General features: G+C 43.6%; 1 protein-coding gene and 1 long non-coding RNA gene across 3 annotated transcripts; both read right to left on the reverse strand.

Annotated features, from left to right (window-relative positions):
• Positions 1 to 1,319: 1,319 nt before the first annotated feature.
• Positions 1,320 to 52,189, reverse strand: TNNC2 (troponin C2, fast skeletal type). Of its 2 annotated transcripts, none has more exons than XM_073681182.1 (6): positions 52,031 to 52,189; positions 3,311 to 3,365; positions 2,291 to 2,434; positions 1,928 to 2,042; positions 1,681 to 1,817; positions 1,320 to 1,533 (listed from the first exon to the last, which is right to left on the reverse strand). In XM_073681182.1, the coding sequence occupies exons 1-6, from the start codon at positions 52,031 to 52,033 to the stop codon at positions 1,502 to 1,504; spliced, it is 486 nt and encodes a 161-aa protein (XP_073537283.1). In that variant the 5' UTR covers positions 52,034 to 52,189; the 3' UTR covers positions 1,320 to 1,501. The 2 variants fall into 2 exon arrangements, with proteins under 2 accessions (XP_073537283.1, XP_073537282.1); XM_073681181.1 differs by lacking the exon at positions 52,031 to 52,189 and adding an exon at positions 3,811 to 3,958.
• Positions 52,190 to 63,097: 10,908 nt separating this feature from the next.
• Positions 63,098 to 109,483, reverse strand: LOC141271077 (uncharacterized). Its single transcript, XR_012321821.1, has 3 exons — positions 109,268 to 109,483; positions 64,046 to 64,161; positions 63,098 to 63,189 (listed from the first exon to the last, which is right to left on the reverse strand). It is a non-coding gene; the product is annotated as an uncharacterized lncRNA (long non-coding RNA).
• Positions 109,484 to 130,598: the final 21,115 nt, after the last annotated feature.

Raw genomic sequence — 130,598 nt, forward strand, 5'->3', positions numbered from 1 at the left:
ATAGTACTTATTGCTCGTGTCTTATCAGTTTTCAGAACAATAGACAGAGGTGGCTTAGATTCTGATTCATTATAGTTTTTCAATACCTCCATAAAAATGTTGACTGATTTTTGCATACATTTTCCAGACAAACGAAAAAAATTGGGTTGGCAGCTCTGCCCAGCACACAGTTGGCATCTTGGTGAGTGGGAAGTTAAAACTTCATTTTCTCAACACCTACGGTAATCACTTTAAAGGGTTATTCCCAGCTTTTTGCTTTACTTTATTGGTTAGTAGAATAATGTTATGGCCCAGATCTCTCCATGTGAATAGGAGTATACGGAGGAGGAGAATGTGTATCTACAGCAGTAGTATCTATCTACTTGTCTCATTGGTGTGTGATATGTGTGTATTTTTTTTAATAGTTTACTTTATTAGCAACATGACAATATCGCCTCTAGACAGGCAGCCATGTTATGCAGGTAAATACACACATAGTGAGATGGTTGTCATAAAACTACAATACAATACATATCACTATTCTGCCATTAGATGTACATAGTTATTCCATGGATGTGTTGTCCCAGGAAATGTATATCATGTAGCCTTATTGCTTATGGAATGACATGACGTGTACGTGTGTCACGTGAGTGACGCCATGTTTAGTCCTATTCACTTAACCTATAGATGTGTTACACTGGACTGATGTATGAACCATACGATTTTACTGTGCAGACAGGGGTCAACTGCAACTATAAAGCAAAAGGATGTGAGCAAATTTCTACATAAACAGCATGTATAATAAAAATAGTGCATGATTTCCTATTATACTGGTATCTTTAGGAACTCGTTAGTTCTATTCTAGATTTGAAACTTTGTTACTTCTCCTATTTTGCCTACAAGCATATTGGGTATTGATTGGACATGAGTGAATATATTATGATGATCCTAGTCCAGTAGGCATATAAATATTCAATGGCCACTGGAGATGAGCCCTGAGAACTATCTCCTACCTGCCATCATTCGCGAGTCCTCTTTTGATTAGCTGGTCAGGCACAACGACGTGTGTGTCACGCCGCAATAACAACGTCACACCTAGCTGGTTAATCAAAAGAAGAGCCACGCATGATGGCAGGTGGGAGATGGTTCTTTCTTAGGCATGGAGCACTGACCAGGCTCCTGATAATTAATTCACTCATTTCCATTATTGATACTATACATATTGCCACCACTTGATATTTTATACTACACTAAAACATGTTGCAGGATAAGCCTATTGATTTGTGTATGAATACCTTTATAATTGTTACATCATCTTCAAAGTACACACGGACACCATGACATTTTGTAATATCTTTATTATTGCATATGTATGAACTTTAATTACACTCAAGATCTGTACAATGTTTATTTCTATATTGGATATGTTGTGTCTTATAATTGTATGTATGCTTGCTCTTCTACATAAATAAAGATTTGATTGTTTGATTAAAAAAAAAATGACTCCAGAGGAATGAACAGCTTATTGTACACCTTCCATCATCTTGAGGAACTCTGTAAAAAAGATAAAGACAAGTGTACATTAGGCTAATATACGGGAAAATGTTGCTAGATATGGCACAACTTATCACAATGCCATACGCCCCATGATGCCAACATCCACATGACATACCTATCATAGAAAGGGAACATTTAACTTACCATCAAAGTCTATCTTGCCATCGTTGTTTTTGTCCCCATCTTTCATCAGCTCTTCAATTTCCTCATCTGTGATGCTCTCACCAGAGGAACGGAGGATCTCTCCCAGCTCTTCACTATCAATGTACCCATCAGCATTCCTGAGAAGAAACAAGAGAGTCCATCATCAAGGCGCCAGACATAAACGCAGTTACCCACATGCATGCTATTTGTATATGTCAAGAATGGAGTAATGAAAGTAGATACTCACTTGTCAAAGATGCGAAAACATTCAGCCAACTCCTCTTCACTTTTTCCTTGCGCATCCTCTTTCATCTGGCGCACCATCATGACCAAGAACTCTTCAAAGTCGATGGTACCGCTGCCTGTAAGACATCATAGATCTTTCTTCAGCTATGTTTATTACACAAGTATATCACAGGCATCAGAAGCCATATCTTAACTACTGGCAGTCAGAGAATCACCCTCGTAAATGATCAGGACTTATCAAACATCATAATGTATAGACTATAAGATTAATTTCTCCTAGAAAAATAAAAGGCCCAACAGTAATGCAGACAGGAGGCAGAGAACTCTAATAACTGGATCTTTTTCTATTTCTTCCTAAACTCACCATCTTCATCTACTTCCTCAATGATGGCATCCAACTCTTCCTTTGTTGGGGTCTGTCCCAGCATCCTCATGACAGTACCCAACTCCTTGGTGCTGATGTCACCGCCGCCATCAGTATCAAACATGTCAAAGGCGGCCTTGAACTCTGTTGAAAGAAAAAGACAACATAAAGATCTGTGTCATGGTGGTGTCACCACACACAAAATATGTCTTCTCACGTAATCTAAGGTTGGAGGTCTAGGTCTCATCCTTTAGGCTACATTTCTCTTTTTGGATAATCTAGTTTTTCAAGCTTATCTTACTCACTTTGATGCTTTGTATGTATTCAATATGTAAAATTTGAGTTACGCTGCATTACCATTTTTTTAGGAACAATATCTGTATGACCAATATGGATTATCTCATCTTTAAGTATCCTTCCAATATTTTTTTTGCTCCTGTCACTTTTCTTTACCTTTTTTGATTATTTTTTTTACAATTTTTAAAAAAGACATAATTAAGCTTTAAGGCCAATCACACATGCAATTTTTGGCATTTATATGCATTTTTTTGAAAGCCAAATTCAGGGATGGATATTATAAAAGGAAAAGTATGAAGAAAGGACTTATAGTACATGTGTGAACTCAGTCTAAAGCATCAGGGAAATTATTAGACTTTTAAAAACAATTAAGTTGTATACTATTACATATATATCTTGATGAAAAAACAATTGCTTTTTACTGTTATAAGTTACATAGATTTTTCCTGCACACTGGATTTCATAACAGGCCTAATATAGGTATTCGACCGAAGCCTCTATATGTCCTGGCTCTTCTTAATTGCTATGCCTGCCATTTTGAACTTAATAAAATCTGGTGTCTGAACATTTTTTTTTCTATAGTCAGTAGCTGGAACATCCACACTAACTTATGAATATTACAGAATTATGCACCTGTACTCATGTGCAATAAGACATACTTTAGTTCTGTCCATATATACAAACAAGAGACTAGTAAAAAAAGCAAAGGCAATGAATTCTTACCAGCGATCATTTCCTCGCTGAGGAAGGACCTCGCATCTTGCTGCTGGTCTGTAGGCTGCAAACCAAACAAATGTATGATATGAGTTCTGGTAACCACTCACAGGCTTCCCAACCATTATTAATCCATCCATTAACTGCGTAAGAAGAATGTGCTACAAAAGAAGGAGCTACAATTCTACTCCACACCTTCTACCCAGACACAGAGTGGAGGAAAAGGGCCTGCTGATGAAGGTATTTTTTCATATTCCTCATGTCAATCCAACTTTAAAAAAAAAAACAATCCAGGCATTATATGTATCCACAGGAATTTGCAGATTTAACCAACTTTTCTTCTGGTGGATCTGACGTGAAAATACAAAAATCCCACCCATGCCCAAATACCGAGGCAGTAAAAAGGGAATAAAATAGAAGAATAAAAGTAAAAAATAAGGCAGAGCTTCATAACTCAAAGGCAAAGGTTCTTGAGCAAGGCGGGTGACACCAGAAGAATGCAGACTGACCTGTGCCATGGTGCCTGGGGACACAGGTCTTCGTCACAGCACTACGTCCAAGATGACTGAACCCCAAATGGTTGCTGCTGGTGCCCAGAAGATATGAGCTGGTATAATTAGCAGACTCTTCAAGGCTCCTTATAGGGAGAGGAGCTCAGAGGGGGATTATATTACCTTCTCACATATGAACCCCCTAAGACTGGCAGAGAAGGAGATGGTCAAAGCTGCCAAACTACTAAATATACACTCTGCAGACAGAGCAAGTTTCTCAAAAAAAACACATTTAGAAATCAGCTAAGACAGATCTCTAAGACCCAGAATGCTTTGTTTTCTTCATCATCTTTATGATTAATTTGCTTTCTATCCTGATCAGTGTAGACACATCTACCAAAGGTTCTGCTGGCACTAACTCACCTCAATAGAAACTAATAAATGCTTGACAGGCATATTAATGGGGCATCAGTGGTGGTAATTGTCAGCTGAAGATCTATCAGCTAAAAATGAATTGATATATGACCATCTTATTATGGCTAGTTTAGACTCTTAAGGACACTTAAGTGGACCATAGGCTGCTGAAAGATATTTTGGCTGACAATAAAGGAGGATAATTCACCCCATGACATTTACATTCAGTTATTTCTAGGGGACTGAGAAGAAGGGGGATCTGCCAGAAAGCTTAACCAAAACTTATCTTAGCAAACAATTGAAGTGAAGTCTGACAGTGTCCAAGGACATTAGATTATCTGCAAAACCCTGCAAAAATGGGGAAAAAAGCCTTAATGGATGCTAATTTAATCATTCTACAGGTAAGTAAGTTTTGTCAGAAAACCTGAAAGATTGTTTAATAACAGCAAAATGAATGAGATTACTGAAGTCTCATGCACACGCTGCATATCTTTTCCTTGCAGATTTGCATCAGATTTAAATCTGCAGCATGTCAATTCTTTCAGAGGTTTTGCTGCAGATTTCACCCATACTAATGAGTTGGGAAAAGTCCACAACAAAAACTCATGTAAAAAAAAAAAATTGACAAAAAGGCTACAAAAACTTGGCAACACCACATGTGTTTACTGCCAACACATCAGGATTTACAGCAGAATTTTCTGCTGCAAATCCTGAATGTGTGCACATACCCTACTAGTTAAACTTTATCCCGTAGGCCATGTTCAGATGGCATTTGAAATAATCAGGCAAGATATGGCCACAATTTGTGCAATTTGAGTCTAAGTGATCAGCATTGTGGACGGGTGCACCGGCTGCTCCACCATTACATGTACTACTCTGGTCCGTGAAATGTATGTAGGCTGTGATTTTACACTGGCACATAGGCTACCACTAGTCAGTATGCTGTCTGTGTGTAATCTGTTTTGCACACGGACATCAGACTTGTGTCAAGCCCCGACAACCCCTTTAAGAACTTCATTGAATGTAGTTTTAGACAGTATAACTGTAGAGATTTTAATTAAAAAAAAATCTATGGGATTTGGATTAGTTTTTTTTTTTTCAATCTTCTCTAAATGTATAATACATTGTTGATTTAGGCATACAGATTATTTAAATGCCATATCTAAATGTGCAATCAGAGCAAGAACAATCACATGGTTAAAAGAACAGCTGATTTGCATTTATTTAAATAGATATTCAATATCATTTTATGTAAAGTATGATAAAAGATTGAGTGATCAGAAGAAGAAATGTGCACAGAATATTAACCTTGCTGTAATGCTATGATAAAACGATTGTACATTCAGTTCCAAGTGATGACGAATTATTTGATATTTTCTTGATGAAAATTGAACAATTTTTTATACTCTCGTATGAACTTAGTCTTGGGGCGCAGTCAGGTGGCCATATAACATGGACGATGATCACATCGCAATTAGTAATGAACGCAAGTGCTCGTTTCTCGAGTTTACCTAGGGTGCTCAGGTATGCACTAAGTAGCATGGGTGCTTGAGTGACATGTTCGCATCCCCGCGGCCGCATATTTCACGGCTTTTAGACAGCCACAAAACATGCAGGGATTGCCTGACAAAAGCAGGCAATCCCCGCATGTTTTGTGGCTGTCTAACAGCCACGAAACATGCGCACAGGGGGACATGAACATCTCACTCAAGCACCCACGCTGCTCAGTGCATACCCGAGATCCCTCAGCAACCTTGAGTAATGAGCACTTGTGCTCATCACTAATCACAATGCTTGGACTTGCCGGCAGCTCTCCTGACCCAAGTGTGACAGCTTCATGTGTTTCTATGCAGCTGCCACGCTGGGGTCTGGAGGGCTGCTGGCCAGTCCGTGCACTGTGATGTGATCGTCTTTAGTGTGATATGTCTGTCCGACTGCGCCGTTAAAGTCACAATGAATATAGGAGTTCTGTGGGTATGGATGCATTTAGGGTATGTGCCTAGCAGGCTGGTGAAATCAACAGGGTTTTCAAGAAGAAACTGCTTTAGGAAACCCTGGTGTTTCTTTTCCTTAAAGCACCACTCCACTGGTTTTCAGCGCTAAAGTGGCACTTTAAATGTAAGCCCTCTGCCTCCATTCTTATACTCACGTTCCGGTGGCTTCACATTTTATCAACGCTGTTCCGGTCCTGCGGCGCCATCTTGCGCCCGTAACTTCTGAGTGTCCGGAACTCAAAAATTACGTCACAAGAGCTCAAGGCAAGTCTATGAGAGCCGGAACAAGGCTCTCATAGTGATGTATTAAAAAGTGACCTCCGGCGCGCTCCATGAAACACTGGACCTGCCGGTAGGTTACTTTTCACCAGAGACCGATGGAGCGACGCTGGAAAAGGAAGAAGGCGACAGCAGGAGAGTAAGAGACATGGAGCAGGTGAATTACATTAAAATCACCACTCCAGCGATGCAATAAAAAAAAATGCTGGAGTGGTGCTTTAAGCGTCTTTTTGCATGTTTTTTGAACATTTCCTGATGCAGTTTGTTGGAGTTTGAGTATACGACAATTTTTTCAATGGAAAAGTGAAAAGAGCCAATTCCACAAGTAAAATCAAAGCACGATTTTATTTCTTTATACCATAATATCCGACATACAAAGATAAAAAACAGGTATAAAGAAATAAAATAGTGCTTTTATTTTACCTGTGGAAGTGCCGCTCTTTTCACTTTTCCATTGTTGCTGAACCACATCAGCTGGAGTCATGGCACCCACCGTTTTTTTTGAGCATTTACTCCAAACCCGCCAGAAAAAAATTGTTGTGTGAACATACCCAAAGTCTTTTCCCAATATTCCACCAATCCTGCTTTTGATAACTGACTTTTGAAAGGAGCTATAGTGCAGCAATGTACATGAGACCAAACGGTTTGTATTAGGTTACGAGAGCGCTATTTTTCTAGGACAAATCCACTCTTGTCCATGTGCTGTATCTGATATTGCATCCCCGGTTCATTCTAAAGAAAGGAGCTCAGCTGCAAAACCAGACACAGGCTATGCACTGGAGTGGTGACATGTCTGCAAAATGTTATTTATTCCTAATGTGAGAAAAACATTTTAACATCTTAACACTCCATGATGGAAAAATCCATCATAGAGCAGTTTGGGGTGTGTGGAGCCTTAATAACTGCTGTTAAACCCTTTAAATGCCGCTGTCAATCACTGGCAGCAGCATATCAGCTGCATCAATTCTTTGCAGGCATCTATTGCCCCTTCCCCCAGAAAATTATTGTAGATGTCATAATGGAAAAAAAATCGAAACTTCAAAATTGACGTCACATCTCCCACAACAGAAATGAAAGAAAAGTGATCAAAATAGCAAAATGGAACCGTCAGAAACTACAACTCGCTCAGCCTCAACGGAAGAAAAATAAAAAAGTTACGGATCTCAGAAAATGGCGACACGAATATTTTTTTTACAGCGTTCAGATTTTTTTTTAAACGCTCAACTAGAAAGAAAAAACTATACATGTTTGGTATTGCTGTAGTGACCTGGAGAATCATGTTGCCAGGTAATTTCTACTACCTCACAAATGTGTAAAAACAAAACCCAAAAAATAATGGAGGCATTGTGTTTTTTTTCACCCTTTCACTACTCTTGGTTTTTTTTCTATTTTTTTTCATACACTAAACAATAAAGCCCTCATCCGGCTATGTGAAGGGAAAATTTAAAAAAATGATATGGGTTTTTATTAAAGAAGCGGGTGGGGGGATAAAGCTCAAAAATGAAAATTGGCTGGAGTTAACAACGGCACCAGCTGTTGCGTTACTATGGTTGTTTTCTACCAAACTATCCTAGTTTTGTAGTTTTTACCACATTTAAAACCCAATATGACTGAGAAAAATCTCAAGGTCCACCATAACAAATCTAAACGGTCAATGATAGCGTGTGGCGTTGAGGTCATTGCAAGGACATTTGGACCATCCACTACAAGCCTGGATATGGCCGATACTGCAAGTTACACTGGTCAACTGGAAGAACAGATAATAAAAGTGATCACTAAGACATTACTCTTGTGACCCGTATATGAATTTATGGGTTATAAATGGCTACCAGACAATAGGTCTGAATCAGATTTATGAGACGTAGCATATAATCCAGCATATTAAACCTGCCTAGTAACATAGATATATTTTTATTTCTGCTGGGTCCTCTGTATGATGGACACCGTGTCGATGTGCAATGAAAATTTAAGAGTGGAAGGTAAGAAAAAATATTTACTTGCGTCTACTAAACCCTATTCATTTCATGCAGACCTAAATATAGCATCTATTTGGTCACTGACTTATTGTTAGTAACACGTGGATATTGCCATATTTAACCGGCAGAGGTCGCCTGAGTAGAGAAGTCAATGGATGACTTCACTTTCTAGGACGGTCATAAATGCATAGTGTGAAATAGCAAGCGCAGATATAATAGGGTATACAGCACAAACAGAAATGTATATTGCTCTCGCTAATGGACTTGACTAATGAAGATACTTAGGGAAAAGTCAGACGGCCATATAACTAGGACAGGGATCACAATGCAATTCTAGGATTGGCCGTCAGATCTCCCGACCTGAGAGTGACAGCATGTATTTCTATGAAGCATTAACGCGCAGGTAGGGAGAGCCGCTGGCTACTCCGAGCACTGCGTTTTGATCCCCGTCCGAGTCATATGGCCGCATGACTCTTCCCTAAGACTAAGTTTCCAGAGTATTTGCTGCTTTTTTGATATTGCTGATTTTCTGCAGCATTTCTGCACCTATTAGATAAAGTTACTTATAGGTTTTGTATTGAGTTTTTGTCACATTGTTGTCAGTTGCGTTTTTGTATTTTTTGGTATAACATATTTTTTAAAAAATTGCTTTGTTTTGGATCCTGGCTTTATTGATAAAGTCACATTTGGATCACATACGCTTTTATTGCATTTCCACTGTGGAAACGCACTGACAGCACACATATACATTTTTGTACTTGTAGATTTTACTCATCTCTTAGGTTTATATGTTCACACTGTTTCATAGAGTGAGCAAGAGCTCACTTTTCAATGTAAGTCTATAAAAGTGTGGTTTTGGTTCTCATAGACTTTGCACTGAGAGCTTGTGACATAACTTCTAACTCCTGGCCAGTCAGCTGGGGTCACAAGATGGCGCCTCGGGACAGGAGTTGCGCCAAAAAAAGGTTAAGACACCGAAGGATGAATATAAGACCAGAGGCGAGGATCTTACATTAGAATCACCAATCCAGAGCTGAAAAAAAAATCCTAGGGTGTTGCTTTAAAACATTTTTTGGTGGTTTCCGGAGCACCTTTTCAATATTTTTTTAGCTTTTTTTTTGGCATTTCTGGGTATATCTTTACTGTTGTTTTTTGGTTGATTTTTTTTTTTAATTCTATAACAATAAAGAAGACAATAGCATTTTTTTAAAGCAAATATGCTGGCAAAACCCTTCAAACACATAGAAATACAGCGCCTTCAAAAAGAATTCGCTCCCTGTGACCTTTTCCCGATTTTTTTCACGTTACATCCACTAACTTGTATTTTATAGAGATTTTATAAGATATATCAAGACAAAGTAGCAAGTATTTGTGAAGTGTAAAGGAAATTAGAGTTGGTTTTCTAAATAATTTAAGAATATAAATCTGAAAATTATGATATGCATTTGTATTTAGCCCCCCAGGGTTAATACTTTGTAGGACCAGCTTTCACTGCAATTACTGCTGCAAGTCTTTTGGTGTCTCTACCAGCTTTCCATATTTAGAGGCTGAAATTTTTGCCCATTCTTCTTTGCAAACTAACTCTAAGGCCAGTTTCATACATCCGGATATTTCCAGTACCGGAAAAAATGGTACCGGAGATATCCTTGTCCCGTGTGTCCGTGTATGTCACACGTGTGCTGCATCAGGATCACACGGACGGCGTCTGAGAATCAGCGCTACAGTTAGCGCTGTTCCTCATCATAGTTCCCTGCCGGCGCTGCGATCAGGACCAGCAGGGACCATGATGAGTGTAGTGGTAGTCTGATCCCGCAGTGTCCCCACCTGTAAAAATAAGGAGAGGTGAGTACATGGATTTTATTAGTTTATTTTTATTTTTTACAGGTGGGGACACTGGGAGAAGACCACCACTACCCTCATCATTGTGCCTGCTGGTGCTGATGGCAGCGCCGGCAGGGAACCATGATGAGGGCAGCGTTCAGCACCGGCGCTTGGGAACAGCGCTACCTGTAGCACTGATTCCCAGGCGCCGGTCCGTGTCATACTGATGACACAAGGATGCCATCCGTGTGTGTTCAGTGTGAGGCACTTCAGAGGACCATGTATCCGTAAAAAAACGGACTTGTCTCTGTGTCGAGCACACAGACACAAGGTCCATGGAAACACACTGAGATGTGCACAGACCCATTGATTTTAATGGGTCTGCGTGTGTCAGTGTCTCTGGTACATGTGGAAACTGTCACCACTCGTACCGGAGACACTGACGTGTGAAAGATCCCTTACTCAGTGAGATTGGATGGAAGCATCTGTGAACAGCAATTTTCAAGTCTTACCACAGATTCTCAATGGGATTTAAGTCTGACTGAGACTGGGCCATTCACACACACATGAATATGCTTTGATCTAAACCCTTCCATTGGAGCTCTGGCTGCATGTTAGGGTCGATGTCCTGCTGGAAGGTGAACCTCCACACCAGTCTCAAGTCTTTTGCAGCCTCTAACATGTTTTCCTCCAGGATTGCCCTGTATTTAGATCCACCCAACCCTCCCAGCCCTGGGTCTGTATTAGTATTGGTCTTCTAATCTTTGCAAAAGAAACTGTTTGGGCCCCTTAGGGTATGTGCATATGGTGCGTTTTTTATGCGGTAAATCCATGTGGAATTGGCCCCAAAGACGCATTGCAAACCTTATCCCAGCATTTTCTATGAGATTTTGCAAGATCTGTGCACATGATCAGGATTTCTCCTTACAGAATTTCCTGAGCGTTAGAAGCAGCAGCATATCCATTCTTTGTGCGTTTTTCCTATACAATGCATTGGAAAAAATACATGGCAAATCCACAGATGATGCAAAAACGCATCAAAAACGCATGAAAAAGCATAAAAAACTCTGCGGAATTTGCGCAGCGTTTTTTTCTGCCAAGAGAAATTTCTACAAGCAAGTACTGATCGAGCGCACATAACCTTAGGGTATGTGCACACGATCCGGACAAGAAGTTCCTTGTACGCAGTATACTTTATGCTGCGTCCAAAGCGCTGCATTCTATTGAACACAGGTGAATTCACCACATTCAATATATTGTACTGAACAGATTTCTCTTGCGGAGACTAGTGACTCCGCAAGAGAAATTGACATGCTGCGGTCTTGTAAGACGCGCTGCATGTCTGTGTCAGCGGGTGGTCCGCAGGTGCACGGAGACGGATAGTGGACATGGGATTTCTACAAATCCCATCCACTATGCTGTAACATTTGTCCGCTGCGGGTTTGACGCTGCATAAGTACGCAGTTTCAAACCCATAGTGGCTCCTGATCGTGTGCACGTACCCTTAAGCTCCAGGGCCCAGGTGTGACTGCAACGCCTGCACCTATTATAGTTATACCCCTGCCCGCCAGGTTTGTGCCACTTAAATGCCGCTGTCAGAGATTGACAGACATTTAAGTGGTTAATCAGCGATTGCATCTAGCACTGGTTGCAGCTTTTACAGGAAGATGACAGCTGTGTAACACAGCTGGCACTGTATAGTGGTGGATCAGCTCCTGTCTGTTCCATGCAACTGCAGCCTTCTTAGGACATAGTTTTATATCCTAGATAAAGAAGGGGGATTAATAACGCTTATAGACAAAGGTTGTCTTTATGATACAATCATTTTAAGAAACATATCCATAATCCCCTCAATTAATAGTCTTCTAATTAGCGGGCACCCAGTTGCCACCAACGGGTTGTCCATTCAGCATTTCTGAATGGCATATCTGCTTAGATTTCAGCAGTATACAAGCAGAGAGCCAGCGTGCTACTATATAAGGTTCATGGGCCACTCAGGAGTCTAAAAATTCTGGGTGACTACCCAGTTGTAGCTACAATGTGGGCTCATTTTGGTCATCGCCCAGTATTGACAAGAGTAGATATACCAAAAGAAAGGTCGAATCCAATTTGTATGATCATCACATTAGTGGAAGCCTCAGACATAAATTTACAGTCATCTATAAAGGCAGCACTCATTCACATACTACAGCTGCTCAAACACTTCAGATATAGCTGTCAGCAGAACACTTGCCCGGCCAACAGCTATTCCACCCAACTCCCTCCAGACGCAGGCACCCTGAGCATGTATTTCAATGGAGTCAGGCAGAAAACAACTGTCTAATTCTCGCCAGCCTTATTTTCATTGGAAACTCATCCAGTCCTGACAAAATCAGTGGGTTCAGCCATCTTTCCTGTAATGTGTATGGACATAGCAGACAGGAGATAAATGGAATAAGGGCCAGCAGCAGTTCCGTGTATCTCTTTTAAAGAAATTCATACATTGGAGTGCATGTAAACCAGAAAGGATACATGGATTCTTCAGGCCATAGAAATTTAGATTTTCCTTTAATAAATAAAAAATAATGTGATAAACCCCAGATCGTCAGTGATTTACTACATTGTCATCTATGAGAAAATCTTCTGCAGGACATCATGTTGAGGCAGAGAGCATTCAGAACGATAGCCCACTAAAAGATCCTCTAGGCCAGTAATACCCTGCTCGCTATGCTTCATACATTTTAAGATAGCCTTTCACCACTCCTGACATTTCTGTTTTGAGAATAAAGGGCTATTCCCATCTCAGCCATCAAAGGTTGAGGCGGCAATAATTATCTCTCTGCGTTGGCCATAGGAGCAGGTGCAGACAAACCATTGGTGCAACCTGTGCAGCAGCATATGAGCCCAAGAGGTAAGGGGTCCTTTTCCCTCTCTAAAACAGCACAGAGCTGCAGTAACAAACACATAAAGGGGGCATTATGAAGAGCTATTGGACTGCAAAAGGCCAATATACTGTTTTTGCACATAAGCCCTTTTCCGTCTGTGTCCGCCCCTGCATAGGAGGGCCGGTCTATGGACACAACTGAACAGCTCACTGTGCTCTGCTGTTTCCACAACTCCCATTCACTTTTATAGAAGTAACAGAAAGCCGCTCAGCTGTTTCCCAATTACTGCCCTCTTGTGGCCGACACGGAGATAGACATTCTCGTCACAGTCATGAATAGGAATAACCCTTTAATTTTCATTTTCATAAAATAAAAGGTGCATTTACACTGCAAAACATTCATGAACGATCTTTGTAAAAAAAACTAAAAAAAAGCTCCCATTTCACATTATCTTGCTGTGTAAATAAGCTGCCGATCACCCGATGAACGACCAAAATGCTAGTTCATGGGGTGAAATGATATTTTGCGCAGTGCAAAAAATCATTGTTCTCAGTGGTGCATTATCCAGTATAAACAGGACTCAAATCATCCAGTGTAAACAGGACTCAAATCATCCAGTGTAAACAGGACTCGCATCGCCGAGAACTATGGCAACCTGTGTGCTCTGAGTTATCTAATATAGACCGCTCAGTGGGCATTGTGTAAGCCGTCAAATGACCGCAGACTGGTAAAAAAATGTACTGATCAGTGGGCTTATCCTGCTGCCAGTCGGTATGTGGAAACGGACCTTAAAGGTTCTGGAGCCTAAGCTCCAGAAATACAGAGCCTCCTTGTGGCTATCCTTTGTATTACAGAAAACAATGGGCAGCCAAATACTAATGGTTTGTCTAAATAGGAAAAAATGTGCTAATCTGTCCAGAACAACCTTCTACAGGACCCAACTCTCCAGCAGGAGTCAAGTCTGATTGTTTGGGTTGTGGGTTCCAGACATGCTGAATAGTGACCCACCATCCTCCTCGGCAGCATTTGCTTTTATTAGTTATTATTGTGAAATCTCAGGCATTTAAACTAAAGGTGCGCTGTCTACATCATTAACACACCAATTACAGATCGGTAATATTCTGTACCATTCATACTGTGTTATTGATATAGACAGTGGTTCCTTTAGTTCAGAGCACAACTTATCGTGAGGACATGAGATCCCAGGTTCTGACACCACATGCTTCAGTATGTCGAGATCCAACAATCTGGAAGTTTGGACCTCACTCCTGCTGGAGATTTGGATACTTTAGAAGCTGCTTAGAAATGTTTGTTCATTTTTTTAAATCAGAAATCATTAGTAATTGGCAGCCCATTGTTTTGGTACATATAAAGGGCAGCTTCATGGCAGTAATAGGTACACTTTAAGGCTGTGTTCACATGCAACGGTCATGCCACGGCTTTAAACCTCAGCATCCCTGTGACACTGCGGTCTCTCCACTGTTTCCCTGCACAATCACTTAATTTTGCAAAGAAACAGTTGTTTTACTTGAAAAACCACGGGGCCATTACGATCAGCTGTGCGGTCATGTGAACACAGCCTAAGAGCTCCAAGGGCTGCCACACAGAGCAGATGCATGTAGATATTCAGTGTGCATGGACCCTTCATTGAGGGGGACTGTGGATCCAATGTAAAAAGCTCAATAAGGAATGTTCTCAACAAAGACCAGAGCAGTGGTGGACATTTGCAGATAAACCTGAGGAGGTGAAGCATTGCAATGTTTGGTAGTTTCTTCAGCAGCCTTCAGACTAAAAAATATAATTATGGATAACCTCTTTATGTTTTTTATCTCCCATTAAAAAGGATATCTGGGACTTTGTAAAAAAAAAAAAAAAAAAAGAAAAAATGTGCCCAAGCCCTAACAGGCAGGTATTTGCTATCTACTGGGGGAACTGGCTGTCAATCAGCAGGACGTCAGCACTCACACCCCATCGACAGAGCAGGGCAGAAAAGATGCCACCGCTCTGTCAACGTGACATCAGCCGATCTGTGACCGCTCTGTGCCGGCAAAGAGCAGCACCGGGCACAACAAGCAGATAGGTAGTAACTACCTGCCTGTTAGTGTTTAGAATTTATATATATTTTTTGGATGCATGTTTCAATAATTGAGTATGTTCAGCAGCATATCTACTCACTTGCCATATATTCAGACAAGTTCATGTCAGAAATGTGAACTATGCGTTTACACAGCAGCAAACACTAGGTGGCGATATGTGTTTTGCCAAAAGTCACCAGCAGAACTTTGTATATGCTGGAGTCTAATGTTACAATTAATTTCATTTCCTATTGGTTTCATACTAAAATGTCACATTATTAAAGGGATTGTCTGGTTTCATAAAGCCAAAGGATAGGTGATAACTTACTGATTGGAGGCTGACTCATCTCTGGGACCCTCGCTAATTGGTAGAGCAGGGAATTTTTATCACCGATGGGGCACATTAATTCCCAATACAAAATAGAGCGGCAGGTCGTACATGCCCAACCACTGCTCCATTCATTCTCTATGGGGCTGCTGGAAACAGCTCGGTAGTCTCATAGGGAATTAATGGAATGGCAGTCAAGCGAGCGCACTGCACCCCCTCTTATCTTCTCCTCCCACAATCGCATACAAGATTTCTCCCGTGCTTCCCCCCTACTCTGGAACTCTCTACCCCAACACATCAGACTCTCATCGACCGTGGAAACCTTCAAAAGGAGCCTGAAGACCCAGCTCTTCCAACAAGCCTACAACCTGCAGTAACCCTAGCTCCACCATACCACTGCACGACCAGCTCTACCATCACCTACTGTATCCTCACCCATCCCTTGTAGACTGTGAGCCCTCACGGGCAGGGTCCTCTCTCCTCCTGTGCCAGTCGCCGTCACATTGTGTTCAAGATTATTGTACTTGTATTTGCTATGTATACCCCTTTTCACATGTAAAGCGCCATGGAATAAATGGCGCTATAATAATAAATAATAATAATAATAATAATTCTACGGAGTTTAAAAGTATCCTGTTCTGCCAGTCAATGCATGTCTCAGTGTTTGGACCCCCTCCAGTTAAATAGGTATCCTGATAGCTTTTTTCACTGGAGTACCCCTTTATGCTAAGATCCCACAATGAGCCTTTGGTGTGTTTTTGATGTTGCAGAATTTCTGCACCTATTAAGTAAATAGGTTGCTTGCAGTTTTTCATTGCGTTTTTGAGTGCGGTTTTTTTACATGCGTTTTTATCACGTTTTTCATGCTGCAGTTTTTCTTTGTGGATTACAGGCGTTTCTGATGGGTTTCACTGCGGAAACGCACTAAAAATATATGTGCATTGTTCTATGGGAAAAATCTGTGCAGAAAACTTAGCGTACCCGCAAGAGAAATTGACATTTTGCGGATTTCAAACAAGCACCGCAGCTCAGTTTATACAGAATGAAAAAAAACATAGTGGACATGAGTTTTCTATAAATCCCATCCACTATGATGAAACTGTAAGACGCTGCGATTTTGATGCAGCAAAAATACACAGGGTCAAAAATCACCGAAAACTCATTGTGGGCACACAGCCTTAAGTCTGCTGCATAGGGCACCACTCTAAAGTTTTTATTCAAAGAGGAAACTACCAAAGAAATGTACATAAATCATTAATAGCTAGCATGACTCATGTAATAAGATAAACCACTAGTGGCAGTGCAGGGATTTAGCTGGCATCCCATCATATACTTATTTAACCAATCAGATTTGTTTTTTGCTGTTATGTAATAATGGCTTACGCTCATCAGTGTGTAAAGAGCTAGAATTTAATCCATGCTCGAGATTTTATAGACCGGAACGAGGACATTACCACAATATAGTCCTGATTTATTTTACAGTAAAGTGTGATTTCCTTCAGCTTATCTTGATCTGGCCATAGACATAGTAATAATAATAATAACCATTAACTAACTGACCATGAAAGGAATCAGAAATATATAATCTATTTTACCATAACATTATCTGATAGAAAATCATTTCATGGGTTAGAAAAAATGATATATGCTGTCTGAAACCCTTCTAGGTTATTACTAATTAATGAGGTATTCCCATCTTATATATTTATGGCATATCCACAGGACACGCCACACATGTATGTCCCACTGCTGGCAGCCTGGCACCTTTAACCATAATGGCACCATAAACCCTGTCTGCAACCTCCTCAGCATCACTGCTTTGGAAAGGGGTCCATACTTGTGATGAGTGAGGGAAGATCAAGAAAGCATGAGATACTGCAGTTACTACAGGATCCAGCAGAGGGAGTGCGAGCACAGAAGGAGAGAGGAGGGGGCCTTGACATTTCTCCATGCTGGTCTCAGTGTAGTCATCATCTAAAGCACGAAATTTGTACCCTACGGGAGTTTTCTGGCCCGAGCTTAAAAATACTCAGAAATCCGATGTTAGACTCTCTCGAAAATTTCAAGTTGGGCTGAAAAACTCTTTCAAATTCCTGGGAATCAATATTAAAAAAACAAGCGTCAGGCTATGTGCCCACGATGCGGAAGTGCTCCGGATTTTTCCTGAGCGTTTCAGCATCTCCCTGGCAGAAAAAACGCATGCGGATTATACATGTGGATTGTACATGTGGATTGTACATGTGGATTGTACATGCGGATGGTACATGCGTTTTTCCTGCCAAATACATGCGGATGTGAAGCGTTCTTCACTTGCATTTCCGCATGCGGGTTGACAAGCACTTTCCAAGCGATTTTAGCATCACTTGGAAAGTGCTTGACAACTTGGTCACACTATATAAATCCATGCAACTGGCATGGATTTATATAGTGTGACCGAAAGAATGGTAAAAAATAAAAAAATAAATATCATACTTACCTGCTGATGGCCCCTGGTGTCTTTATTCGATTGCCGGCAGCTCGCGGTACACTAAAAGGACCTGCCAGCATCAGCGGTCGCGTGACCCGTCACATGACTAAATGACGTCAGCGCAGGTCCTTGAGTCCACCGCGATCTGCCGGCAAGCCGAGACAAGGACACCGGGGGCCATCATAAGGTAAATATATATTTATTTTTTATTTTATTCTTTTTTTTACAGGTTCTATGGTACCCGGGTCCGGAGGAGAGTCTCCTCTGCTCCAGACCCGGGTACCATCCGCACATTGAAGGCATGGAATCCGCATGTACAGATCCAGTGATGCGGAATCCATGCGTTCCAATGAAAGTCAATGGCGGAGAAAACGCCGCGCTTCCGCTGCTTATTTTTCCGCAATGATAATCCGCAGCGGAAAGTTCCCCAGCATGTGCACAGCACATGCGGATTATTATTGGGGAACATTGCAGACCTTCTACCAAGTGTTTTTTAAGCGTTTCTGCAGGGGAATTGCCTCTGTGGAGACGCTTAAAAAACACATCGTGGGCACACAGCCTCACACAAACAAAACCTGAAAGTTTGCGGGGTTTTTTGCATAAATTTACACCTTTAGGCCAGGTGCACACGTTCAGTATTCGGTCAGTATTTTACCTCAGTATGTGTAAGCCAAAACCAGGTGAGGAATAATCAGAGGAAAAGTATAATAGAAACAAGTCACCACTTCTGGATTTATCACCCACTCCTGGTTTTGTCTTACAAATACTGATGTAAAATACTGACCAAACACTGAATGTGTGCACGTGGCCTTAGGGTGTGTTTCTACATGCTGATTTGAAAATCTCCAGTGGTAAAAAAGCAGCAGAAATATTGCTACATTTCAGCACATTACAACCATTGCAATGCAAAGAGAAAAATCCACAGTGATATCGTCAGGTAAATGAACATGCTGCACGGGTCAAATACACAGCTCAGGTCAATTTATACTAACGGATTTCTCCACAACGTGTGAGACTTCATGAAATCCCATTCACAACGCTGTACTGTAACTTGCACCCACAATGAAAAATCTGCTGCATGTTTGTCCTGTGAGCTTGAGGCACAAGTTCTGGAGCAGTTTTCTCATATGAAGGAAAGCTAAACTTTGGGTTGTTTTGTTCCTGAAGCTGGTGGTTTCCCGTAGCAACAAGGACTGTGCCATACATTATGTTTTGTTTTTCATGTTAGGCCGGGAAGGCCATGTTTGTTTTGCTAACATTGCAGTGGTTTATGTAGCACTCTTAATAAACCATGGAAGATTTAGAGGCAGTGTTCCTGTGTCTACCTCTATGTGCAGGCCAGTGAGCAGATCTACCACACTGGGTGGAAAGGCAAAATGAGCAATTGTAAGTACACAGTGCTATATAAATATCATGACTGCAATATATTAAGAGGAAAAAAAACTTTGATGGGAGAAGTGCTTCTTTAAGGCCACATGCACAAATTTAATATTTGGTCAGTATTTTACCTCAGTATGTGTAATCCAAAACCAGGAGTGGAACAATCAGAGGAAAAGTATAATAGAAACACGTCACCACTTCTGTATTTATCACCCACTCCTGGTTTTGGCTTACAAATACTGATGTAACAAACTCTCCAAATACTCATGGTGGTGTGAATGAGCCCAAAGTGTATCCTTATATGGTCTTTTTGGGGGGTTTTTGTTACTTTTTTGGCTCTTGTAAAAAAAAAAAACAACTAGAATTCCATTAACTCCTCTCTGACATTTGTGGCAATAGTACGTCCTTGTGCCTTGGTCCTATTGGGACAAGGGCGTACTATTACTGCATAATGGGATCGAGCCCGCACACAAACTGTACGGGGCGATCGCCACCGGATGTCAGCTGATTGTAACAGCTGTCGAAGTCGATTGCAGCATTCCAGGAGCAAGGGGAGGTAAGCGCTGATACTTACTTCCTCTCCGGCGTCCCGCGCTGTCTGAGCCGGATCACAGTGGTTGTCATGGTGACCTGATGTTTATCATGACAACATCCAGGTCACCAGACAGGAGGAAGTCACTTTGATCATGTGCAGTGCGCGATCAAAGAAACTTCTCCCTGTGCATCGCTGACAGGCTGCATAGCATAGGGAGCAGCTGCATCTCTATACTATACAGGCGATCAGACTGCAAAAAGTGAAAGTCCCATAGTGGGACAATGTGTAAAAGTAAGAAAAGTGTCAAAAAAAAAAATTAAAAAAATATTAAAAAAAACATAAAAAAAAATCCAAAACAATAAAAATATACTGTACCCATAAATAAATATTATTATGAAAAAAAAAGAAAACAATAAAAGTACACATGTTTGGTATTGCAGCGTCCGGAACGACCTGACCTATAAAACTGTCCCACTAGTTAACCCCTTTAGTGAACACGGTAAAAAAAAAAAAGAGCAAAAAACGATGCTTTATCATCATACCGCCAAACAAAAAATGGAATAAAGCGCGATAAAAAGACGAGTGTAAATAAAAATGGTACCGCTGAAAACGTCATCTTGTCCCGCAAAAAGCAAGCCACCATACAACTCCATCAACCGAAAAATTAAAAAGTTATAGCTCACAGAATAAAGCGACACAAAAAAATTATTTTTTCTATAAAATACTTTTTATTGTGCAAAAGCGCCAAAACATGAAAAAACTATATAAATGTGGTACCGCTGTAAACATACTGACCCAAAGAATAAAGCTACCTTATCAATTTTACCACACGTGGAACAGCATAAAAAATAAAAATAAAATAAATTCCTGAATTGTTGGTTTTTGTTTATTCTGCCTCCCAAAAATCGGAATAGAAAGCGATCAAAAAAGTCACATGCCCGAAAATGGTACCATTAAAAACGTCAACTTATCCCACAAAAAAACAAGCCATCACATGACTCTGAAATATGGAAAAATTATAGCTCTCAAACTATGGCGATGCAAAAACTAGTCTTAGCACAAAAAATGTTTTTATAGTGTGTGACAGCTGTCAATCATAAAAACCCAATATCGATCTGGTATCGCTGTAATCACACCGACCCGAAGAATAAAGTCGTCTAATCACTTATACCACACGAGGAACGGCGTATAAAATAAACTCTAGGGTTAGGGTTGCGTTAGGGTTGCGTTAGGGTTGTACTAAGGTTGTGCTAGGGTTATGGTTGTGCTAGGGTTAGGGTTGTGTTGGGATTTTTTCAAAAGTAAAAACAAAAAAATGATGACGATATGGCGACTAGTGTTGAGCGTAAGTGCTCGCTACTTGAGTTTGCATCGGGTGCTCAGTTATGCACTGAGTATCGCGGGTGATCGAGTGACATTGATTTGCAGCTGTTATATAGCCAAAAAAACCTTGCGGGGGATTGCCTGCCATGAATGAGTGATCCCTGCATGGTTTTTTTGGGGTGTCTAACAGCCGGGAAACATGCGGCCGGTGACTCAAGAATGTTACTTGAGCACCCGAGATACTTGGTGCATACCCGAGTATCCGATGCAAACTCAAGTAGCGAGCACTTGCACTCAAGACTAATGACAACTTATCCAATATGATGGCCTAATGTTATCAAATTCTGTGTCGAACCTCTGGGTTCAAAATGTTCACTATACTCCTTGATAAAATCCTTGAGGGGTATAGTTTTCAAAATGGTGTCACTTTGTGGGGGTTTCCACTGTTTAGACACATCAGGGGCTCCCCAAACGCAACATGGCGTCCGCTAATTATTCAAGCAAATTTTACATTGAAAAAGTCAAATGGCGCTCCTTGCCTTCCGAACCCTGCCGTGCGCCCAAATAGTGGTTTTCCCCCACATATGGGGTATCGGCTTACTCAGGAGAAATTGCACAACAAATTTTGTGGTTCACTTTTCCTGATACCCTTGCGAAAATAAAAAAAAAAAAGGGTCTAAAGTAACATTTTTGTGAAAAAAGTTAAATGTTCATTTTTTTCTTCCACGTTCCAAAAATTCCTGTGAAGCACCTGAAGTGTAAGGCTAAGTGCCCACGATGCCGAAATGCTGCATATTTTTTCCGCTTCTCCCTGGCAGGAAAAACGCATGCGGATTTTACATACGTTTTTCCAGCCAGGTAGAAGCGTTTGTCAAGCGTTTTTTGCATGCATTTCTGCATGCGGGTTATCAAGCGCTTTTACAAGCAATTTTAGCATCACTTGGAAAAGTGCTTGACAACTTGGTCACACTATATAAATCCATGCAACCGGCATGTATTTATATAGTGTGACCAAGTAATAGTTAAAAAAAAAGAATAAGAATGGTAAAAAATAAAAAATAAAGATTATACTTACCTTCTGATGGCCCCCGGTGTTTTCTCCGCTGTGTCCGGTCTGTTGTATCGGTCGCGGTGGTGTTTAAGGACCTGCCATGACGTCAATTAGTCATGTGACAGGTCACGCGACCGCCGACGTCAGCGGTCGCGTGACCTGTCACATGACTAAATGACGTCATGGCAAGTCCTCACACCACCGCAACCCATACAACAGGATGGACGCATCGCTGAGGAGACCGGGGGACATCAGAAGGTAAGTATAATCTTTATTTTTTCAATTCTTTTTTTCAACAGGTTCTATGGTACCTGGGTCTGGAGGAGAGTCTCCTCTTCTCCAGACCCGGGTACCATCCGCACATTGAACTGTGTGATATCCGCATCTGCAGATGCAGTGATGCGGATGTCACGCGGTCCAATGCAAGTCAATGGCGGTGATTATGCTGCGTGTCCGCAAAATTAATGTACGTGGTGCGTATTTTTCCGCAATGATAATCCGCAGCGGAAATTTCCGCAGCATCTGCACAGCACATGCGGATTATCATTGGAGACCATGGGGCACGTATTACTGGCGTTTTTTAAGTGTTTTGCTGCGGAAATTCCGTGGCAAAAACGCTTGAAAAACGCATAGTGGGCACGCAGCCTTAAGAAATTTCTTGAATGTGGTTTTGAGCACCTTGAAGGCTGCAGTTTTTAGAATGGTGTCACTTTTGGGTATTTTCTGTCATAAAGGCCCCTCAGAGTCACTTCAAATGTGATGTGGTCCCTAAAAAAATGGTTTTGTAAATTTTATTGGAAAAATGAGAAAGTCGCTGGTCAACTTTTACCCCTTATAACTTTCTAACAAAAAAAAATTTGGTTCCAAAATTGTGCTGATGTAAAGTATACATGTGGGAAATGTTATTTATTAACTATTTTGTGTGGCATACAGTACAGACCAAAAGTTTGGACACACATTCTCATTTAAAGATTTTTCTGTATTTTCATGACTATGAAAATTGTACATTCACAGTGAAGGCATCAAAACTATGAATTAACACATGTGGAATTATATACTTAACAAAAATGTGTGAAACTACTGAAAATATGTCTTATATTCTAGGTTCTTCAAAGTAGCCACCTTTTGCTTTGATGACTGCTTTGCACACTCTTGGCATTCTCTTGATGAGCTTCAAGAGGTAGTCACCGGAAATGGTTTTCACTTCACAGGTGTGCCCTGTCAGGTTTAATAAGTGGTATTTCTTGCATTATAAATGGGGTTGGGACCATCAGTTGTGTTGTGCAGAAGTCAGGTGGATACACAGCTGATAGTCCTACTAAATAGACTGTTAGAATTTGTATTATGGCAAGAAAAAAGCAGCTAAGTAAAGAAAAACGAGTGGCCATCATTACTTTAAGAAATGAAGGTCAGTCAGTCCGAAAAATTGGGCAAACTTTGAATGTGTCCCCAAGTGCAGTTGCAAAAACCATCAAGTGCTACAAAGAAACTGGCTCACATGAGGACCGCCCCAGGAAAGGAAGACCAAGAGTCACCTCTGCTTCTGAGGATAAGTTTATCCAAGTCACCAGCCTCAGAAATCGCAGGTAAACAGCAGCTCAGATTAGAGACCAGGTCAATGCCACACAGAGTTCTAGCAGCAGACACATCTCTACAACAACTGTTAAGAGGAGACTTTGTGCAGCAGGCCTTCATAGTAAAATAGCTGCTAGGAAACCACTGCTAAGGACAGGCAACAAGCAGAAGAGACTTGTTTGGCCTAAAGAACACAAGGAATGGACATTAGACCAGTGGAAATCTGTGCTTTGGTCTGATGAGTCCAAATTTGAGATCTTTGGTTCCAACCACCGTGTCTTTGTGCGACGCAGAAAAGTGAACGGATGGACACTACATGCCTGGTTCCCACCGTGAAGCATGGAGGAGGAGGTGTGATGGTGTGGGGGTGCTTTGCTGGTGACACTGTTGGGGATTTATTCAAAATTGAAGGCATACTGAACCAGCATGGCTACCACAGCATCTTTCAGCGGCATGCTATTCCATCCGGTTTGCGTTTAGTTGGACCATCATTTATTTTTGAACAGGACAATGACCTCAAACACACCTCCAGGCTGTGTAAGGGCTATTTGACCAAGAAGGAGAGCGATGGGGTGCTACGTCAGATGACCTGGCCTCCACAGTCATCAGACCTGAAACCAATCGAGATGGTTTGGGGTGAGCTGGACCGCACAGTGAAGGCAAAAGGGCCAACAAGTGCTAAGCATCTCTGGGAACTCCTTCAAGATTGTTGGAAGACCATTTCCGGTGACTACCTCTTGAAGCTCATCAAGAGAATGCCAAGAGTGTGCAAAGCAGTCATCAAAGCAAAAGGTGGCTACTTTGAAGAACCTAGAATATAAGACATATTTTCAGTTGTTTCACACTTTTTTGTTAAGTATATAATTCCACATGTGTTAATTCATAGTTTTGATGCCTTCAGTGTGAATGTACAATTTTCAAAGTCATGAAAATACAGAAAAAACTTTAAATGAGAAGGTGTGTTCAAACTTTTGGTCTGTACTGTATATCTCTGATTTAAGGCATGAAAATTCAAGTTTTGGAAATTGCGAAATTTTCGCCAAATTTCCGATATTTTCACAAATAAACGCAAGTCATATCGAAGAAATTTTACCACTATCATGAATTACAATATGTCATGAAAAACCAATCTCAGAATCAGGGGAATCTGTTGAAGCGTTCTAGAGTTATTACTTCATGAAATGACAGTAGCCAGAATTGTAAAAATTGGCCAGGTTTTTAATGTGCAAACCACCTTTGGGGGTAAGAGGGTTGCATGCATTTTTTGGTCACACAATTCTGACATTCCAAAAATGCACCACATTTATCAAATAGTTTCATGCTGGATTAAAATTTAGACCGTCCTGTCTACATTTACACCACCTACCAGTTGACTTACTCTGTGCCAGAAATTTGCACCAAAGCTTTGGCGCATTGTTTGGTTAAATCCTACCTTGTCGTAGAAGGCACAGAAAGTGTCTGAAGCACAAATAATAAATATGGTGCAAGTACAAAACAGTTTTTGGGTGAAAATTGAGCCAGAATTCTGAAACATTTAACCTAGTAAATTTCCCCAAATATTCTTATTAAATATCCCCAAAAGTTATGCAACATTTCATAATTGCCTGTTGACTGTCAGCTACCATTTGGCTGTCATAGGTTTTACCACAAAGCAGAAAGGCAAAAATCCTCTGGGAAAAAAAGATGGTATTTTTTTCCCAATTATTGGCTCAACCCACAATCACAATGAGTTTTTTTATTGCTTTTATTAAACAAATGCAGAAATTTATCAAATTGTCTCCAATAAAAATCTACCGTTTTGTGTCTACAGCTCTGCAGCAGATACAGTTATATGAAAAAGTTTGGGCACCCCTATTAATCTTAAGCTTAATGTTTTATAAAAATTGGTGTTTTTGCAACAGCTATTTCAGTTTGATATATGTAATAACTGTTGGACACAGTAATGTTTCTGCCTTGAAATGAGGTTTATTGTAGTAACAGAAAATGTGCAATCTGCATTCAAACAAAATCTGACAGGTGCATAAGTATGGGCACCCTTTTCATTTTCTTGTTTTAAATACTCCTACATACTTTTTACTGACTTACTAAAGCACTTTTTTTTGGTTTTGTAGCTGACTCGCCCCCTAAGCCCTCGGATCCGGGCAGTAGGGGAACGATGGGGGTAGTAGTGGCGACCCGGTTCCGTGGCTCAGGGTGGTCAGGCCAGTGGCAGTCTTTTAGGTGTTTTAAGTAATGTCCGACTACGCCACCCGTGGATTGCGGTTATTAGGAACCGCTGCTGCAGGGCAGACCGCTGGGGCTGATGGTGGGTGCAGCTGAGGTGGTGTGACTCCCCACGGGAAGAGTGCTGCCCCAGGGCAGTGTAGTAGATGGTGGGAGTGATGGTGGTGAGAGTCCCAGTACCGGTAGTGCTGGAGGCGCAAAGGAGCACACAGACAACAAGTTATAGTCCAGGGTCTTTACTCACAGTTCATGTGCTCCGGGTCACTTCGGCACTGGTAGTGACCGCCCGAGCCGTGCTGCGTCCACCAGGTGTGGGGCTCGGTCAACTCCCAGGCAGTTCAGAAGTATGGCTCAGGACCCCCTTTTGTCCTTTCTCTGGCCTGCCTCACCAGTGACCCACTTTTGTCCAGCTGCCGCAAACTTGTGCGGGTAAACGTGGGCCCCGTCCTCCGCTGTCCTATATGGTGCCTTCCTAGCAGGTTTGATGAGGTGTCGCACCAATAAATGATCACGACGACCGGTCTTTGGCTGAGGGTAGTTTCTCCTCCACCAACTTGGGGTCCGGTACCCTTAATCTGCCTGACCCTTCACCCTGGATTCTCGTGGGTTCTTAGGGTCCCTTCCACCTTCTTGTTCCTGAGCCCTTCTGTTTCTCTGTCTCTTCTTCTCCTTTTCTGTTCCTTCCTGTTCCTTTCTGCTCCTTTCTCTTGGAGCTGGGATGAGCCACAATCTCAGCTCCCTTTCACCTCCTCCTCGGCCTCTCACTAGGCCCTTCTGGAGCAGAGCTCCTACAGAGCCTCTACTCCCTGTCTTCTCCTCACTGGACAGAACGAACTTCTCTCTAGAGCTAAGATGGTGCCCACCTTTTATACCTCCCTCTGACCATGAGCCCAGGTGACCAGCAACCAATGGGCTCCTACCTACGCTCAGGAACCAACCCCTATCTGCCCCTACAGCACTGGGTGTTCCACCCCCCTCCCCACTCCAGACAGGGACATAGTCGGTCGTGCCTGCACTTCTGTCTAGTGGGAGCACTGTTGAGCTGTCCCTCGGAAATGGGGTGTGTGTGCTGTATGCAGCTAACTGAGCCCTGGTCCATACTCCATCCTTACCCGGGAGTGGAATATCACACCTCTGGCAGAGGTGCAATACCCCTGTAGCGGCCGAACCCACGGGGCGCTACATAACCTCATTGAGCTTTGAACTTCATAGCCAGGTGTATGCAATCATGAGAAAAGCTACTTAAAGTGGCCACTTGCAAGTTGTTCTCCTGTTTGAATCTCCTCTGAAGAGTGGCATCATGGGCTCCTCAAAACAACTGTCAAATGATCTGAAAACAAAGATTATTCAACATAGTTGTTCAAGGGAAGGATACAAAAAGCTGTCTCAGAGATTTAACCTGTCAGTTTCCACTGTGAGGAACATAGTAAGGAAATGGAAGAACACAGGGACAGTTCTTGTTAAGGCCAGAAGTGGCAGGCCAAGAAAAATATCAGAAAGGCAGAGAAGAAGAATGGTGAGATCAGTCAAGGACAATCCTCAGACCACCTCCAGAGAGCTGCAGCATCAACTTGCAGCAGATGGTGTCACTATGCATCGGTCAACTATACAACGCACTTTGCACAAGGAGAAGCTGTATGGGAGAGTGATGCGAAAGAAGCCATTTCTGCAAGCACGCCACAAACAGAGTCGGCTGAGGTATGCAAAAGCACATTTGGAGAAGCCAATTTCTTTTTAGAAGAAGGTCCTGTGGACTGATGAAACCAAGATTGAGTTGTTTGGTCATACAAAAAGGCGTTATGCATGGTGGCAAAAAAACACAGCATTCCAAGAAAAACACTTGCTACCCACAGTAAAATTTGGTGGAGGCTCCATCATGCTTTGGGGCTGTGTGGCCAATGCCGGCACCGGGAATCTTGTTAAAGTTGAGGGATGCATGGATTCCACTCAGTATCAGCAGATTCTTGACAATAATGTTCAAAAATCAGTGACAAAGTTGAAGTTGCGCAGGGGATGGATCTTTCAGCAAGACAATGATCCAAAACACTGCTCCAAATCTACTCAGGCATTCATGCAGAGGAACAATTACAATGTTCTGGAATGGCCATCCCAGTCCCCAGACCTGAATATCATTGAACATCTGTGGGATCATTTGAAGAGGGCAGTCCATGCTCGGCGACCATCAAATTTAACTGAACTGGAATTGTTTAGTAAAGAGGAATGGTCAAAAATACCTTCATCCAGGATCCAGGAAATCATTAAGAGCTACAGGAAGCGACTAGAGGCTGTTATTTTTGCAAAAGGAGGATCTACTAAATATTAATGCCACTTTTCTGGTGAGGTGCCCATACTTATGCATCTGTCAAATTTTGTTTGAATGCAGATTGCACATTTTCTGTTAGTACAATAAACCTCATTTCAAGGCAGAAACATTACTGTGTCCAACAGTTATTACATATATCAAACTGAAATAGCTGTTGCAAAAACATCAATTTTTATAAAACATTAAGCTTAAGATTAATAGGGGTGCCCAAACTTTTTCATATAACTGTATCTGCTGCAGAGCTGTAGACACAAAACGGTAGATTTTTATTGGAGACAATTTGATAAATTTCTGCATTTGTTTAATAAAAGCAATAAAAAAACTCATTGTGATTGTGGGTTGAGCCAATAATTGGGAAAAAAATACCATCTTTTTTTCCCAGAGGATTTTTGTCTTTCTGTATAATTGTATATGATGACAATAGCAGTACGGGCTCATTTAGACGTCCGTGAAAATCAGTCTGAGCACGGATCGCTAATGCACCAACTGGTCACGGCTCTCCCAACCTGAGTGTGACAGTTTCATATATTTCTATGAGGCTGTCATGTTCGGGTCAGGAGACCCATGGCTAGTCCGTTCCATATGGTCTGATGTCAGACGTCTGAATGAGCCTTAATAGACAATAAGAAAAATCTGTGTATTCTGATTCTGCAGTCACCCCCTTCTATATGGTTGCTAATCAAGAAGTCGAGTACAGATTGAAGTGCGAATGACTGTAGACTAAGATTGTACGGTCTGTTACCATGGAGATATATGTCTGCATTAGAGATAAAGACACAAAGTGGTTTTACATTTATCGATATGTGACAGTCATTGATTTGAGCATAGTTACTGAGGAAGAGCAATCCTCCTGGCATGGATGACACACCAGCCCATTTGTAAAACACTAAAAGGACTACCCTAAGAATACGCCATCAATATTTGGTTGCTAGAAGTTTGCATCCTGAGACCCCTATAGACAAGCATAATAAAGAAGCATTAGCACTACATTAACTTTTTTTTATAGGCATGGTGGCTTTTTTAACAAACATCAATGGCTAGTACTCCAAATCAGTACTATTGAAAAATGGGACTGAGCTGCCTTAACTGATAGAAAGGGTAGTCCCTGGGTGATAGGCCCAAGGAGGTAAAAATATTTTTAAAAATGATATTCACCTAATGGGTAGGCGCCACTCCTCTGTACTCAGAGGAACTGCATCGGCCACTGATGTCATTGGGCTAGGATCAACATCTGCCGGGGAAATCATATGAGTGCTACAGCCAATCAGTGTCTACTGATTGCCTGCCACATTCATATTTCGTCCCAGTAGAAGATGGTGATCCCAATAAACTGGTGGGGAACACAATGCAAAATACAGAGGAACACAGTGCAAAATACAGAGGAATGGCGCTGGTCCTGCAGGTGAGTATCCTTTTCTTTTTTTTCACCTTTTTGATCCCATTAATAAAAGATTTTTCTTTAGTAGACAACCCCTTTAAGCTAATGAGGGAGATGTTGTGCTTGCTGGAGCGCCGAAGGGCCTCATTGTGATGATCACCAATAATGACCTTTTTCGTAAAATATATTTACTACCACACAGCAGAATTTGATAGATGGGAATAGACACAGTCATGGTCAAAAGTGTTATCACCCCCCCTGAAATTTTTTCAGAAAATGAAGTATTTCTCACAGAAAATGATTGTAATTACACATGTTTTGTTATACACATTTATTTCTTTTGTGTGTATTGGAACAACACAACAAAAAAAAAAAACACAGAAAAAAAGGCAAATGGACATAATTTCACACAAAACCCCAAAAATGGGTCAGACAAAATTGTGGGTAAACAACTTTGTGACAAGCATGTCATACTCATTCAAACTCACCTGTTGCAAGTAACAGGTGTGGGCAATATTAAAATCGCACCTGAATAAAAAGGGGAGAAGTTGACTCAATCTTTGCATTGTGTGTCTGTGTGTGCTACACTAAGCATGGAGAACAGAAAAAGGAGGAGAAAACTGTCTGAGGACTTGACAACCAAAATTGTTGAACAATATGAATAATCTCAAGGTTACAAGTGCATCTCCAGAGACCGAGATGTTCCTTTGTCCACAGTACGCAACATAATCAAGAAGTTTACAACCCATGGCCCTGTAGCTAATCTCCCTGGACATGGGCAACAGAGAAAAATTTATGAAAGTTTGCAATTTAGGACAGTTGGGACGGAGAATAAGCAGCCCCAATCAAGTTCCAAAGAAATTCAGGCTCTCCTGCAAACTCAGGTGCATCTGTGAAAGCACGAACTATCCGTCGACATTTGAATGAAATGAAATGCTACAGCAGGAGACCCAGGAGGACCCCACTGTTGACACAGTGACATAAAAAGCTAGACTGCAGTTTGCCAAAATATACTTTAGTAAGCCAAAATCCTTCTGGGAAAGTGTCTTGTGGATAGATGAGACCAAAATAGAGCTTTTTGGTAAAGCATATCATTCTACTGTTTACCGAAAATGGAATGAGGCTTATAAAGAAAAGAACACAGTACCTACAGTCAAATATGGTGGGGGTTCAATGATGTTTTGGGGTTGTTTTGCTGCCTCTGGCACTGAGTGCCTTGACTGTGTGCAAAGCATCATGAAATCTGAAGGTTACCAAAGGATTTTTGGTCGCAATGTAGTGACCAGTATCAGAAAGCTGGGTTTGCGACTTAGGTCATGGGTCTTCCAGCAGGACAATGACCCCAAGCATATTTCAAGAAGCACCCAGAAATGGATGGAAACAAAGTGCTGCAGAGTTCTGAAGTGGCCAGCAATGAGTCCGGATCTAAATCCCATTGAACACCTGTGGAGAGATCTTAAAATTTCTGTTGGGAGACCTGGAACAGTTTGCAAAAGAAGAGTCGTCCAAAATTCCAACTGAAAGGTGTAAGAAGCTTGTTGTTATTTATTCCAAAGTGCGTGCAACCAAATATTAAATTGAGGGTGCCAACAATTTTGTCTGGCCCATTTTTGGGGGTTTTGTGTGAAATGATGTCCAGTTTGCCTGTTGTTCCAATACACACAAAAGAAATAAACATGTGTATAACAAAACATGTGTAATTGCAATAATTTTCTGGGAGAAATACATAATTCTCTGGAACAATTTCAAGGGTGCCAACACTTTCTGCCATGACTGTATATATGCCCAGTGAAATTAACCCTGCAGAGAGAAAAGACTGACATCCATTACTCTGTAGGTGACTCATATAATGTCAGTTCTGTCAGCTGGTGTCCCGATATATCTCCCTATCATATGACACTTAGACTTAATGATTTGGGTGCTCTCTTGCGCAATTAGCAATAGATATTGACTCTCAATGACCAGATCCATTTTCAGGTACTAACATCTTCTGCTCAGTTACAGTGCGGCCAATAATTTATTACATAACTGTGGCTGGGATTTCATCCTTGGAATTTCCTTTCCAAAGGACGACCAGAATTACAGAATTAGAAAACTATTTATTGTAAGACCTATAGGGTTTAGGAAACTGCTGCTTCTATACTATTTAGAGTGCTGCTAATATACTGCCCTGGTAAATCTATAGGTTAATAATAAAAGGCACTTAAGAAGATCCCAAGTCTTATTGCCAAATATAAATAGGAGAAGGAGCAGACACCTGTCCCCCTCGGCCTTGTGTAAAAAGCAGCTGTCCTTCACTAGGAATAGAAGTGACAGACACAAGATGCATGCCCCCCAGCACCCCAAAGCCCTGCTCCTCTCCCACCCTGCACAAACATCAAAGCACAAAGCAGATGGCACTATATCATGGTGGGGCTATCACGTTGCTGTCAGAATGTGCATGAATCAGATTGAGTGGCGTAAAAGCCATCAATGTGATGGTATACTCCATGTGTCCTCGTCGTAAGTTCTTCAGCTATGTAATAAGCCTCTCTTGATTGCTTTACGTGAAGGGGTTAAAGGCGTGCCTGAACACAAATTTCGATAATTAAAGGGGTGTTATGTATTTTCTTTCTGGTTGCTTTTATGTGGTCCATACCACTCACTGCTCCAGTAATTGTGTGGTTTCTCTATGTGTGGTCCTATTTCTATGTGCATGTAAATATGGAAACTCACTGTTCTCGGTTTGTCAAGGCTCAGTTTATGTGTAATGTAAAAATCTCTATTTCTGTCCTATTCCTAAAGATGGTTATGTCCATAGAACAGTTTGTTCTGACCACGAATGAAGAATAGTAGCCAGTAGTGTGTAGCTGATGATCAGATAACCCCATTATAATGATTGACGGAGTTTTATGCGGTTACGGTGGGAACAATATGTCCTGTTCCTATCCTAGCAAAATATCGCTCTGTGCAAATGGCCAACAGCTTGATATTTAATTAGTTGATAGGATGTCATTTTGTTTGTGGCTAAAATCTATACATATAGACCCAGCCTTAGGCATGGCACAATTTACTGACAACTCTACTGAGCAGCCAATATAATATTACTGTAATGAAAGGTGCAGAGTAACGTTAGAAATAATTACTTATCTCAATTAGAGTAAAACCGTCAGTACATGACGGCTCCATCATTAGAAATGACAATGTACAGACTTTCCCTTTAAATTGATCTCTACTAAACCAATAATTTCCTCCCTATATTGATCCAGAAAAAGCAAAAATATAATGTAGGTAGGTGCCCATCTGTTCTGAAAAAATGGGAAAGTCCTTTATAATTCTAAATATTTAATCAGAATAAGTCCACACTCAAATATCCATTTTTTTGACAATCATCTCATATTTGTGTTTTTTAACGGACCAAGTGTCTGCCCTTCACCTCCCTCTAAAAAAAAATGGAGACATGTCCATTTTTGAAAAATATAAAGAGGATAGCGTGCAGATATCATCCGTGTGATATCAGTGCTGTCTGGTTTTTACGGTTTACCGGATGTTCGAAGTTTGAGAAGAAAAATTTTTGCATACAAAAAAACAAATGTCAAACTGATGGCAAAAATGGACACAAGTACCAAATGGATGAAAATTGGATCCATTGAACTGATGAAAAACGGGTTGTTTTTTTTCTCATATGCAAAAAAAGAGAACATCTGATCCATGTCAGGCCAAATACAGACTAGTGTCATGGATGCATATCCATTTTAAATTGAGTGATTTACTACCCCTTGTAGTCCAAGGTAACAGTCCCTGCATGAAGTCTAATTCATAGCCTTTATGAGTTGGGTTGTAAAACCTCTAATACAGAGATGTAATAAGGCATAGACTACTATGGGTCCTTACTGTGTCTTTGTATGACTGATTGCAAAAACACAATAATTGTGGCATGTGCAATCAAACGCATTATCGCAAAATTACTCTCCCCTAGAAACATTGCTATAGGAAACCACCTCCATATTATGGCACTAAATAGACCTGGGTTGGTTACATCTCTGCAGTAAAAAGCCACAGGGACTGCCCTAGAAGGTCATATAATTATTGTACCTGTGTGGCAGTGAAATTGGAGGGTAAGCTATGAACAAGATGTGGATGACCAGAGTTCTATAGTCATTTTACTTACTTATAAAAAGGCAAAAAAAAGAAACTAATTAAAAAAAAAAACTTTGCTTATTTTTTCTTACAGAAGTTACAGGGATATTTAGCTATGGTGGAGTTAGAGCTCATTGAAGTGACTCCTCACTTTTGGACATGCATTTCTGTGTCATGGAAGTAATGTGTCACTGTGGTGGATGAGGTCCAGGAGAAGATGGGGAGGCTAGGAGGGGCTGGAATATGCAGCTGTGCTACTTGGAAAGACTGAACATTTCTGAGTGGTAAATGATACCTCGTAGAACCTTCACACGGAACCATCAGCTTCACACAACACATTCACATGTATCGTTCACCGTCTGATTGAACCTTCAACCACGCATCCACCAACCATCAATCACCTGTGAATATTGGTAACCCTATCACAGAGACCTGTCAATTAGGGAATGACTTCAGTCACCCTTCTGCCTAATTCTGCAATGTGAGTTGGTCACATTTTTTTCTATAAGGGTAGCATTTTTGATTCCCAAAGATGAGAGAAGAATAACCCACCTTAAAGGATAGCCTTGTCCATTTCCCCTCTCTGGGATCCATTACTGCCCCTCCTACAGAAAACAAGCGATCTGGTCCTGGCCTTAAAGAATATGATGTCTATGCAGTATATATTTTATCCATATTTTGTATACCCATGCAATGCATTTGTGAAAATAAATATATTATATATATATATATATATATATATATATATATATATATATATATATATATATATATATACAGTACAGACCAAAAGTTTGGACACACCTTCTCATTTAAAGATTTTTCTGTATTTTTATGAATATTGTACATTCACACTGAAGGCATCAAAACTATGAATTAACACATGTGGAATTATATACTTAACAAAAAAGTGTGAAACAACTGAAAATATGTCTTATATTCTAGGTTCTTCAAAGTAGCCACCTTTTGCTTTGATGACTGCTTTGCACACTCTTGGCATTCTCTTGATGAGCTTCAAGAGGTAGTCACCGGAACTGGTTTTCACTTCACTGGTGTGCCCTGTCAGGTTTAATAAGTGGGATTTCTTGCCTTATAAATGGGGTTGGGACCATCAGTTGTGTTGTGCAGAAGTCTGGTGGATACACAGCTGATAGTCCTACTGAATAGACTGTTAGAATTTGTATTATGGCAAGAAAAAAGCAGCTAAGTAAAGAAAAATGAATGGCCATCATTACTTTAAGAAATGAAGGTCAGTCAGTCCAAAAAATTGGGAAAACTTTGAAAGTGTCCACAAGTGCAGTTGTAAAAACCATCAAGCGCTACAAAGAAACTGGCTCACATGAGGACTGACCCAGGAAAGGAAGACCAAGAGTCACCTCTGCTTCTGAGGATAAGTTTATCCGAGTCACCAGCCTCATAAATCGCAGGTTAACAGCAGCTCAGATTAGAGACCAGGTCAATGCCACCCAGAGTCCTAGCAGCAGACACATCTCTTCAGCAACTGTTAAGAGGAGACTTTGTGCAGCAGGCCTTCATGGTAAAATAGCTGCTAGGAAACCATTGCTAAGGACAGGCAACAAACAGAAGAGACTTGCTTGGGCTAAAGAACACAAGGAATGAACATTAGACCAGTGGAAATCTGTGCTTTGGTTTGATGAGTCCAAATTTGAGATTTTTGGTTGCAACCACCATGTCTTTGTGCGACACAGAAAAGGTGAACGGATGGACTCTACATGCCTGGTTCCCACCGTGAAGCATGGAGGAGGAGGTGTGATGGTGTGGGGGTGCTTTGCTGGTGACACTGTTGTGGATTTATTCAAAATTGAAGGCATACTGAACCAGCATGGCTACCACAGAATCTTGCAGCGGCATGCTATTCCATCTGGTTTGCGTTTAGTTGGACCATCATTTATTTTTCAACAGGACAATGACCCAAAACACACCTCCAGGCTGTGTAAGTGCTATTTGACCAAGAAGGAGAGTGATGGGGTGCTACGCCAGACCTGGCCTCCACAGTCACCAGACCTGAACCCAATCGAGATGGTTTGGGGTGAGCTGGACTGCAGAGTGAAGGCAAAAGAGCCAACAAGTGCTAAGCATCTCTGTGAACTCCTTCAAGATTGTTGGAAGACCATTTCCGGTGACTACCTCTTGAAGCTCATCAAGAGAATGCCAAGAGTGTGCAAAGCAGTTGTAGCACCCTGAGGACTCGGCTGCTACAGGGGTATTACACCTCAAGCCAGAGGTGTGGTATTCCACTCCCGGGTAAGGATGGAGTGTGGAACTGAGCTAGTAGGCTGCATGCACTACATACATCCCATTTCCGGGGGACAGAACGACGGTACTCCCACCAGTTTATGTGCAGGTACGACAGCGTCTGTCCCTGGCTGGAGTGGGAGGGGGGTGGAACATCCCAGTAGTGTAGGGGCAGATAGGGGGAGTAGTCTGAGTAAAGATAGGAGCTCATTGGGTGCTGGACACCTGAGCTCACACATAGAGGGAGTATATAAGGTGGGCACCATCTTAGAACAGGGTGAGTTCAGTCAGGCAAGAGGAGCAGAGCAGAGGAGCTCAGCCAGAAGGGCTGACAGGGAGCTGTGGCTCCGGCTGGGCCCAGCTCCAGAGCAGAGCCTGCAGAGAGAGAGAGGAGTCAGAAGGACCCAGAGAGGAAACAAGAAGGAACCCCAAGATCCCAGAATAAGGACAGAAGGGTGAAGGGTTGGCGGACACGGGTACCGGATCCCAAGCTGGCGGAGGCCCAAAACGAACCTTAGCCAGGAACCGGAGGTCGTGGTCAGGATCTGCCACGACCCTCACCAAATCCACTAGAAAGGCACACCGAGTATAGGGTCAGGGAGCCCAGAGGAGGCTTGACCACCAAGAGACCCGAGGAAGCTGGCCAAAAGTGGATCCCTGGTGGGAACGGCCAGAGGAAGGGAGAGTCAGAAAGGAGCTCAGGACCACGCTTCAGAACTGCCTGGGGGTTAGCCGAGTCCAGGACCTGGTGGACGCAGCACGGCTCGGGTGGTCACTCAAGGCCAGAGTAACCAAGAGAACACCAGTAAGTAAAAACCCTGAACTGCATCTCCTGACTCTGCATCTTATTTCTGCATCAGCACAACCCCCATCATCTACACCTGCTGCCCTGAGGCCATACCCCTCCTGTTGGGGGTTATACCATCACTGCTGCACATATACCACCGGCCTCAGCAGACTGCTCTGCAGCGGCGGCTTCAAAGCCGCACTCAACGGGTGGCGTAGTCGACAATCAAGTTAACATCTACTGCCATAGACTGCCACTTAGTTTGACACCCTGGGCACGGACCGGGTCACCGCCACAAGGACTACTACCCCTATCGAGATCCGGCTCCGGGTTTCCCCTACAGCACTGGCCTAGGGAGCGCGTCACAGTCATCAAAGCAAAAGGTGGCTACTTTGAAGAACCAAGAATATAAGACATATTTTCAGTTGTTTAACACATTCCACATGTGTTAATTCATAGTTTTGATGCCTTCAGTGTGAATGTACAATTTTCATAGTTACTAAAATACAGAAAAATCATTAAATGAGAAGGTGTGTTCAAACTTTTGGTCTGTACTGTATATATATATATATATATATATATATATATATATATATATATATATATATATATATATATATATATATAGCTATATTTAGAATCACACTACATCTTTACATTTTTTGACAGTGGTTCATTGTCCGTGTCTTCTTGCGGACCAAGTGATTCACGCAAAATCGCAGAGACATGTCTGATATTGATCCCAGTGTCAAAATCGGCAATGCAAGTCTGTAGGTCCATGAAAAAAAAATCAGACAGCAGCACTCGGATGCCATCTGTATGCTATTCATCTTCACAGATTTCTAGATAGGAAAAGGTAGCGAAACTTTTTTTTTGTTTGTTTCTCATCCAAGAAAAACTCATGAAACTCAGACTCAGCATTTAAAAACTAACACTGACCAAACTCTGAAAAAAAAACTACTGATGAAACTCGGACCGATATTCTCATATGAGAAAATCATTGATGTCTGAATGAGCTCTTTCACAAGTGGAATTAAGCCAGGTCTACATGGCAATTTTGGCCACAACACAGGTTTGTATGAGAAAAAAAAAATCACTCTGCTCTGACGTAGTTGCAGCATAATGCCGGTTGAATTGGGTCACATTGCAACCCTTAAGATATTGAACATACAAGTTGCATAAATTCTATCCGGTTATAAGATTTAGAAACTTACTTGTCATGGTTATTGTTTCCTAGGAGTTGCAATACAGCCCAATTCCCTTGCATTACACTTCCATATAGTAGTGGTATAGAGTGATTTTTGGTTGTACGAAAATTGCCATTTACCCCCAGCCTTAGAAGGCGCTGAATGATTGGATTATGCCAGTAAGGCCGGGGTCCCACTAGCGTATAACATAGGATGCGATATGCTAATGACACTCGGCTCCTGCTCTGTGCTCCGATCCTCTCGCACAGAAAGGAAAACAGCACAGCTGTGGAGGAGACGGAGAAATGAATTTCTCCATCTCCTCTGTTGCTGGCGTCGGCGGGAATCGCACTGCACTCGGGTGATATCCGAGGGCAGTGTGATGTTTCACATGCACCTATAGGCTTATATGGGTGCATAGTTACATAGTTACATAGTTAGTAAAGCCGAATAAAGACTTGCGTCCATCAAGTTCGACCTGTTAGTTCTGTAATTGCTAAAGTTGATCCAAAGGAGGGCAAAAACCCCAAATGATTTAGCCAATCTTCACCTGAGGAAAAATTCCCTCCCGACTCTGAAACCAGCAGTCAGAATAAATCCCTGTATCAACCTACTATTTTATTCTATTTTTAAGTATATGCAGAAATCGGCCTGGTATCTAGAAAAGCATCCAGTCCCCGCTTGAACTGGTTTAGTGAATCCGACATTACCGTCTCCTCACTCAGTGAATTCCATATTCTCACTGCTCTTACCGTAAAGAACCCCTTCCTATGCTGGTGCTGAAACCTTTTCTCTTCCAGTCTTAGTGAATGCCCTCTTGTTACCGTAATATCCCTCCTTTTGAACAAATCCCGGGCAAGATCTCTATACTGTCCCCTAACATATTTGTACACATTTATTATGTCCCCCCTCAACCTTCTCTTTTCCAGGCTGAATAGTCCTAGTTTTGCCAGCCTCTCTGGGTATTGCAGTCCCTCCATTCCCCTTATTAATTTTGTTGCCCTTCTTTGTACCTTTTCAAGCTCATTTATATCCTTTCTATATATTGGGGCCCATAACTGAGCACAGTATTCCAAGTGTGGTCTGACCAGTGCTTTGTACAGTGGAAGAACAATGTTCTCATCCTTTGCAGCTATACCTCTTCTGATTAGTGTTGAGCGATACCTTCCGATATCAGGAAATATCGTATCGGATTGGATCGGGCCGATACCCAAAAAGTATCGGATATCGCCGATTCCGATACCGGAAACCAATGCAAGTCAATGGGACACAAATATCGGAATGAAAATAAATCCTTTCTTTCCTTGTAGGTTAATTCTACATGAAGTAAAACAACTAAGAATAATGTAGAATGACATGAAAAGCCGGCAATTCATCAGCGGCATTCACCGGTACCCGACAATTTACAACAGAAAGAATAGAGCTTCACACATAGATTAGATAGATAGAAACATGTCAGTCACATGTATATATAGTACAGTGACAGTGTTGCTTACTGTACTTGTCATTTAGTGTAAAGGATTTATTAAAAAAAATATTAGTGTTTTCGTGCACCGTCTCTTTAAAAAAGCCGGCCGGCAATTCAGCAGCAGTACCCGACAATTTATAACAGACAGAATAGAGCATCACACATAGATTAGATAGATAGAAACATGTCAGCCACATATATAAGAAGTACAGTGACAGTGTTGCTTACTGTACTTGTCATTTAGTGTAAAGGATTTATTTAAAAAAATAATAGTGTTTTCATGCACCGTCTCTTTAAGAAAGCCGGCCGGCAATTCAGCATCTGTACCCGACAATTTAGAATAGAAAGAATAGAGAATCACACATAGATTAGATAGATAGAAACATGTCAGTCACATATATATGAAGTACAGTGACAGTGTTGATTACTGTACTTGTCATTTAGTGTTAAAATAAAGGATTTATTTAAAAAAAAATTGGCGTGGGGTTCCCCTTAATTTTAGGCTCTAGCGGAGGTTAAGCAGACAGCTGGGGCAAATGTTTGAAGCCTGGGAAGGGGGTAATACCCACGGAGCTTCCCAGGCTACTAATATCAGCCCCCAGCTGAATACCTAGCCTTTACTAGCTATTAAAATGGGGGAACCCCCCAAAAAAAATAACGTGGGGTCCCCCCTAATTTAATAGCTAGCACAGGCTAGGCAGACAGCTGGGGGCTGATATTAATAGCCCAGGAAGGGTGCCATGAATATTGGCCCCCTCCCAGGCTAGAAACACCAGCCGTCAGCCGCCCCAGAAATGGCGCATCCATAGGATGCGCCAATTCTGGCACTTAGCCTCGCTCTTCCACGCTGCCCTGGTGCGGTGGCAGGGGGTAATAGGGTTGGGGTTGATGTCAGCTTATAATGCCAGCTGACATCAAGCCCAGGTTAGTAATGGAGAGGCGTCTATAAGACACCCCCATTACTAACCCCATAGTCAAAGTTAAAAGAAAACACAAACACCCAGAATAAAGTCCTTTAATTGAAATAAAGACACAATTCTTTATTGTTCTAAATTAAACCATACTTACCATCACGCCCATTCCAGCTGAAGCCAACGATCTCCTGCAATAAAAGTAAAATAATAAAGCAACCTCATCCTTACCTTTCCATGGTTCCCATGACAGCTTCAGCTCTGCTACTGTCACACTGTCACAGAATACTGGAGGTAGGGGGCCTAAGCTGACCCTAAGCTGGGGCCCTGACTAATCCCTCATCCTGGAGGTACTGTTAAAGGTACAGAGGTCCAGGCCGCCAGCGTAACCCCTACCTTCTGAGGATCCCTGCACCTAAGTAATCTAGTCCTGAGAAGGACCCCGATCACAACAATAGGGAACCAGAAATAATATGCCCACACACAGTATTTAGACGAACGAGACAGTACAAGGGAAAAACCAAAACCACCTTGCATACAACTTCTAAACAACTACAACAGAGGGAACACCAACGGGAAAGGAGATAAATGATAAAGCGAGGAAAGGGAAAACACACTTCCAAATACACTTATCTCAGCAACTCCAAACACCACGATCCGCTCTGTAAGTCTGAATGAAAAGCTTTCACCGACACCTCCCAAACAGACCTGCAGGAATATAAAGGAGTCTCACTAAAGAAGCATTGATTGCAGCTGGGCGAGGCTGGACCTCAGCTAGCCCAGAGAGAGAGAGAATTAACTCCTACACTGCCGAGAAAACACAAAGCACCAACAAGTCAGCTGCGAGAAGTCAGGCTGTGTACTCGTGACGATCTTCGTGGCAACACACCCGTGACAGTACCCCCCCTTCTACGAGGGGCCTCTGGACCCTCAGGGCCAGGTTTATCCGGGTGAGTCGTGTGGAAGGCCCGAACTAATCGGTCTGCGTTAATATCCGACGCAGGAACCCACATCCTCTCCTCAGGACCATACCCCTTCCAATGAACCAAGTACTGAAGGGACCGGCGATTAAAGCGTGAATCAATGACCCTCGATACCTGGAACTCCAAGTTACCATTGACAACCACAGGAGGGGGAGGTAAAGGTGACGGTACCACCGGCGCCACATACCTCTTAAGCAATGATCTGTGAAACACGTTGTGAATTTTAAACGTAGGGGGGAGGTCAAGACGGAATGCCACCGGATTAATAACAGAACTGATTCTGTACGGCCCGATGAACCTGGGACCCAGTTTCCAGGAGGGAACCTTAAGTTTAATATTCCTGGTTGACAACCATACCTGATCGTTCACACTTAGGTCCGGACCAGACACTCTCCTCCTATCAGCCATACGTTTGTATCGGTTCCCCATAGTATTCAGATTCTTCAGCACCCCTCTCCATACTGAAGCGAGAGATGAGGAAAATCGTTCCTCCTCCGGAACCCCCGAAGAGCCCCCCCTACTGAAAGTACAAAACTGGGGGTGAAAACCATATGCCCCAAAAAACGGGGACTTACCAGTGGACTCGCTCCGCCTATTATTGAGAGCAAACTCTGCCAGAGGTAGGAAAGAAGCCCAGTCCTCCTGGTTCTCTGACACAAAACACCGAAGATATGTCTCCAAGCTCTGGTTCATACGTTCCGTCTGACCATTGGTCTGAGGATGAAAAGCCGACGAGAATGACAAATGCATCCCCCGCCGTGCACAAAACGCCTTCCAGAACTTGGACACAAACTGAGACCCCCGATCAGACACCACCTCGGAGGGTACCCCGTGAAGCCTCACAATCTCCCCAATGAACACCTGCGCAAGAGTTTTAGCATTAGGGAGAGCAGGAAGAGCGATAAAATGTGCCATCTTGCTGAACCTGTCCACTACAACGAGTATGACCGTTTTACCCGAAGACGGAGGGAGGTCAGTAATAAAGTCCATAGACAGATGAGTCCAAGGACGCTCCGGGATCTTCAAAGGTAAGAGGTCCCCAGACGGACGGGTATGTGAGGTCTTAGAGCGCGCACAAACCCCACAGGACGCGACAAAAGTTACCACCTCTTTATGTAAGTTAGGCCACCAAAACCGACGCGAGAGGAGATCCACAGTTGCTTTACTCCCCGGGTGTCCTGCAAAAACTGAGTTATGGTGTGCCTCGATCACCTTTTGTCGCAACTGATCTGGAACGAACAGTCTCCCCGGAGGTCCAACAGGGGCGTCTCCCTGAGCCTCCAATATCTCCTCCTCCAGCTCAGAGCATACTGCCGAAACCACCACCCCCTCCTGAAGAATAGGAATCGGGTCGTCCGTATTCCCGGCCCCAGGGAAACTACGAGATAAGGCATCCGCCTTTACATTTTTAGACCCAGGACGATATGTAACGACGAAATTAAACCTGGTAAAAAACAATGACCACCTAGCTTGTCTGGGATTCAGACGTTTAGCGGACTCCAGATATAGCAGGTTCTTGTGATCGGTGATGACGGTGACCGGATGAACTGCCCCCTCCAAAAAATGGCGCCACTCCTCAAAAGCTAACTTAATGGCCAAGAGTTCCCTATTGCCGACATCGTAATTCCTCTCAGCGGACGACAATTTTTTAGAGAAAAAGGCGCACGGATGCCACTTACCAGGGGACGAACCCTGTGACAATACTGCTCCCACCCCTACCTCGGAAGCGTCTACCTCTACAAAGAATGGCTGAGACGCATCAGGTTGAATGAGTATGGGTGCCGAGGCAAAACATTTTTTCAAGGAGGAGAATGCTTGACAAGCCTTGTCAGACCACCTAGAAAAATCCGTCCCCTTTTTAGTCATGTCTGTGAGAGGCTTAACCATGGACGAGAAATTACGAATGAACTTCCGGTAATAGTTAGCAAACCCCAGGAAACGTTGTAGTGCCTTAAGATTCTCCGGCCGATCCCACTCAAGAACTGCCCGCACTTTCCCAGGGTCCATACGAAAACCGGACGCTGAAACCAGGAAGCCTAAAAACTGGAGTTCCTGTACGGCGAACACACACTTTTCCCACTTGGCATACAGTTTATTATCCCGCAAGATCTGTAACACCTGTCTAACGTGCTCCTGATGAGACACCAGATCCGGCGAGTAAATTAAGATATCATCCAGATATATGACAACAAACTGTCCCACCAGGTGGCGAAAAATATCATTAACAAAGTGTTGAAACACCGCCGGGGCATTAGTCAGACCGAATGGCATGACAAGGTTCTCATAATGCCCCTCCGGAGTGTTAAAAGCCGTCTTCCACTCATCCCCCTCCTTCATCCTAATCAGATTGTACGCCCCCCTGAGATCCAACTTAGAAAACCATTTGGCGCCCACGATCTGATTAAAGAGATCGGGAATAAGTGGGAGCGGATACGGATCTCGGACCGTAATCCGATTAAGTTCACGGAAATCCAGGCAAGGGCGTAGGCCTCCATCTTTCTTCTTAACAAAGAAGAACCCCGCGGCCACCGGAGAAGATGAAGGTCTAATATGCCCCTTAGCCAGACTTTCAGAAATATAATCCTTCATGGCCTGCCTCTCAGGACCAGAAAGGTTATACAACCTAGCTTTAGGTAACTTGGCCTCAGGGAGCAGTTTTACAGAACAGTCATACACGCGATGAGGAGGTAGTTCCTGACACCCATTCTCCGAGAATACATCCTCAAAGTCCGCCAGAAATGGAGGTAAGACCCAAGGAGTAACCGCACCGATGACCGTGTTCATGCAGTTTTTATTACAGAATTTACTCCATTGGCTTATCTCTCTGGTTTGCCAATTAATAACCGGGTTATGCTTAGCTAACCAAGGAAGGCCCAACACTATAGGAGTGGGAAGACCCTCCAACACGTAGCAAGACAACAGTTCTTTATGTATTGCCCCCACTTGAAGTTTTACGCCATGCACAGCTTGCAAAAAACTTCCCTGACCGAGAGGTCTGGCATCGATCGAGAATATGGGGATGGGTTTAGCCAACTCACTCAATCGCATACCTTGAACCCGGGCAAACCGAGCATCAACCAGATTAGCCCCGGCCCCACTATCCAGAAGAACAGATATCCTCTCAGTTCTCGTACCCACCACCACCTCCGCCGGTACGAGAAACTGAGACGAACCTAGGGACGAAATACCTACTCCCAGATTGCCGTCCACCACACAACCTGGGATCAACAGTTTTTTCGACGACTCTTTACTCTGCAAGGGACGGGATGGACACCCCCCAATAAAATGTCCCTTTTTCCCGCAGAGAAAACACCTTCCTGTCTTATGGCGCACCACCGGTCCCCTTCCCCGAAATGATGTCCCTCCTAATTGCATAGGCTCCTCCGGACTGACCAGGGGAACCACCATATGAGGGGACCTTGTAGGAGGTGGAGACATTACAGGGGGTAGAGTTATCCCGCACCTCTCCCGAAGCCATCTGTCAACGCGAATAGCAAGGGCCATAGCGGCTTCCAGTGACGCGGGAGAGTCATACTGTGCCAACACATCCTGTAATTTGTCGGATAAACCATGACAAAACTGGCTCCTAAGAGCCGGGTCATTCCACTGGGTGTCCGTGGCCCACCTACGGAACTCCGAACAGAATTCCTCCGCCGGACGATCTCCCTGCTGAATCCTACGTAACTTAGACTCAGCAAGGGAGATCCGATCTGGGTCATCATATACGAGTCCCAGAGCAGCGAAAAACCTATCCACTGACTGGAGAACCGGGGAGCTTGGGGGAAGAGAGAACGCCCAAGATTGTGGGTCCCCTTGTAGGAGCGAGATGACAATTCCCACCCTTTGTTCTTCACTGCCCGATGACCGAGGCCGCAGCCGAAAGTACAATTTGCATGCCTCCCGGAAAACAAAAAACTTGTCCCGCCCCCCAGTGAACCTGTCAGGGAGAGCTACTTTAGGTTCTGGTCCGGCTTGCTCCAGAGGATGCAAAACCTTGGACCTAACGTCCGCCAGCCCCATGGACAAACTCTGCAACTGCCGAGCTAGACCGGCTACTGGATCCATGGTAGCTGGAGAAAAACTAAGATGGTCGGTGAAAATGTCACACTGTCACAGAATACTGGAGGTAGGGGGCCTAAGCTGACCCTAAGCTGGGGCCCTGACTAATCCCTCATCCTGGAGGTACTGTTAAAGGTACAGAGGTCCAGGCCGCCAGCGTAACCCCTACCTTCTGAGGATCCCTGCACCTAAGTAATCTAGTCCTGAGAAGGACCCCGATCACAACAATAGGGAACCAGAAATAATATGCCCACACACAGTATTTAGACGAACGAGACAGTACAAGGGAAAAACCAAAACCACCTTGCATACAACTTCTAAACAACTACAACAGAGGGAACACCAACGGGAAAGGAGATAAATGATAAAGCGAGGAAAGGGAAAACACACTTCCAAATACACTTATCTCAGCAACTCCAAACACCACGATCCGCTCTGTAAGTCTGAATGAAAAGCTTTCACCGACACCTCCCAAACAGACCTGCAGGAATATAAAGGAGTCTCACTAAAGAAGCATTGATTGCAGCTGGGCGAGGCTGGACCTCAGCTAGCCCAGAGAGAGAGAGAATTAACTCCTACACTGCCGAGAAAACACAAAGCACCAACAAGTCAGCTGCGAGAAGTCAGGCTGTGTACTCGTGACGATCTTCGTGGCAACACACCCGTGACAGCTACATCGAGATGACAGGCTGGACCGCAGCAGAACGCTGCCATCCAGCCTGTCATCCCGCAGACACTGAGAAGTGCAGGCATGCTTGCGCTCCTCAGTGTCTCTCTGTGACGTCATCCAGATGAGCCGAGTTCATGTCCAATGAACTCAGCTCACCTCATGCACGTCACTGACAGCGTGGGAAAATTCTCCTGCACTCAGCGCTTCAGCGTGAGAATTCTCCCACGCTGTCAGTGACATACATGAGGTGAGGTCATGTCCAATGAACTCAGCTCACCTCATGCATTGTTTGGCAGGAGCGATTCCTCATGAATCCGTGTTGGTTCGGGGTTAATAGATTATTAGCGTCAAGATGCTCCATGATTGCCTCATTAATAAAGCCTTCAAAAATTTTGCCCACAACGGACGTCAGACTCACCGGCCGATAGTTTCCGGTGTTACTTTTTGCTCCCTTTTTGAATATTGGCACTACATTCGCCTGTCGCCAATCAAGTGGTACAGACCCAGTCTCAACAGAGTCCTTAAATATAAGATATAACGGTCTGTCTATCACATTACTTAGTTCCCTTAGTACCCGTGGGTGTATGCCATCAGGTCCTGGTGATTTGTTTATTTTAATGTTACTGAGGCGTTTCTGTACCCCAGCTTGGGTTAGATTTGTCATACTTAGTGGAGGATTAAGCTTGTCACTTCTCATTTCGCCTGTTAGTTCTTTTTCCTTTGTGAAAGTTGACGAAAAAAATTTATTTAATAGATTAGCTTTATCCTCATCTTTCTCTATGATTTTGCCTTCATCACTTTTTATCGGTCCAATATTATTCGATTTAATCCTTTTACTATTTATATACGTAAAGAACAGTTTGGGATTTGATCTACTTTCCCTAGCAATACGTCTCTCTGTTTCCTCCTTCGCTATTTTTATTTGTTTTTTACAGGTTCTCGTTTTTTCCTTGTAACACATTAGTGCCTCCTTACTGTTTTCCTGTTTTAATCTCTTGAATGCCTCTTTTTTGCTATTTAACGCCCCTTTTACGTTCTTGTTCAACCATATTGGTTTCCTCTTATTTCTGGCCCTTTTATTCCCATACGGTATATATCTCTCGCACTGAGTATTCAGAATTCTTTTGAAGGTTTCCCATTTACTATTCGTATTTCCTTGATTAAGAACTTTGTCCCAGTCTATAAGTTGAAGGTTTTCTTTCAGCTGATCAAACTTCGCCCTCCTAAAGTTTAATGTTTTAGTTGTTCCCTTATTGATAACCCTACTGAAGGGCATTTTGAAATTGATAATATTATGATCGCTATTACCTAGGTGCCCCCCTATCTGTACCTCAGTTATTCTATCAGGCCTATTAGTCAATATTAAGTCCAACACTGCCTTCCCTCTCGTTGGTTCCTGCACTAGTTGGGAGAGATAATTATCCTTGATATTTGTCAAGAACCTTTTTCCTTTCTGCAATCTACAGGTTTCTGTTTCCCAGTCAATATCCGGGTAGTTGAAGTCCCCCATTACAATCACCTCATTATGTTTTGCTACTTTGTCTATTTGTCCTAATAGCAGTTTCTCATTCTCCTCTGTTATATTGGGTGGCTTATAGCAGACCCCCAGTAATATTTTATTATTATTTTTTGCCCCCTCTATCTCTACCCACATGGACTCGACCCCCTCTTCTCCCTCTCCTATATCTTCCCTTAGTCTGGGCTTTAGACGTGACTTTACATATAAGCAGACTCCTCCGCCCTTCCCCTGTTTCCGGTCCCTTCTAAATAAACTATAATCTGTTAAATTTACCGCCCAGTCGTAGCTATCGTCTAGCCAAGTCTCTGTTATACCTACGATGTCATACCTCTCCTCCGATATAAGCGCCCGCAGCTCATCCGCCTTATTGGTCAGGCTTCTTGCGTTGGTCAGCATGCAAGATAAAACTTTGGGGTTATTTAGCATCCTATTCTTCTCTAATGATCTAACTGTACTATCCCCACCCCCCTCTCCACTCTCATTATATTCACTTCTCCCCTTCCCCCTTGCTTGCCTCACATCCCACCTATTTCCTTGGTTTCCCCCCCCCGTCTCTAGTTTAAAAACTCCTCCAACCTATTAGCCATCTTCTTCCCCAGCACCGCTGCACCCTCCCCATTGAGGTGCAGCCCGTCCCTACGGTAGAGCCTGTAGCCGACAGCGAAGTCGGCCCAGTTCTCCATGAACCCAAACCCTTCTGGCTTGCACCAACTCTTTAGCCACTTATTCACCTCCCTAACCTCCCGTTGGCGCTCCTGTGTGGCTCGCGGGATTGGTAGTATTTCTGAGAAAACTACCTTGGAGGTCCTTGCCCTAAGCTTCCTACCTAGATCCCTGAAATCATTTTTAAGGACCCTCCATCTACCACTCACTTTGTCATTGGTGCCAATGTGGACCATGACCGCTGGGTCTTCGCCAGCCCCACCCAGTAACCTGTCAACCCGATCCGCGATGTGCCGGACTCGAGCGCCAGGGAGGCAGCACACCGTTCGGCGATCCCGGTCTTTGTGACAGATTGCCCTGTCTGTCCCCCTAATAATAGAGTCACCCACTACCAGGACCTGTCTAGCCTGCCCTACACTTCCCCCCTCCCCCTCATTACTGGAGCATACACTCCCCCGGCGGTCAGAGGATCTGTCGTGCTCCAATAATGCCGGTTCTGAACCAGCCTTCCTATACTTCTTCCCTCTATCCCTTCTAACTGTTACCCAGCTCCCTGCCTGTTCAGCCTGCGCTTCCCCACTAAGCTCCACCCCCAGTGTTGACCCATTGAGTGTCTGCTCGGTGAGCAGCAAACTCCGTTCCATGTTGTCGATGCTCCTCAGTACCGCTATCTGAGCACTTAGATCCAGGATTTGGGCTTCCAAGTGCACGATATGCTCACATCTCTCGCAGCAGTATGGATCCCTGAGCGGTAGCTCAGGGAATGCATACATTGCGCAAGATGTACACTGCACGGCTCCGGCCAACATGGACGTCATTCTAAATATGGGGATACAGTCAGTATATATGTACAAGTACAAAACACAATTATTTATATATAGGTGTATGGACGGGGATCAATTAGGGATGTGCAAGTGTATCGATTAGATATCGGCGCGGGATCAGTTAAGTATGGACGGGGGATCAATTAAGTATCAATTAAGTATGGACGGGGGATCAGCTGAGTGGGTCAGGTGGATTAATTAAGTATGGACGGTGTGTCGATTAACTATGGACTGGGATCAATAAGTATGGACTGGGGAAATAATTAATTGTGGACTAGGGAATCAATCAATTAATTATGGACAGGGGGTTTAATTAAATAGGATGGGGGGTAAAGCAAATAAATAGGTATGGACGGTGGGTCAATTAACTAAGGACTGGGGATCAATAAGTATCAATAATATCAATAAATATGGACTGGGGAAATAATTAATTGTGGTCTGGGGAATCAATCAATTAATTATGGACAGGGGTTAATTAAATATGGTGGGGGATAAGGCAAATAGATAGGGACTGGGGATGAGTAAAAGTGGACAAGGGGAATCTATTAAATAGGACAAGGGGGATCAATTCCGCATGTAATCGCAGCATGCTGCGTTTTTTTTTTTTTTCACTCTGATCACAATCTGATCAGAGCTAAAAAAAACTGCATATGAGCAGACACTTATAGATTAGCATTGGACCGAATGCAATCTGATTTTTTATCAGATTGCATTTGTTCAATTTAATCGGAAGTGAGAGCGAGCCCTAATTGTAATTCTACAAATTTTAAGTCATTTTTTTACATAAATCATTTTGTTTGAATTTTTTTTTCAAAATTTTTGTAAAGATAAAAAAAAGCCCTACAGATCCACACATACAGCCGTCCATGTAAACGGATCCCTGTGCCAGAGTATGAGACGTAATATGTCACCATCCTATAAGATATTTTTTCCTAGCAGCAATGCTTCCAGAGAAGAATAAATATGATACAGCGTGCAGGATTCCACCTAATTTCCTTCTGCCTTTGCAATGATATCACTGGAATGTAGTCATATAGTTCTAGCCCTATAAAAAGATATGGGTGCCATATTTCGTCTCTGTATTAGACTACATTCACAAATGTGGATTTTTGATCGGCCAGCACACAGACCCATTGAGTATGTCATATTCTTAACCACAAAATCGGATCAGAATAGGACTTGTTCTCAATCTCACAGTCAGATCCGTGATTTTCACGGATGTGTGAATAGATCCATGTAACTCTATGGGTCCTTGTAGCCTTATTCAGAGGTCAAACAAAAGCCGTTATATGTCCATGTGCATGAGCTCTTACTAACAAGAACAGCATTTGTGTTTTTCTGACAAGTATTTCTTCCATCCTCTGTACCAGAGTTCTGTATCTCTCTTTAAAAAACAGCTATTATACCTCATTAATAAATCACATTTAAATATCAGCAATATATATTTATATATCATCTATTAATTATAAGCCCAATGATAACCACGCAGCAATGGAACAGTCACATCAATCTTACCCATGTGTTAGAAGCCAATCGTTTCTGACACATACTTCTCACATAATACGGCAGTGACAGCTTTGGCACCTCGTATCCTCATATCAGACAACCTTTCACTCCTAAGCCTTGACCCCTACTCATTAGCTTTCTAATCACTAGAATCAACAGCTTCTAGCTACATGTATAGCTGGATTTCTAGCTGCTGCCGTGTGTGAATACCCCTAGATAACCAAGTAGGACCCCAATATGATTTTGCCAATACTCGCTTCCTTATCCCAATATTGCCGATGAATTGGTTACACTGCAGCATTATATTTGTAGTTCTTTGTTCATTATGCTGATCCCCTTGTCACACTTATCTCCTCTATAAACACCATGTAATGCAATATGGGCACCACACCTTCTCCAAAAAGTCCTGACTCACCCCTATAAAGGCGCTAACCTTAACCACAACTCATCTATTACTCCTCGCTACATATAAATGTGGTGTAGACAGACTTCGCCATCAATAAGCCCATAGTCTCCAGATGTGGCAGATCTAAATTTATATATAGCAGAACTAAATTTGCAACTCACACAAATCAGTGTAATATGTACCATTCTCCATAGGACTCTACGTAAACCCGAGATAACTAATGCAAGGATACAGTGTTAAACAACTCAGCAGCAAATTCAGCTCTGCTACATCTGCGCCTATTTGAATTGTCATTAATAAGCAGAACCGACAGAATTCAGATTGTACAGTCCCATGAAAAACTTCCATCCATCCTATGCCTGGAATATCAGAACGAAGGTGTTGAAAGACACCCTGACACTGGATAAATCAGATTCTTCCAAGATCAATAACCTTGCTCTCTAGAACACTTGGAGCTCAAGTCACAGCTACATTAGTCAGAAAATAATTTGCATCTGAGACACAGTTGCTCATCTTTAAAGGTCAGCCGTATGGAAAATTACCAGTGGCTACATTTCCCTCTAGGAATATCCGCACAAGGGAGAACGTTCTACCGTATTCAGTATATATCAAGAATTACAGAACTACAGTGTTCAGCGAGAGCCCACGGAACAGGTGACTATTGATTCCCATCCTTCACTCTCCAGACAGCGAGACCCTTCTTGATGACGAGAGTTATTTCTGAAATGACTAATGACTGAGCCCATGTGGACTATTCATTACATGGAATGTTACTGTGGACACCGCTGCCATTTTTGTAAACAGTAAAAGTCACCCGGCACCGCTCCAGCATTACTTTCCCATAGGAATAATCCAAAGGTCTCTGCTCACTTACCATCTTGGTGGGTCACCCTAATGCCTATGGAGAGAATGGAGAGGCAAGAGGTGTCTGCTAGCTCCTCAATACAGACACCCAAAGCTTCCTCCTAAAGAGTTGCCTCTAATTTGTACTGTGCCCATTCACACACCTGCTCCCACTTCTGCCCTGATTGGATGCCACTAACTACTACACCCCCCCACTTCCAATCCTATGCCAGCTAACCCCTGATTGGAGGGACAGACATTTCACCAAATTTAGCCTGTGTCATAGGAAGGGGGGGCCAACACAAAAATAAAAGGCCAGGTAAAGAGGGAGGGGTCAGTGACAAGTATGAACACATGGTACTCTTCTCACTGTAAATAGTTAAAGGGAATTTCCAGTACTTGCCAGCCCCCTCTCTATAAGCAAGCCCTCCCCCTGCCAGAGCTGGAGCCCCCGGATTTATGACAAGGGCTGAGAAGAATAAGTATCAGATGACCCCCAGCTCATTCCTCCAGGCAATAGATTAGAAATAGAAGCAGCTGCAAACGTGACTAGTAACGGTACAATCTATGTCAAGAGAATTGTAGGCAAACAGACTGGTATCTCACATCAGGGCAATGCTAGAAGAAAGGAAGAGAGGATAACTTAATGCAAATATTGCCAAATACTCAGTGCCACCCTAAATGTGGCATCAGATAAAACTTTGCCTTCTAGAAAACCATAATCTGTCCTTTATACGTTCATCACGGGTTCATTCAATGAGTTGCTCAATTCACAAAACTGTACAATAAGCAATTAATGCAAAAAGCAAGAAATTCATTTTATTGTAAATGCCATAGTTGGACTCCATGAATTCTACATCATTTCTAAAGTTTCCTAAACTTTCTTTGAAACATTCTACCTAATGCCACATATCCGGGAGAAAGGTATAAGTATTTTTCAGGCACTTATTTTATATCAATAGATGGGTGAACTAAACAAGTGTAATAGAAGAGAAACACAGCCTTTAAAAGGTCCAAGTAACATGCACATTTACTACATGCAGTGCACGCAGAGTCCTTTGAGGAGTCTGTTAGAGGGGTCCGCTCCAAAAGATACCTGAATACAAAATCACTCAAAAATGCACGAAAGACTCTTCCTAATAATTTCTACTCCAAAATTACTTTGCTGATCATATGTTCAGTCTTCTGAAGGTTTTGAAAAACGTCTGCTGGGTAAAAAGAAGGTGCATGTTACTTTTTTTGAAAGGTGCAAAGTAAGCGCTGTCCATTCAGAAGGATGCAAGAAAAACCGCTTCAGGGAAAGAAACTGTTCAAAAACACATGGAAAAACTCTTCAAAACCGCTTCAGGAAATGAAAAACCCCTCCCAAGAAAAAGAGTTTATTGATACAGTTTCCATTACAACACTCTTTAACCCTGATTCATAAAAGCTTTTACACCAGTATTTTGGCGTAAAAAAAACTTTGAAAAGTCACAATATTTTAGTGCAACTCGAGGGTGAGCTAACATTTTGCAACTTTTGGCATTCTCACGCCATTTTTGGCCACATCCAACAAAGTGGGTGCAGCTGTGGCAGGATGGGGGCGATGGGACTGCAGCTCTTCAAATTCATGATGAGTGCCGACATTCGCTATGACACATATCTTACTCCAGCAAGGAATGGACAAGGATCTGTGCTGAGGCGCACACCACTCGTTCGACGTTCCTGATTCATGAAGAGTCCTCTTCATAAATCTGGAGCTTCTGACTCCAGCACATCTCCTCATCAAGATCAGCGTGAACAAAGCCGCTCTTGATGAATCGGGGCCTATGTTTTCGACCACTTTGAAAAAACTCCATGGCACATAGCCTTAAGTTCTCTGTATGCCTGGGATTAACTAAGTTTGCTGGAAGCTTTCTAGGTTATAATGTTACTGTTCTATAAATGATAAAGGTCACTGATGGATAACTTTTAATATCTGGTGAAATGTTCTTGCATCTAAGGCAATAAAACCTGTGCCCGTCTTGCTAGGGTGGAGAATGACAGGTGGCTGTGTAAATCTCATGGTGTGTCAATGACAACATTAAGTTCACAGTGCAAGCAAGGGGGCTGTAAAATAAAGGTGAATTGCTACTGAAGTCAGGTTCCCATCATGTTTTGGCTTGTGGCTCTGTTGGAAATTATAGCTGAACCCCAGAAAAGTGAGATTTGGATGCCCCCAACGGAGTCATGGAATTGAATTATTAAACGGAGTCTAAAACATGCAACTTTGTGGTCTCTCTTTTCATTTTGGCTTTATCTTTAAAGTTTGAGACAACAGAGCAGTCCACTGCGTTTTTCATTTCTGATATCAAGTACAATAAAAAAAAAGCTCAAACAGAATCCAAAGTTGCATGTTTTGGAGACTCCGTATGATAGCTGAAGTCTATGGCTCTGTTGGGGGAACGTCCGAAAGGCTTTTTTCATGGGATCCTACAAGACCCTCGACAGAGTGGCCAACTGTGTGAGCAAGATGTGATGTCAACATTCCCTAAGGGCACACTGACACTGGTGTATAACACGGCCGAGTGCTCTCTGGTGTTTTATCAGATAGCACTCGGCCCAATGTTATACTATGGGGCAGTGTAGACCTGCAATTTTTTTCTCATTACGATTCGGCATGAGAACTCAATCGCAGCATGCTGTAAGTGCCTCCAATAATCAGATCACGGGCACCCATGCAAGTGTATGGGTGCGAGTGAAACATTGGACTGCACTCGAATGACAGCCATCATGTCGTGTCATGATGTCAATGGAGAAGATAGAGAAATTAAGTTCTCCATCTTCTCCGCACCTCTGCTGTGATTCTCTCATGCGATCACAGTAAGATGACTCTTGGCTCAAACTCTGACAGAGTTTGAGCCCAGTGTCATTACCATAATCAGCCCAATTCTGCCACACGACAAAATATACAGCAGTGTGAACGAGCCCCAAAAGTTTCAGCCTTTTTCACACACAAAAATGACTCTGCATGCCACTGTTATGGCAGGTTGGGAGTTGTAGCCAGAAAACTAAAGGTTGGAGATTAAGGCCACGTGCACACGTTGAATATTTGCTGAGTTTCTTACCTTAGCATGTGTAAGCCAAACCCAGGAGTGGAAAAATCAGGAAAAGTAATAGAAACACGTCACCACTTCTGTATTTATCACCCGCTCCTGGTTTTGGCTTACACATACTGAGGTAGAAAAATCACCAAATACTGAACGAATAGACATGACCTAAGGTTCTTGGTTAACAAGCAAAAAAGTTCTGCACATGGCAGGTGCCAAATATATTTCAAACCTGTGTGTGGGTGTTACGGGGGTGAGTGAGCAAGCTGCATAGTTGTACCCATCTTGTATTACTTCAGTGCAATTAGAGGCATTAGGTTAAATACCAGTCATCTACAACTGATATAAAAAAACACTGCTAGAAAAAGAAAAGTCTTTTACTTATGAATTTAACAGAAAATAAGACATGTGATTTACCTGTGTGTGAGTGAGTATGTAAACTTCTGTAATAGCAGGTATCTGTCAGGTTGTAATACAAAGAATGATAGTAGTAGTTTGTAGTCAATATATTTGATTTGCAGAAATCAATCAAAAGAGAAGTTCACCAAAGTTAAGGTTTTTCACAAATACAAAGTTGTGGTTTATGTCTACAGGGAACTGCTTACTTCCTAAATGAGTATGCTTGCTTGTAACTTCCTGGTGCACACGCTATTCTACGGCCTCCCACCTAACTGTGAAATCACGCCGTGATGATCTATAGGTTTTATATACTCAATACTAATAATTTCAGAACATAGTGTGATGAATCTACAAATTTAAATACATTCAAACATTCTGCCCAACGCCAGTCAGCCCCTAGAAAGGTTATTTGTCCAGGTAATTGTTTGTTTGAGAACGATTTCTAAAAATAAACGTGGCTGTAAAACATATTGGGCCCCATTCATCATTTGTGAGGGTTTTTAAGTCAATTTTTTTAAATCTTCTGGTATTTGTTACTAATTTTATCACCAAATCACTCCGAGGGGGAGAGTAAACTGGAGTAAACTTGGGGCAAAAAAAATTGCGAATTTTTAAAAATTCACAAATAATGAATCAACCACAAACATCTGGATTACAAAAAACATGCACATGATGGTGAACAGAGACAAAACGGACGAAAAAGTAGACTTCAAAATAGGCGCAACTAATGCCTCATTCAGACATCCTGTCTGTAGTTTTCACAAATAGAACATGCACCCTTTAAAATCTATGGTTTGCAATTTATTTATTTTTTCATATGTAAAAATCACTGATGAATCACTGATGGTAAAAAGCGACACTGACCAAATACTGATGAAACTCTGACCATTTTTTGCATATATGAAAAAACAAGGACATATGAATTAGACCTAAAGCACAGTTTGTTTGCTTCTTAAAACTAACTGCGGTATGGGGAGAGGAAATTTCCGTAACCAAAAAACATCTATAAGTATAGTATGTTTATAGAGGACGTTTGTTGTTTTTTTCTATTGATTTATTCATTTTTTTTCGTTTTGGGATAGATCTGTTGTTGATTCTCTGAAAGTGTACATTTTTAGACAACTTTCAAAAAGCAGTACTTTGGTCTGTATTTTGCATCAATATTTGTAAATCAAAACTTTCTCTTTAGCATGACTCTGCTTTTGGCCAGAATTGTGAAATCAATATGAACTCCACCCCTTGAGGCGATGCTAACATCAGTGCCCAGTTGAGGGTACAGCAGGGTGTGAAGGAGACCATGGAGTGGTATAAAGTACTGCTTAGGGCCATACAGGGAGGTACTAGTCAAGGGCACTCAAGCTCTTTTTTTTGCGATCTGGATCATTTAGCTCTGCGTGACAAAAAGATTTTTTTATTTTGGATCCCCATTAAATACAGAGGGGAAAATAAGTATTTGGTACACTGCAGATTTTGCAAGTTTTCCCATCTACAAAGAACGGAGAGGTCTTCAATTTTTATCATAGTCTCAACTGCGTGAGACACAATCTAAAATAAAAAAAAAAACAGAAAATCACATTGTATGATTTTTGAATAATTAAATTGCATTTTACTGCATGAAATAAGTATCTGATCACCTGCCAGCAAGCAAGAATTCTGGCTTTCACAGACCTGTTACTTTTTCTTTAAGAAGCCCTCCTACTTTGCACTCATTAACTGTATTAATCTCACCTGTTTGAACTTATTACCTGTATAAAAGACACCTGTCCATACAATCAATCACACTCCAAAGTCTCCACCATGGCCAAGACCAAAGAGCTGTCTAAGGACACCAGGGACAAAATTGAAGACCTGCACAAGGCTGAGATGGGCTACAGGACAATAGAAAAGCAGCTTGGTAAGAAGGAAACAATTGTTGGCACAATTATTAGAAAATGGAAGAAACACAAGATGACTATCAATCTTCCCCGGTCTGTGGCTCCATTCTACATCTCACCTTGTGGGGTAAGGTTGATTCTGAGAAAGGTCAGGAATCAACCCAGAACTATACAAGAGTACCTGGTCAATGACCTGAAGAGAGATGGGACCACAGTTTCAAACATTACCATTAGTAAAACACTACGTCGTCATGGATTACAATCCTGCAGGGCACGCAAGGTCCCCCTGCTCACGTAATCACATGTCCAGGCCCACTTGAAGTTCACCAATGACCATCTGGATGATCCAGAGGATGCATAGGAGAAGGTCATGTGGTCAGACGGGGATGAGGTCTTGTATCGCGAGATTTTGCGCAACATCCTCCTTCCCTGAGTAAGAGCATTAAAGTTGGGTTATGGCTGGGTCTTCCAGCTTGACAATGATCCACACAGTCAGGGCAACTAAGGCGTGGTTCCGTAAGAAGCATTTCAAGGTCCTGCTGAAACGCAATGTTGCCCAGCGACAGCCCCGAAACCTGAAAGATCTGGAGAAGATTTGTATAGAGTAGTGGGCCAAAATCCCTGCTGCAGTGTGTGCAAACTTGGTCAAGAACTACAGGAAACATTTGATCTTTATTTGTAAACAAATATTAAGGTCTGTTTTTCTATTGAATCAAATACTTATTTCATGCAATAAAATGCAATTTAATTATTCAAGAATCATACAATGTGATTTTCTGTTTTTTTTTTTAGATTCTGTCTCTCACAGGTGAAGTGTACCGATGATAAAAATGACAGACCTCTCCATTCTTTGTAGGTGGGAAACTTGCAAAATCGGCAGTGTATCAAATACTTATTTTCCCCACTGTATGTCCATCAGCAGAGGAATAGATATTTAAGGTAATATCACCACAGTCCGATACAGTGCAAAATCTGCTCACCTTTAGCCAGCCAATGACAGAGCATATTTCCAGCTGCGTGGGTGGAGTTTTGGTCGCATCACCAACCGCACACTATCATTTTACCCTTAGTAAGAACCATTCAGAAATTGCAAGTGGTTTTCGCAAATGCCGTTTCCCATCATTCGCAGAAGGGAGTTGGCTCTTTGTACCAGATTGGTTTTAAATGGGCCATCATTAGGAGGCGTTTGTATAAGAACAATGTCATGTAGCAGGATTGTCAGCTCAGGATGGTGCTGCTGCGGAGGATACTTCTACTGTTTGTATAATGAGTAGGTGAAGTGCCAGGACACCTTTCATCGCTGAATCAGTCCAGTGTAGAATACAGTATTGCAGTGCTCGTGGTCACTCAGCTAAGATTCTGTGTGAATTACAGCAGCAGCTTGATCTTTCATGCAGATCGGGTCATTCTGTCAATGCGATCTTGTCTGTATGAAAGTTCAAGCTGCTGCTATAAAGTATCTCACGCTGAATCTCAGCAGAGTGACTACAGTCCTGAGAATACAGTCTTGAACAAGACTGATCCTGTACCCCTCTACAAGACATCACATATTATATACAGTATAATATGTGACTGGTATGATATATGACCTTCTGCAGTCATAGTATATTATGTACCATTACGTACTATCCTGTGTACTGCAGAGTATGTGGATACTACAGTATGTGCACAGATTCTGCTGCTATGTACAGGGTAATATGTGACTTATAATTCATTCTGTGGGGGATGTATGTGTACATTAGTGCCTTTCCTGCTTTATTCTATTTTATTTTGAGCCTTCTTTCTTACATTGTATACCCCTTTAAATAAAGTACAGTGGAGTCATAGTAGGGTGTTAGTAGTATCAATCTTAAATGTTAAGGTTTTGATTTTGTCTTCTAGAAAAAAAAGTGTTTAGAGATTTAGACAACCACTTTTAAAACACCTTATCAGGAATTTCTGATTTAAAGGAGGTGTGCACAAGATGACACAATACAAATTGCATACATTATTATACAGACCTCTTAGATCTGATGAGGTTGGTGTGTAAAATCCATGTTAGATCGGCTACATAATCCTTTGTGAATGTTTATACTCAATCACTGTCCACATAGTCTGATTGACAGCACCTCAGTGTCCTCCTCCTTGCTACAGTACAAAATATAATATTTTATGATCTGTCTTCAGATCAGAGGGGTAGAAATGTGAACATACATACACTGAAGAGAAGATACTGAAGGTAAATGTCCATGATTTATAATTGGCCAAACTATAGCCTCCAAATCTGAAAAACTCATCAAGATGCTTGAAAGAAAAGTCTGTAGGGAACTTAACACCAGAAACATGTCACCAGCGAAAGGAGCTAATAAGTCATGAACAGCACGAGGTGAAAGGGGATGACTTTATAAAGGTTATGCTCCCAAGAAGCTACAAAAAAATTAAGGTTGAACATATTGAAAAGATTCAGAGAACACAACCTCATTTGGACCTAATTTTGGAGCCAATGACTTGTCGTTAAGATCTGTTTTTATGAGCTGATTCACAGGATAGTCCAGGGTCCTGCACTGTACAGCGAGTGGGAAGGGAGGTATATATAACTTATTATTATAAAGGTTCCAGGACGTACTGGAGTCAGACGTGCCTCATTCATTTGAAGCACCTCTTCATGAATCCGGCTCTTCTGAAAAGTGGTGTGTGCCTCACCACAAATCTTACTCCAGTCAGAGACTGGAGTAAGATTTCTGGTGTAAGGTACACCGCAGCTCATCATGAATTAGATGAGCTGTGATGTCATGCCTCAGTTCCGCCCTGTCCCAGCTCTGCCCATAAATTTGCGCAACTTAAAATTGCACAAAAATATTGCGACTTACAAGAATAACAAAAAGATATAGGGCCACGCTTAAGGAAAACGTAATACTGTAATTATCTAAAAAAGTAAATGATTTGGGTGCTCTACTGGAATATGGAATATTGCTAAAAAAAAAAAACAGAGCTAATGAGCACATCAATACATACAAAGGGATAAATAATTAGTATCAATTTTTATTATAAAAAATTCCCCTCAACTCTCCAAACATTAAATGCATTGCTGAAAAAAATGTGCATATGGAAAGAAAATAATGTGCATACAAAACCAAAATAAAAATAAGAAACATTAGCTAGTCATTGAGGGGAATTTTTTATATTGCGACTTAGCAAAGTGTTTTCGCCATAATTCTGTCAAAAACAAATTGTGAATCGAGGCTTATATATTCTTCTTTTGTATATAATATATATAAAAAGGAAAATTCCTTTAAGTAGCCCGAATATGATATTGATCAATATTAACATTATATGGGGCCCATTATTCTGTATGCAGAATTATATGGGGCCATTATGTATGGAGCACTATATGGGGCCCATTATACTGTATGGAGCATTATATGGGGCCCATTATTCTGTAATGAGCATTATATGGGGCCATTATTCTATATGCAGCATTATATGGGCCCATTATGTATAGAGCAATATATGGGGCTCATTATACTGTATGGAGGACTATGTAGTGCCCATAATACTGTATGCAGGACTATGTAATGACCATAATATTGTCCAGTCTAAAATGAAAACTTTTGAATCCCCCCAGGGCACGCACTGTGCTCTGCGAGGATTCGCCGGTTTCTGAGCTATTGTAGAATTTACAATAGATATCACTCATGTAATGTAATAAGTGAAATCTTTGCATTGTACTATACCTACAGTACAGACCAAAAGTTTGGACACACCTTCTCATTTAAAGATTTTTCTGTATTTTCATGACTTTGAAAATTGTACATTCACACTGAAGGCATCAAAACTATCAATTAACACATGTGGAATTATATACTTAACAAAAAAGTGTGAAACAACTGAAAATATGTCTTATATTCTAGGTTCTTCAAAGTAGCCACCTTTTGCTTTGATGACTGCTTTGCACACTCTTGGCATTCTCTTGATGAGCTTCAAGAGGTAGTCACCGGAAATGGTTTTCACTTCACAGGTGTGCCCTGTCAGGTTTAATAAGTGGGATTTCTTGCTTTATAAATGGGGTTGGGACCATGAGTTGGGTTGTGCAGAAGTCTGGTGGATACACAGCTAATAGTCCTACTGAATAGACTGTTAGAATTTGTATTATGGCAAGAAAAAAGCAGCTAAGTAAAGAAAAACGAGTGGCCATCATTACTTTAAGAAATGAAGGTCAGTCAGTGCGAAAAATTGGGAAAACTTTGAAAGTGTCCCCAAGTGCAGTTGCAAAAACCATCAAGCGCTACAAAGAAACTGGCTCACATGAGGACCGCCCCAGGAAAGGAAGACCAAGAGTCACCTCAGCTTCTGAGGATAAGTTTATCCGAGTCACCAGCCTCAGAAATCGCAGGTTAACAGCAGCTAAGATTAGAGACCAGGTCAATGCCACACAGAGTTCTAGCAGCAGACACATCTCTTCAACAACCGTTAAGAGGAGACTTTGTGCAGCAGGCCTTCATGGTAAAATAGCTGCTAGGAAACCACTGCTAAGGACAGGCAGCAAGCAGAAGAGACTAGTTTAGGCTAAAGAACACAAGGAATGGACATTAGACCAGTGGAAATCTGTGCTTTGGTCTGATGAGTCTAAATTTGAGATCTTTGGTTCCAACCACCGTGTCTTTGTGCGACGCAGAAAAGGTGAACGGATGGACTCTACATGCCTGGTTCCCACCGTGAAGCATGGAGGAGGAGGTGTGATGGTGTGGGGGGGGCTTTGCTGGTGACACTGTTGGGGAATTATTCAAAATTGAAGGCATACTGAACCAGCATGGCTACCACAGCATGCTATTCCATCCGGTTTGTGTTTAATTGGACCATCATTTATTTTTCAACAGGACAATGACCCCAAACACACCTCCAGGCTGTGTAAGGGCTATTTGACCAAGAAGGAGAGTGATGGGGTGCTACGCCAGATGACCTGGCCTCCACAGTCACCAGACCTGAACCCAATCGAGATGGTTTGGGGTGAGCTGGACCGCACAGTGAAGGCAAAAGGGCCAACAAGTGCTAAGCATCTCTGGGAACTCCTTCAAGATTGTTGGAAGACCATTTCCGGTGACTACCTCTTGAAGCTCATCAAGAGAATGCCAAGAGTGTGCAAAGCAGTCATCAAAGCAAAAGGTGGCTACTTTGAAGAACCTAGAATATAAGACATATTTTCAGTTGTTTCACACTTTTTTGTTAAGTATATAATTCCACATGTGTTAATTCATAGTTTTGATGCCTTCAGTGTGAATGTACAATTTTCATAGTCATGAAAATACAGAAAAATCTTTAAATGAGAAGGTGTGTCCAAACTTTTGGTCTGTACTGTATATTTCTCTGCCGTATCTGTGCATCATGAATCATGGTATGTGTTAAAGGGACCCACTGAGACTCTTTCGGCGGGGGCCTACGAAAACCTGGAGTCGGCCCTGTACTCACAAAACAACAGAGTGGAACATGGGGAAGGATAGGTAGGAGAAACCAAATGGGAGAGGATGAGGATAAGCATGCAAACCAACTCCAAGCAGAAATCTGAACAACTCTCCAACCACCAACTCCAAACACTGACTTTCTCCTCCAACACCTAACCAGGAAGTGGATCTATCACTGGCAACTCCCAAGTGCCAGTAGCGAGCATATATTCCAGGAGGGGAGTGGCCAACACAGAACAGCTGAGGCAATTCAGGATGGAGAGTTCCAGGAGATCAACTGAACTGATTAACCCTTGCAATGATATAGCAAGACATAAACCTGCATTGTTTGCATGGTGAAGCAGTTCTAGTCAGTGCAGGATTTTGTCACCAGATGATACGATCTTCTGGCCGCTCTCTGTCGCGGAATCCCTGTGACAAAAGAGTTAAATATTTTTGAGACTGCAGTAGTCATTAAAAGTGGCATTTTAAGCCTAATTCTTCATTTGAAGTTTTTTTTTAACTCATTTTCTTACTTGTTGTATTCACTGACCTTTTTATGTGCCAAATTCATAAAAATGGCCCATGTGGTTTAGAAGTTCTTTATTTTTGTCTTTAACCAGTTTTGCGACTCTTTCGTGCAAACCGTTGCATGTTCCATTAAAATGTTGCAATATGTGTGCCAATATTTCAGGCATACATAAAATTACTACTAGGGAGACTGAAGTACATTTGTGGCAAAATCTGTGACTTTGTGAATACATGAAAAAGTGCCAAAAACCGCAAATAGTAAAGTGAATATGGGGCAAACAAAATAAAGTAAAGTGGCACAAAACACCAAAACCCCCACAAAAAACAGGTGCAAATGCAATAGTGAATAGGGCCTTTTCAGATGAACTTGGAGACACCACTTGTTTATAAACTGCAAAACGTTTGTAAAAAAAAAATTTAAATATCTATGGAAATTTGCAAAGAGGGTTGAATCATTTTGATTCCAAGTGTACATTTTTTGTAAAAAGTAAGTGGACATGCAGTTATTTTGTACAGGTGTAGGGTGATAGCCATAAAAATCAATTCCTCTGGTGAACCCACATCCCCAGTCGGAGGCTGATGCCGTATTTAGAATGGTCTGAGAAGTGCTCATCATTCGCTCTTTGGTATGTAATATAAGTTTCCTGACGTCTATACATAGTTTCTCAATGCTGTCGTCTAGCAACATATTCCTCGTTTATTGAAACACAGTATACAGATGGTAAAGTTGTGTACCAAGGTAAACATGCAATAATACCTAATACTTTCCATTTCACAGAGGCTTCTTTTCACAGTGTTACTGCCAATGAGCTGAACATTGATACATGTGAAGCAATAAGGTCATCTGATTTCTATCCTCTTATCTTAGGTACCCTATAACAAACAGAAAATAAACATAATTATCGGTAGTAGATCATTCATCACCAATCAGAATAGTTTAATGTAATAGCACCAACATATTCTACAGAGCTGTACAGAGATTGTCACCATTTAAAAAGTCCCTATCCTCAATACAAGTCCATATAAACACAGGATGGACATATAAACTGCTGCAGGATCATACCAAGGACAATAATGCTAATCCTTCAACCACAATGTCACCCAGGTCTGTCCCCAATTAGGCATACAATTTCACTTTCTTAAAAGGAACCTGTCACTCGATTCATGGTGCCCAAGCCTCAAGCAGCATGAGTCAAAGCCTGGCTGCATGATTACCGCCAGGTATGCATTTCAGAGAAAACATCGTTTTCACAGTGGGACCTTAAAGGGAATCTGTCAGCAGGTTTTTGCTACTTCATCTGAGAGCAGCCTGATGTAGACAAAGAGAAGCAGCATCCAATGATGTATCACTTAGTTTACTGGGTGCATCCGTTCAGACACAATCAGTATTTTAAGATTAAGCAATGCAGCAGAGCTGAGGAAGCTAACCCCGCCCACACGAGGCTCTCCATATACAATGTCTATAGACAGTGAGCTGCCTATCACAGGAGGGGGAGTGTCAGACCAGGGCTCACTCAACCAGCTAGTCACAGCAATGATAAGCTACTGGTGCTGAAACAATCATTCTAAGCAAACAAAACCACAGAGGTTGATATGGGAGGCATTGCTGAAATCTGTGTTTTAACCCCTACAGCATGCTGTCTTCAGCTTACATAGCAAAAACCTGCTGATAAATTCCCTTTAAGGAGATACAAGACAAGTCCGATACAGTACCCAGCCGAATTCTCAGTGCTTCGCTCTAGTGGACTGACAACGCTCTTCCATGTGTATAGATAGGGAGATACTTGATAAAGACTACAAAAACAACCGGATACCGTATTGGACTCATCTTGTCTCTCCCTGTGGTGCAAGTCCAGCTCTTCAAACTATATTTTCTTTGAAACGCCAGAGCTCGCAGCCAGTTTCTGATACATGCTGCTCATGGTTTGGATAGCATGAATCGAGTGACACGCTCCCTTTAAGGCCCCAAGCACATTAGAAAGGAGTTGGGAAAACTCACTGAATTTGGCAGGATTGGCTAACAATCTCGGGATGAGGCCTACCAGCTTTACCCCAACAGATGATATTGGGAAAGAGAAGGATTTGGTGGTTGGAAATTCAACTGCCGATCTTTTAATTAGTTTAGGATATAAACCGCTTCAGAAAAGTCTCACAGCAGCTCTCACATAGAGAACACAGTGTTCCTGTATGTGGGGGAGTCGGGAGAGATATCTGTCTAATGTGTATGGGGGCCTTTAGACTCATACACTAGGATCAATTTTATAGTTCAGCAATTATCTAACAGTATAGATTTTATGGAGTGTGGAAGTCAAACAAAGGAACACATAGAAAGCAATGCAGATGATGTAGGATGTTATTCTGCAAGGCAACGTCACTGATGAGTGCAATCAATTATCAAAATGAATCACACAGATGCAATGCATGGGGGGATTTAATACAGTCAATCACTCTATTTACCAGAACTTCTGCCCTTTCATTTTTCCTTTTGACCCTTATGATGCTTTTCTTTTAAGTAACTCCAGATTATAAACCAATATTGTGTATAAATGTCAAGATATAGGGTTCCAAACTAAATAGATTTCACTATAGTTTTCTATAATAAATTCTATAGGAGCTGTGCCTAATGCGAAAAGGAAGCGTGAAGACCCGCAAGATTAGGTGGAATGTGTTATACTATTAACTGGTTTTCTCGCATAAGAGGTGAGCAAAAACCACCTCAAGCTTCTTAACTTTCAAAAGAATAACCCTTCTAAGCTCAGCGACCTCACTTATTCTCTGTTCACTTGCCCCCGACAAATTCTCAGGGTATCAACTGGATATCCTGTCACTAGAGCTTCCTGTATGTCAGGCGGTGACAGCCATTGATATTTGTCAAAAAGTCAGTGTAGGGTGCAGATTTCAGCTCTACCTCTGGTCTCTAAGACATTTTGCAAAACCACCAGTTCATATTATGTATTTACACTATTTGCTACACCATGGTAGGCACTTATCCTTATTTTGGTCCAAATCCATTAATTTTATTTTTCCTAGAGGAACAAAACAATAATGTATCGCCAACATTTGGTGCCATTTTGTAGAATCAGTGGTTGTGGCCTACATGGTTATATTAACCCCTTACGACATATGACGTACAGTTACATCATATGCCGGCTCCGTGACTTTGATGCGAACTCAGAAACTGAGCCTGCATTTTTCTTGGCAGATGATGGCTGTAATATTCAGCCATCATCTGTCTCTAACAGCCGCAAATGGAGTGGAGCTCCGCTTGCGGCTGTTATTTTGTTAATTGCCACTGTCAATCTCTGACAGCAGCATTTACAGCGCTCTGGCAGGGGGGTGCATCATGCCATGCGCCCATTGGTGCCCATGTGACGCGATTGCAGGCATGACTACTGGCATGGTGGCATGACTGCTGGGGTCTGCTGAACACCCTAATGCCTGTCATGATAGTACTCCTGTGAAAGCAGACTGTGATTTTAGCTATATATAGAGCAATATATTAGCTTTTTGGATTATTTATATGGATAGTGGTTATAGGTGTGTCTATATACAAAAATACTTTAGTATTGCTGAATATAGCACAAGTAATTGGACGATCGTTGGTTAAAGTCCCCTGAGGGGACTAACAAATACAGTGAAAAAAAATGTTTTTAAAGATATAAAAAAATGAAAATGGCGAGTGGCGACACAAGCAAATTTTTTTGTCACTCAAACAAAAAAAAATAACTATGCATGTTTGGCATCTCTGTAAATGGACTGACCTGGAAAATCATATTGCCAGGTGAATTTTACTGGAAAGTGAATATGGTAAGTAAAAAATCCCAAAAAAACAATTATGGAATCTCCCTTTTTTTGCAATTTTGCTGCATTTGGAATTCTTTCCCCAGCTTTACAGTACTTCACATGATAAAATGAATGGTGTAATTCAAAAGTACAACTTGTCTCGCAAAAAACTAGCTGTCAGATGGCTATATTGACGGAAAAATAAAAAACCATGCCTCTTGAAGAAGAAGAGGAAAAAAATAAAACACAAAATGGAAAATAGCCATGTCGGAAGGGGTTAATCTATTAGAAACAATTTTAATACTACCTTTACTTGCAAATTTGAGCATTTACTATATATCTCAGGGGCATAGATAAATACAGGGGTAGCAGTCGCCTTGCACTAAATGGACAAAAGTATTGGGACACCTACACATTATTATGCTTACTTATATAGCACCATCATATTGCACAGTGCTTTACAGATATTGTCATCACTGCCCCCATTGGGGCTCACAACCTAAATTCCCTCTCAGTATGTCTTTGGAGTGTAGGAGGAAACCCAGATAAACACGGGGAGAACATACAAACTCCTTGAAGATGTTGTTCTTGGTGGGATCTGAATCCAGGACCCCAGTGCAAAGCAACCTCACTAACCACTGAGCCACCGTGTTGCCCACATTACACCAAGTGAATGTTTAGAAATTTCCTTCTAAATCCACAGGCATTAACATGGAGTTGGTGACCCATTTTGCAACTAACACACCTTCCACAGTGCACAGTGGTTTGTGCACTGAGGCTTAGTCATGCTGGAACAGAAAAGGGCTTCCCCCAGTGGCATAATGACCCGGCGGGTCAGGGGCCTAGTGGGTGAGGGCTGGGGCCCGCCGACGCCACCAAAGCTTCAACTGAATGTGCGTCCTCAGACGCACATACAGTCATACAGTTGAAGTGTATTGCAGCGCGCGGGTCCGTGCACCACAATCCACACTGCCGGCCAATCAGAGGCCAGCAGCTGACGTCACGTGCACGTGACGTGGCGCATGGCAGCGACATCACACACTCCTGTCTCATGCCAGAGTCAGCTGCTGCCTTCACAAGAGGACGCGCACAGCGCTGGAGGGAAGGAACGGTGAGAATTTATTTATTTTTTTAATATATGAGATGCATTATACTACTATGGATGCCAATGGGGGTGCATTATACTACTATGGATGACAATGGGGGTGCATTATACTACTATGGATAACAATGGGGTGCATTATACTACTATTGATGACAATGTGGATGCATTATACTACTATGGATGCCAATGGGAATGCATTATACTACTATGGATGCCAATGGGGGTGCATTATACTATGGATGACAATGGGGGTGCATTATACTACTATGGATGACAATGGGGGTGCATTATACTACTATGGATAACAATGGGGTGCATTATACTATGGATGACAATGAGGTGCATTATGATACTATTGATGACAATGTGGATGCATTATACTACTATGGATGACAATGGGAATGCATTATACTACTATGGATGGCAATGGGGTGCATTATACTTTATGAGATGACTATGGGGTGCATTATACTATTATATATGACTATGGGGGGCATTATAGTACTATGGATGACAATGGGTGTGCATTATACTACTATGAATGACAATGGGGGTGCATTATACTTTATAGAATGACTATGGGGGTGCATTATACTTTATAGGATGACTATGGGGTGAATTATACTTTATGGATGGCTATAGGGGTGCATTATACTTTATAGGATGACTATGGGGGTGAATTATACTTTATGGATGGCTATGGGGGTGCATTATACTTTATAGGATGACTATGGGGTGCATTATACTACTATGGATGACTATGGGGTGCATTATACTTTATTATACACCAGCAGAACGGGGGACATATACCAAGATTGGGGATAGATATACCAGGATGGGGCCCAGGATAAGGGACATATAGCAGAATGGGCAATATATATACCAGAATGGGGCCAGAATGAGGGACATACAGTATATACCAGGATGGAGGACATATATATGTATATCATATGTTCAGGATGGGGGAGCCCCAGTCAAAATCTTGCACTGGGGCCCATCAGACTCTAGTTACGCCACTGGCTTTCCCCAAACTGTTCACACAAAATTGAAAGCTTACTATTGTCCAAATTTTTTGTCATGTAGAAGTAGTAAGATTTTCCTTCAATGGAACTAAGAAGCTTTATCCAACCCTTGAAAAGCAACCCCATATTTCTCTTCCACAGATGGCACAATGAAGTCAGGCAGGAAAAGTTCTCTTTTCTTTCGCCAAACCCAGACTTGTCCATCAGATTCCAGATAGAAAATCGTTATTCGTCACTGAAGAGACCAATGGCAGTGTGCTTTGTACATCTCCATCTGACGCTTGGCATTGTGCTTGGTGATGTAAGGCTTGCATGCAGCTGCTTAGCCATGTCAGGAAGCTCCTGGCACACAGTTTTCTGTGCTGATAATAATGCCAGAGGAGATCAGTTACATGGTCTCCACTTCATGGCTGAGTTGCTGTGGTTCTTAAATTCTTCCACTTTATAATAATATAGTTGATGGTGGAATATTTAATTTAGGATTCAAGAAATGTAATAAACTGACTTGTTACAACTGCAGTGTCCTATTACATTATCACGCTTCAGTGAGCTTCTTAGCATGACCCATTCTTTCACAAATGTTAGTGAAGGCAGGCTGAATGACGAGGGGTTGGATTTAATATATCTGTGGTAGTGGAACTGAATGAAAAATCTGAATTAAATGATTGAGAGGTGAGTCCCAATACTTTTGTCTATATAGTGTGAATGACACATGGTTGTGTACCTCTAATTTCACACACTAAAATTCACTTACCACACTATATTAACTCCTTAGTGACCACAAATACGTCTTTTTTACTAACCTAAGATATAAGAGAATAGCAACCCCCGATGGGTTAAAATTCAGCAGCTGTCAGCTGCACACTATAGCTGACACAATGCTCGCATCAGCCATGTTAACACCTTAGATTCTGTTGTCAATAGTGACAACAGCAGCTAGATGGTTAACAGAGTTTGGGGGCTCCTTTTTTAACCACATTGGCTCCCTGATATTGCCACGTACAAGTAATGACCTTAGCTATAGAGACCAGTTCAATTGTTAGCAACATTTGTGTTAATTCCTGAAAAGCACTGAAAGAAATAATAAACTGCAGCAGTTTTGAACATGTCGAGGGGTGCTGTTTTTTTTAAATGGTATCACTTTTGTGAGTTTTCCAATACATATGTCCCCAAAAGTCATTTCAAAACTGAATAGGTTCCTAAAAAAAAATGTTTCGTAAATTTCCTTGAAAAAAATGAAAAATTACTGCTACATTTTTAAACCTTCTAATATTCTAAAAAATTAAAAGGACATTTTACAAATAGTGCGGATGTAAAGCAGACATGATGGAAATGTTATTTATTAACTTTTTTTGTGTGGTATGACTATCTAGATTAAAGGTATAAACATTCAAAGTTTCAAAATGTCTTAATTTACCACTAACATAAAGTACAATATGTCCCAAAAAACACTCTCAAAATTAATGGGATATGCCAAAACATTCTGGAGTTATAACCACATAAAGTGACATGTCAGATTTTAAAAATTTAGCTCGGACTTAAAGACATCAAAAAGTGAAGTGCATGCAAACAAAATCTTTCTTGTTGAAGAAGTTTGGGAAGCACTGAGTTACACTATTACATTTATCCCATAGACAACCTGGAATGAGAATTAATAATCCTCTGGACCACCAGGGCTATACTTTGGATTACCAATTTGTTTTAGATTTGAAATGATTGAAATTCCATAAAGGGATCCCAAACTTTAGAGATATTACCCCGTAAACCTGATCTAATAGATTATTACAATTTTTACCTATTCCCATGTACTTGTAAAGTGGCTGTAAATCTGGCAACAGACAAGAGATCTTAAGTTCGTCTAATCTTTTTTTTTTTTTACTTTTAGCTGATATAACGAAAGTAGAAATCAGATGTTAGAGACAAAAATGAACCTATGTCTACAGCCAGCTTAAAACATTAAAGCTAGCACTTTTTAAGATCTGGAATTGGCGGTCATCTTATACTAAGTCAACGAAATGCCCTATTCATAGCATCTACACGCAGCACGGTAGTCTTGTCATTAGCTCAGGCTGCTCTTGTTTCTTGCAGAGTGAAGTGCCATAAGTTGGGCATGGATCTGAAGCTGAGCCCTAATGATTGCCCCATTAGATAAATCCAAGAGAAATGGTCCCTCAGTGTTTATGGAATAACAGAAGTGTTTGTGATTTTTTTTGAAGCATAGAAGTTTGTGCAGAGATAGCGATGGCAATTATCATCATTGGACATATTAGTATCTAAGCAAATTAGCTCATTGGATGGCATCTTCTGGGTAGCAAGGTTGGCAGAGGGCAAACTTTTACTCCAACATGGTAAAGAACAAAACCATCTTCATTATTTTCTGATACGGCAAAACAAGTACAACACTGTACAAAAATAAACTCCTGGGTCATCCAGCCACTAACTAAACAGAGTATCTCTTCCCAAGCTGCGCAGGTGTAAGGCCCATCGCCTGCCACCTCACACATGACATAGTGTCCATACCATTCCGCATGGTGATGATGACTCCCACAGGCTTTGGCAGTCTGTTCGTCAGACTGGAAGGGATATATGCACAGTCCAGACCTAATTTAACCCCTTAAACGACTGCAATATTTTGTTTTTAAAGGACTTGTTCTCTACTTCGAAAATCACTTCTTAAATACCTGTGTCTCAGAAAAAATAAGAAAAATTTATACTCCTCTCCCAAACCAGCATCGGTCCAGCGATTATATTATGTTATTCGAGGGCTGCAGCCAATCAGTGGCCGCTAATTGGCTGCAGCCTATACTATTTTGTCAGAGTGGACCTCTGATAAAAAAAATTTTGGAGCATTCACTGTAGTATAAATGGTATGTTAACTTTATTTAGTGGCTCAGTATTAGGGCTCACTCACACTGCCGTATAAGGGTATGTGCACATGGTCGGTATTGGCTGCGCTTTGAATGCAGTATACTTTATGCTTCGTCCAAAGCGCTGCACGCAGGTGAATCCGCATGTGTTCATTGAACCATGCTGATGCACTGCAATCAATACATTACATTGATATAATTCCTTGCTGCGGTCTGCAAAGACGCATCGCATGTCCGTGTCCGCGGGTGATCCACAGGTGCACAGAGACGCATAGTGGGCATGGGATTTCTTGAAATCCCATCCACTATGCTGTAACATCCTGCCGCTGCGCATTGCACGCAGTGCAAGCACGCTGCGTCCAATCAGCAGCGATTATTGATCGTGTACACATAACCTAACACGGCCGAGTGCTATCCAAGTGCTGAACCAGCGACGGGGGCACCCCTCGGAATGCTGCTGGGGGAATAAAATTTATTTTATCCCCGCAGTGCTCGGGTAAGTGCCGGTACCGGGCAGGTTAATAATGCTATTAACATGCTGATTAACCCAATATCTGCAGGTTAATGGCGTTTTTTGTGGTGACAGGTTCCCTTTAAATGTTTTCTGTCACCGTATTTTAAGAGCCATGTTGTCTTTTTGATTTTTTCACCATTGAAGCTGTAGGAAGGCTTCTTTTTTCGCTGGATGAGTTGATGTTTTCATTGGTTCCATTTTGGGGTATATATCATTTTTATTCTATGTTTTGAGAAGCAGCATTGCAATAAGTAATATGATATTTGTATAGTTGGGATTATTACACATTTTGGTACTGATTAAAGCTAGGTGCATAGTGAGCCTGTGCATTTAGCCTACAATATACGTCCATAGCTTTTCTCAACATATACTGTAACGTGTCCATAAGTGTGTCCTTTTGGACTCCATCTGGCTTGTATGGGGCCACTGCAAAGAAACATATTCCATACAGTATACATTTTTGCTATCCATCTGGACAATGGCTAGTGTTCACTTAGCCTTAGCATGTTTCTTTTTTTATTATTTTTTTACATAATATGGCAACTGATAAGGAGAAATGGTGATTATTGTTTTTCTATATTGTTTTTCTATTTTTTACCATTTTATGAAATGTCTTAACTTTTGTAGTCCCACTAGAATATTGGAACGTTGCAAAGCCTGATCACTTATACAATAAATTGCACTAGACCCAGGCTGCAATTGACTGAAGCATCTAAGGAGTTAAACTGTGGGGATAGTGGTCTCAATTTCAGAAGGAGTCTGACTATGTGTGTCAGCCAAGCTCCTGACGCTGATCTCTGATCTCGCTGGTATAGTGGCAGAATCCATACGATCATCATGATGAATATATCCATATGTTTAATTTTATCCAGAAGTTTTTGGTTGACTGTGTTAAGACATAAAAAATGAAAGCTATACATTGTCATGTGAACATCTCACATCAATGTAATATTTGGTTTAGAAAGCTAAGTTTAGATACCATCCAGGACCATTATCCTACACATTACTTTTTTTTTTGTTTGTTTTATATAACAAATACCCTATCAGAGATTTCTTATGGATGTCCCCAGTTCTTCATCTATCAGCCAAAACAGAAAGCGTCAACTGCTGTGAAGGACCTGGCATGAACCTCAGTGACCGCAGAGATTAGTCTCAAGACAATAATTCAAAGTGCCTAAGGGTAAGAATTAATTTAAAAAGCCAGAAGTTATAGTAGTTGAACTAGGGTATATAATACAGACAACTGGTAAAAATCCAGAGCTCTATATGCACGTTATGGTATGTGCACACAGAGTTTATTTGGAGTGGATCCACTCTGAAACGTGTCAAAAATAGCTTAAAATATTATTGGAATGCCCTTCTTATTCATTTCTATTGTAAATTGAATTGCTGTTCACATGTTCAGTGTTGTGAGCCTTGTTTTTTTTCCACTTAAGGATTTAAAAAATGCCTGGTGGAAAAAAAAATAAAATGAATGTTACTTTTTTGAAGTAGCTCTTAATGGGATTCGCTCCAAACTGGACACTATCAAAACAAAAGGCTGGAGAAAAAAGCTTCAGGAACAAAACACCTACGTGCACACAATGTCATTTTCAGGCTAATTCATCAGAAGTAGCCTACAAAAGCACCGAAAAAAAGTCCCATAAAATGAACATAATGCACAGCAATGTTAAAACGATATTGCTGTGCACGTGTTCCGTCTTATGTTCGGAAACCTTGAAGTGGTTAAAAGAAGTAACATGTTCATTCTTCATGCGGCTTCCACAAGGAAAATATGCAGATCCAGTGCAAGAACGACAGCAATACCGCTGGTGAAGCCACTTCAGTAAAACCACTGCCGTGAAAGAAACTGTGTGCACATAATCTAATACCATTCTTTCTATTTATCTGTATTCTAACAGATAAATGTTGACTGTAAGGCCTCATTCAGACATCAGTGATTTTTCACATACGCAAAAAAAATGTTATGAGTATCAGCAGTGTTTTGGATCCAAGTATTTTCTGGAAAAATAAATAAATTACAAAGCTTTTATCCATTGCAATCTTAATCACAGACAGTACAAGGGCGTCATACTGATACAATCTGTGCACTATCCGTGATTTTCATAGACTCGTATGGGTGGATCTCATCCGTGATGCTGAAAAATACTCAGACACTGTCTACATGACACACGGTCCGCAAACAAACACAAACATGTGAATAGCCCCCATAGACTACAATGGGTACATGTTCTACCCGTGACAACCACACATAGAACATGTAAGTGAAAAACTGACGTCTATATGAGGCCTTAGACTAAGTGCCCACAATGTAAAAACACAGTGGATTTTCAGCTGTGAATTCCACAGTGCCATCATAGTGCATGAGATTTTAAAAAATCTCAGGCCCATGCTGTGAAATATATCCACAGGGTAAACTGACAGCAGCTGCGGGTTTGAGATCCGCACCATGCAAATTTCTGCTGAACATGTACAGTGGGGGAAATAAGTATTTGATCCCTTGCTGTTTTTGTAAATTTGCCCACTGACAAAGACATGAACAGTCTAGAATTTTAAGGGTAGGTTAATTTTAACATTGAGAGATAGAATATCCAAAAATAAATCAAGAAAATCACATTGTATAAATTAGATAAATTTATTTGCATTTGATCCCTCTGGCAAACAACACTTAATACTTGATGGCAAAACCCTTGGCATAGCAGTCAGACGGTTTTTGTAGTTGATGACGAGGGTTGCGCACATGTCAGGAGGAATTTTGGTCCACTGCTCTTTGCAGATCATCTCTAAATCATTAAGATTTTGAGGCTGTCGCTTGGCAACTCAGAGCTTCAACTCCCTCCATAAGTTTTGTATGGGATTAAGGTCTGGAGACTGGCTAGGCCACTCCATGACCTTACTGTGCTTCTTTTTGGGCCACTCCTTTGTTGCCTTGGGTGTATTTTTTGGGTCATTGTCTTGCTGGAAGACCCAGCTATGACCCATCTTCAATGCTCTTTCTGAGAGAAGGAGGTTGTTGGCCAAAACCTTGCGATACATGACCCCATCCATGTTCCCTTCAGTACGGTGCAGTCATCATGTCCCTTTTGCAGAAAAGCACCCCCAAAGTATAATGTTTCCCCCACCAAGCTTCACAGTTGGGACGATGTTCTTAGGGTTGTACTCATCCTTCTTCTTCCTCCAAACACGGCGAGTTGAGTTAATGCCAAAGAGCTCAATTTTTGTCTCATCTGACCACAGCACCTTCACCCGATAACTCACAGAATCATCCAGTTGTTCATTGGCAAACTTCAGACGGGCCTGCACATGTGCCTTCTTGAGCAGGAGGACCTTGCGGGCACAGCAGGATTTTAAACCTTTAAGGCGTAATGTGTTACCAATGGTTTTCTTGGTGACTGTGGTCCCAGTTGCCTGGAGATCATTAACAAGTTCCCCCCGTGTAGTTTTAGGCTGATCTCTCACCTTCCTCATGATCAAGGATAACCCACGAGGTGAGATTTTGCATGGTGCCCCAGATCGATGTCGATTGACAGTCATTTTGTATTTCTTCCATTTTCTTACTATTGAAGCCAACAGTTGTCTCCTTCTCACCCAGGGGCTTACTTATGGTTTTGTAGCCCATTCCAGCTTTGTGCAGGTCTATGATCTTGTCCCTGACATCCTTAGAAAGCTCTTTGGTCTTGCCCATGTTGTAGAGGTTAGAGTCTGACTGATTGAGTCTGTGGACAGGAGTCTTTTATACAGGTGACTATGTAAGACAGCTGTCTTTAATGCAGGTAACGAGTTGATTAGGAGCGTCTAACTGGTCTGTAGGAGCCAGAACTTATAATGGTTTGTAGGGGATCAAATACTTATTTCTCACCTCAAAATTCAAAAAAATGTATCTAATTTATACTATGTGATTTTCTTGATTTTTTGGGGGGGATATTCTATCTCTCAATGTTAAAATTAACCTACCCTTAAAATTAAAGACTGTTCATGTCTTTGTCAGTGGGCAAACTTACAAAAACAGCAGGGAATCAAATACTTATTTCACCCACTGTAGGTGCCAGTTTCTCCCTATGCTGAGCAAAAAAAAACATTTTTTTTGCAAAAATATAAATTCTGCTGCTGGAGGTCCATAGTAATTACAATCCATGGAAATGTAGCCCTTACGGTATGTTCACACATGATGGAAAAAAATCAGTGCAGATTCTGTAATAGAATTTGTTGAGGATCTGCAACAAATCTGCAAATATTACATTTGCTTTGCAAATCCACATAAAAAATTGACATGCTGAGGATCTAAAAATCCACAGCACAGCTTTATTTCCTCAAGGAAATTATTTGCAGCATATGGTGACATTTTTTAAATTTCATTTAGGGTATGTTCACACAGGGCGTTTTTTCAGCATTTTTTATGCGTTTTTTAATGCAAATTTTCCACTGCATTTTACAGTACCAGCAAAATCTATGAAATTTCAGAAATCTCATGCACACACATTGGTTTTTGGGTTATCAGTATTTTGTGCCTTGCATGGTTATAGACAGGTTATGGATTGGATGCACCTGAAAAAGACATTGTGTGCACAAGCCTGGAGACATAGTATTGCAGCAAATATGGAAAGGTTATGTTTAGCTGCAATGTATGCTCCATTCTGGTTTACTGGCTGACAGTTCCGAACCCCTGTAAAACTAATCTGGATGTCCACCTGTGTTAAGATCACATGAACAGGGCAGACATTTATTCCCTGAAGGTAAGGCTATGTGCCCACGTAGCGAATTTCAAGCGGATATGCTGTGGAATTTCCGCAGCGTATACGCTTGTTAAACGCTACGTAATCCGCATCCCATGGTCCCCAAGGGGATTCCGCAGGTTCAATGCCCATGCTGCGGATTTTTCTGCAGAGTCTTTGCTGCGGAGAAAAATCCGTAGCATGTTCATTAATTTTGCGTTTGCGCAAGCGGAATTGCCTTTGCAGTGCAATAAAAGACGCAAGGCAATTCCGCATGTGGAAATCGCACGATAAACGTGCAGGTACCTTCCAGTCAAAAGCAGCTTAGTAGTTTAGATCAAAATCAAAATGTCCCACCAAAAAATGGCGTCTTCTTCTGGAAAACTCAGCGGGTATGCCGACATCTAAGATATACCATGTGCACACACGCTTAAGCTAGATTCACAAACATCCATATTTTACAGTCCGGAGACAGACTACAAATCTGAGCCCAACTGTAGGTTTCCCAACCTGAACTAAATATTTGCCTATGAGGCTGATGATTCATGTCTGAAGACCTGTGGTCAGCCTGGGAATTATGATTTGCACACAGATAGTAGAATATGGACATTTAAAACTAGCCTTAATGGGTGAAAAATTGGTTAGAATTTTTGGCACAGTGCCTTGCTTAGGCCATGTGCAAACACATGGCCTAAGTGTGTATTTAGCGAGTATTTAGTGAGTTTTTTACCTCAGTATGTGTAAGCTAAAACCAGGAGTGGGTGAGAAATCCAGAAGTGGTGACGTGTTTCTATTATACTTTTCCTCTGATTGTTCCTCTCCGGGTTTTGGCTTACAAATACTGTGGTAAAACACTCACCAAATACTCAACGTGTGAACGTGGCCTTAGAATCACACTTTGAGGTTGATGCATTACCAGCGTGCACTTGACATACGTGATGCGGGCATGACCTGACAATTCCTGTCAAATTGACAACATATTAATAAAGTCTGCGTTGTGCATTAATATTCAGTAATCAATTTACATTCATTTCCCTTATAATTTATCTGACAGGCGCTGCGACTCTCAGGACATGGCCACCTCATGCCATCTGCTTGGATGCGATGACTCTACCCTTCATCAGGCTGAAATGCCAATAGAAGACACTTGTTCAGTGTCGGAGAGCATAGCCTATTTTTCACCCATAAAGAGTAACCTTCACAGTACTTCTGGTCTTCTGGATGCGTACTGTCAGCAGCGCTCACATCCAGCCTTTTATATTTTTTGACTACTGTACAAGTAGGGGGTGCAAATCCATTATCCGTCTGAGAAAGGAGCAGCAGCTGACGGTTATACTTACACATGCTGACATCAGAGTTGTGCCTGCAGCTGTGTAACCAAAAAAGGTGAGCAGTTTACACACTGTGTATCCTATTCTCTATTTAGTGTTGGATTCACTGCACTATGAGGTGCCATGTATTCTTACTTTTGTCAGAATAATTCCAACAAAATGACAGCAAGCAGAAATCTTGAGAACCACAAGGAATTAATACTGAACATATACCGGAAAATGGTATAACTTTTCATTACATAATATAATCGCTCAAACTGCAGTACCCCTTTAAAGGACTTAATAACTAAGTTAATTGGAAACATTTTTCCAGATATTGCCTGAATATAAAGTTTCCTGAAGTCGCATATTTGTAGAAATGACAGTGACCCTCTACAGACAACACTGATGTACAGAGTATTAAAGGGTTTTTCCCAGCATTAAACCTTAACATAACTTGGTGATCATGAAGGTCTGATTCCCGGTAGTTACATAAAGAATTTCTTAGCTTTTTCTTGGATCTCAAAACAAGTGATCATCAATCTCATAGAAAATCACGGGATAAGGATTGCAATGAGTTTTTGAAGCCAATTCCGAGCGGAATTGCGCATCAAAAACGCATAAAAAACACACCATGTGCACATACACAGCAAGTGGTTTTTACATAGAATTGCTTATGTTCATTCTTTTCCGCATTTTGTGTAAGGTATTTCAGCTGGTTTCTGAGGCGGAATCCACTTGAAAAAGATGTAATAAACACATATCCTAAGACTGTGGCTCCGACACCCAGCACCGATCAACAGTTGGCCAGATGTAAATAGTGTATGGAACCAAACAGCACCACTCCGTTCACTGTGTTATGACCAGACTGCAGAGACCAACATTTTAAACTTTACCAATGACGGCCCTCCAGCTGCCCTTGGCCTAATAACACACAAATTCTGTTGTTGGATGGAGATCGGCCACAGCTTTTATTTAAAATTCAACCATTAAACCAGTTAACGCACCAGGTAAATTATCACCATAGTTGAAGCAATATGCCGGTCACCAGACTTCCGGTGAGCAAATCTGCCTTCAACTCCACCAGCTGTGACTTGTCATAAAAAATTATCAAAAAAGCACAAAAGTCAGAAAGAAATAACAGTAAGAACATATATGACCAAACATAAAAACAAAGACATCATTATTAGAAAATGGAAGAAACCCAAGATGACTGTCAATCTTCCTCTGTCTGGGGCTTCATGCAAGATCTCACCTCGTGGGGTAAAGATGATTCTGAGAAAGGTCAGGAATCAGCCCAGAACTACATAGGAGGACCTGGTTAATGACCGGAAGACAACTGGGACCACAGTCTCAAACATTACCGTTAGTAACGCACAACGCCTCATGGATTAAAATCCTGCAGTGCATGCAAGGTACCCCTGCTCACGCTAGCACATGTCCAGGCACATTTGAAGTTCGCCAATGACCATCTGGATGATAAAGAGGAGGCATGGGATAAGGCCATGTGGTCAGATGAGACCAAAATAGAACTTTTTGGTATCAACTCCACTTGCCGTGTTTGGAGGAAGAAGCAGGATGAGTACAACCCCAAGAACACCGTCCCAACCGTGAAGCATGGTGGGGGAAACATCATACTTTAGGGTTGCTTTTCTGAAAAGGGGACATGACGACTGCACCGTATTGAAGGGAGGATGGATGGGGTCATGTATCGCGAGATTTTTGCCAACAATCTTTTCCTCAGTAAGAACATTGAAGATGGGTCGTGGCTGGGTCTTCCAGCATGACAATGACCAGAAACACACAGCCAGGGCAACTAAGGAGTGGCTCTGTAAGAAGCATTTCAAGATCCTGGAGTGGCCTAGCCAGTCTCCAGATCTGAACCCAATAGAAAATCTTTAGAGGGAGCTGAAACTTAATGTTGCCCAGTGACAGCCCCAAAACCAGAACGATCTGGAAAAGATCTATATGAATGAGTGGGCCAAAATCCCGGCTGCACTATGTGCAAACTTGGTCAAGAAGTACAGGAAAAGTCTGACCTCTGTAATTGCAAACAAAAGTTTCTCTACCAAATATTAAGTTCTGTTATTCTATTGTATTAAAAACTTATTTAATGCAATGAAATGCAAATTAATAATGTAAAAATCATATAATGTGATTTTCTGGATTTTTTTTAAGATTCTGCCTCACAATTGAAGAGTGCCTACGATAAAAATTACAGACCTCTCCATTCTTTGTAGGTGCGAAAACTTGCAAAATCGTCAGTCTATCAAATACTTATTTCCCACTGTATATTCATTAGTCCTATATTCATCAGTCTTAGCAGCAATGATTATGTCACACTGAGATTTATGGGTTAAACTGACAATGGTAAGATACACACATTCAGCCTTAACAACAATGATTGTATAGTACATAGCAACATTTTTTGATCAGTTAGTCGCGTACCCACTAGTGATGAGCGAACGTGCTCGCCACTTGCCCTAGCATCACTGTGCTCAACGAGCTCAGCGTGTTTTTCCGGGTTGCTCGGGTGGGAACTCGGGTCCCCTCCCTGCATGTTTGACGCTCTTTAGAGAGCCAATGAACATGCAGGGATTGCCTGCCATGCACTGTAATGTCGAAGCCATGTTGGTTGTGGGCATTGCAGTGATTGGCTGGCTGCACAGCATCATCAGGTGTATATAAGACTAGGCGCCGCCATGCTCGTCACAGTCTACTCCGAAACCAGGCAGAGTAGGGAGAGGAGCTGCTGAGCTAGGGAGAGATTTGCTTCTTCATAGTTAGTATAGGTATTCCACAACATATATATACACTGCTCAAAAAAATAAAGGGAACACTCAAATAACATATCCTAGATCTGAATGAATGAAACATTCTCATTGAATACTTTGTTCTGTACAAAGTTGAATGTGCTGACAACAAAATCACACAAAAATCATCAATGGAAATCAAATTTATTAACCAATGGAGGCCTGGATTTGGAGTCACCCTCAAAATTAAAGTGGAAAAACATACTACTGGCTGATCCGACTTTGATGTAATGTCCTTAAAACAAGTCAAAATGAGGCTCACTATTGTGTGTGGCCTCCACGTGCCTGTATGACCTCTCTACAATGCCTGGGCATGCTCCTGATGAGGTTGCGGATGGTCTCCTGGGGATCTCCTCCCAGACCTGGACTAAATCATCCGCCAACTCCTGGACAGTCAGTGCAACGTGACATTGGTGGATGGAGCGAGACATGATGTCCCAGATGTGCTCAATCAGATTCAGGTCTGGGGAACGGGAGGGCCAGTCCATAGCTTCAATGCCTTCATCTTGCAGGAACTGCTGACACTCCAGCCACATGAAGTCTGGCATTGTCCTGCATTAGGAGGAACCCAGGGCCAACCGCACCAGCATATGGTCTCACAAGGGGTCTGAGGATCTCATCTCGGTACCTAATGGCAGCCAGGCTACCTCTGGCGAGCACATGGAGGGCTGTGCAGCCCTCCAAAGAAATGCCACCCCACACCATTACTGACCCACTGCCAAACTGGTCATGCTGAAGGATGTTGCAGGCAGGAGATTGCTCTCCATAGCGTCTCCAGACTCTGTCACATCTGTCACATGTGCTCAGTGTAAACCTGCTTTCATCTGACTTTGCCAATCCTGGTGTTCTGTGACAAATGCCAAGCGTCCTGCACAGTGTTGGGCTGTGAGAACAACCCCCATCTGTGGATGTCGGGCCCTCATACCACCCTCATGGAGTCGGTTTCTAACCATTTGTGCAGACACATGCAGATTTGTGGTCTGCTGGAGGTCATTTTGCAGGACTCTGGCAGTGCTCCTCCTGTTCCTCCTTGCACAAAGGCAGAGGTAGCGGTCCTGCTGGTGGGTTGTTGCCCTCCTACGTCGCCCTCCACGTCTCCTGGTGTACTGGCCTGTCTCCTGGTAGCGCCTCCAGCCTCTGGACACTACGCTGACAGACACAGCAAACCTTCTTGCCACAGCTCGCATTGATGTGCCATCCTGGATCAGCTGCACTACCTGAGCAACTTCTGTGGGTTGTAGAGTCCGTCTCATGCTACCACGGGTGTGAAAGCACAACCAACATTCAAAAGTGACCAAAACATCAGCCAGAAAGCATTGGTCCTGAGATGTGGTTTGTGGTCCCCACCTGCAGAACCAGTCCTTTAATGAGGGTGTCTTGATAATTGCCAATAATTTCCATCTATTGTCTATTCCATTTGCACAGCAGCATGTGAAATTGATTGTCAATCAGTGTTGCTTCCTAAGTGGACAGTTTGATTTCACAGAAGTTTGATTTACTTGGAGTTACATTCTGTTGATTAAGTGTTCCATTTTTTTTTTTTGAGCAGTGTATATCTATATCCAACTGAACTAACAGTCCCTCTGAGGACTAATCCAGCTGCATATATTCAGTGGTGATAGCAGGAATTAGGCAGGCAGGCTGTGTATGTGGCAGACTGCAGTGCATATAGTGGAAAAGGGTCCATTGAACGTTCTTGCTGCTGCTGTTCTTACAGATATTCGTAGACATAGCCCCAGATATATGGGGCCAGGAAAAATTTTGGTTTGATCTTAATTCTGGTTATTTGCTTAAAAAGCAATCCAGAGCACACCATTTTTCTGCTCCATTTGCTTGTTCTCACTGCAGAATCCAGATCTGTTCCATATTTCAGTGATAAAAATCCATAAATTTAAACGTGGAAAATATTGGCCTTCTTTTCCATTCTGTTGCAGTGTGTCGGTCAAGCTATTCACACTAGGTGTCTGTGAAAGATAGTATTACCAAATAACAGGCCTGCTATTTAAAACCGTGATTCTCTGTCAGACATAACACCTATAAGAGTGTTCCAAAATCAGCCATTTCTCGTGTACGTGGAAAATATTGTCCTCCACTAAAAATGGGCAAGGTGCGTGGCAAGGGACGGGGAAGTGGACGTGATGGTGATGGTGCAAGCAGAGGCCGAGGAGGTGGCCATGGGCAAGCTGAAATTGTGCCACAACAAACACCCACATCTTGTCGCTCGACCTTCCTGTCCCAATTACTAGGGGACCGCAGAACACCACTATTGAACACAGAGCAGTGTCAAAAGGTTATTGGTTGGATAGCAGATAATGCTTCCAGTCACTTAGCCACCACCACCACCCTGTCTTCCACATGGTCAAGTCTCAGTAGCTGTGAGTCTGGACTGCATATTCCTCACCCTGATCCTCCTTCATCCCACCATGCTGAGTGCCCGGAGACAACTTATCCCACACTTGGACACTCAGAAGAGCTGTTCACTTTTCCATTTGTAGATTCAGGCCTCTTGCCCGTCCAGCTTCAAGTGAGTCAAGAGGAGAACGCGTGTAGCGATGCCCAAATATTGGAGCAGCCATGGTCACACAAAGGTGACTGTGGGAAAGTGCAATTACGATGGCAAGAGGTGGATGATGATGATGAAGAGACACAATTGCCAGAAAGTCAGGAGGAAGACCAGGGTGCAGAAGTGGAAGACGAGGTGGTGGATGATATAGTAACTGACCCAACCTGGCAGGGGGACACACAGAGCAAGGACAGCAGCACACAGGTGGAGGGAGGCCTAGTACCACAACAGGCAGGAAGAAGCAGCGTGGTGGCTGCAGACACAAGGCGGGAAAGCGTTCCTCGTAACACCAACACGACGGAAGTTGTCAGTACAACTGTTAGGTCTTCCCGAGTCTGGTTATTTTTTAAAAACTCTGGAGATAACCCCAAAAAGGCCATTTGTACCACCTGCCAGCCCATCATCAGCAAGGTTAGCAAAACTACTAGCCTGACTACCACCAGCATTATCAGGCATATGGCAGCAAAGCACCCGACTAAGTGGGCCGAACCCCAAGGTCCAGCAACAGTGTCTGCAGGTGACACCACTGCTTGTTCCGCTGTTGTGCGTGCACGCCAATCCCTGTCCATGGCGCATGCCAAGATGCCTCCTGCCCTACACCTGTCGTTGCACACTCTCAACTAGCACCATCAACAAGCATGTCCTTGTCTCAGCGCAGCGTTCAGTTGTCCGTACCCCAGTCCTTGGAACGCAAGCTCAAATACGCAGCCAACGCCCCACAGGCCACACTACTAAATTCACACATTTCGCGAATGCTTGCGCTCGAAATGTTGCCCTTTAGGCTCGTGGAGACGGAAGCTTTCCGCAACCTGATGGCAGCGGCCGTCCCTCGGTACTCGGTCCCCAGCCACCACTATTTCTCCCGGTGTGCGGTCCCTGCATTACACAAGCACGTGTCCCACAACATTAGATGTGCCCTCAACAACGCAGTTACTGAGAAAGTTCACCTCACCATGGACACGTGCACAAGTGCTTGTGTGCAGGGACGGTACATCACACTGACGGTACACTGGGTTACTATAGTGGAAATCGGGACCAAGTCGGACCTTGGGACGGAACACGTCCTCCCGACGCCGAGGTTTGTGGGCCCTGGGTCAATCAGGGTTGCCCCCACATTCTACAGCTCCTGTATCTCCTCCTCCTCCTCCTCTTCAGCCTCCATCTCCAAAATGACCACATCAGTCGCAAGCTGGAAGCACTGCAGCACTGCCTTGGCCAAGCGGCAACAGGTTGTGCTGAAGCTAATATGCTTAGGTGACAAATCGCCCAACGTTGAAGAGTTGTGGACAGCTTTGTGTGCCCATTTTAGAAAGTCAGCTACAGCTTCCGCCACCCTTGCCATGTTTCAACAGCGTTTGCAGCTTCCGGCTCACAGACTGGTGTGTGATGTCCCCATGCGTTGGAACTCTACACTGCAGATGTTGGGAAGGATTTGTGAGCAGAAGAGGGCAGTTGTTGAGTATCAGAATCAACAAGGCCATCGGTATTCAGTTCAGACTCCACACATAAGACCTCAGGAGTGAACATGGATGTCAGACATATGTACCATCCGCCAAAACTTTGAGAACTCCACCAAGATGGTGAGCGGCGATGACACCATAATTAGTGTCACCATCCCGCTTCTCTGTCTTCTGAAATGCTCTCTGCTCGCAATTAAAGGGGATGCATTGCAGGCAGAGCACAATGAGATAGGGCAAGGAACCATACAGGGTGATTCCACACAGTCCAGCCTTATCTCATCCCAACGTGGATTGGGTGACAATGAGGAAGAGGGGGAGGAGGAAGAAGAAGAACAGGAGCTAGTTTTCTGTGCTGTAGATGGTACTACCTGCACAACTGTCATACCGTCTGTTCAGCGTGGATAGCCTGAGGACAGGGAGGAGGAGGATGAGGAGAGCATGGTAAATCGTCCTCTTGGTGAGGACATGGAAGTCTTGCCTGTTTACAGTGTGGCACACATGGCTGAGTTTATGTTACGCTGCCTTTTCCGTGACCCTCGCGTTGTCCAAATTTTGGGTGACAGTCATTATTGGTTGATGACACTTCTAGACCCACGCTACAAGGAGAACTTTCTGCCTCTTATTCCCTTGCAGGACAGGCCTAATATAATGGTGCAGTATGAGAAGGCCCTTATTGCGAAATTATTAAAAGAATTCCCATTTGAAAACACTGGCAGCAGAGGTCACAGTTCGTTGGACAACCAAGGAGTACAGGCGAGAGAGACACAAATGCAATCCAGCAGAGGCAGAGGAACACTGTCAAAGTTCTGGGACAGTTTTCTCAGACCCTCCCATTGCACAAGCCCTGATGTGCGGGGTACTCACCAAGGAGGGAAAAGTTGCGGGAGATGCTGAGGGAGTACCTTGCCGACCATACCAACGTCCTCCGTGATTCCTCTGTGCCTTATAATTATTGGGTATCCAAGCAGGAAACGTGGCATGAAATGGCTCTCTACGCCGTGGAGGTCCTGGCCTGCCCTGTCACTAGCGTTTTGTCAGAGCGGGTTTTTAGTGCCGCCAGCGGAATTATAACCGGTAGGCGCATCCGTCTGTCAACTGAAAATGCTGACAGGCTGACTCTTATAAAAATGAACAAGGGCTGGATTGGGCCAGTCTTCTCAACACCACCGAATGATAGCAGTGTAACATAAACTCGAATACAGTGTCTTTTTTTGGGGAGGTCCAACTCTATTCCCATGCACTTCTGTCTTCACACCCAGACATGGGTATACGCTTCCTGATTTTGTCTATTTGCTCTTGTCCCCCTCCTTCTCCGCATCCTCATCCTCCACCACCATATCACCACCATATGTACCATATCAACATATCTACGTCTCCTGCAAGATACTTTGGAGTTCCTCCAAATTTTTGGCAGCCGTTGCTTCACTGCATAGGCAAACAGTATAGGAGATCCACTTCCTAATAATGGGAACATTGTTTTCAGAAGGCCCTCCGACCTCTACGTCTCTTGCAAGGGGCATTGGAGTTCCTCCAAACTTTTGGCAGCCATTGCTTCACTGCATAGGCAAACAGTATGGGAGACACACTTCCTAATAATGGGAGCATTTTTTGCAGGAGGCCCTCCGACCTCTATGTCTCTTGCAAGGGGCATTGGAGTTCCTCCAAATTTTTGGCAGCTGTTGCAATCACTGCATAAGCAATAACAGTATAGGAGACCCACTTGTTAATAATGGGAACAACAAAGAATAGCCAACTGCTGGCCCTTTAAGAATAGTAAGGGCCGCCTGATGGCCCTATAAAAATATTCTTTGTGACTTTCAGAGTCCCTCCATCATAAATGAAACAGGATGTGCCTGATATGTCACACACCACATGGCCAGATAAGGTAGTAAAATGTTAAAATGACATTTCCTGGTGAATGCATTTGTCTTGGTTGAAAGCAATGCAAAAGTGCAAAAATGCATCAAAAACACTACGTGTGAACATAGCCCAAGGTGTGGAGGAGCATTTTTGTTTTTGGTTATTTATTTTGCCTTATATACAAGTCATTAGCCTGAAAAGGATGTTCCTTATCATATTTCCATTTTGGTTTCGTTTTTTTATGTTTTATTGGGAGTCCGTAAAAGTGGCGTAATACTCTCACAACTTTGTTGACAGCAGTGACCTGGGAGTCAGAAATGCTTCCAGGGGTCTACCCCATGCTGTTCCCATGTCATTTGAGCACTGTTCCCATCGATTTGGGCAATTTTTAGTCCCTCTGCAGATCGCCGGGGGAGCCCCCGGAAAAATGCTCGAGTTTCCCATAGACTTACATTGGGCTCGTAACTCAGTCCGAGCACTCGAGTATTCCAATTTGCTCGACTCCAACAACGAGTACCCGAACATTTTAGTGCTCGCTCATCACTAGTAACCACCAATATAAAATAAACCTACAAATATAATGAAGTTAATCAACAATCTCTATTGAAACAAAATAAAAGAGGGGAAGAAATAAAAGGAACCCCATAAGTGAAATAACATATGAAGGGGGTGTGGGATATAACAACTGACTGGCAGTGGTCACATAGATCATTAATTAAATTGCACTCTTTGATGTTATTATAAATAAATACAGTAGATAAAAAATAGTAAATAGATAATGTCATCCAAATTACAGGTGGTAAGTTGATAAAAATTGTCTTTTGTGTAGAAAGTAGTAAATAGTATAAATAACTCAGCTAAATAATTACATAGATATATATTCACATAGAGGTAATATGTCTCAAGGTAAGTGGTATTGAAAGTAAAGTCACAGTGCAGTATCAAGGAATTACTTAACCAATGTGAATCAGCACATGTAAGTAATTGCACAGGAAGTAAATATTAAAGACAAGGTACTTGTTAAAGTGCAAGTGCATACAACAAGATCAATCAGCATACCAACATGTATTGACCCCACACGCTCACACTGCTGTTTCCAAAGCACGGTTCACCGTCTGGGCTTTGATGAGGGACGTTGTAAGAGAAAACAGTGGAGAGGGGACAATCATGGTATTGGAAGTAGTTCGTAACGGTGGACGGTGTGGCGGTTATAGCTGATAAAGGCAGACAGTGTGGTGGTTATAGATCATTATTCATTAAGGCGGACAGTGTGGAGACCATATACCATAGGAGGCTTACTTAGGGCATAATATGGACAAATATTTTTATGCAGAGGGCATTACAATGACACTCTTATTTTTAAGGGCATTGTGTTGGGATATGCTGCAGAAGAATGGAGGAGAGGGAATCTGGAGAGAAGTGCTGTGGATGTAAAAAGTCATCATGGCGTCAGGACAAGATGGAGACGAAAAGCAAGAAACGACTCAATCAGAGAAGATGTCACCTATAAGGTACCTGGATGGACATGTTTACTTGTTGATACTGACTACATTTCATCAGCACTGTGGTTCCTATATGGTCCGCAGTCTGATAAAGATTGATAACAACAACTGCCAGCATCTCCTTACCATTGTTATGCACATACTGGGAGATGTAGGTTCATGAGATACGAATGTATGTGGGCCTGACTTGACATTACAATTGATTATTGTACTAAGATGTACTGATGATGGTACTGGTGTTGTTTTTATTGACGGAGGTTCTCATGATGTATTCATGTACTGATTATGGTTCTGGAGATGAATATTGCACCAGAACCATGATCACTACATGAATACATCACCAGAGTTAGCAGTAGTATATGAATAAAGGACAAGAACAATCATCACTACATGAATACATCACCAGAATCACCATCAGAACTAGAATATGACAGAAGAACCACCATCAGTACAGGAATATGGCCCCAGAACCACCATCAGTACAGGAACATGACACCAAAATTAGCATCAGTTTTGTTGCAAACTGTATTAGTCGCATGACGGATGTAAAAACCATCATACACTGATGAGCTACAGAGTAACAATGTTTTGAGCATTTGACTTTCAGGCTCCACTACTGATTTGAATGTGAGACTACTATCATTTTATATACAATCATCTTGGCTATCTCATACATAAATTTGACTTGCAACTATTTAGCATATGATTAGCTATTTTTCCAGTCTCGATCAATACACTTGTATTGAGTGAGGCTGCGCAGTTGGAATATGACCAGGACTATGCAAATTGCATATTTGCCGATCTGGGCAATGGAGAATCATCACAGTGCACGAGATTTGAGAATTCACAAGTCTGCAGCTACAGCTGCCCCAACAACAACCCCTTTAAATACTGTACCGCTCATGACATGTGTTACGCACACGCCCGGACTGACTGGCGTGAGCGTGGTTAGTGATCCCACTGGACCATGAACCGAGGAGTGCCTGGAGGGGCGTGACTAAGTATCAACATGGTCCGACCAAGGTTGCTCAGTCGACTCTGTGAACCAGGGAGGAACCGAACAGAGGGACCAGGTGCTACTCCAGGTCAGACCCCGGTCACAGCTGTTGACCCACACCGGGGAATGCAGGAACAGGCAGGTTAGACTGGCATATAGACAGGTGGGTACTGGCAGGCACAGCTGGTATGCAGACAGGTGGGTATCGGCAGGCACGGCTGGTATGACGACAGGTGGGCACTGGCAGGCACGGCTGGCATGCAGACAGGTGGGCACTGGCAGGCACGGCTGGCATACAGACAGGCGGGTACTGGCAGGTAGGAACGTAGGCAGGATAGGGACCAGTACAGACTGGTATACAGGAACGGAGCCGCAGGTGCGGTAGACAAGCAGAGCAGAGCAAAACCCACAGGTGCAGTAGACAAGCAGAGCAAAACCTGCAGGTGCGGTAGACAAGCAGAGCAGAGCAAAACCCGCAAGTGCGGTAGACAAGCAGAGCAGAGCAAAAACCCGCAGGTGCGGTAGACAAGCAGAGCAGAGCAAAACCTGCAGATGCGGTAGACAAGCAGAGCAGAGCAAAACCCGCAGGTGCAGTAGACAAGCAGAGCAGAGCAAAACCCGCAGGTGCGGTAGACAAGCAGAGCAGAGCAAAACCCGCAGGTGCGGTAAACAAGCAAAGCAGAGCAAAACCAGCAGGTGCGGTAGACAAGCAGAGCAGAGCAAAACCTGCAGGTGCGGTAAACAAGCAGAGCAGAGCAAAACCCGCAGGCGCGGTGAACAAGCAGAACAGAGTGAAACCGCAGGTGCGGTGAACAAGCACAGCAGAGCAAAACCGCAGGTGCGGTGAACAAGCACAGCAGAGCGAAACCACAGGTGCGGAGAACAAGCAGAGCAGAGCGAAACCGCAGGTGCGGTGAACAAGCAGAGCAGAGCAAAACCGCAGGTGCGGTGAACAAGCAAAACCAGATACACACAAGGTATTTACAATTAAATAGCGAGTGTACACAAAACTCACTAACAGAAGTTAAGAGACAACGAGTTGGAGTTAGGTGCAGGTTCAGACACTGCAGGAAAAGGGAAGGTTCAGACATAGAGACAAACAGGTAACGGGCTAGGACACAGTTCAGACAGGAACTGAAACAGGAACAAGATACAGGAACGAGCCTGGGAACTCAGCCCCCAGGGTGGCGGAGACAGACTAGAAGTCACAGACACAGGTAACAGGCCTGGGTATACAGCCCCCAGGGGCGGAACAGACAAGATACAGGACAGGACCTGGCAACTCAGTTGCAAGGAACACACTGAAGAAAAGTGTTGCTCAGGCACCCCCTACTGGGTGGAGGGGGTTTAAGTATCCAGTGACTCACAGCAATAGGCTGGGGAGGTATTAGGAATGCGCACACAGTAACTATAAGAATCAGGCAGTAACCGCGCCGCCGCCCTAAGCAATCAGACAAGAGACACAGCAGGTACTGGAGCAAAGTGTGCAGCCTGGATTGATAGGTAAGATGGCGGTCTTGCATGGTGGGAGGTGGTAAGCCATGCAAGCACGTCGCCAGGGATGTTACAACATGGCTACTGTATTGGCCTGGGGGTTTGGTATACTAACAGGCTGGTGCTTATAATAAGACCTAAACTGTAAATATAATAAGCCCCCTACCAGGGTTGGTGAAAGAGTCTGTGGCCCCTTTAACACATACCACGATCCAGGATGCACAGATACGGTGGAGAAATATAGGTATACAACACAGGGCCCAGGCTGTCCCTTCATCCTTCACATATGCAGACATGCACACATATACACTATGCTGACATGCACAGTACGCAGACACGCACACACAGTATGCAGACATGCACACACAGTATGCAGACACACACACACAGTACTCAGACACGCACACACAAACATACACAGATACATACACATACAGACATATGTACATATTTGAACACAAATTCTTAAACACTTATAAAACAGACAAATATATATACACAGTCATACACACTGACATACACAGACACATTAGAAATATTTTTAATATGGGGATTGGGGAAGCCGGTAAAAAGCCTCACTCACCTACCCTCGGCCTGTGTACCGTCCAGCTCCTCAGGTATGTGGCAGTGCAGGACCGCCGGTGTGTCACAGACATGGCCCTGAACCAACAGGGGGGCCCACTCGCCGTTGGGGCCCTGGCCACTCCCCCTAGGATCTCTGCAGAACTGCCGGCGCTGCTTGATTGCTGACACATCACTTTGGGGTCAGCAGCTACTGCCGGATGCGCCCTGGAGCGGTACCTGCAGCTACCTGCCGCACAGGCCTGATCTCACCACTAGAGGCTCCAGCCAAGACCAATGTAGCTGCTTAGTCATGCCCCTCCAGGGTGAGTCCGGCTCCTTGCACAGTGGGTCCATGAACCACTTGCGCCACCTCAGAGTTGGATTCTTGAACCAGTGCACCCTGCACTATGAACTTTCGGCCCTTCAGTTCCCATCTGATCGGACTAGGGTGGCATTCCTAATGTCCCACCTTGGTGGAGAAGCCGTTGCATGGGTAAACCCCTGTGGGAGAGAGGGGATCCCGTGACCATGGACCTACAGGCCTTCTAGGCGGCCTTCAGAAAGATCTTTGACGAACCTGATCATGCTTCCTCCACTGCATCCTCCCTGCTCAGACCGCATCAGGGAGAACTGTCTGTAAGCCAGTATGCCGTCCGGTACCGCACCTTGTTGTTTGAACTGGGATGGAATGATGAGGCTTTGGTAGCCGCTTTCTGGGAAGGATTTTCTGGACGAGTTGGCCAGTTGTGACATCCCGACCTCCTTAGATGAATTAATCTCCCTGGCCATCCGAATCGACCATCGGTTTCAAGAGCGTACCAAAGAGGTGACACATGAAAAGAGACTGGCATGCTTGGCTCCCTCTTTATCCTCCTGAAACATCCGTAATGGCCGAACCGATGCAGGTCGATTGCGTTAGGCTGGCGGTGCGGCTGCGGTAGTGTGGAGCACTTTATTCAGGACTGCCCTAAGAGCCCTAAACTCCTGAACCTAGGGCCTGTGGGTGAAGCATCCCTAGGTGAGAGAAGAAGTTCTTCACCATTGACTTTGAACGCTTCCGTGTCCTGTGGAGGTTTGCGGTTCAACAAGACAGATGTTCTTGATTCCGGTTCAGCGAGAAATTTCGTACAATGGGTCGTGGTGGATCGGTACCGTATTCCTGTTCAATGCCTCCTGAATCCGCTGACTGTGTCATCTGTTGAGGGGAAGGACCTCCCTGAAGTCATTCAAGTCATCACAGAACCAGTAGAGATACAGATTGGAGCGCTCCATTCTGAAAAGATTGCCTTCTTTGTGCTTAATGACATTTTCATCCCCTTCTCCTAGGTCTTCCATGGCTGAGAGCTCATGAGCCTGTGCTAGACTGGAAGTCCGGTGAGATACTTCAAAGGGGAGACTCGTGCCACGAGAAGTGCCTGGTCTCTGTGCTTCCAGCTGGATTGCCTGTGTTGCCATCCACTCCGGTAAACGATGATTCCAACAGCCGGTTTCCTAAAGAGCTACCGCCTGAGAGACGCATGCTGGGTGAGACCAATGTAAAGAGTAACCCTGTGAAGGGGACGGTTATTCCATCGGGACGAAAAGAAGCTCTGCCAAAGAAGGTTCCTGACTCCATATCCGTTCTGGTCTGCACCGATGATGCCCAGCTGGAGAGAGGCATTCTGGTCAAGAAGGTGGGAGATGTGACTTTCTTCCCAGTAACTCGGAGAGAACCTGGTCCTGATGAGCGGTCATGGAAGTTCCGGAGGAAGAACCTGGCTCCAGCTTCTCTACAAGGAGTTATTGGGAGCTTGGCAGAGAGGGGGCATAAAGGGGGGGTACTGTAACGATGTGCCCGGCCCCCTGAATGCTGTTCCCTTCTCCCTGCTCCTGCCTCCTTTCCTCGTGCATGTCGAACTCTGTCCCGGAGCGCTCCCCTGTTCTTAAAGGGGCAGCGCGCGCACATTGTAAATGCACACAGCAACACATAGGTATGTGCACCTGTAATGTGTCTCACAGCCAATAGCTGGGACACTTCTTGTATGTAAGGTACCCTCCCCAATAGGGAGGGGGCTGAACAACCACTACAGTTTAGTAGTACATAGTGTGAGCAACTGTATGTTGCTAGGTCCCCGTCCCTTGCCTGTTAGTTATCCCGTATCCAGTAGGTGAGGGTAGAACTGGTTGTGCAGCGGTATGGTGGAGCGAGGGTTACTGCAGGTTGTAGGCTTGTCAGAAGAGGTAGGTCTTCAGGTTCCTTTTGAAGGCTGACGAGAGTCTGGTATGTTTGGGTAGAGAGTTTCAGAGTAGGGGGGATTCACAGGAGAAATCTTGTATGCGATTGTGGGATGTATGAGATAGGCAAGATGATTGTCTATAAAATGATGGTAGTCTGACGTTCGAAGCAGTAGTGGATGATGAGATATGAAGCATGAAAGTCAAAAGTGCAAAACATTGGTACCCTTTTGTACGTTAGTGTAAGTATTCCTATATCTACAATGGGGTCTGTTTAATTGCCATTAGGGTATCCGCCAAATGCTGGACACCTTAATTGAAACCAATTGGCCCCCATTATAGTTAAGTTATATTAGTTTCCATAACTGTCCTTGTGTCTGACATATAAAATGTAGGATTTCATTGATGAATATCACTATTTGTCCCTGGTATTGTGTAAATGGTTCCCAAACAATAAATTATTCTACATCTAACTTTGAAAACACACTCCCTGTTGAGCCTCACCCCTAAAATATATCACTTTTTTTAATTTTGATGGTATTATTTGTTTAAAAAGGTAACAATTCTAGTGGAAGTGGTCATCAGAGTTTGTTACCTGATCCATCGGAGGGGGATGGCGGTGAGTTAGGGCTCTTTTTACCTTCATCTCCAACCAATTTCTTTATTTGGGGTTGAGGGTTTATTAGGGGAGGGGGTCACAAACGGCTTCATCTGCCTAGGGCATCAAAATACCTGGAAAAAAGATGGCAGAGAAATACACTGCTCAAAAAATAAAGGGAACACTTAAACAACAGAATATAACTCCAAGTCAATCAAACTTCTGTGAAATCAAACTGTCCACTTAGGAAGCAACACTGATTGACAATCAATTTCACATGCTGTTGCGCAAATGGAATAGACAATAGAATGTAATTATTGGCAATTATCAAGACACCCTCAATAAAGGAGTGGTTCTGCAGGTGGGGACCACAGACCACATCTCAGTACCAATGCTTTCTGGCTGATGTTTTGGTCACTTTTGAATGTTGGTTGGGCTTTCACACTCGTGGTAGCATGAGACGGACTCTACAACCCACAGAAGTTGCTGAAGTAGTGCAGCTCATCCAGGATGGCACATCAATGTGAACTGTGGCAAAAAGGTTTGCTGTGTCTGTCAGTGTAGTGTCCAGAGGCTGGAGGAGCTACCAGGAGACAGGCCAGTACACCAGGAGACGTAGAGGGGGCCGTAGAAGGGCAACAACCCAGCAGCTGGACCACTACCTCCGCCTTTGTGCAAGGAGGAACAGGAGGAGCACTGCCAGAGCCCTGCAAAATGACATCCAGCAGGCCACAAATGTGCATGTGTCTGCACAAACGGTTAGAAATCGACTCCATGAGGGTGGTATGAGGGCCCGACGTCCACAGATGGGGGTTGTGCTCACAGCCCAACACCGTGCAGGTCGCTTGGCATGTGCCACAGAACACCAGGATTGGCAAAGTCGCCACTGGCACCCTGTGCTCTTCACAGATGAAAGTAAGTTCACACTGAGCACATGTGACAGACGTGACAGAGTCTGGAGAAGCCGTGGAGAGCGATCTGCTGCCTGCAACATTCTTCAGCATGACCGGTTTGGCAGTGGGTCAGTAATGGTGTGGGGTGGCATTTCTTTGGAGGGCCGCACAGCCCTCCATGTGCTCGCCAGGGGTAGCCTGACTGCCATTAGGTACCGAGATGAGATCGTCAGACCCCTTGTAAGACCATATGCTGGTGTGGTTGGCCCTGGGTTCTTCCTAATGCAGGACAATGCCAGATCTCATGTGGCTGGAGTGTGTCAGCAGTTCCAGCAAGGCGAAGGCATTGAAGCTATGGATTGGCCTGCCCGTTCCCCAGACCTGAATCCGATTGAGCACATCTGGGACATCATGTCTCGCTCCATCCACCAACGTCACGTTGCACCGCAGACTGTCCAGGAGTTGGCGGATGCTTTAGTCCAGGTCTGGGAGGAGATCCCACAGGAGACCATCCTCAACCTCATCAGGAGCATGCTCAGGCATTGTATGGAGGTCATACAGGCACGTGGAGGCCACACACAATACTGAGCCTCATTTTGACTTGTTTTAAGGACATTACATCAAAGTTGGATCAGCCTGTAGTGTGTTTTTCCACTTTAATTTTGGGGGTGACTCCAAATCCAGGCCTCCATTGGTTAATAAATTTGATTTCCATTGATAATTTTTGTGTGATTTTGTTGTCAGCACATTCAGCTTTGTACAGAACAAAGTATTCAATGAGAATATTTCATTCATTCAGATCTAGGATGTGTTATTTGAGTGTTCCCTTTATTTTTTTGAGCAGTGTACAGTACATAATCCTCACTTCTTATATACTACATTGCATACTTGTCAGATCTACAAGTGATTTATCCTAAGGATGTGGAACTTTATAACGCTTTGGTTGCATGTAACAGTTGCATATTCTTTCGTTATTTCCTATGCAGCAGTCTGAGAGCGGAATGTCGAGAATTACTAAAAGATCTGACTGTTTCTTTAGGCCAATGGAGGATTATTTAAAGTACAACTGATCTGCAATCCAAAGGAATACATTGAGTGGTTTGCAATCTTGAGGTCTGCAGCTGTCAAAATATATTAGTAGTGCTACTGAAACTCCCTGTGTAACCCAGGCCTGGTGGCATGTACTAGCATTATGCTGCATATCTTAACAACACAATCATTCTCTATGGCTCAGTAGCAGCAGCAAAGTTGTATTGCCTCCCGTGCCATGCGATGGTTATTACCATGTAACTCCAGTCTATTATCAAGCACGTTCTTACATGTTTTAAAAAATACATCTCGCAATACCTACAAAAAATGTAGTGCTGTTACAACCACTATCCCTAACCCTATAGAATTGCTGTAGAGAATAGATTGGTTTTGATACATCGCACGGTCAGCTATAGGCCAGGTGTTAGACAAGTGTATGAAAAATCATCCAATTTTTGGGAATGGAAATTGCACAATTTCGATCCATATTGTCATCCATGTGCCATCCCTGTGTACTTATTTTACGTCCGTCTGACATCCATATTTAGACTTCAACATAGTAAAATGTACTTGTATATAATCAAATATTGATTTCCTGGGTTAATAATGGCAATGTATTCAAAAAAATCAGATACTATAAGGATGTTCGGTATGGGATATGATTTTCTGAGCTCCAATAGACTTGAATGAGCAAGTCTCATCTGAAATATGGAAGAGAATAGTACACACTGTGATTTTTTTTCCATGTGAAAAAATCTGTCATCTAAACAGCTTTATTGAATTACATTGGTAAGTGTGGTTTCCGATTTTTACTCAGATAGCACACGTTCATATAATATGCTCGACTGAACGAGCCCTTAAAGAGCTTGGCCACTACATATTTATCGATGGCCTATCCTCATCAATATCTGGTCCATGGAGGTGCAACAACCGGAACCACCATCGATCAGCTGTTACTAGTGGTGGTTAGAAGTTCTCGGATGCTGCCAGAATACAGCAGCTCAATCAAAACTATAGTGTCTTCAGCCCATCCACCCCCTATTCAACTCATCCAAGAGCTATATATAAATATATAAAATATGATTCTGCAGGTCATTATGATTACAGCAATACCAAACTTGCATATTGTTTTATTTAAGTGGTGAAAAATAATTTGGAAATCTATAAAAAAAAAAAAAAATTTTTGCTCATGTCACCATTTTTCCAAGACTGTTAATATTTCCATTTTTCAGTTGCTAGAGCTGTGTGAGGGCTGTTTTTTTGCGCAGAAATTATGTTTTTATAAATACATTGTTGGTGTAGATACAATGATTTACTGTATTTTTTGCGGTGTTACGGCAACTGAAAAAAACTCAATTGCGGCATTTACATTTCTTTTTCTCGTTACAGCATTTACAGATTGAGTTAATTGTTATATTTTGATAGATCCAACTTTTGCAGATGTGAAAAAAAACAAATATGTATTTTTTAAAATGTTTTTATTTAACTTTAATGGGGGAAATGGGAGTGAATCAAATTTTTAGATGATAGTTCCGACTTTTGCAGATGTGGAAAAAACAAATATGTACAGTTATATGAAAAAGTTTGGGCACCCCTATTAATCTTAAGCTTAATGTTTTATAAAAAATTGGTGTTTTTGCAACAGCTATTTCAGTTTGATATATGTAATAACTGTTGGACACAGTAATGTTTCTGCCTTGAAATGAGGTTTATTGTACTAACAGAAAATGTGCAATCTGCATTCAAACAAAATTTGACAGGTGCATAAGTATGGGCACCTCACCAGAAAAGTGACATTAATATTTAGTAGATCCTCCTTTTGCAAAAATAACAGCCTCTAGTCGCTTCCTGTAGCTTTTAATGAGTTCCTGGATCCTGGATGAAGGTATTTTTGACCATTCCTCTTTACAAAACAATTCCAGTTCAGTTAAGTATGATGGTCGCCGAGCATGGACAGCCCTCTTCAAATGATCCCCCAGATGTTCAATGATATTCATGTCTGGGGACTGGGATGGCCATTCCAGAACATTGTAATTGCTCCTCTGCATGAATGCCTGAGTAGATTTGGAGCGGTGTTTTGGATCATTGTCTTGCTGAAAGATCCATCCCCTGCGTAACTTCAACTTTATCACTGATTCTTGAACATTATTGTCAAGAATCTGCTGATACTGAGTGGAATCCATGCGTCCCTCAACTTTAACAAGATTCCCGGTGCCGGCATTGGCCACACAGCCCCAAAGCATGATGGAACCTCCACAAAATTTTACTGTGGGTAGCAAGTGTTTTTCTTGGAATGCTGTGTTTTTTTGCCGCCATGCATAACGCCTTTTTGTATGACCAAACAACTCAATCTTGGTTTCATCAGTCCACAGGACCTTCTTCCAAAAAGAAATTGGCTTCTCCAAATGTGCTTTTGCATACCTCAGCCGACTCTGTTTGTGGCATGCTTGCAGAAACGGCTTCTTTCGCATCACTCTCCCATACAGCTTCTCCTTGTGCAAAGTGCGTTGTATAGTTGACCGATGCACAGTGACACCATCTGCAGCAAGTTGATGCTGCAGCTCTCTGAAGGTGGTCTGAGGATTGTCCTTGACTGATCTCACCATTCTTCTTCTCTGCCTTTCTGATGTTTTTCTTGGCCTGCCACTTCTGGCCTTAACAAGAACTGTCCCTGTGTTCTTCCATTTCCTTACTATGTTCCTCACAGTGGAAACTGACAGGTTAAATCTGAGACAGCTTTTTGTATCCTTCCCCTGAACAACTATGTTGAATAATCTTTGTTTTCAGATCATTTGACAGTCGTTTTGAGGAGCCCATGATACCACTCTTCAGAGGAGATTCAAACAAGAGAAAGACTTGCAAGTGGCCACTTTAAGTAGCTTTTCTCATGATTGCATACACCTGCCTATGAAGTTCAAAGCTCAATGAGGTTACAAAACCCAAAAAAGTGCTTTAGTAAGTCAGCAAAAAGTAGGTAGGAGTATTTAAAACAAGAAAATGATAAGGGTGCCCATACTTATGCACCTGTCAAATTTTGTTTGAATGCAGATTGCACATTTTCTGTTAGTACAATAAACCGCATTTCAAGGCAGAAACATTACTGTGTCCAACAGTTATTACATATATCAAACTGAAATAGCTGTTGCAAAAACACCAATTTTTATAAAACATTAAGCTTAAAATTAATAGGGGTGCCCAAACTTTTTCATATAACTGTATTTTTAAAAATGTTCTATTTAATTTTAATGGGGGAAATGGGAGTGAATCAAATTTTTAGATTCTTTTCATATTTTTAAAACTTTTTTTTTGTTAGTTCCCTTAAAGGGATGGTCCGAAGTCAACATCAGACTCCCGGCTGTCATGGCAACCAATGTCAATGTGATCACAGAGGGGGGTGATGGTTGCATGCTGTAAATGCCACTTTTAGAGCTCTACAGCTATACTCACTGCTGTTAGAGGCATATGATGGCTGACTTACACAACCATCTTCTGGCAGATATAAAAGCAGGCTTAGTTTCTAAGGCTACTTGAAAGACAAGGCCCCAACATATGATGTAATGGTACATTATATGGTGGGAATTGGATAAATGGGATTTCCAGGATTATGATACTAATGACCAGGGCCGGCATCAGCACCCGGGCAAGTGCTGGGGCCCTGAGTAGGTGGGGGGCAGACTCACCGTCGGGTACCCCGGCGTGCTATGGGACCCGTGAGCGGTGCGGTGCCGGTGTCAGCGCCCGCTTCCCCCCGCTTGCTCAGGGCCCCGTCACAATACTTACCTCTGCCCGTGCCTCTGCAGCAGCTCCGGTCTCTTCCGCGGCTGCTGCACTGTGACGTCTCAGGTCAGAGGGCGCAGTGACGTCTTTACACCGCGCTCTCTGCTGAACCGTCACAGGCAGCGCAGAGCGGGAAGACGCCGGCGTGGGTGAGGGGTCCGGAGCAGCGGCAGCAGGTGAGAAGTGAGGTGAGTACTTGATTTTTTTTTTATATGTATGGAGGCATGGGGCATTATATGGTGGAGGGGAACAAGTGACATCCTGCATGGGGCATTATATGGGGGGGATGACAAGTGACATCCTGCATGGGGCATTATATGGGGAGGGGGGAACAAGTGACATCCTACATGGGGCATTATATGGGGGGGGAAGAGGTGACATCCTGCATGGGGCATTATATGGGGGGGGAGAGGTGACATCCTGCATGGGGCATTATATGGGGGGGAGAGGTGACATCCTGCATGGGGCATTATATGGGAGGGGAGAGGTGACATCCTGCATGGGGCATTATATGGGGGGGAGATGTGACATCCTTCATGGAGCATTATATAGGGGGGAGAGGTGACATCCTGCATGGGGCATTATATGGGAGAGGTGACATCCTGCATGGGGCATTATATGGGGGGGAGATGTGACATCCTGCATGGGGCATTATATGGGGGGGAGAGGTGACATCCTGCATGGGGCATTATATGGGGGGGAGAGGTGACATCCTGCATGGGGCATTATATGGGGGGGAGAGGTGACATCCTAGATGGGGCATTATATGGGGGGGGAGAGGTGACATCCTAGATGGGGCATTATATGGGGGGGGAGAGGTGACATCCTGCATGGGGCATTATATGGGGGGAGAGGTGACATCCTTGCATGGAGCATTACAAGGGGGGGTGACATCATGCATGGGGCATTATGTGGGGGCCAGTATTCTCTATGGAGCGTTATAAGGGGGCCAGTATCCTCTATGGAGTGTTATATGGGGGCCAGGTTTCTGAGCTATTATAGAATTTCAATAGATATTGCTCATGTAATGTATGAAGTGAAATCTTTGCATTGTACTATATATATATTTCTCTACAGTATCGGTGCATCATGAATCGTGGTATGTGTTAAAGGGGCCCACTGAGACTCTTTTGCCCAGGGCCCAAAAAACCTGGAGCCGGCCCTGCTAATGACCTATGCTGTAGATTGGCATCAATGTTAGATTGTAAGTCCAACAGCCAGAACAGATCAACTGTTTTCTTCTCTATGGAGCCGAATTGCACAGTGCCATTCACTATCAAGTGGCCATTCCTGGGTACTGCAGAACAGCTTATCTTACTACATAAGGAGCTTAATGCTGAGGTGAGTTAGAGAAAAACATCAGCTGACGTTGGAGTGATGACTGTTGTAGATGACGACGATGAAAGGGAACTTTTTCCTATTGAATTGTTAAATAGCTTAACCCCATCAGGCATGCCAAGTCATTGCCTTAGACTTAAGTAGGGAGCATTACTATATTGTTGAGAGATTTGAATACAAAACGAAGACTCTGCAATGGTAAACGATTAGTTGTAACATCATTGAATAGAAATGTTCTTGAGGCAGAGATTTTAACAGGATCAGCTGAAGGTGATAAGGCATACAGGGAGATTTCCACGCGATCTGCCCTGGGCAATTCACTTTTTGAATTGGCGAACGTCTCTGTAATCTTCTAAATTTTATTTTTATTTTCCGTAATGCCATTTACTAATTTATTAATTATGACAACTTTGTTGTTTATTGTGTAAAAAGGCTGAAAGTAAATAGACATGGGTAATTTGAGTTAGTTTTTATTATGTAGAGCACACTTTTCTAGCTTCCGAAACTTATTTGTATCGGAACTCGGGCTGCTAGTTGGGTAAATAAATGTTTAATTTCACTGGCTGTGCTTCTTCACGCTCCATATTTGTTGGTGACTATTGGATCAAGACTGCAGAGGTGTGCACCCCCTCTTTTAATTTATCAGTGCTGCTGCTTTCCTTTAGTTACCAAACACTGCTACGCCAGGCTGCGTCAATCTTTATTATTATGTTGAATTCCTATACTAGATTCTGTGGAAAAGAGAAAGCCTGGGTTATTCATATATGACACTTTGTTAAGAGAGTACATTTTTTGGGGGCATGTAGGACTAGATTTTACATGTTTGAGGAAATCTAACCTCTAGCCCAAGGTGGCGTTTGACAACTGTGTGCCACAGTATTGTGATGCATTTATTTTAGCAAAGATTGCTCTTGAGTTCTCTAAATATGAATTGCACAATTTATCAATGTTGGCGTAAGGTGCACCAAATTTACTAAGAAGAACACACCTTTCAAGAAATTTAGGGCATATTCTGATGTTCCATGTGGCAGAATACAAAATCTATGTTAGCTGGGAGTTGGCATACATTTCAGGAACAGAGAAAGGGACAGACTGGCACTAAAATTCAGCCCTGGCATTTCAAAGCCACACAGGCACATGCTGTCCACACCCCTTCCTCAGATTGGGGTCTCTATTGCTGATATGATCCTGCCTGGAGGAAATCAAGATTTACTACAACACCTTTACTACCTATAATACGAGATTTAATAATAATATTGCAATGTAAGTTTAAGTTCCCATGATGAGTTTTTGACACTGCATATTTTCACTGCACACAAAAACGCAGCATCTTACAGTTCCAGCAAAGTAGATGGGTTTTCTAGAAATCTCATGTCCACTGTGCTTTCTTTATCCACGACATGACAATGTCTCTTGCAGTTATGCTGAGTTTTATGTGCACATTTTCCTCACAGAATTGCATTAGATGCAGAAAATCCACAGGTAAAAAAAACTTATATAATGCACACATGGCAGTATCAATAAAGTCAAATACCAGGATGTGTCAAAAACAAAGTAGCTTTATTTAAAACATGACAAACCAAAAAGGGGCTAAAACCGCAGCGTTAAAAATGCGATGTAAAAAAGGCATGTATCCTAATAGATGTAGAAATTCTGCAGAAAATCTGCAACATTAAAACCCACCAGCTATGCATCGTGGGAACGTACAAATGTATAGAGCGAGGCGACAGCGACACCCACTAGACAGCCACGCCCTCACTCCATACACTTGTATGGCGCAAGGCCACACCCACTAGACTGCTTCTGCCCAGGAGCATGCATATCACATACATCACCGCCATTTCCGGCCTCCTTATAATAATTCTCATTGAAACTTTCTAATAAAAATTACCCTGTACCTCCCTCCCATAATGCAACCGCTCCCCCTCCATTGTGCTTTCTTACAATAATAATAATGGCTCCTACAGTTGCGCTCAAAAGTTTACATACCCCGGCAGAATTTTTCCTTTCTTGGCCTTGTTTCAGATAATATGAATGATAGCAAAAAAACTTTTTTCTCCACTCATGGTTATTGGTTGGGTGAAGCCATTCATTGTCAAACTACTATGTTTTCTCGTTTTAAATCTTAATGACAACCAAAAACATCCAAATGATCCGGATCAAAAGTTCACATACCCTGGTGATTTTGGTCTGATAACATGCACAGAATTTGACACAAATGGGTTTGAATGGCTACTAAAAGTAACATCCTCACCTGTGATCTGTTAGCTTGTAATCAGTGTGTGTGCATAAAAGCTGAGTGAGTTTCTGGGATCCAGACAGACTCTTGCATCTTTCATCCAGCCACTGACGTTTCCGGATTGTGAGTCATGGGGAAAGCAAAAGAATTGTCAACGGATCTACGGGAAAAGGTAGTTGAACTGTATAACACAGGAAGGGATACAAAAAAATATCCAAGGAATTGATAATGCCAGTCAGCAGCGTTCAAACTGTGATTAACAAATGGAAAATCAGGGGCTCTGTAAAAACCAAACCATGGTCAGGTAGACCAACAAAAATTTCGGCCACAACTGCCAGGAAAAATTGTTCGGGATGCAAAAAAAAAACACAAATAACATCAGCTGAAATTCATGATTCTCTGAAAACTAGCGGTGTGGCTGTTTCAAGATGCACAATAAGGAGGCACTTGAAGAAAAATGGGCTGCATGGTCAAGTCGCCAGAAGAAAGCCATTACTGCGCAAATGCCACAAAGTATCTTGCCTACAATACGCCAAACAGCACAGAGACAAGCCTCACAACTTCTGGAACAAGGTAATTTGGAGTGATGAGACTAAAATTGAACTTTTTGGCCAAAACCATAAACGTTACATTTGGAGAGAGGTCAACAAGGCCTATGATGAAAGGAATACCATTCCTACAGTAAATCATAGAGGTGGATCACTGATGTTTTGGGGATGTGTGAGCTACAAAGACACAGGAAACTTGGTAAAAGTTGAAGGAAAGATGAATGCAGCACGTTATCAGCAAATACTGGAGGCAAATTTGCAAAGCTGTGCATGGGATGTACTTGGACGTTCCAACATGTCAACGATCCAAAACACAAGGCCAAGTCGACCTGTTATTGGCTACAGCAGAACAAAGTGAAGGTTTTGGAGTGGCCATCTCAGTCTCCTGGCCTCAATATCATTGAGCCACTCTGGGGAGATCTCAAGCGTGCAGTTCATGCTAGACAGCCCAAGAATTTACAGGAACTGGAGGCTTTTTGCCAAGAAGAATGGGCAGCTTTACCATCTGAGAAATTAAAGAGCTTCATCCACAACTGCCACAAAAGACTTCAAGCTGTCATTGATGTTAGAGGGGGCAATACACGGTATTAAGAACTGGGGTATGTGAACTTTTGATCAGGGTCATTTGGACGTTTTTGGCTGTCATTAAGATTTAAAAAGAGAAAACACAGTAGTTTGACAATAAATGGCTTCAACCAACCAATAACCATGAGTGGAGAAAAAGTTTTATTGTTATCATTCATATTCTCTGAAACAAGGCCAAGAAAGGAAAAATTCTGCCGGGGTATGTAAACTTTTGAGCACAACTGTATGTCTCCCCTATAATGATTCCCCATTGTGTCTCCTTATAATAATGACTATTAGTGACGCTTTATTGTAATAATGCAGGAGCATACATAGAAATCATGGGAGTGATTAGCAATGTCCTATCATAGCACATAGGCGCAGTCACAGAAGGCCATGCCTATCAACTTTTTACAATGAGAGAGATATGTATTACGCCATTTACACAGCTATTTTACCCCTAATGGAAGACCCTTGGTGTGTACACCCACTTTGATACCCTTTCCTTGGCCCCCAAACAGTTTGATGCCCCAAAAATCGCTCCATACGGAATGATGTTTCCACATTCCTCCACCTACAGTTTATGATGTCCAGCACAGCTCCTACACAGTATTATGGTCCCACAAACCCCACACAGTAAGATGGTCTATACAACCCCACACACAGCATGATGGTCCCCCTTCTCTACCTTCCACACCCAGTATGATGGTTCCCCCACAGCCACACACACAGTATATTGGTCCCCCACAGCTCCTCCACACAGTATGATGGTCCTCCTACAGCACCCACACACAGTATGATGGTCCTCCCACAGCACCCCCACACAGCATGATGGTCCCCCCAAAGTATAATGGTTACCCCACAGCTCCACACAGTATATTAGTTTCCCCATAGCACCAACACACAATATGATGGTCCCTCCACAGACCCACACACAGTATGATGGTCCCCTCACAGCATGATGGTTCACCCACAGCCCACTCCCAACACAGTATGATGGTGCCCCCACAGCACGCACCCAGACACAGTACAATGGGCTCCACACAGCTTGATGGTCCACCCACAGACCTCCAACACAGTATGGTGGTAACTCCACAGCCCTACACACAGTATGATGGTCCCCCCACAGCCCCACACAAAGTATGATGGCCCTCCCACAGCAACCCTACACAGTATGATAGCCTTCCCCCCAACACAATATTATGGTCTCATCACAGCATGATTGTCTCCCCACACAGTAAGTATAATGGTTACCCACAGCACCCCCACAAACAGTATGATCATCCACAGGCTCACTTACAGTAAGATTCGCCCCAATACAGTATGATGGTCCCCCCACAGTCCACTAAAAGTAAAAAAAAAAAAACCTTATATGCAACATATCCAGGCTCCCTCTCCACCGCAGTTAACGTCTCTTCTTCAATCCTGCCTCGCAGTGGATGCGTGAAGTTATCATGACGAACAAAATCGCTTGCATTGCGTCGTCCTCCAGCAGGCTGCAGGCTGGGAGTAGCTTGCGTCCTGCTGGAGAAAGTGACCAGCTGCTGAAAGTGATGGAGCACGGAGCTGGTGGCTGTGTGCCCTGGCAGACCTCTTAAAAGTACCGGCATCCTAAGGATGGCAATACTGTTAACAATGTGAAAATCAATGCAGCCCATCAGGCATTTGCCAAGTTTGTCCGATGGCCAGTTCTGCTATCTTCAGAGGGCAGAATTTATCATTGCCTTTCTGCCAGTTTTTGGCGTAACTAACCCCCAATTAGTGACTTTGTGATTTGTGACAAATTCTTCAAACAATTTGCATCTTTTTTCAAGTTGTCTTTTGTTGTTTAGTTTGCTGATTTATATGTGAATGTAACTTTTCCAAATGTTTTAGACTGATTTAATAAAAACACAACTTTTTTAAAAAGTCGTAAAATGTGGTGCAACTCTACTCCAGTGTCCCCATGGAGTGATTTTATGCATGCCATTTTTTTGTTGCAATTTTCTTGAGATTTTGCAAAAGGTTTAACTTTTTGCGCTAAAAGGTTGCCAAAATGGTTCAAGACAAAAAAAATGACACTTTTGGCAAAATTTCATGAATCGCACGTGCCAACCCAACAAGTTAAAAAAGAAAATTTGACTTAATGAAAATCTCAAATGATGAATCGGCCCCTGAGTTTTCTGAAGTACATTATAGTACATTTGCTAGTCTAGACAACTATGTTGTCTAGACTAGCAATTTATCTGTTTCATGTCTAGCAGGGGCAACTAGGGTTAGTTAGGGGGAGCTGCCGTGGAGCAGGGGGCGCCAAATCCCGTATCATTAGGGTGCCAACCTCCGCTGCTAGGCAGGTACAGCCTAGTATCCATCCTAGGGAGAAATAGGCCCAAATATTTGTGATATTACCTGGGATGATGCTTTATTTGTTCATCTTTTATCCATAACCACAGCATTTGCTTCTTAGGGGACCATTGTGTCTTATAGTAATAATAATAATAATTTTTATTTATATAGCGCCAACATATTCCGCAGCACTTTACAATTAAGCGGGGACATGTACAAACAATAAATTCAATACAAGGTGAGACAGTTTAACAGTTACATCAGGAGTGAGGTCCCTGCTCGCAAGCTTACAATCTACAAGGAAATGGGGGGACACAATAGGTGGAAAGTGCTTGTTATTTCAGGTCAGGCAATTATAATAAGTCGGGATTGTCATATAAAGCTGTATGATCCGGTCAGCCTGTATGTTCAAGTGCAATACTCAATTACCGAGTGCAGTTATCGTGTGCATGGAGGGTGTAGAGACAGATGAACAGTAGGGAGCAGATTCTGAATAGTATTTAGGAGGGAACAGGGGAAAGTTAGTTTACTGGGTATTTGAGATGGTAGGCTTGTTTAAAGAGATGGGTTTTTAAAGCGCTCTTGAAGACATCGGGGCTAGGCATCAATTGGATCGTCTGGGGTAGAGCATTCCAGAGAACTGGTGCAGCACGAGAGAAGTCTTGGAGACGGAGGTGCAAGGTTCGGATTATGGGGGATGTTAGTCTTAGGTCATTTGTGGAACGGAGGGCACGTGTAGGACGATAGACTGAGATGAGAGAGGAGATATAAGGTGGTGCAGAACTGTGGAGAGCTTTGTGGGTGAGAGCAATGAATTTATATTGGACCCTGTAGCGAATGGGTAACCAGTGTAATGACTGGCACAAGGTGGAGGCATCGGTGAAGTGGCTGGTCAGAAATACGACCCTGGCTGCCACATTCAGGACAGATTGGAGAGGGGAAATTTTGGTAAGAGGGAGACCGATCAGGAGAGAGTTGCAGTAGTCCAGACGAGAGTGAATAAGAGCGACAGTAAGAGTTTTAGCAGTTTCAAAAGTGAGAAAAGATCGGATTCTGGAGATGTTTTTAAGATGCAGGTGACAAGAGCGAGTGAGTGATCGGATATAGGGAGTAAAGGAAAGGTTAGTGTCGAATATGGCCCCAAGGCAGCGGCATACAGAATTCCGCACGCGTTTATTGCGCGTTTATCGCGCGTATTCCACATGCGGAATTGCCTTGCGTTTTTAATGCATTGCACAAGGCAATTCCGCATGCGGAAACGCAAAATTAATGGACATGCTGCGGATTTTTGAACGCAGCATAAACGCTGCGGAAAAATCCGCAGCATGGGCATAGAACTTGCGGATTCTCATTGGGGACAATGGGATGCGGATTACCAAGCGTTTTACAAGCGTTTCCGCTGCGGAAAATCCGCAGCAAAAACGCTTGTAATCCGCAACGTGGGCACGCAGCCTTAGGTTAATAGAGGGGGGAAACACAAGAAGTTCAGTTTTGGAGAGATTCAGTTTAAGATAGAGGGAGGACATGATGCTAGACACAGCAGACAAACAATCCTTGGTATTTTGTATTAGGGTAGGGGTGATGTCAGGGGAAGAAGTGTATAATTGGGTGTCGTCAGCATAGAGATGATTCTGGAACCCAAATCTGCTGGTTCTCTAAGTCTATATACTTGTGTCTCCTCTATGCTATATACATGCTTGTTTATGAATGTTCTGATTATATTATATAAATTGTCTTTTACCATTTGATCAGACATCCATATTGTTTTTTTCACTGTGCACATGGGACATTTTGGTGCATTTTATTGATAATTAAACAAATCTGTATATTTTAAAGGGGTTTGATTTACACGAATTTGTGGGTAAAGAAGAAAATCAATGGCACTCACCAATGGTTGGTATCCATCTTCTTTCTTTGGTACAGACACTTTAAAAGATGATAGAGCAAGGGATCACGCAGGTGGCTGTAACGTTGGCCATTGTTCACATTGGAGCTACACAAGCTGACATTACACTACACCTAATAACCATCCAGTTATATACATGTCAGTACTGCTTTACCCAGGAGAATGAATGTCAGGCATCTGTGCCTGGTACGGACTGCTTCTGCTGGAAGTCATGAGTAGCGTCCATGTACCATCAATATGTTCTGACATCATGTGCTGATTATAAAACCAGCAACCTATTTTGGCTTTGTGTAACACCATCGTCACTTCATGTAAGTTTACTGGAGCTTTTGTTGTTTTTGCTTTAATGTGCTTTGAATGGCCAAATATACTTCATGCCAATTACCTTTAGGTTTATAAGATAGAGGGTGTATAAAATTTGCAATGTCTTTTTAAAGGGGTTGTTATTAGAAATCTCCTGTCTATAGGTACCATTAGTGTATGTGGATGTGATGGAGGTGGTTCATCCTTTGCTAATAACACAGTCTCGGCTTAAAGAAGTTTTCCACTACTTTTGCATCGATTCTCTATCCGTAGGATAGGGCATCAATGTTTGATAGGCGGGGTCCTGCACCTGGCACCCCCGCCAATTAGCTGTAATAGGTGCCGCCGGCCGGAGGTACTTGCTTGCGGTGCTTAGCCCTCTAGCTGTAGTGGCCACTGCGGGGTACTGCACATCCGCCTCCCATTGAATTGAGAATTAAGTAAGTACTTCTGGCTGGCTACCACCGCCGCTGATAACAGCTGATCGGCCGGGGTGCCGGGTGCGGAATCCCGGCTGATCAAACATTGATGCCCTATCCTATGGAATGGAAAAGTAGTGTAAAACTTCTTTATTATATTTATGACATGGTCGGTTGCTTATTTGAATGGTTGACATGTAATAGTAAATTTCACCTGCAGTGGTCATTGCAGGGGGAATGTATGGGCAACTGCGAGTGTGCTCCTATACAGTAATAATACTCCTATTGCAGAGCACTTCAGAAGTCAGACTTAATATTATTATTATTATTATTATTAATTTTATTTCTATGGCAGCAACATATTCCACATCACTTTACAAATCAGACTTGCATCCTTCAGGTCTTTGAGACAAGCCCTTTAAGTGTATGGGCGCACAATGTCTTTTTCAGTAGATCCATTCTGAAACCAACCTGAAAAAACGCAAAAACGGTCAAAAGAATGAACATATGCATTTCTATGTAAAATCAACTTGCTGTTCATATGTTTGGCTTTTGAACATCAGTGGCAGACACAAACTGCAGAGGGGCCCTGTGCAAGACCAGCATATGGGCCCCTTTATGTGTCTATCACAGAAGCAGCTTGCTGCTTTGGAGGTGGAAGGAGACCTCTTTATCTCTGCAGCTGCACAGGTTGCACCAGTTGTATGTCTGTCCCTGTTTTTCAGGTTTCAAAAGACGCCAATCGGCTAAAAGTAGTGACCTAACCCTTCTTCCGCTGAGAAAACACTCTACACTTGCAATACAAGTCAATGGGAAGGCTAAAAGATGCTAGGGTGTCTGAGAGTTTTGTCAGCATTGTAGCTTTAGAGACCATTAGAGGTTTCTTCATTATTGTATGGAGAAAAAAAAATGACAGGAAAATGGCAGTATAAAAGATGCCTCAAAAGTGCTGGGAAAATCGCCGGCAAGTCAAAGATGTCAAACAAGCGTTTAGGAAACGAACAAAAGATGTGAGGACAGACGCTTCAGAACAAAAAATGGCGACATGTCCTGAATTGTCTTCATCTTGGAAAAACTGGTGAGTTCGCTTTCGTGTAAAAGACATGGTGTGAACATACTCTTGCTTGTTCTTTAGATGCCAGTGCCCACAGGTTACACATTACCACCACTCGGGCAGTTCTATCTGTGTAATATTGTGTGCACACACCAGAGCCCCATTTAGGCATAAGCTTACATGTTCCTCACGTCCTCTCATGCCTTAATACATCATACCCTATTTCTCCTCCACCGCCATTATCTCATGTGGGTACAAAATAGGGGAATAAAAATCTTAATTGATCAGTGCTGGGCTGCCATGTGCCAGAGCGGCACAGAGAAATGTATAACTAAAAGGTTTCAGCTGCTGTCATGGGAGAAGCTGACAAATGGCAGCAAATGGCTCCTTGAAGTATTAATAGACATTCCAAGGAAGTGCCGGCCAAGCAGACTCAGCTCGATTCCTAAATATGGAAGCACAAGCTGAAGTTAGGAAGAGAACGAAAACAGAGTCCTGAAAACTAGAATGAGTGATCTGCTGCACCCCTAATACACACATCAGCCACCTTATAAGTGACATCCAACCCTTCATTTGGATCCATTATGTCCCTCACATATCTAGAGCTGGCCAATAACTGAGATATCCTGATCGATAGTGATCTCAGGAGCAAGAATCAATGCCTTCATAGTGATTTAGAGTGATCAGGTGATCAGTCAAAGAGGTTGTTCAATGAAAAAAAAAATATTTTTAGGGCAGATTGGATGCACTATGATTGGGTGGTATCTATACCTATTCTCTTGGACATCTCCCATTTCTTGGTTGAACTTGATGGACATGTCTTTTTTCAACTGAACTACAGTGGGGGAAATAAGTATTTGATTCCCTGCTGTTTTTGTAAGTTTGCCCACTGACAAAGACATGAACAGTCTATAATTTTAAGGGTAAGTTAATTTTAACATTGAGAGATAGAATATCCAAAAAAAAACAAAAAAAAAAAACAAAACACATTAGATAAATTAATTTGCATTTTGCAGTGAGACATAAGTTTTTGATCCCCTACAAACCATTATGAGTTCTGGCTCCTACAGACCAGTTAGACGCTTCTAATCAACTTGTTACCTGCAATAAAGACAGCTGTCTTACATAGTCACCTGTATAAAAGACTCCTGTCCACAGACTAAATTAATCAGTCAGACTCTAACCTCTACAACATGGGCAAGACCAAAGAGCTTTCTAAGGATGTCAGGGACAAGATCATAGACCTGCACTAAGCTGGAATGGGCTGCAAAACCATAAGTACGATGCTGGGTGAGAAGGAGACAACTAACTGTTGGTGCAATAGAAAGAAAATGGAAGAAATACAAAATGACTGTCAATTGATATCGATCTGGGGCATCATGCAAAATCTCATCTCGTGGGGTATCCTTAATCATGAGGAAGGTGAGAGATCAGCCTAAAACTACTGGGACCACAGTCACCAAGAAAATCATTGGTAACACATTACACCTTAAAGGTTTAAAACCTGCAGTGCCCGCAAGGTCCCTCTGCTCAAGAAGGCACATTTACAGGCCCGTTTGAAGTTTGCCAATGAACACCTGGATGATTCTGTGAGTTATTGGGAGAAGGTGCTGTGGTCAGATGAGACAAAAATTGAGCTCTTTGGCATTAACTCAACTCGCCGTGTTTGGATGAAGAAGAAGGATGAGTACAACCCTAAGAACATCGTCCCAACCGGGAAGCATGGTGGGGGAAACATTATACTGTGGGGGTGCTTTTCTGCAAAGGGGACATGATGACTGCACCGTACTGAAGGGAAGATGGATGGGGTCATGTATTGCAAGATTTTGGTCACCCACCTCCTTCCCTCAGGAAGAGAATTGAAAATGGGTTATAGCTGGGTCTTCCAGCAAGACAATGACCCAAAAGATGAAGCCAAGGCAACAAAGGAGTGGCTCAAAATGAAGCACAGTAAGGTCATGGAGTGGCCTAGCTAGTCTCCAGACCTTAATCCCATAGAAAACTTATGGAGGGAGTTGAAGCTCTGAGTTGCCAAGCGACAGCCTCAAAATCTTAATGATTTAGAGATGATCTGCAAAGAGGAGTGGACTAAAATTCCTCCTGACATGTGCGCAACCCTCATCATCAACTACAAAAAAACGTCTGACTGCTGTGCTTGCCAACAAGGGTTTTGCCACCAAGTATTAAGTGTTGTTTGCCAGAGGAATCACATACTTATATCTCACGGCAAAATGCAAAAAAAATTATCTAATTTATTCAGTGTGATTTTCATGATTTTTTTTTTTTTCGATATTCTATCTCTCAATGTTAAAATTAACCTATCCTTAAAATTATAGACTGTTCATGTCTTTGTCAGTGGGCAAACTTACAAAAACAGCAAGGGATCAAATAGTTATTTCCCCCACTGTATGTAACAGAACAGGTGACAATCTACAGTGGTGTGTAAAAGTTTGGGCACTCCTGGTCAAAATTACAGTCATTGTGAACAGTTAAGCAAGTTGAAGATGAAATTATCTCTAAAATGTATAAAGTTATAGATGACACATTTCCTTTGTATTTTAGGCAAAAAAAATACTGTCATTTTTTACATTTTAAAAATTTCAAAAAGGAAAATGGGCCAATGCAAAGGTTTGGGCACCTTTGGAGATTTGTGTGATCAGATAAATTTGACCAAGGTTTCAGACCTTAATTAGCCTGTCAGGGTTATGGATTGTTCACTAGCTTCGTTAGGAAAGACCAGGTGATGCAAATTTCCCAGCTTTATAAAAGCCCAGCCTCCACTAACCTTGTGGCAAAAAACAGCAGCCATTCTTCTTCTAAGCAGCTGCCTAGCACTCTGAAAATGAAAATGGTGGAGGCCCACAAAACAGGAGAAGGTTATAAGAAGTTCGAAGTGTAATTAAGAAATGGCAGATAACAGGAACAGTAGAGGTCAACAGGGCCGGCGCCTGTTTTTTGTGGGCCCTGGGCGAAAGAGTCTCAGTGGGCCCTTTTAACACATAACACGATTCATGATGCACAGATACGGCAGAGAAATATACATATAGTACAATGCCGAAGATTTCACTTCTTACATTACATGAGCGATATCTATTGTAAATTCCACAATAGCTGAGAAACCGGCGAATCCTTGCAGCACACAGTGCAGACTGGACAGTATAGTCCTCCATACAGTATTATGGGCCTCATATACACTGCTCAAAAAAATAAAGGGAACACTTAAAGAACACAATGTAACTCCAAGTCAATAACACTTCTGTGAAATCTACCGGTCCAGTTATGAAGCAACACTGATTGTGAATCAATTTCTCCTGCTGTTGTGCAAATGGAACAGACATGATAGGCAATTAGCAAGATACCCCCTATAAAGGAGTGGTTCTGCAGGTGGTGTCCACAGACCATTTAACTGTTCTCATCCTTTTTGGTCACTTTTTCATTTTGCCATTGCTCTCACCCCTAAAGGTACAGTAGCATGAGGCGGTGTCTACAGTACAACCCACAGAAGTTGCTCAGGTAGTGCAGTTCATCCAGGATGGCACATCAGTGCGAGCTGTGGCAAGAAGGGTAGCTGTGTCTGTCAGCACAGTGTCAAGAGCATGGAACAGATACCAGGAGATGTGGAGGAAGCCATAGGAGGGCAACAACCCAGCAGCAGGACCGTTACCTTCTCCTTTGTGCAAGGAGGAACAGGAGGAGCACTGCCAGAGCCCTGCAAAATGACCTCCAGCAGGCCACAAATGTGCATGGGTCTGCACAAACGGTTAGAAACCGACTCCATGAGGGTGGTATGAGGGCCCGACGTCCACAGATGGGGGTTGTGCTCACAGCCCAACACCGTGCAGGACGCTTGGCATTTGCCACAGAACACCAGGATTGGCAAAGTCGCCACTGGCGCCGTGTGCTCTTCACAGATGAAAGCAGGTTCACACTGAGCACATGTGACAGACTTGACAGAGTCTGGAGACACCATGGAGAGCGATCTGCTGCCTGCAACATCCTTCAGCATGACCGGTTTGGCAGTGGGTCAGTAATGGTGTGGGGTGGTATTTCTTTGGAGGGCCACACAGCCCTCCATGTGCTCGCCAGAGGTAGCCTGACTGCCATTAGGTACCGAGATGAGATCCTCAGACCCTTTGTGAGACCATATGCTGGTGCGGTTGGCCCTGGGTTCTTCCTATTGCAGGACAATGCCAGAACTCATGTGGCTGGAGTGTGTCAGCAGTTCCTGCAAGATGAAGGCATTGAAGCTATGGACTGGCCTGCCCGTTCCCCAGACCTGAATCCGATTGAGAACATCTGGGACATCATGTCTCACTCCATCCACCAACGTCACGTTGCACCACAAACTGTCCAGGAGTTGGCAGATGCTTTAGTCCAGGTCTGGAAGGAGATCCCACAGGAGACCATCTGCAACCTCATCAGGAGCATGCCCAGGCATTGTAGGGAGGTCATACAGGCACGTGGAGGCCACACACAATACTGAGCCTCATTTTGACTTGTTTTAAGGACATTACATCAAAGTTGGATCAGCCTGTACTGTGTTTTTCCACTTTAATTTTGAGGGTGACTCCAAATCCAGGCCTCCATTGGTTAATAAATTTGATTTCCATTGATGACTTTTGTGTGATTTTGTTGTCAGCACATTCAACTTTGTACAGAACAAAGTATTCAATGAGAATGAGAATATTTCATTCATTCAGATCTAGGATGTGTTATTTGAGTGTTCCCTTTATTTTTTTGTGCAGTGTATATAGAATAATGACCCCACATAGTCATACAGTATTATGGGCCCTATATAACGCTCCATACAGAATACTGGCCCCCATATAATGCTCCACACAGAATACTGGTCCCCACATAATTCCCCATGCAGGATGTCACCACCCCCATATAATGCCCCATGCAGGATGTCTCCCCCCCATATAATGTCCTATGCAGTATGTCACCCCCCCCCATATAATGCCCCATACAGGATGTCACCTCTCACCCCTATATAATGCCCCATGCAGGATGTCACCTCTCCCCCCCATATAATGTCCCATGCAGGATTTCACCTCTCCCCCCATATAATGCCCAATGCAGGATGTCACCTCTCCCCCCCAATTAATGCCCCATGCCTCCATACCTATAAAAAAAAAAAATGAAATACTCACCTCACTTCTCCTCACCTGCTGCCGCTGCTCCGAACTCCTCAGCGTCGTCGGCGTCTTCCCGCTCTGCGATGGCTCAGGAGAGGGCGTGGTGTAAAGACGTCACTGCGCCCTCTGACCTGAGACATCACAGTGCAGTAGCCGTGGAAGAGACCGGACCTGCTGCGGAGGCACAGGGAGAGGTAAGAATTGTGCCGGCTGAGGGGCCCTGATCAAGCGGCAAGCGGAGGGTGGGGGTGTCGGGCGCTGGCACCAGCACCGCACTCCTCCGCTCACAGGTCCCATAGCGCGCCGGGGTGCCCGATGGTGAGTGGGCCCCCCCGCCTGCTCAGGGCCCCGGCACTTGCCCGGGTGCGCCGGGTGCTGACGCTGGGCCTGGAGGTAAAGTTAAGGTCTGGAAGACCAAGCAAAATTTCAGTGAAAGCTGCATGTAAGATTGCTAGAAAGGCAAATTAGAACCCCCGCTTGACTGCAAAAGACCTTCAGAAAGATTTAACAGACTCTCGAGATGTGGTACATTGCTCTACTGTTCAGAGACAACTGCACAAATATGGATTTCATGGAAGAGTCATCAGAAGAAAACTTCTCCTGCGTCCTCACCATAAAATTCAGTGTTGTTGAAGTATGCAAAAGAACATCTAAATAAGCCTGATGTGTTAAGGTGAATAAATTAAGTTGTTTATGAAATCAATTATTGGCCTTATATGAGTCAGTAGAGATGCTAGAAAATGCTGTGAGACAAGATGGCGCCTGCACTCAGGACCAAGCCCTGGAATGCAAGATATCTTGTGCTGGAAGGCTACGCAATGTGTTATGCACACGCCCGGACTGACTGGCATGTGCGTGATTAGTGATCCCACTGTGCCATGAACCGGAGAATGCCTGGAGGGGCGTAACTAAGTATCAACCCGATCCGACCCAGGTCGCACGCCGGCTACGACGCCGTGCACCAGGGAGGAACCGATCAGAGGCACCAGGTGCCACTCCAGGTCAGACCCCGGACACGGCTGTTGACCCACACCGGGGAATACAGGAACAGGCAGGTTAGAGCACAGGCTGGGTAGGGTCCAGTACAGACTGGGAGACGGGTTCAGAGCCGCAGATGCGGTAATCAAGCAGAGTAAAGCGAAACCGCAGGTGCGGTGGACAAGGCTGAGCAGAGCGAAACCGCAGATGCGGTGGACAAGGCTGAGCAGAGCGAAACCGCAGATGCGGTGGACAAGGCTGAGCAGAGCGAAACCGCAGATGCGGTGGACAAGGCTGAGCAGAGCGAAACCGCTGATGCAGTGGACAAGGCTGAGCAGAGCGAAACCGCTGATGCGGTGGACAAGGCAGAGCAGAGCGAAACCGCAGATGCGGTGGACAAGGCAGAACAGAGCGAAACCGCAGATGCGGTGGACAAGGCAAAGCAGAGCGAAACCGCAGATGCGGTGGACAAGGCTGAGCAGAGCGAAACCGCAGATGCGGTGGATAAGGCTGAGCAGAGCGAAAGCGCAGATGCGGTGGACAAGGCAGAGCAGAGCGAAACCGCAGATGCGGTGGACAAGGCAGAGCGGGCAGGAACCGCCGGAGTGGTAAGCAAGGCAGAGCAGAGATAAACCGCTGGTGCGGTGGACAAGGCAGAGCAGAGCGAAACCGCCGGTGCGGTGGACAGGGCTGAGCAGAGCGAAACCGCAGATGTGGTGGACAAGGCAGAGCAGAGCGAAACCGCAGGTGCGGTGGACAGGGCTCTGTTCTCACGGAATGAACTGGAAGGGAAAGGCAGAACAAGATACACACAAGTTACTTGCAAAGAAGTAGCGAGTGGACTCCAAACTCACAAACGGAAGTACAGCGACAATGAGTAGGAGTTAGTTGCAGGTTCAGACTCTGCAGAAAAAGAGAGGAAACGAACATAGAGATAAAACAGGTAACAGGTTAGGAGACAGTTCAGACAGGAACTGTTACTGCAACGAAATACAGGAACGAGCCTAGGTATAGCCAAGTGCTGGTTCAGAAACTGCAGCAAAAGGGAGGAAACGGACATAGAGACAAAACAGGTAAGAGGCTAGGAGACAGTTCAGACAGGAACTGTTACTGCAACGAAATACAGGAACGAGCCTGGGAATACGGCCCCCAGAGGCAGAAACGAACAGGCTAGGAGCGTGTTCAGACAGGCCTGGAAATACAGCCTCCAGGAAGGCGGACAGGCTAGAAAAAACAGAACAGGACCTGGCACCTCAGAGGCAAAAAGCCCTCTGAGGATAAAAGTTGCTCAGGCACCAGCTTCCAGGTGAAGCTGGTTTAAATATCCAGTGACAGACAGCAATAGGCTGAGGACGCATTAGGGGTGTGCCCACAGCAGCTACAGGAAACAGGAAGTAACCGGCCGCCGCCCTAAACAGTCAGAACAAAGACAAACAGACAGCATGAATAGAAGCCAGGCTAGCAGACTGGACCGAAGATCAAGTTTGCGATCTTGCATAGTGAGAGATGGTGCACCATGCAAGCCCGCCACCAGGTATGTTACAGTATCCCCCCTTACGCCCCCTCTTCTTCAAGCCTGCAAGAATGTTCCGCAGAGAATTGGGAGGCCAATCCTTCTCTTCAAGAGGATTATCTCTTCTGTCCACTAGAGGAAACGAAACTGTTCTCATCATCTTGGTAACTAGGATGCTTCCTCCCATCAAGCCATCCTCAGCAACGGATGAGGTGGGTGAAGTACCAGGTACAGGGTGTAAGAAAGTCTCTGTCCATTTGTTATCAGGTAGCACCCCGGAGGGTTCAAGAGACAACTGGAGGTCCTCCGCCTGGTTGGAGGGGTGCAGAGACTTGGGGGTAACCACTGCTTTGGGGTACACTTGGTCAAGCTCACCGGACGAAGTGAGCGAGGTATCAGGTACAGGGTGTAGGAAAGTCTCTCTCCATTTGTTATCAGGTAGCACCCCGGAGGATTCAGGAGGCAACTGGAGGTCCTCCGCCTGGTTGGAGGGGTGCAGAGACTTGGGGGTATCCACCGCCTTGAAGGACACAAGGCCAGATTTATTAGAGATGGAGGGTCCATGCTTTCGGACCATCCTCAAACTGGTTTCAGAGATGACATGTCTGGGAGGCGGGACGGTACCTGAAGCCAGATCATTGGTACAATCGTCGAGACTGTGTGGGGACATTGCCTCCGCTTCTCTTCCTTCGGAGATTTCAGCGCACAGCGAGTCAGCGACTAGCAGATCTGGTGAAGAAGAAGAAGACATTGCAGACTGTCCTGAAGATATGGGGACTGGACACCCCTTGTACCTTAACAGTCCCCCAAGATACACCATACAAGGTCTCCAGACCTGAGCGGGCACTAGACCTCTCGGCTCTGGACAACTTGTGGGTAAACCAGTCAGCATCTGAAAGGAAAGCTTCTTCAAGTGTAATGCTCCAATCTGGAGCTTAATTTGTACAGACATCTTTTGACTGTTTCTGAGTAGGGCTCGTCCTTCTGCTGACAATGCCCAAACCGGCTTCTGGAGTTTTCGGACAGGAATCAGACACTGACTCTTCAAGGCTTTAAGCCCGAAACTTCCGATTAATCCGAGGCTTTTACTTGCCAAGGAGACAGTCATGGTCATCTGTGGAGAGGAAACACTAACGCCCAGGGCAGCCTCTCCTACAGGCCTAATGTCTTGAGATTCTCCAACCTTCACTGGACAAAGACCGTCAGGGGGTTCCAAACAACTGCAGCGGGACTGCAATCCGATTTCGTGACTGAGTTCCGGCCTCTGCTTTGCCTGCCGAACATGGTCAACCTTCATGGATTCGGTGCGGGTAGCTGCTTCTACAGGCTGGGGAACAGGAGGTCTTTGGGAGGACAGAACCTGGCGTGATGGCTTGCCTCTTCGCCTAGCACGTCTGGACTGCCTCTTGAGGTTGGGAAGAGAAGTATTCTGTGGAGCGTAGTCATCTTGTGAGGATTCTGGGTGGGCAGCAGTCTCTTCAGGCTGGAGAACTGGTGAGTTACCCACACACATTACCCATCGGGGCTGCTCCGGGATATTGGGAAGGGAAGCTTTAGCAGAAGCTTCAGGATTGGGGTCATCAAAGACCATTAGAATGGCCACCAGGAAGGCCTGCAGGTCAAGGACGATAGGATCCCATGCTTCCCATAGGGGGGTGATCCATTTCAAGGCATCACCCGCTAGGTAGGATAACATAAATGCCACTTTAGACCAATCGGTAGGAAAATAGAGAGGGTAGAACATGAAATGCAGCATGCATTGCTCCACAAACGCACGGCTTTGTTTAGGATCCCCATAGTACCGTGGCGGATCCGCAGGAACGGGTGCAGAAAGGTCCATTTGGGCTGGTGCGTACATCGCCTGGACATCAGCTTGCGAAAAAATTTTTTCTTGGTGCACGTTTTTGCCAGAAAATGTCTCTGAGAGCGAAGGGCCGTGGGGCTCAACGGGAACCATGGCCTGAGCAAACTGTTATGCACACGCCCAGACTGACTGGCGTGTGCGTGATTAGTGATCCCACTGTGCCATGAACCGGAGAATGCCTGGAGGGGCGTAACTAAGTATCAACCCGATCCGACCCAGGTCGCATGCCGGCTACGACGCCGTGCACCAGGGAGGAACCGACCAGAGGGACCAGGTGCCACTCCAGGTCAGACCCCGGACACGGCTGTTGACCCACACCGGGGAATACAGGAACAGGCAGGTTAGAGCACAGGCTGGGTAGGGTCCAGTACAGACTGGGAGACGGGTTCAGAGCCGCAGATGGGGTAATTAAGCAGAGTAAAGCGAAACCGCAGGTGCGGTGGACAGGGCTGAGCAGAGTGAAACCGCAGGTGCGGTGGACAGGGCTGAGCAGAGCGAACCCGCAGATGCGGTGGACAAGGCTGAGCAGAGCGAAACCGCAGATGCGGTGGACAAGGCAGAGCAGAGCGAAACCGCAGATGCGGTAGACAAGGCTGAGCAGAGCGAAACCGCAGATGCGGTAGACAAGGCTGAGCAGAGCGAAACCGCAGATGCGGTGGACAAGGCAGAGCAGAGCGAAACCGCAGATGCGGTAGACAAGGCTGAGCAGAGCGAAACCGCAGATGCGGTGGACAAGGCTGAGCAGAGCGAAACCGCAGATGCGGTGGACAAGGCTGAGCAGAGCGAAACCGCAGCTGCGGTGGACAAGGCTGAGCAGAGCGAAACCGCAGATGCGGTGGACAAGGCAGAGCGGGCAGGAACCGCCGGAGCGGAAAGCAAGGCAGAGCAGAGATAAACCGCTGGTGCGGTGGACAAGGAAGAGGAGAGCGAAACCGCCGGTGCGGTGGACAGGGCTGAGCAGAGCGAAACCGCAGATGTGGTTTACAGGCAGAGCAGAGCGAAACCGCAGGTGCGGTGGACAGGGCTCTGTTCACACGGAACAGACTGGAAGGGAGAGGCAGAACCAGATACACACAAGGTACTTGCAAAGAAGTAGCGAGTGGACTTCAAACTCACAAACGGAAGTACAGCGACAATGAGTAGGAGTTAGTTGCAGGTTCAGACTCTGCAGAAAAAGAGAGGAAACGAACATAGAGATAAAACAGGTAACAGGTTAGGAGACAGTTCAGACAGGAACTGTTACTGCAACGAAATACAGGAACGAGCCTAGGTATAGTCAAGTGCTGGTTCAGAAACTGCAGCAAAAGGGAGGAAACGGACATAGAGACAAAACAGGTAAGAGGCTAGGAGACAGTTCAGACAGGAACTGTTACTGCAACGAAATACAGGAACGAGCCTGGGTATACGGCCCCCAGAGGCAGAAACGAACAGGCTAGGAGCGTGTTCAGACAGGCCTGGAAATACAGCCTCCAGGAAGGCGGACAGGCTAGAAAAAACAGAACAGGACCTGGCACCTCAGAGGCAAAAAGCCCTCTGAGGATAAAAGTTGCTCAAGCACCAGCTTCCAGGTGAAGCTGGTTTAAATATCCAGTGACAGACAGCAATAGGCTGAGGACGCATTAGGGGTGTGCCCACAGCAGCTACAAGAAACAGGAAGTAACCGGGCCGCCGCCCTAAACAGTCAGAACAGAGACAAACAGACAGCATGAATAGAAGCCAGGCTAGCAGACTGGACCGAAGATCAAGTTTGCGATCTTGCATAGTGAGAGATGGTGCACCATGCAAGCCCGCCACCAGGTATGTTACACAATGCAAAGACCACATATGGACTATTCAGTGGAAAAGGACATGATAATCAGCTAGCCACGCCTTATTAATATAATACAATATAAATACCCCTTGCTCTTGTCGCAATAAAGATTTGACGGGCCTACTCTGTCAAGAGAGGAGCTGCACCTGACTGTGTCTGATGTTATTTCTTCTGCGCATGCACTTGATTTAAACTATTAGGTCAGGAGCAGGCAATTGAGGGTCCTGATATAGGACCACCCTATCAGATGCATTTCAGAAACAAGTCCTGTGGACCGATGAGGTTAAAATAGAACTCTTTGGCCACAATGATCAAAGGTATGTGTGGAGGAAAAATCATCTCCCCAACCATTAAACATGGGGGTGGATCAATCATGTTTTGGGGTTTTGTTGCAGCCAATGGCACGGGGAACATTTCATGGGTAGAGGGAAGAATGGATTCAATGAAATTTGAACTAATTCTTGATACAAACATAACATCATCTGTAAAAAAGCTGAAGTTGAAAAGAAGGTGGCTTGTACAAATGGAAAATGATCCTAAACACACGTCAAAATCCACAATAGACTACGTCAAAAGGCGCAAGCTGAAGGTTTTAAAATGTCCCTCACAGTCCCCTGATCTGAACATCATTGAAAATCTGTGGCTAGACCTCAAAATAACAGTGGATGCAAGACGACCCAGGAATCTCACAGAACTGGAAGAATTTTCCAAGGAAGAATGGATGAAAATCCCTCAAACAAGAATTGAAAGACTCTTGTCTGGCTACAAAAAGCGTTTCCAGGCTGTGATACTTTCAAAAGGCAGTGATACTAGGGACTAAACATGCTGGGTGCCAAAACTTTTGCATCTGCCCATTTTCCTTTTTGTAAAAAGAAATGTGTCATCTTTAACTTTAGGCCTTTTAGAGATCATTTCATCTTCAACTTGCTTAACTGTTCACAATAACAGTAATTTTGACCAGGGGTGCCCAAATTTTTACATGCCATTGTATAGATTGGTGGGGGTCCGGCCTCTGGCATCCCAGAAAAGGGCACTTTTATCCTCTTCAGATTGCCCTAGCAGCTTGCATGCCCTGCCGTCACTCCATTTTATTCTCTATGTAGTTGCAAACCACTGCACTCATCTTTTTCCGCTAGTCACCCCTAGAGAATGAATGGAGTGACGATCGAACATGCACACTGCAGCTCCATTCTAACAGTGATACAAGTGCCCCATTCTGGAAATTGGAGGTCACAGTGGTTGGACCCCCACTAATAAGTTGTTGATAGGTGATGACCTGTGGATATGTAATAACGTCTTTTCACTTTAAAATGCTATGAGTGCATTGATTCTGGTTCCGAGAGCTCACTATTGATCAAGCTCCAGACATGTAAGGGCTCCAATAGATCTAACTATAGTGTGGACTTCACTTATGAGGTGGCTCGTGTGTATATTAGGATAGCAGCAGATCACTCATTCTAGTTTTCAGGACTCTGTTTCCAGCACTCCTTTAATGCTGGACGTTTATCAGACTTACGCTGGGTTCAGACGGACGTATTTTCAGACATTCTGATCTCCGTGGGCTCGACAGACAGTACACTGATCCATGGTTTGTCTCCGCACACCAGCAATTTGTCACACAGTCCGATAATCAATGTAAGAAAAAAAAAACAACACCTTGCTCTAGTCTCGTCCATTTTATGGAGCAAAATAGTGGATGTAAGAGCAAGAAGCTCCTGCACCCGTGAGCTATGCGGACAGGGTAATGGAGCCGCAAGAGGAGACAACAGTGTAAACTCTGCCTAGGCTGGTTTCACACATTCGACTTTTACTGTCTGAGTAGAGACGGCAATGTCCGGACAGGCAGCAGGTCTACAAGCTCAGGAGATCCACAGCCGGTCCAGACACCCAGATCCATACTTGGACTATGAAAGTCGGATGTGTGAAGCCAGCTTTAGTTCGATATATGCATTTAAAGTGGCTGCCCCCCCATAGACTGTGTTGACGCGCTACTGTGATCTGCACTTATCACCAGGGCTGTGGGGTCGGTAAGCCAAACCACCGACTCCGACATTCCCCTGACTCCCGACTCCACCGCGCTGCCTCACTACTGAGCGTGTACATAAAGTGCAGCACAGATTCATCTCAACTAAAGCCGAGATCCTTAGATTAGGGACAGAACAGTCATTTATAGGACATTTTCATAATTTTCCCAAATTGTTATGAAAACATTTACAGCACATCCTACATTGTACTACTGTACACAATTTATTATATATTTTAGGAGTTGGTCCATTTTATATAGACTCTGACTCCACCAAAATGGACACCGACTTCACAGCCCTGCTTATCACTAGTGGCACAAGGAAGACACCATATCCCGATTTGTCTACTGGTGGCTCTTACCAGGTTTATTTCTATTTTTTTGTATCTGGCCCGTTCTTTTTTTGTTTGCCTGAGCTGTGAAGAAGTGATACAGGTGAACACTGTGAATAAGGTGAACACTTTGTGCACTTGTCGAGCGCCCATAGACCTTGTATTACTGACGTAATATGAAGCTTGTGGCCTCCCAACCATAATGGGTCTTCATTAGTAATGGTCTTCTTATATAGGCCACAGGGAATTTTGTACCTGGTGCAACTGCAAACCCTGCACCCACTATAGTTACGCCCCTGCCCTGCATGCCACGCACACTAAATTGTCTCCATAAGAATCTCTGGGATCTGTCATTCATCATTACTTCTGGTACAGAACAAAAAGTAGGCTAATAGACCTCATTTTTTGCCAAGTGTATGGTGGTATTATTTAGGTATTGTATGGTGGTATTATGCTTGTACTCTATGATAGCAATGTTTAGGTACTGCACAGTGGTATTATTTAGGTATTGTATGGTGGTATTATGTTTGTACTCTATGATCGCAATGTTTAGGTACTGTACTGTGGTATTATTTAGTGTAAGGCAGCGCTAGACATCATAATGGGGGATACTCGCTTCGCTGCGACAATCAATGCACACGTGCAATGTCTTTCCATTTTTAAACAATGCTCAGCTGTTTATTACTTCACAAAACCGCATATGACCGGGTCCAACTCAGTGGCATGCCGACACACATATATATAATATTCATGAGCCAAGTGACACACAGGCCCACTTGCTCCAGGTACAGCCTTCAGCAAGGTAATCATATAGCAATGTCCATAGTAATGTCCATATAACGTAGTGTATTACCTTTGCCGGGTTTAGCTGTCTCAGTCCATTACTTCGCCACCACTGTGGCTTTGCGGCTTCCCAGGTGGGGGTCTCTAGCCGTCGTTCCCTCAAAGGCCACTGACATCCACACAGGATCCAGGCTTTGCCTTTCAGGACTCTTCATCAAGCCTCTGCCTTCCAAGGCCACTAGCATCCACTCACAGGATCCAGTCTCGGCCTTTCGGGCTGCCAGGCTACACTCGGCCTCACTAGGGCTCACACGGTCGGTGTCCCACACACACGGGAACAGGCCTTACGCCTCTCTCACAGAACACACCTGTCTCCCATCAAGCAGGGTTTATATATCCATCCCGTGCACACACACACACACACACACACAGACAGGATCTTGCTGATGTCACAGTCATGTGATCAGACAGACATTCTGTGCGCGCAGGACCTGTGCTATGTCACAGTCATGTGACCAGTCACCTGAGGGGGAAGGTACATGGTCAGGTAAAACACATCCTGGACCATTACCGTAATGCCAGCAAGTCGCTGCATTACATATCCCCCCCCCTCTGTTCAAACTTGTGGGGTTGAACACATAATATACACAATCACTATAACCACCAGCTCTGTTCAAACTTGTGGGGTCGAACACATAATATACACAATGACATTATAACCCCCAGTTCACATAGAGACCATGTACTTTACAATTGTGCTACTCAGCCCCTGGAACATTAGTCAACGACATTAGCCCATTCCTTAGGGACCTACCATTTGTCACTGTCACTGACTTCGTCAGGTCACCTTTCCGGGTCGTAACCTTGTCAGAGCTCCCCCGCTCCCAGCGGTCAGTTGTAACCTTGTCAGGTCTCCCCCGCTCCCAGCGGTCAGTCATAATCTTGTCAGACCTCCCCCGCTGCCAGCGGTCAGTCGTACAGCGGTGTGACTCACATGCCCTGGTATCTAAGGTCCGGTTCGACTCCGTACTGTCCCGTCCTCTATTGGGTCGTTTGTATGGGCTGCTCAAACCTGAGTTACTGGAGGTTTCACTACCTCTAAACCCACTCCCACTACTCTCAGGACATCTTGAAAGGTCCCTAACTCCAGCTATAGCTGTTCTGTTATTTAGGGGGCCCTTTCTCTGTCTGGTCTCATAATTTCTAGACGGCTGCCATCTTCTGCTACTCAGATGATGCAGTCTATCCACTCGCAGTCTAGCGAGATTCAACTGTTCTACCTCTCGCAGGTAGGTCACTTGGTACTCCAACAGCATGCGCATATATCCCAGGCTTTCTTCTGTTCCTACAGCGGAGAATGATACCATGCCGTCTCCGTCTGGTATCCAGTCCTGACGATCACGTGGACTGCTTACTTTCACCACACCAGACTTCTTGACCATCATCTGCATGGCTCGACCATTTCTCCCAACGAGCTTCCTCACCAGACCATGAGGCACCCGGATGACTTCTAAACGCATACTGTGAGCTTTCCTCATCAACTCCAGTTGTCTAACGGCTTGTTCCGTCTTCAACCGGAGAAACCGCTTCGTGCGAATACATCGCCAGTGCATGTCACTTAGGATAGCCACCCTCTTCACTGTGAATTCGGTCGTGGACAGGACCACCAGCTGTTTATCTTCTGAGGTCAAGTACACCTTACAGGCTCCCACGGCCTTCTTAAACTCCTCATGCACGGACTCACTGGTGCATTCTTCCCTCAAATTCTCGGGCACATCTACGAGGCACTTGTACCAAGACGTTTCGGTCTCACCAGTGGTTTCCATACGATCAACCAGCTCAGGGTTCAGGGACAACTGACTTTCAGCTTCTTCCCCCTTTACGCTTCCCCTGAGCTGACTCACAGCTACAAATTCACCAATTTTCGTCTTGACCACTTCCATCTCATATTTATCTGTGGTTAACACTCTCTTAGCTCTCCTCAGGCCCACCCTCTCTTGGTATAAGGGAGTGAGTGCAACGTGTTCGCCCTTTTCCTTCCCCAAGAAGGCCTCGTTCACTGAGTGATACTTTTTCACGCGACTTTTGAGCCCGGAAACTTCTTCCTCTAGCTCCGCCACTCGCCTCTCAGCGGCCCATTTCTGAAGCTCCTCTTGCTTCCAATGGGTTTGTAGCGACTCCTTGATCTCGGCTCCTACATCCACTGAATCATCCGAGCTCACATCACTCGAGGAGGTATCTGCTTCATACCTCCCATCACCAGCAGCCCACTCCTGGCCCTGGTCTGTGGCTTCTCCGATAGACTCCTCCATCTGCTTCTGCTCAGCCTCCATCTTGCTGAGCCTTTCCTTAAGGCACGTCTCTGCCCTCTGGAGATTATCACAGAACGTCCGCAGCTCCTTCACCTGAGCTTCCAGACCTAAGGTCTTTCTGCGGAGATCACCATTTTCATTATGGGTGTCCTGCAGAGTGGTCTCAAGCACTTGGAGTATGTGCTCTGCATCCACCTTATCATCCTCTAGTTTTCCTTTAACCCTGAGGAGATCCTCATAGTCTCTCTTGATTTGTTGCAGTTCCCTATTGAGCTTTTCACCATATTCCGTCTTGGAGTCACATAGCTCCCGGTTGAACTGTTCGCGCAGTCGTTTTAGGTTTTGGTCACGTCTGGAAACTTCAACCTGCAGTGCCTCTTTTAAAGCAGACAGCTCTCTATCTGTTATGTTCTGCTACCAAAGCTAAGGAAAGAGAGGAGATCTGTCCCTACTATAGGACTCAGCTGAATCCCTACGATGTAACAGGGAACCTGATCCTGCGATCAGACCTGCTAAAGTCCTAATCTAGTCTGTACGGAGACCTATAGATGTGGGGAGGGAATCCCTACAAGTACTAAGGACTGGGAGGAATATGGGACACCTCCTAACAGAAATAGTAGCAGACAGACGAACAAACAAAATAGATAGAACATAGAGGTCCGTAGACCAAGCAAACTAACAGAGTTAGATACAGAGCACAGGCTAGCTAGAAAGTAGATATACAATGAAGTCCAGCAAAGCCAGAAGGGCGGAGCAGGACTAAATAGGCCAACAAGGTCATGTGACCAGCAAAGGAAAAAAAAACCTAACAGCAAGGTTCTAACACTTATCCCTCTGGTGTAGTCCCTCATCCAGCTTTTGCTTCACTTGTATCAGCTCTACGTGTACCAGGGAGAACCTATCTTTCAACTCGCACAGCTCATCTTCAAACTCCGCTTTGTCAAGGCCCAACTGAAAAACCTCCTCTTTACTTCTCTGGAACTTTTCCTTCCAATTGTTGACTTCCTTGCTGTTTTCCTCCAGTTCTCGCTGCAAGTTCCTCACAACCTGGTTTATTTTATGCCGTTCAGACTCCAGGACCAGCTGGTCTGAGGACACGATCTCCAGGTTTCCACATAGTTGCTGCACGTCACTCTGACCCTGCTGGCTGATAGGCTCCAGCTCTTGGTCACGACTGGCCGCCTCCTCTTTCAGGGCTGTCAGATCCTTCAGACTCGGTACCGTACCGGAGGTTGCTACTGGCAACGTCACCTCCTCTTCTGCCTCGGAAGGAGGATCCACCCTTGAAACAAAGGCACACCGTACTACATTTTCCTTATTTTCACTTTCAGCCAAGTCTACAGGAGCAACCTTTTTGTGGCCCTTGCGCCGTCTACGAGATGGGGACTTTCTCACCTCGTCTAGCCCCTCCTGACTGACCTCTCCTTCTACTTTCGTAGTGTCACCGTCAGCTACGGGGTCTGTGTCACTCCCCATGGTGTTGTGGACTAACAGGTCACCTCCCACTTTGACGTCACCCCCTTCTACTGGAGCTACCCCGTTATCAACGGTCACATTGTCATTTTTAGGAGGTACCAACACACCACCAGTAATTTTTTTTGATTTTCTATCCTCCACGCTGTTTTGAACAACCGCCCCTTTTTTTGACTCCGCCCCCTTTTTAACAACCACACCGGCAGGGGAATTTTTACAAGAAAAATCAACAATAGTCTCAGTTCACAACAGTTCACAACAGCTCTTACCACCTCCCCGGGCACTCTGGGACAAGGGCGCCCCCGGAGAGTTCAAGGAATGGTCCGCTGCCGCCTCTCTGAAACGGGCCAACAGCTCCTGCCCTTCCTGCACCACGACCTCTTGTCGTTTCTCCCATACCTGCTGTTGTTTCTCAAATGCCTGCTGCGAGTCCTGTTGTTGTTTCTCCCACACCTGCTGTTGTTTCTCAAATGCCTGCTGCGAGTCCTGTTGTTGTTTCTCCAATGCCTGCTGCTGCGACTCCAATGCCTGCTGCTGCGACTCCAACAGGCATTTCAATCGCTCAACAGCTTCAGGCTCATCTGCTGCTCCCTTCACAGCCATCATTATCTGCTCCTGCATTTCTTCAGGAAACTCCATTACGCCGAAGAGCGATTGCACACGGTCAACTAACTCCTTCTCCATTCCGTCTGGAGATACTGCACCATTCATGGCCATCACGGTACACACTAGACACTTTACACCGCTCTCCCCGAAAATTTTCATGGCCCCGACGAGCCACAACAAAACCTGATTTGAGTGCGACGACAACCTTCGCAACCCCACCGAGTTGCAGCCAGATGCTTTAATCCACACTCGTCGTCCTGTGCCGTTGCCCCTAGCAACCGGGCTGCAGTTGCCCATAGCAACCGGGTTGTCGTTGCCGCTAGTAACCGTGCTGCAGTTGCCCGCATTCTCGAACCATATGTAAGGCAGCGCTAGACATCATAATGGGGGTACTCGCTTCGCTGCGACAATCAATGCACACGTGCAATGTCTTTCCGTTTTTAAACAATGCTCAGCTGTTTATTACTTCATAAAACCGCATATGACCGGGTCCAACTCAGTGGCATGCCGACACACATATATATAATATTCATGAGCCAAGTGACACACAGGCCCACTTGCTCCAGGTACAGCCTTCAGCAAGGTAATCGTATAGCAATGTCCATATAACGTAGTGTATTATCTTTGCCGGGTTTAGCTGTCTCAGTCCATTACTCCGCCACCACTGTGGCTTTGCGGCTTCCCAGGTGGGGGTCTCTAGCCGTC

The sequence above is a fragment of the Phyllobates terribilis genome, unplaced genomic scaffold (assembly GCF_046119375.1).
Source record: "Phyllobates terribilis strain yellow unplaced genomic scaffold, ASM4611937v1 Scaffold_5__5_contigs__length_657084704, whole genome shotgun sequence".
NCBI classification, from domain to species: domain Eukaryota; kingdom Metazoa; phylum Chordata; class Amphibia; order Anura; family Dendrobatidae; genus Phyllobates; species Phyllobates terribilis.

Coding starts and splice junctions, on each gene's coding strand:
- TNNC2 (XM_073681181.1), bottom strand. Junction 2,435..3,310: donor CAGCGAGGAAATGATCGCTG/GTAAGAATTCAT, acceptor TTCTTTCAACAG/AGTTCAAGGCCGCCTTTGAC. Junction 1,534..1,680: donor TGGCAAGATAGACTTTGATG/GTAAGTTAAATG, acceptor TCTTTTTTACAG/AGTTCCTCAAGATGATGGAA.